At 46.7% G+C, this 132,947-nt stretch overlaps 6 protein-coding genes across 19 annotated transcripts; 3 read left to right on the forward strand and 3 right to left on the reverse strand.

The window, feature by feature from the left end:
- The first annotated feature begins 17,663 nt into the window (after positions 1–17,663).
- CARNS1 (carnosine synthase 1) lies at positions 17,664–50,498 on the forward strand. 5 transcript variants are annotated; one of them, XM_053399842.1, is made up of 10 exons: positions 17,664–18,027; positions 29,649–29,668; positions 30,660–30,912; positions 31,222–31,311; positions 40,572–41,059; positions 41,330–41,531; positions 42,292–42,377; positions 42,894–43,125; positions 44,970–45,241; positions 47,376–50,498. In XM_053399842.1, the coding sequence occupies exons 2-10, from the start codon at positions 29,663–29,665 to the stop codon at positions 48,606–48,608; spliced, it is 2,862 nt and encodes a 953-aa protein (XP_053255817.1). In that variant the 5' UTR covers positions 17,664–18,027; positions 29,649–29,662; the 3' UTR covers positions 48,609–50,498. The 5 variants fall into 5 exon arrangements, with proteins under 5 accessions (XP_053255817.1, XP_053255847.1, XP_053255811.1 ...); XM_053399836.1 differs by lacking the exon at positions 17,664–18,027 and adding an exon at positions 18,243–18,333; XM_053399852.1 differs by lacking the exon at positions 17,664–18,027 and adding an exon at positions 23,896–23,999.
- An 11,040-nt stretch (positions 50,499–61,538) lies between these two features.
- RPS6KB2 (ribosomal protein S6 kinase B2) lies at positions 61,539–75,770 on the forward strand. Of its 3 annotated transcripts, none has more exons than XM_053399894.1 (15): positions 61,539–61,669; positions 62,051–62,085; positions 63,953–64,076; positions 66,124–66,192; positions 66,282–66,396; positions 66,555–66,612; positions 68,636–68,736; positions 69,082–69,172; positions 69,314–69,404; positions 69,921–70,028; positions 71,237–71,299; positions 72,713–72,790; positions 73,907–74,014; positions 74,154–74,266; positions 74,527–75,770. In XM_053399894.1, the coding sequence occupies exons 1-15, from the start codon at positions 61,595–61,597 to the stop codon at positions 74,690–74,692; spliced, it is 1,395 nt and encodes a 464-aa protein (XP_053255869.1). In that variant the 5' UTR covers positions 61,539–61,594; the 3' UTR covers positions 74,693–75,770. The 3 variants fall into 3 exon arrangements, with proteins under 3 accessions (XP_053255869.1, XP_053255860.1, XP_053255878.1); XM_053399885.1 differs by having other exon boundaries at positions 61,540–61,669; positions 66,282–66,429; XM_053399903.1 differs by lacking the exons at positions 61,539–61,669; positions 62,051–62,085 and adding an exon at positions 64,756–64,861 and having other exon boundaries at positions 63,970–64,076; positions 66,282–66,429; positions 74,527–75,769.
- On the reverse strand, positions 75,549–77,467 carry PTPRCAP (protein tyrosine phosphatase receptor type C associated protein). The gene has a single exon (XM_053399947.1). It carries the CDS (start codon positions 76,340–76,342, stop codon positions 75,788–75,790), a length of 555 nt encoding a protein of 184 aa, XP_053255922.1. The 5' UTR covers positions 76,343–77,467; the 3' UTR covers positions 75,549–75,787.
- A 6,886-nt stretch (positions 77,468–84,353) lies between these two features.
- On the reverse strand, positions 84,354–97,162 carry CORO1B (coronin 1B). Of its 3 annotated transcripts, XM_053399926.1 has the most exons (12): positions 97,063–97,153; positions 94,936–95,202; positions 94,428–94,630; positions 93,239–93,361; positions 92,389–92,518; positions 92,053–92,234; positions 89,290–89,409; positions 88,783–88,887; positions 87,827–87,972; positions 87,655–87,712; positions 86,373–86,654; positions 84,354–85,253 (listed from the first exon to the last, which is right to left on the reverse strand). In XM_053399926.1, exons 3-12 carry the CDS (start codon positions 94,626–94,628, stop codon positions 85,125–85,127), a joined length of 1,476 nt encoding a protein of 491 aa, XP_053255901.1. In that variant the 5' UTR covers positions 94,629–94,630; positions 94,936–95,202; positions 97,063–97,153; the 3' UTR covers positions 84,354–85,124. The 3 variants fall into 3 exon arrangements, with proteins under 3 accessions (XP_053255901.1, XP_053255890.1, XP_053255910.1); XM_053399915.1 differs by lacking the exon at positions 94,936–95,202 and having other exon boundaries at positions 97,063–97,162; XM_053399935.1 differs by lacking the exons at positions 94,936–95,202; positions 97,063–97,153 and adding an exon at positions 96,771–96,870.
- A 3,578-nt stretch (positions 97,163–100,740) lies between these two features.
- Positions 100,741–114,387, forward strand: LOC128419387 (calcium-binding protein 2-like). Its single transcript, XM_053400021.1, has 6 exons — positions 100,741–101,016; positions 106,764–106,794; positions 108,461–108,604; positions 110,502–110,611; positions 112,029–112,176; positions 112,356–114,387. Exons 1-6 carry the CDS (start codon positions 100,783–100,785, stop codon positions 112,382–112,384), a joined length of 696 nt encoding a protein of 231 aa, XP_053255996.1. The 5' UTR covers positions 100,741–100,782; the 3' UTR covers positions 112,385–114,387.
- Positions 114,388–114,499: 112 nt separating this feature from the next.
- On the reverse strand, positions 114,500–126,286 carry ACY3 (aminoacylase 3). Of its 6 annotated transcripts, none has more exons than XM_053399989.1 (8): positions 126,197–126,270; positions 123,367–123,529; positions 120,540–120,792; positions 119,979–120,174; positions 119,782–119,875; positions 117,060–117,167; positions 115,435–115,544; positions 114,500–114,840 (listed from the first exon to the last, which is right to left on the reverse strand). In XM_053399989.1, exons 3-8 carry the CDS (start codon positions 120,770–120,772, stop codon positions 114,646–114,648), a joined length of 936 nt encoding a protein of 311 aa, XP_053255964.1. In that variant the 5' UTR covers positions 120,773–120,792; positions 123,367–123,529; positions 126,197–126,270; the 3' UTR covers positions 114,500–114,645. The 6 variants fall into 6 exon arrangements, with proteins under 6 accessions (XP_053255964.1, XP_053255936.1, XP_053255944.1 ...); XM_053399961.1 differs by lacking the exon at positions 126,197–126,270 and adding an exon at positions 124,069–125,218; XM_053399969.1 differs by lacking the exon at positions 123,367–123,529 and having other exon boundaries at positions 126,197–126,286.
- Positions 126,287–132,947: the final 6,661 nt, after the last annotated feature.

Consider the following 132,947-nt stretch of genomic DNA (forward strand, 5'->3'; position numbering starts at 1 on the left):
GCTGTCTGATCCAAGCCTGGTTTAAAAATGTGTAAGAAGGAAGAGCCACCATCCACAGTTAGACCGCTGTCTGAGCAGGCACACAGCTCACCTGGCCAGAGCCTTCCCCACTATGGTGAGATGTACTTTATTTCTATTTAAAAGGTAAAGGTAAAGGACCCCTGACAGTTAAGTCCAGTTGCGAACGACTCTGGGGTTGCAGTACTCATCTCGCTTTACTTGCTAAGGGAGCCGACGTTTGTACGCAGACAATTTTTCCAGGTCATGTAGCCAGCATGACTAAGCCGCTTCTGGCGAACAAGAGCAGCGCGCAGAAACGCCGTTTACCTTCCCGCCGGAGCGGTACCTGTTTATCTACTTGCACTTTGACGTGTTTTTGAACTGCTAGGTTGACAGGAGCAGGGACCCAGCAACGGGAGCTCATTCCGTCGCGGGGATTCGAACTGCTGACCTTTTGATCGGCAAGCCCTAGGCTCAGTGGTTTAGACCATAGCGCCACCCATGTACCGTATTTCTATTTAAATGATAGCAATTATGCACCTATGATTTCATGCACACTTCATATGTGGATTTAATGCACATGTGTGCTCTCTTTTTGACCCCCATTTTGGCGACGTGATTCCTCCTTTCCTGCATGATGCATAAGCACCCCCCCCCCCAGATTGGAGGCCTTTCTGCAAATGCACCCACTCTCTGAAATTAGGCAGGAAGGGTATTTGCACTCGTTTGGGAAGGCTCTCCCCAGAGAGTTCTTGTAAGGATTACTGAGGCAATGTTTTCAGGCTTGTTGAACATGCTTAAACCTCTATGTAAATGCTAAGTATTCGCTTGTTGTTGTTGTTGTCTGAAGATTTGGCCTGTTGTCTCCCAATGGGATTGTGCCAGTGGTCATGTGGACAGGGGCAGCCCAGTTCTGTTTCATTGGGTATGCTGTGCAGGGAAGACGGTGGGGCCATCCCATGCAAGGGTTTCCTAATCCATTTACTTGTTTACAAAGTGAGAGTGGGGAGAGAGCACACAAAAGAAAGAAAGGAACACAGGCCGCCAGAGCAGGGCCTGGTGCGTGAAGAAACAAATGACAAGTGTTCCTCTAAACAAAGGATAAAGGCAATTCCCAGCCAATGGGGCCCACAGAGCTGCCTTTGTCTGCAGGGCCTCAGGTGCCCCCGCACCACCGCAGCAGCCGGGTGCCTGCATGCCAAGAAGGAGAGGCAATGAGAGGGGGAGGCGGTGGTCCAGGAGGAGCCTGGCCTGCGAAAGCCCCTGGGGATATTTAGGGAAAGAGCTGCACTCGGGAAGGCAGAAGCAGGGAGGACGAGTGTCTGATCAGGAAGAATGGTTGGTTTGGAATGTATGGGGCTTTAACGCTATTACCTATTAAAGGGAATGGATTAGCTGCGTGTTTCACATATCGTGAGAGACAACTATTTCCACAACATGCTTCTACTTATATTGTTGTTGTTGCTCACCTACATAAAGTGATTCCCCCCCTCAGAGTTGTATAGATATTGAAAAAAAAGGTAAGACTGTGTGCAGGCTCGCAATCTAATAGACACAATGAAAAAGCAATGGGGTGGGAACAGGAAATCAAGCCCTGGAACAGAATTATTTCAGGCAGGAAGCAGGAAAGCTGCTCATGTTCTGGCCAATGGATGGGGCCAGACAGATCTTCCCCTGCTATGATGTTTTTTGTGGGTGGCAGCAGGAGTAGCCTCCCGGTGATCCATGGTCCATTGACTGGTGGCATCGGCCAGAGTGTGTGCCTTATCTTTCTGCTTTGTATGCCCAGGGCAACTGTCAAGAAGCAAACTGTGATTAGTTAAATATATAGTACTGTTGTGAGTTTGTGGGGTGTTAAATTCCTGGGATCAGTAAATGTTAGAATTTAATTAAAGATTGTGTGTTAAAACTGTATCAGACCCTCAAGTGTTAGAATGTACTCAGTTCCCATGTATATATGTGTTGGACACTTTTCATCCTCTGGAATTAATATTTTAATATCAATTTAAAAACTAATTAAGCCAGGCAACTTCCTAAACTGTGTATTTGACACTTCTAAATCTGAAGGACTCAATATGTGTTAAGAAGCTAATAAAGTCAGGCTAATTTCCTTGGAGGTGATAGCAGGCGGGGTAGGGATGAACCATTCAGACAACACACAGGCTCAAAGCACGAAAAAGCAATTGAATGGGGACCCCCTTGCTCTGCAGATAAAAGGCAGGAGTTTAAAATAGAGAGTTAGATGTAATGTATGCAGAAGCTTAGAGACATGAGGTATGCGACAAGGAGAAAGCAGAAGGCAGACAAATGTCTGGGGGCTGTTTGCATCCAGGACTGTGGCTATGGAAGAAGCTAGACGAGTTTTGAGGCTGGGACTCCATTCTGTCAGTTGTGAGGGAATTTCTGACAGGCACATTGGATTGACTTTATCCTCACTCTTCTAGATCAGTCACGTAGGTTTGTCACTGTGCACTGAGGTAACCCCATCCCTTGATGGGGGATTATTATTATTTATTAGAAACACATAGCTCAGCCCAAGGGAATCTTGTTACCAAATCTTCTTGTATCTCTACCCCTCCAGTGCATCTGCCCAATTTGTTCCCTTGCAAGCAACAATGGCAGACTGGTGGCTGTGGCGAATATGAATTAAACCAGGAGGAAAACATTGGGACCTTTTTTGTGCTGACCGATCCAACAGCCCTGCATCCTGTTCTCAGAGAGCCAGTGTGGTTTGAGAGCCAGTGTGGTGTAGTGGTTAAGAGCGGTAGACTCGTAATCTAGTGAATTGGGTTTGTATCTCCGCTCCTCGACATGCAGCTGCTGGGCTAGTCACACTTCTCTGAAGTCTCTCAGCCTCACTCACCTCACAGAGTGTTTGTTGTGGGGGAGAAAGGGAAAAGGAGATTGTTAACTGCTTTGAGACTCCTTAGGGTAGTGATAAAGCGGTGTATCAAATCCAAACTCTTCTTCTTCTCCTCCCACTGGCAATTCCAGATCCCTATAGGAAGCCCAAAATCAGGACCTGAATGAAAAAGCACTCTCCCCACTTGCTAATCCCAGCAAGTGGTATTCAGAGGCATCCTTTCTCTGCCAGTAGAGGTAGAACATAGTCGTCCTGGCTAGTAGTCAGCCGATAACCTTATCCTCCATTAATTTTTTCTAATACTCTTTTAAAGACATCCAAATTGGTGGCTCCCCCTACCTCTTGTGGAAGTGAGTTCCATAGTTCAAGTATGTACTGTATGAAGAAGTACTTCCTTTCGTCTGTCCTGAGCCTTCCAACCTTAAGTTTCACTGGATGTCCATGAGTTCAGGCATCATAAGAGGAGAACAACTTTCCTGGTTCCACTTTCTCTGCACCATGTATAAATTTATACACTTCAGTCATGCCTCCTCTTGCTCACATTTTCTCTAAACTAAAAAGCCCCAAATGTAACCCTTCTTTCAAAGGGGAGTTGCTCTTTGTTCATTTTGGTTCCCTGTTTCCGAACTTTTCCTAGCTTCAAGTCCCCCTCCTTTTTCCCCTCCCCATCTGCTTTTATTTTATTCAGCATCTTGCTTGATGAAGAGTTCTGGAGAACTCACAATTCTGTGATATTTAGTTGGTTCTATTAAGGAATTACAGTACTTGTCACCGTTGAGGGAGTTTTTCTTTTTTGTTGCTGTTAATAGTTTTTTTAAAAAATTTCAAAATAGAAACAAGCACAACAAAACAATACAAACTAAATCATAATAAATCAAGGCTGTGAGTCCTATGTGTACAAGGGAGCAGGAGTGGGGAATGGCCAGGGGTCCAAACCAGCTGACTGTTAGACATTCAAGCAAATAGAACTGTATAAGGAGTCCAAATATTAGAGGATGTTCTATCTTTCTTATGTTTATGGAAAGTCACCTTATTTGTTGCCGCCTGAGTCATGTCCTCTGTCCACTGCACAATTGCAGTATGGGGGGAAGACTTCTCCTTCCAGTATTGAAGCATTAAGACATTTAGCCTTCATAAGTGTTCTTAGAAGCCAGTCAAATTGTCTGAACATTAGCATCTGTAAATCTCAAGGAGGTATCCAAAACCACATTTATGTAGCTGATGACCTCTGACCAAAAGGCTGTGACTCTAGTGCTGGACCAAATCATGTGACAGGGCACTGTGTGGGGGACACAACAAAGTCAGCACTACCATGGCTGTCTTGAATTTTTTATTGTATGGACTGTGATGGGTCAGAACATGTCTAATGGGATTGGATTGACCACGTAGTTTTTGCCATGGGTGTCTGATGGGGCAGTACTTAGGTCTTACTGGATTGGTCAAGCTCTTAACTAGCAAGGAAGCAAGGAATTTCAGTGGGTACATGGGGAATACAGTTTTTGGCGCAACCTCTACTTCCCAGTGACAAAGTTTCCTCCCCTGGTCCAGTACAGAAATGCCTATGGGAGCTCATTACATTTGCAGGCAAGCAGTGGGGATGAGGCTGCCGGTGGTTGCTGCTGCTTGCTTTGACACTGTTTCTATGGCTGCAGCATCTCTAGGGTTGCCATGTTTTTCTGGCAGAGCTCTTGGTGCCTTTACTAGCAGATTATTGTATTTATGATTTTAGTATGTTGTTGTTTTAAAGTTTCAAACTGCCCTGGAATTTGATAATGAAGGGTGGTACATCAAGGCTTTCAGTAACAGCTGTGGGACAGACAGAAGTGTGACAGTCTTTCCCGGCATTGTGCATATGCTATGGCTGTTGAATTTTTGTCTCCCACGCAGCTCTTAAAGGCACAGGAGCCCTGCCACAGAAAAGCATGGCAACTTGAAACATGAAGCTCTTGCAGCCCAATCCTCAGCATGCAAAGTGTGCTCACTGTGTGACTTCTTTCCAAGAGAAGAAATTACTTTGCTTGCAGAAGCCTATTTGGTTGTTGCTCCCCTTGAGTAAATTACTCGATACTATTTCACCCTGCTTGCAGTCCCTTTCAGGAAACATGAACAAAAGTGTCATTACCCCATGGACCGCTGTGATGACTCATTAGCATGATGTTTGTGCACAGCTTAGAAGACAGTGCTGTGTTAATCATTCTTAATAATCATTGCTTTCCCCCAAATAGGGAGAAGAGATGGTATGATGGCGCTGCAATCTTGATGCAGTTGTGTTGTTGCTGTTGTTTAGAAATGCTTTCTCTCCATTCTGGCAGTGAGTTAGAAAGAAAAAGAACAAAATTAGGTGCTTTAGAATCCTGGCTCCTGAATGGCTCCATTCAGTTTTACATGAAAACTGTTTTACATGAAAACTGTGAACTGACTTTTCCTTTACAAACCCTTTACAGTGGTACCTCGGGTTAAGTACTTAATTCGTTCCGGAGGTCCGTATTTAACCTGAATCTGTTCCTAACCTGAAGCACCACTTTAGGTAATGGGGCCTCCTGCTGCTGCCATGCCACCGGAGCACTATTTCTGTTCTCATCTTGAAGCAAAGTTCTTAACCTGAAGCACTATTTCTGGGTTAGCGGAGTCTGTAACCTGAAGCGTATGTAACCCGAGGTACCACTGTATGCGTTTAGTTTCCCTGTGAATGCCGCAGTCCTCAAACACTCTGCACTTCAATCGGGAGAAAGCTGCACTTGCAGAGCTCAGGCGATGCTGGATTTCAGCATCATTGTCAGCCCTTGTGGAAAGGTAACTGCTGAGGTAGGAGAAGTGATCAGCACTTTCCAACGTTACATCATTGAGTTGGATTTGTGGCGTTGCAGAGGTGCAGCACTTTGTTTTTTGGGTGTTGAACAATAGGCCAAGCTTTTTGTAAGCTTCTGCAAAGATATTTAGGATGGTTTGGAGGTCATCCTCTGAGTGCACACGCTACATTGACATCAGCATACTGAAGCTTTATGACAGAAGTTATGGTAACCTTACTCTTTGCTTTCAGACTACTTAGATTAAAGAGCTTTCCATCTGTTCTACTCTGGTGGGGAGTTTCCCTTCTTCGACAGTGTGTAAGATCATGGCAATGAAAATAATAAATAAGAGTTGGAGCGATAACACAACACCTGATCCCACTGTGAATGGTTCACTTTGAGAGCCATCATTATCTGTGATTGTTGCTGTCATATTATCATGGAGGAACCAAAGGATGTTCACAAATTTATCTGAGCAGCTGATTATCAGAAGGACAGTCCACAGGGCATTGCGATTTAGTGTCGAAGGCCTTAGTCAGGTCAATACATGCCAAATACAGGGGTTGGTTTTGCTCTCTGCATTTTTCTTGAAGCTGTGGAGCTGTGAAAATTATGTCTGCTGTCCCCCCAGAAGGTCAAAAACCGTTTTGAAATTCAGGAAGTGTAGCCTCGGATCTAGTTAGGAGATGGTTTGCTGAGATCCTTTCAAGAATTTTGCTGGCCGCAGCTAGTAAATAGATGCCTCAATAGTTTCTGCAATGCGTTCTATCACCTTTTTTTTAAGAGATTGATTTGGCATCCCTAAAGTCTGCTGGGATCTCTCTCTCCCATCTTTTTTCGATGAGCTTGTGAAGTTGTTGTGTAAGTTCAATTCTGCCCACTTTGAAGACTTCATCAGGTATCTCATCAGGTCTGCTGGCTTTGTTGCTTTTCATTTGGTTAATAGCTGTACACAGCTCTCCCACATCTGGAGATACTGCAAGCTCATCTCTAATTTGTTTTTGCGGAATTTGTGAGAGGAACTCAGCAGCTACGGGGGAGTTGAGGTTTAGGAGATGCTGGTAATATTCTTTCCAGCACAGTGCAATAGCTTCTTTATCTTTTAGAAGTGTGGCACTGTCTGTTGAACGTAGGGAACATGTGCCGTGATTTATTGACCCATAGGTGGTCTTTGTGGCTTTAAAGAAACTCTGTGAATCATGGCTAAGTGCTGGATCTCTTGAGCTTTTTTTAAAAAAAATCCACCAGATGTTCTTTAGTTCTCTGATTCTTCTTTGAACCTCAGCCTTAGCGTTGGCATAGGGTTTTTTCCTTAGTGGCGCAGTTTCTATCTCTTTGCCAGATCTGAAAGGCCTTCCTGGTGTTTCATGGTTTGGTATCTAATAGTTTGTACATACACAGGCTGTAATAATGGATGTTTTTAGCTTGGTCCAGTGTTCCTCCATGTTATCAGGGAACTCTGAAAGCAGATGGTCCTTAAGAGTCGTTTGGAAGCAATCCCGCTTAATAGGATCTTGAAGGGCTTGAGTGTTCATTTTGTGCCTTGATTTCCTTCCTTGAAGCCTGTGTTGAGGTATAATCTTGATAACCATTGTGAACTGTATTAATCAGTGATCTGTCCAGCAGTTGTTGGCACTGGTAAGGAGCACATCACGGCAATCTTCAGTTTGGACAATTACATAGTCTAAGACAGGCTTCCTCAGCCTCAGCCCTCCAGATGTTTTTGGCCTAGAACTCCCTATCTAGCAGGATCAGTGATCAGGGATGATGGGAATTGTAGTCTCAAAACATCTGGAGGGCCGAGGTTGAGAAAGCCTGGTCTAAGAGGTGCCAGTGGTTCGACTGAGGGTGCCTCCATGATGTTTTAAATTTATCTTTTTGTCGAAAGAGTGTATTGGTAATAACAAGGTTGTGCACTGCACATATCGAGTCAAAAGTTAGATTCCGTTCTGGTTGCTGTTGCCAATTCCTTCTTTCCTAATAGTCCCAGGCCACAGATTGAATTCTTGTCCAACTCTTGCATTGAAATCACCCAGGAGAATAATTTTGTCCTCCTTAGGTATCTCTGATAGGATGGCATCCAGCTGAGAATAAAATTATTCTTCAATGTCTTCCTTGGCATCCAGTGTTAGTGCATAAGCGCTTAGAATAGTAGCCTGTTGGTTTTTGGTGAGTTTTATTAGAAGGGTTAAAAGCCTCTCATTAATGCAGGTAGGGACTTCTGACAAGAGCGTCACAAGATGGTTTTTGATAGCAAAACCTACTCCATGTATTTGACATTCTTGTTCAGGTAGACCTTTCCAGAAGAATGTGTAGCCTCCTTTTTCTTCCTTCAGTTGTCCCTCTCCTCTTTGAGTTTCTTGAAGCGCTGCAATATTGATGTTAAAACATTGCAACTCTCTTGCAATGATGGCAGTTCTGCATTAGGGATGCTCATTATCTGTGTTATCCAATAAAGTCTGTATATTCCATGTTCCAAAGTTCAATTGTCTTTTACAACCACTGGGTGGTGACCCCACTGGGTGCGGTAATCCAGTCAGGGAAAAAGGGAGGCAGACTATGTTTAGGGCACCTTTTCTAGCCCCTCCCCCTTTTGGGGGTAAGTAGAGTGAATTCTAAATAGGACTGCTCAGTTATGGATACAGCTGCCGAACTACTCAACTGCCTCATTCCTTGAGTCAGAACGACTGAATCTGTATCCACAGCCCATGACTACAGGCTTCCAGATTTCACAGTCATGCCCGCTTTCAGTGCTTTTTTTCTTAAAAAAATGTTTAGGGATACTCTCATTTTGACTCAAGAAAATCACCATTTTATAGTTCAAATCGGGAACAATAAATACAGAAAATGGACAAAAGAACAAAGATTCACAAAATGTTTAGGGGTATGTGTACCCCTGCATCCCCCCCCCGAAAAAAGCACTGCCCCCGTTACCATTTGCCAATCACCGTGGGACTTTTTTGGGTTTGGGTTGGGTTTTTGGAAGACGCCTGTGCATGAATTTGTTTTATGTGTGTAGATCAGGACAAAGCGCTACCTTTCAGAACTCCCCCTCCTGTCAATTCTGCTTTGAAATCCCAGTAATGTCCAGGAAAATCAGGACATATGGCAGCCCTAGCTCATTCCTTAACACTTATATAGTGTTAATATAGTGCCTAGTTGTTGAGTTGCTTCTTACTCCTGTTTCATTAGGAAACCATTGAATAGAACTTGCTTCTACTCTTCAGTTACTCTAACCAGGGCATAAGCATGGTGTTCCGGTGTGGTGTAGTGGTTGAAGTGTTATGACTAGCGCTGGGGAGATCCAGGTTCAAATCTTAACTCAGCCATTAAGCTCACTGAGGCGACCTTGGGCCAGTCACCATCTTTCAGCCTAACCTCTCTCAAAAGGGGATGCAAGAACCATGAAAGCTGACCTGAGCTCATTGGAGGAATGGCAGAGTCTCAGTTCGCACAGAAAGCTTAATGGTTGCGTGAACATTCCTCACCACTGTATCTTCATGCTGAAGAAAATCTGAATCTGTTGAATTTCTGCATGCCAGGCAGCTGTTGAAGGCACAGGAGTCCTGCAGAATGGGCAGAGGTGGCAACCCTCTGACATCCCAGTCACATCCTTCCTAAACCTGCTCTCTACGTCTGTAGGCAATGGTAAAAGGAAGCTGTTTCTGTGCGCAGTTCAGGGCCTGCTGAATTTGGGTCAGTTTCCTTAAAGCTACAATAACCAACACAGTGCCCTTGAGATGATGCAGACTACAGTTCCAATAATTAATGGCCATTAGCTATACTAGCTGGGGCTGATAAGAGTTGTAGTCTTGTAGTCTATTATATCTGAAATACACCACATTGGTTAACCTTCCCTTAAGGATGGATTCTTGGTCTTTGATTTCTCTGTTTTGGCAAATGATTTATTTGATTAGATTTGATCAGGAGCACCAAGATATGCCTGAGCCTTTTTGACATGAAGGATCTTAACTCATAAAGTGTTTCCTGATCCTTGCCTTACATTTACAAGAACTGAACAGAGGACATGTTCAAGGTTGTTACACATGGAGACAGAAAAAGAGTCTAATCTCCTGAGCCGGATCCTGACACGGAATTCCATCGCTTACAGAGCCAGACTCCACCACACCCCCTTATGCCAGGAATAGAGCAAAGGGGATCTGATGCATAGCACCTCTGATATCATCCATCTGAAAGTGGAACCCTGTGCCCTTCATCTCTTAACCCCATTGACACCCCCCTCAACCACTGGGTCTTCTTTGGTCCTCAGAAGTATCACTTGCAGCACTAAGGATTCTGGAACACCCAGATTTGTAACAGGAAGGCGTTGTGCTTTCCCTCTTTTCTGCATCCAAGGCCGCCACCCGATATCCAGCCTAGTTAAATTCTTGGTTTCCCAGCACACCAGGGAGTCCTGGAGGACGTATCTTGCCAACATTCTGATCTGTGTGGATGCTGGCAATTTCCTATACGGCACCTGTCAATCTGCACCCCTCTGGCAATCATTCAGTACAGGAAGAAAATGTACCCAAAATTGTCCTAATAACTTGCTACTTAGGCGCAAGAGTCATCCTATGCATGTAGTTGCAGCTGAGGCAGGCAGCCAGTTTTATGGCAGATCTGGGCATGCTTCCTCTCTGCATAGTGCTGGCCTCCATTCTCCCAGAGCAGGGGTCAGCAAACTTTTTCAGCAGGGGGCTGGTCCACTGTCCCCCAGACCTTGTGGGGGGCGGGCTATATGTTTTTTTGGGGGGAGAATGAATTCCTATGCCCCACAAATAACCCAGAGATGCATTTTAAATAAAAGGACACATTCTACTCATGTAAAAGACATGCTGATTTAGAAGGTGATTGGGCCCCGGGCCTTAGTTTGCCTACCCATGTCCCAGAGTGTTTCCTCTCTACTCTTCCATGACCTGATGCAAATGATTAGAGCTGCTTGGGAAAGGGGTTGTACAAACAGAGGCGGCGTACACCACTGTACATTCAAAGCACACCCACCCCACCCAAAAGAATCCTGGGAACTAGTTTACCTTTCACGGAGCTACAATTCTCAGCACCCTTAACAAACTACAGTTTCCAGGATTCAGGGGGGTATGCTTTAAATGCATGGCAATTGTGGACATTGGGCTTTCCAATAGCAGTGACACCCTTTGTGACCCCAAAATGCAGCACCCCTTGCCTCTTGCCTTCCATTCTAAGTCATTGCTGCAGTGCCTTCTCAGCTCGGCACCCAGTGTGGATGAACCAGCCACGCTCCCCTAAATCTGCCTCTGTTGATCCTAAAATACAGGAAGCTTTGGTTACGATCCTATACAGCTAAATGCAGGGGCTAGGGAGAGGCAGGTGTACATGAAGTCATTCACCACAGCTGATTGGGTAAGCTACTATTTCTTATCATTTATCTGCTAATTTTGTCTGCCTCTAATGAGTGTTAGAGTGGCCTTCCTGTTTGTGATTCCATTTTGCCCTCATAAACAAGTCTCTCTGGTAGGCTGGCATGCCAACTCCTAGGGGTGGAGGGGTATTCGGCCCCCTCAATGTTGAGGGGGCCAAGTGCGACAGGGTTCAATGGCTGGCTCCTCCCAAGCATGAGAGAGGAAGCTGCACTGTGCAGGACTCCCTGCTCGGCCTCCTCCCGACCATGACCCCCCAAAAAAATCTTGGGTGCAAGTTGTTGCCTCTTGTGGTAGGTGAGAGTGAGATGGATGATTAGCCAAAGATGACCCAATGAGCTTCATGGCTGAACAAGGATTGGAACTCAAGTCTCTCCCCATAATGCCTTCTTCAAAGCTGGCTTGCTTTTTCAACTGAGTGAGCGCTGGTACTACAGTGAAATCATGTCCAGCTGTGCATTTTTCTCTGCTTCCTGAGCAATGGTATTTTCTCTCCAACAGTATAAAGTCTCAGGACTTGACCATTTCTCAACACAAAGATGGAATTTGTGTTGTCTTTCCTTCCTGGGGCCAAAAGTATGAAGTGAAATCATCCATTCATTTTCTGTTTTCAAAGGGATTCAGAGTCTTTTCCTACCCAGTCTGAAAAAAGCAGTATAGCCCCTCTTCATTCTGGCCAGACTTCCTTTATTATGGGTGCAAATCTGGCATTGGACAGACAAGCTCCTTTCCCAGGCCACGTGGCAGAAAGTCCCTGGTACAGCTTAGCAATTGCCGCTGGCTTCCCAAATCTACCTGTGTCTGACCCCCTCCGTGTGGCTTACATAAGTAGGCCGTTGCTGAAGCTGAAGTCTTTAGTACCATGGTTTTGCATGCATGGGTTTGCCTTCATTTGGATTATCTCCTGCCTTGAGAAAACACTGGCCCCTAAAATTTCCATTTCCTCACAAGGAGTCTCTTGTGATCTCTGTATTATTGGATGTTCAGACTCTTTTCGTTGTGCAGGAGCCCCAAAGCAAGTGCAGATGAATGTGGACTGGAGACGATCCAACTTTGTGCAAAGGCAGAATGCAGCTTGTAAATCCCTAAGCCTTATTCCCATGGCCAAAATCTCTAGGGTGTTATATTAAGGGTCATTTTTGGACAGTAATCCTTTGAACTCCGAGAACTGCCCATACTGGCCCATCTACTCATATCCCATCTCTAGTCCTCCTGGCCAATAATGGACATTACAGTGGAAGTGCTCAACAGCACGAGGTAACTGTGATACCATCCTGATTATGGTGTGATGAATACTGTAAACTAATCTGGCTGGCAACTTTTGGGAACAAAAGAGGTCTGATTTGCTGAACCTGGGCTTTTCTTGTGTCCCTTTGCCGTGTATACACTCCTGACAACATTAGTGGTTTGGTCTTCCAGTTATAATTCCCATTCAGCAAGGATTTTGAAGAAATGTGGAGATGGAAGGAATCCTCAGGTGCCATCTGGACAACCCCCTGCAATTCAGGAATCTTTCACCCAACATGGGGCTTGAACCCAGGGCTCTGAGATTAAGAATCTCTTGCTCTACCGAATGAGCTATTCACTATTGTTCTGGAATAATTGTTGGGTATACTGGTGTACAGGCCTTGGGAGAGGCTGCTGATCCTGCAAGCCATATCTGAGTCCTAGAATGGCATATTCCTGTTTCTGCAGGATATTTTTTTCAAATGAAGCATACCACTGGTTGCCAGGTTTGGGGGACGAAACCTAGAGGAAGGCTTCCTCCCTCATGCCCTGCCTGAGAGTGTCTAAAATGCACCCGGCTGGTTGATATTGGTGACAGAGGCCACAGTCCAAAGTGTTACTCTGATGAGCTCACCATGCCTATGACAGGACTGCTGACAACTGGGGAGGAAGCAATAGGACCTTGTGCAGTACTTCAGGGTTTCCCCCCACCCATCTGGCTCAGCCAATCACAGAGTTTTTTTGGATTTTGGCTAGCCTTCTGAAATAGACTTAGACCTTGATCCAGTGAAGCAGTTATTATGAGGTCTACTTGTGTAAGAAGACAAGTTTGACCTTCAGCTATGCATTTCTTGGATGTTTTTTTCTTCTGGCAAAGGTGGAGTACAGCAATTTTAGATGCTCTACATAAATTTTTTTTTTGGGGGGTGGCATAATCCAGTGAAGGGATTTAGTTATGATTAAGCCCTGTATACCACAGTATTTTACAAAATCCAAGTAAGGGAATAATGCTGGAAAGCTAATAAGATACTTAGGAGGTAGAAACTATCCATCCGTTTGGCTCTAACCATTGCAACTGTAGACTAAAAATCATTTTCAAATATTGGAACACAGGAAGGTCCCTTATCCTGAGTCAGATCATTGGTCCACCTGGTTCAGCACGGTCTACCATGACTGGCAGTGGCTTTCCAGGGTTCCAGGTGGAAGTCTCCCCCAGCCGTACCTGGAGGCATGGAATTTGGGGCCTTCTTCATGCAAGACAGCTGCTCTACCACTGAGTTATGGCTCTCCCCCAATGGTTTTCATGGGCTTTTGTTGTTTCAGAAGATAAAAATACTTCAGAACAATTTGCAAAAGTATATTTGGTAGGTATCCAATGATAAACTAAAGTGTGGATCTGACGTCATATAATCATTTAGATCAGTGGTGCCCAATTAGACCAGCTGTTTTTCAAAAGCCAAGCCATGGACCCCCTACTTTTGAAAAATTTTATGCCTCTAGGGTAGCTTTTGTGAAGTGAATGGTGCCGCAGACCCCCTGGGTGGGTTATGCGGACCCCCAGTTGGGAACCACTGACCTTAGATAAACAGGAACATAGCAATGCCCTCGTTAACCTGTACTTATTATGGGCATCTACTTATACTAAACAAAAGCAGCTCCAAATTCTCATATATGGCCATGTATATGCTCATAGCTATTGCTTATACTCTCTACCACTTGCTTTGTGCAGTTATATTTGATGCCAAACATTTTAAAAAGAGGATTCAGGCTGTTCCTGAAGAATTATGGGAATTGCAGACTTATCTGGATGCTGAGAGCTGTTCGAATATCCCAAACACGTTTAGAGAATTGCATTTCATTGAGTTATTTATGAACGTAGCGGATGTTGTAACAGTTAAAACTGTTTAGGTTATAGCACAGAAATGTTGCCATTCTTTCTGCAGAAATCTAACCCATTTTATGCCTGCATTTGAGAGATTACAATATTAAATAGTATGGAGACTGAAAGGGAGCCATCCTTTCAAATTTGCATTTTTCTGAATTTTGCAATGCAGTTCCACAACCAAGTAATGTCTACAAAATAAAGTGCCCATATACAGGCATATATTAGTGAAAATAGACCGACAAAACACATTGCATTAGGGGAAATGACTTTGCGAAAATGTGTATTGTTCAACAGTACTGTGCAACAGTGCATGCACAAATGTGTATATTAGGGCACATTTGCAACAAAAAGCTGGTGCATTTTCATGAGGACCTTTTATAAAAATCACAGACTGAGGTTGAGATGTTGAGAACTGAAATTCATTTAGAAATGAGAAACTGAAACAGACAGATTTGCTCACACGCATGGGTATGGTATAATTGCAGATTTGGCATTATATTGCATATGGAACTGTGTGTCAAGAAACAATGGAAAACAGAAAGGAAGGAAGGAAGGAAGAAGGAAAGAAAGAAAAGGAAGTAGTCTGTCATAATGTCATTACCAGTACACAGTGCTGATGATGTGTGGGATGTTCCTAGACTCTGGACAGGCAGAAATTGGGAGTAAGCAATGGAGTGAAATACTCCTTTACGATCCTCTTCTCTAACATCTAATCCTTGGCTACAATTCACATGAAGATGGGCAGATAATTTGAACACATCATCATCAACACCACCATTTTATTAGTTACACCCTGCCCATCTGGCTGGATTGCCCCTAGATTGCCACATCTGATAGATAGTTCGATTCCATAGTTGGTAGCCTTTGGAGGTGGTTGTAAGATGAGTGACAAAGAATGTGAGCACAATGCCACGATTTATGCTTCCCCTCTAGGAGGTGAGAAATAGGACTGAGATGGTGAGGCTTTCCTTGCTGAACAGCTATGGGGAGTTTGGTATGTGACCTGCAGGGCATTGTGATATGGAGCCTCTTGTCCCAGCCAACTCCAAGGACGCTTCCTCCAAATGCTGAAGATACACCTCTTTAGCCTAGCGTTTGGCACATGAGAAATATGCTTTCAGGGCTCACTCTTTCCCTGTGACTATAATTTGTTTTAACTGTTACCATCACTATTTATTAAATTTGTATACCACCCTTCATTTGAAGATCCCAGGGCAGTTCACACCAGAAAAATACAAAATACATAATAAAACAAAAATGAAAACAAACTAATAACCCCACTCAATAAACAAATGCCACCTTATCCCCAAACCCTTAAAATATGTATACTTCCATTCATGCTCACAGTGCTAAACATACTCCTGCAGAAGATGAGCAGAAATAAAATTTTGCCAGCATTCTGAATACTCCACAGGCATGGGAATGTGAAGCACCATGCAGGTACTAGAAAGATGGAGCAGCCTAGACTGGTCTTAGCAAAAATAATACCTGCTTTTTTTCTCTCTAACCCAGGTTTCCCCAAACTAGTTTTGAATTTTAAATTATTGTAATATGCACTGGGACCTGCTGCTGAAGGATGGGTAATAAATTCAGTCGTCACCATCGTATGGGCACGTTTTGAAATGTCCACCTTTTCATTTTCAGGGATTCTTAACAAAAGCAGCAGACTATTTATCTAATATAGTGCAGTATTGTGCATTCCAGTGCAATAGCCTGGCTGTAGTGCAGCGTCTCAAGTCTCACTGTCCCAGTGTGACCCCACCTCAGCTTGTCTGTGCCCTTCCTGTGCTCCACACACATTTGCTGCAGCACACTCAGGCCCTATCACAGCCCATGCTCCAGGGACACGCTGTGTAGCCGTGGAATCCATGATGCTATTTATGAAGCATGTTTCCAACTTCCAGGCAGCATTTCCTAGATGTTCAAACTGCACTCACGACAAAGTTGCAAACAACAACCCCATATTCAGTTGGATGTACTTGGGGAAGTATATAAGCTACACCAGGGGTGTCAAACTCAAATTCATCGGGGGCCGCATCAGCAGTTTGGTCACCCTCAAAGGGCCGGTTGTATCTGTAGGACTATGTGTCCACTCTTTATTATCACTTTCCCATCTCTCCTGAAATTGCCTTCCCTCTGCATCAGCTCCGCCTCCGCCACTTTCACCGCCCCCCAAGGCCTGGTCGCTCTTCTTGCGCTTGTACTTGTCCTTGCACATCTTGTTGCGGTGCCACTTGCACATCCAGGGCTTGCGCTGCTTAGCCACTTGCGTGGTGGTCTCGCTGCAGCCTTTGCAGCAGAGGCGGCGACGGCGGGGCTTTCCCCCCAATCCTTCCCCGCCTTCGCATGCGCGTTGCACGCCCGACGTCGCACATGTTCAAAAAAGGCCGCTAGGGTAAGCGATCTCCTTTATGATCTTGGAGTTAGCGGGAGGATTCGTCGCGCGCATGCGCCGTCGCGTTGGCAGCCTGTTTGATGGGCGGGTGGGAAGCGACTGGGCTTCTAATAGCGGGCTGGGGCTACACAGCTACACGGGCCACATGACGAGGTCTGGCGGGCCGGATTCGGCCCGCGGGCCTTGTGTTTGACACCCGTGAGCTACACTGTATGTAGCTTACATACATACATAGAAATTGTCGCTCCGCTTTATTAATGTATGCTAAGATGGCAGTAGCGCAACCATGTTCAGTTTTTCCTTGCTGCATTTAGGTGATAGCTGGATCTGCTCACATGCTCAAATGTTTAAAACCCTTAAGTTGTTATCAGTTCACTAATATATGGGTAATCCACATTTATCTAAGACAAAGTGATTTATTGTGGCAGACACTCCTGTGAACTAGAACCTGCCACATCGGGTTCAAGATGTGCTAGCTGTATACACCTGGGACCAGGCGGTGAAAGATAAAACTGTGAAGCCAAAAAGGTCATGAAATGCAAGAGGAACCTCCTGTAACATTTCTGTGCAAAACGAACTCCCAGCCTCGAATTTGGTTTTTAGCCACCCACCCGGGGTTGGGGGAACAGGCGACCTTGGGTGTTTTTGTTCCTCCTTTTCTTATGCATGCCACTGTGGTGGTTTCTAATCTCCTGGGTCAACCATGAGTAAATTGCTAAGCCGCTCCCTCCATCCATTGTTGTGCGGCTAACACCCTCCTTGGAGGAAGGGAGCACAAAGGTTATAAAGGAATAAATAATAAAAACGTGTGCTTTACATAGTTCTAGGAGAAGCGCCCCCCACACCCCAACCTTTAGGAAAGCCACTTCGGTTGCCCATCTGTAAAATGGGCATAATAAGGTTTGCTTAACCCAGCGAGAGTTAACGGGCTCCTCACTTGGCGTTCGTTAGAGGAGGGCTACAAAATGGTTAGCAACAGCCCCGCGCGTCATGGGAGCGGATGGGCTCTTTCAGCAAGAAATTCCTCGGCTCCGGACCCCCCCCCCGCCCACCTCTCCCCTTCCCCCGGGTGGAACCCCTCCCACCTCCGCTTTGCATAGCACTCCTCCGCCACCTCTGCGAGGCGCTGCCACCCCCCTCGAGCCCATTACGCTCCCGCGCACACCCACCCCGGCGCTCACTCGCTCCCAGCCCCCGGGAGCGCCTATCTGCTTCGGTCAATGGCTGTGGGTGTCTCCGGCGCTGGCGAGTGCCTGCCCGCCTTGCCCCGATGCTCGATAAGCTGCCTCGCCTTACTGGGCATGCCCGCTCCGTTTCTATATAAAACCCGCCGGAGTTAATCCCTGGACATTCCCCGGCTCCTTCCACCCCGCCCCTCGCCATCGGATTGCGCTGGATCGCGCCGCTCGCCCGGCCTCAGCATCGCCCGCAGATCCGCACGAGAGCTGCGCTTGCCGCTGCGCTGCAACAAGGTAGCGGAGGTGGGGCGGCGGGGGTGGACGTTGGGTTTCTCCCCCAGCCCCGGGTGGGTCTCGGGCGCCTTTCCCGCCCGGAGTGAGGCCCGGATCGGGGGGTTGGGGGAGGGGGCGGCGCTGGCGCCCGGGGGTCGCGCGAGCGCAGCCTGTTGCTGGAGAGGACGGGGAAGAAAGGGGGTCGGCCGGGACCACGTGTGTAGTATATGTGTGTGTGTGTGTGCGCGCGCGCGGCTCGCTTGAAGAATTGCGGTGCGCCTGGTGAGCAGGGCGGACGGAGCAGGAGTCATGCCATTTCCTTCTCATGTAAGTCTCCCCTCGGTTACAATGGGCCACCTGGAATTGGTGCAACCTGTTTTTATTATGCCTGCTGCTGCCGCCGCGCGAGAAGCGCGCGGATCGCCCTGCAGGTCGCGGAGGGAGACGGGAGGCGGGTTGCGGGAAGCACAAAGCTGAGGGACGTGCAGTAAGGCTGCTGCTCTTCTGCCTGGCGGTGGGGGGCAGGGAAAGGGGCTTCTCGAGCGCCTGGCGGGGTCCCTGCTTGACCCGAAGTCCCGCCCACACGGGCCGTCTCCGCCAATCGCCCTGCTCCTGGGCGTCCCCCCCTCCTTTCCTTTTCTTTTTTAGAATTGGCTGGGGAATAAAAGCATCAAGTTCCTATGGACAAAAAAGGTTGGGCAAGGCTAGGATCCCCAGCTGATGCAACTGGGCACTGGCTTCAAGGGAGCCTGCGGGCATCTTGATGCTTACACTGGTGTAGGAATATCGGCACGCGAAATCGTTGCCCGATTTTCTCTCTCTTTTTGCTCGATTAAAACGGTCTGGAGTAACTCCCCCCCCCACCGCCCCACGCCTGTTCTTACCTCCCCTTGCAGATTGGACGCACTATTTCTCCTGCACATAATCAGGAGCCGAAATGGGGGGGGGAGGTATACATTCAAAGCCCTCCCTCTTCCTCCTTGGTGTGTGCTAACAAAAGGAAGGTGGTGCTGGGAAGTGCCAAGGGCTTATGCTTAGAACATAGATGGCAGGCAACTTTCTGCATTCCCCATGGGAGTCTTGGAAAGCTTCTTTTGGCATTAAGTTAGATACACACACAGAGAGATAATTTAACACAATTACACACATATTATACACACACAGAGAAATTTGAAACAACCCTGGAATTCTTCCCCCTTACCAGTAATAGGAAGCCAGCTGTGCAGACTTTGTGCCATGTACAAGGGCCCCACAGTTGTCCTCCACCATGTGGCTAAGTGGACTTAGGGTAGGGGACCAGAAGCCCTGCATATTAGCCATTTGATCCATGCCACAGCCCAAGCTCCATGGAAGATGTGCCCTTGCCGTAATTCTTCCTCAGTGAATTTGACAATGTACAGGTATTTCAGTTTACCGTTTTCCCCATGCCTGTGGCTTAATTTTCCCCAACCAGATCAAATAGTTATGAGACATCTTTCCCCTTCTGGCTGGGGACCTGCCAAGCGAGCTCTTATCTGTGAGTCTCCAGGCTTGTGGTAGTGGGTGCTGGGGGCAGCATGGCAGCAGTGAGCTTGGAGAGAAGGCTGGGAAAGCGCAGCGGGTGGGGAGAACTGCTGCTTTGCATGCCAAAGTCCCAGGTTGAATCCCTGGCATCTCTAGGTAGATCAGGGAGGAACCCTGAAAGATGCAGAGTTGCTGTTGGTCAGTGTAGACAGTTCTGAGCTAGACAAACCAAAAGTCTGACTTGGTAAAAGGCAGCACCTTATGTCCCTAGATGCAGCCCCTGCATAAAAGTCCTAAAGAACAGGAGCGCTCCATGGGTGTCTCTCCTCAGTGAAGCTGTTGGGTCTGCAGGTAATGATTGATTAATTATATTACCTGCAGTTGCCAACTGTGGGGAAGCCATTCCACTGTTTATATGTAAACCATTGGCTGTAAAGTATCCCGTGCGGAATAAACTTAACACAATAGGGATCTCTGTCTTTCTTCTTTGGCGATCACTCCTAGCCGAGTAAGATTGGTCTCCGATGGACCTGTTAACAGCATTCAGAAAGTGATAGAAGTTTGTTTATTTAGGGACTTTATATCCTTCTCTTCTCCACATGGTCTCAGGGCAAGTTGCTGATCGCTACACAGAGCCTTGTGTGCTCTGGTCCATGGGGTCACGAAGAGTTGGACAAGACTAAATGACTAAACAAAAACAACACAGAGTAAAAAATTTTTTTTTAAAAAAAATCACAATATACAAGTTCCTTTATTAGATGAACACAATGCCACTACTGTGCTTTGAGGGCTTCATCATCTGTGAACCCTGAAATTGGGGTCCCCTCCAGACCTTTTGTATGGTTTTGTAGGGCAAACCGTGTGTTTTGTAGGGCCCCCCAAACTGAGAAACTGATACATCAATCCGGAGTTTGTAGTTAACACCCAGGAATCCAACATTGTCCACTTCACACTCAGATTTCAGGGTTCATAGTTAATGAAGCTTGCTTTGAGGGTCCCCAGCATTGGTGCCCATTGCATCTCAAGTTCTCTCACCATGGAGACCCTTCTGATGTTATCTTGGGGGGCAAATGAAATGGTGCCTTGTGGTTACCACACCCAAAGGAATATGTAATCTCAGGTGAGAAAATATATTAAACTTTGGGTGGTGGCACTTTTGCATCCTGGAAAGGTAATATTGGGATGACACTCCCAAAAAAGGTTTTAGTTAGTTGACCCCCATCAAATATTTTCAAGGAATGGTAAAGTATATTTAAAGCACTAACTTCATTAGAACAACTAATGAACAGCTAATTTCATTACCTGTTACTGTGAAACAATGAAAATAACATAAAAAACCAGTTATAACATATTGCTATAAATTTTAAGAATGGTAGCAAAGGGTCCTATAATAGTGAATAATTCACATTCCCTTTGGTGGTAAATCCTGGTACAACAGTCAGCCTGCAGCTATACCTTAAACAAAATTAAAACAGAAATAAAGTAGAAGTAACTATAAAAGAAAAATGCTGTCAAAAGTCAGTTTCTAAAGGAAGCTGTGCTAAGTAGGCAGCAGACCAGTTCTTCAAGCATCAACTCTGATTCTTAAGGCAAGCAAGATGGAGTCATGGACCGTCCTAGGTAGCAACTGTTGCTAATATTTGGAGATGCCTGCAGTTCTAGCTGGTGGCCAATGGGAGGAGCTTGGCTTTGCTGCAAGGCTTGTCCAACATAGTACTGTACTGCTTCCAGGGGTTTTATTTGGGGGAGGGGGGTTAGTCATGGTCCTTTCAGTGGGTCTCCCTCAATGCACCTGCCCCCTCCTCTCTATTATTGCTGGCACCCATTAGTTTGCCTCTCCCTCTGGGTCCTAGTGCACACCATCACATGGAGGGGGAAGACAAAGCATGTTCCTGCCCTTTTTTCTCACTGCTTGCCTGGAGAGGGCAAGTAAACAGGCAGCAGCAAAGCAGAAGAGCTGGGCTGTATAGCTCCAGGGATTGGCAAGGGGCTCCCACACCTGACCGTGGCCCTGGGTTTGGCCCCAGGAACTTCTGTGTGATCAAAGGCAACCTACCCTTCACTCTTGCTCTTGCTAAGAAACGACACCCTAATGAAATTTAAAAAAAGAATAAGGTGCCCTCTACATAGTGGCATTCTTGACTTCATGAAATAGTTGATGGCAGTCAGATAATAGACATTCAATCCAGTGCCATTCCAAGTCCTAGATGTAGGCTTGAAGAGCGAATGATTTTGCAAGTGGAGCTGAAATAAAGAATGGTCTTTCAAATAATTAAAATCCAACGTTGTTTTTCCTCAGACAAGTACTCGGACTTTTACTGAATCTACATTACTCATCACATGATAGCTGCAGCCAACACTACACAAAGTTATTGAATGATGGCAGATCATTCCCTGCTTTCACTTTAGATAGGAGCCAAACAATTGAGAAAGCTGCTGATAAGCCAGTGGTTGGGAGCAGCGACTTACCCCTTGTCTCTGGCAAGTAAGAGGCACCTCCAGGTAGTGTAGCTTTTTGGAAATCATAAAAAAATGCTCTCCTTTTTCATTCAGACAATTTCCAGAGGGGAAGTTGGGTTAGTCTGTTGGAGCAAAATCAACAAAGAACACTGTGGTGCCTTAAAGACTAATCAATCTATTGTGGCATATGCTTTCATGAACTAGAGATGAGCAGATGCATAGTAGTTAAGAGTGTCAGCTTAAGATTGGGGAGAGACCCACGTTCAAATCCCCCTCAGTGGGCAGCTTTGGGGCAGTCACAGTTTCTTAGCCTAAAATATGTGTGTGGACCAAGTACTCTATCTTGAGCTTGAAGAAGGAAAGATGGAATAGAAATGTCATAAATAAACCTCCTAAACATGGCACGGGGCGGGGGGAGATGCAAATATATACGCACTATACCTTTAAAGCACTTTTGAAGCACATTCCTTTCCTCAAAGGATTCTGGGAACTGTAGTTTGTTACGGGTTGCTGGGAATTGTACCTCTGTGAGGAGTAAACCGCATTACCCAGAATTCTTTGAGGGAAGTAAGGTGTTCTAAATGTGCTTACAGATACAGTGTGTACACAACCCTAGTTCCATGCAAGTGGTAAGGAGTTGGAAAGCAGGTGACAGAGAGAGAGAAAGGAGTGGCCCTACCCACTTTGACTCTCACTCTCCCTACTGCCATTATGTGACCCTTGTCAGATGACACTGAGGGAATGCAGCCCTGGAAAGGAGACAAAAAGGGTTGCCCACCCCTGATGGAACAGGCTCAAGCCGCATAAGCATAGGAAGCTGCTTTGTGGAGTCAGGTGTTAACTTCAGTTTGTTTATCCAGTTTTTACTTGGGATTCATTTGATTTGAAGTAAACCTTTGTTTCTAGCCGCACTGCAGATGTGACATACATGCCACCAACCACCAAGTTACATCAGCACATTACTCAACGCCAGTTTCCCAAACAACAATTTATGAATTAGGTTTTCATAACAATGAAACGGCAAGCTAAAACTTCTGATATGAATGTTTTCCATTTTAAGGAGAGGTGCAAACACACCCCCAGATGGTTTGGGGAAACCATTCAGTCTCCTGGTGGTCATTTAAACTTTACTTAGCTTGATAAAGTAGGCTTAGGGCAGTTCGGGACTAAAAGCCCACATTGCCTTTGATAAAGTGAGTCAATATGTGTGGTTTGTCACCCAAACTCAGAGATGCCAACGGACAAGGAAAGCTGGCCTCATCTGCTCTTCGCAGCAGGTTGAGCAACAGGGGGAAAAGGGGGAAATAATTTTTTAAGACCTGGAGATCTCATCATGATCACCTGCTAATGTCAAAAGCTTTGTGGGGCCAGTAAAAAAACCGTTAGCCTTGCTGCCAAGATCATTTGCAACCCATCCAGTTTAATATGCCTGGCAGGAAAATAGTAGATGACAGTCGATGATTTATCACACTCTGTCTCATACAGGGAGAGTACATAAATCCTAAATACCATTTCTGCATAAATCCTAAATACCATTTCCTGCTGTGAGCAGGTGCTTGCTCACCTGGGCTGCTGTACAGTGGTGCCTCAAGTTCTTAATTCGTTCCAGAGGTCCATACCTAACCTGAAACTGTTCTTAACCTGAAGCACCACTTTAGTTAATGGGGCCTCCTGCTGCCGCCGTGCCGCCAGAGCACGATTTCTGTTCTCATCCTGAAGCAAAGTTCTTAACCTGAAGCACTATTTCTGGGTTAGCGGAGTCTGTAACCTGAAGCGTATGTAACCTGAGGTACCACTGTATTGGGAATGGCTACTCACTGTGGTGGAGGGCAGCACACTACTTGCTACATCAGCCCTAGTAACAAGTGACATTCCTTCCTCCCTCCCCTCCCCTCCCTCTCTGCTTGTCACCTAAGGCAAGGGAATTCTCATTGCCTCAAGGTGGTCTATTCAGGAGTAAAGGAACAACCAGCTGAATTCCAGCTCTCCTGCTTGGCCACCTCAGCCCATCTCCTCTTCAGATATTCCAGGTACTTTAAGAACTAATAGCCTAACCGAGAAGGTTTAACCAATGCAGGGGGCGGGAGGCAGAGGACAGCCGGCTCTTGAGTGTGTCCAGAAATTCACAAATCCAAAACAGCAAGTGTCCAGAATCAAAATGAAAATTAAACAGCACACCAGGATGTTGGTCTAACCCTACACCAGGCAAAGCTAAAAGAACAATGGTCTGGCATTGGTGGCAAGAGGGGCAACAGACCACATTTATGGTCTTTTATGCCAAGGTGGCTTTGAGTGACAGGTTGCTAAGCCCAGCCAATCATAGGATGGCCATGCACTTCAGGAAGGAGTGCTTCACACTTCTGGGAAAGTTGAGAGGTGGGGTGTTAACTGCTGCCGGATCTGCCCACTTCTGCTGTGAGGTGACACTGATGTGTCTTGGAAGAGGAGACATGACTTTTCCGCTTGGATGTAATAAAGAACTGGGCAATCCCAAAGTGACAGGATGGGGTGGGCAGAACCACACTCCACCGTTCAACCATTTCTGTTTGAAGGGAAGCATGTGATGGCACAGCCCTAAAATAACCTGCACCACCCACTTTAACACAGGGATGTTTGTGCTACTGCAAGAACTTCCAGTGGGAAATAAATTGGAGTTGACACCAAACGTCTGCCAGGTAATGTGTAAACTGCAAATCACCTCACTTAGTAAGTTCAGCAGCAAAGCAGCTGCGCAGTCCTGGCAAAAATGCAGGTGACATTTTCCCCAAAGAAAGGGATCTATCCCTTAAAACAAATGAAGCCTGACTGCATGCTCCCTTGCCTCACTTAAAAAAGGTAAAGGGACCCCTGACCATTAGGTCCAGTCGTGGCCGACTCTGGGGTTGCTGCGCTCATCTCGCTTTATTGGCCGAGGGAGCCGGCGTACAACTTCCAGGTCATGTGGCCAGCATGACTAAGCCGCTTCTGGCGAACCAGAGCAGCACATGGAAACGCTGTTTACCTTCCCACCGGAGTGGTACCTATTTATCTACTTGCACTTTGACATGCTTTCGAACTGCTAGGTTGGCAGGAGCAGGGACCGAGCAACGGGAGCTCACCCCATTGCGGGGATTTGAACCGCCGACCTTCTGATCGGCAAGTCCTAGGCTCTGTGGTTTAACCCACAGCGCCACCCGCATCCCTTGCCTCACCTAGTGAACTGATAATTAACCTTTGGGCTTTCAGTGATTATTTAGCAGCCAATTCAAACTGATATACTTTGTAGTAGATAACAGGTTCTCTTGACAAAAATCATACAGGCAGAATTACTTCTTCCTTTGTAGATTAAGTTCAATATGTGTGTGTGTACATGGATTACAACTGTGCTTTTGCCACCAAGTACCCATTTCACATAGTTCAATTTAGATTAAAATCTTACTAATGGGCCCCAATTTTTTTAAAAAAAAAACTTATTAATGGATTTACTAATGAATTAATTACTTGAGTTATTGAAGACTCAAGTAATCCTTTCTACCCTAGCTAGACTTGGAAGCAAGATTTTGCCAAATTTAGAGCACTAAGTAGGTAGAGCTTCAAGCCTTAATTGATTAATTGGTGAGATTAATCAACTAAAGCTTTAATCACAGATTAAAAATTGATCTCTGATTCATCAGTGGGACTCACAGCAAGTGAAGACTCAGGGATTTAGGATTTAAAAGACTTGCTGCTGTAGAGACTGTATTGGGGTGCTACTGCTTTTCTCATTGCTGGTGATTGTTGCCATTACTAAGCTTCGCAGACCAAACGTCATAGCAGTACAGTGGTACCTCGGGTTAAGTACTTAATTCGTTCTGGAAGTCCATTCTTAACCTGAAACTGTTCTTAACCTGAAGCACCACTTTAGCTAATGGTGCCTCCTGCTGCCACCGCGCCGCTGCTGCACGATTTCTGTTCTCATCCTAAGGCAAAGTTCTTAACCCGAGGTACTATTTCTGGGTTAGTGGAGTCTGTAACCCAGGTACCACTGTATAAGGCATCTTGCTGTGTTCCTGTCTAGATTGTCTATAGGTTTCGAACATGTCCATTTTAAAGCTATAATTATACTGTCACTTGGGAGAATTCCATATCCACAGATTTGATGGTGAGCACATGAAAGGAATCGTCTACCATCAGATCAGTGGTAATTTTGTTCATTAAATTCCAGGGTACCAGCCCTGCTGTAAAACAGTGCATAGTGTCATGTTGCCAATCTGTGGAAGGGTGTGGCAGCAGTACGGCACACCAGGCATCCCGAACATAGGATGCTCCAGATGTTCTGGACTACAATTCCCATCATCCCCAACCAGCACAATTTCACTGATGCTGTTGGAATTCAAGTATCCTGTGAGCAGGACTGCAGCCAATACCTTTATGGTTGTGTGGGATTCATCATTGCAGAGATACGATTGCCTCTGGCTTATAAGAAACCTTGGAGCTAGAGTTGATGTTTTTATTGGTGGAAATAACCCTACATGTTTGTTAATATTCTTCCAGATTCTGACTGTTTCCCAGGTACTTCTTTAACATATCTGGATGTATGGGAGTAGCATCCAAGAATAGATGGGGTGAAGAGGGAAAGTGATGCCTTACAGACTAGGGGAAAGTGCAGTGGGCTGAGAGCCAGGAGGTACTTTCCCCCCTGCATGCTGTTTCAGCTCACACCTTCAATATCTCTCATGTTACCTGCAAAGGGAATGGGGATAAGTAGTCTCCATGTGCCTAATAAGAATTCATATACAGAATGTGGCAAAGAATGGGAAAGTCTAGCTGTTAAAATCCCTTGATCACAGCAAGCCCATCTGTTAGGGAATGGCATTAATGGATGTTTCAGTAGTTAGTTAAATCAAGGGTTCTCAGTCTCTTGGGACCTGAAGACATATTAGTAGCTGCTGTGGGTGCCACAGGTGATGCTCAGACCCCACCTCCCTCAAAACAGGTAAAACTGTCTCCCCAAAATACAAATAAAATGGGAGGGTTAAGGGCACCACGTTGGAGACCCTAGGGATAAACTAATGAGAAGTAGATAAGCTGTACAAACTTTGTTGTTGTTGTTGTTAAATGACATGCTTTTATTTTATATTTGAATCATTGCTTTGGAATAGGGAATTCAAATGGCTTCTGGAGACTTTAGCGTTTAGAAAAAAAAATTGGAACTAATATCCAAGAAAGTAGCTTCATCAGATCATTTCAAGATGAAGCTCAAATTGTATATAGTAGCTGGGTTTTGTTTGAATGGTGATGTTGCCTCAAATGGGTGTGTCAGAGGAGCTTATCTAGAACCTCTGAGAGCCAGGAAACAAATGCAGGAATCCTGCCTTAAATATATTTGTCTTGTTGCTTGGTCCATAGCAGTATTGGTTGCTATCAACACATCCTTCCTACGAATCAGGGGAGAAAGTTACTCTGCGCCAGAATGACTTAGCCAGTGGTACGTTTCCCCTCATGGACCATTTGAAGATTGCTGTGACGCTTATATATTGCTTAGTCATACACATTTCTAAGGGTGCCATAGAATTCAAATTGTAATACAATAAAATGCAATATAAGAAATAAAATAGGCAATAAAAATAAAATTAAAAAACAAAATGACTACATAACATGGACATGCCTTGGACCACCTGAATGAAGCTCATGGGCCAGACAGTTACTCCAGAGGATGCAAGAAACACTGTGGCTTAACTAAAAGCATATATATATATATATATATATATATATATATATATATATACATACCTATCTATGTATTTTTGTGCTTATTGTTTTCTTATTGTTAGCCACATTGATTTCTTTTTGAAGCTAAAGGGGGATATATGTTCCTTAAACTAACAATGTGTAGCTACACAATGCCTTTGTGAGACAGGTTAGGCTTCTGTGCAAAGGCAGTCCTGGAGAGGGAGAAGCTGCAGCTGCTCAAACACCCTTGTCTTCAAAATTATTAAAGGCACAGGAACCTTGTAATATATTGAAGTTCTGGGTTGGTGCTACTGCCAGTTACCAGCAAGCATATAAAGGTGGCGACTGTGTTTGTTGCACAAAAAGGACTAGATGACCTTGGCACCATGATGCAGTCTTGCAGGAAAGCATCGTGGAGGGTTAGAGGCCAAGATGAAGCTTGCCTTTCTGTAATAATGTATTGCTGCTGCTGCTGCTGATACACATTAGGGAAATGGAGAATCTCACATCAAGTTAACTTTCATTTGCATACTTCATTTGCAGAGCATTTGTGCGCAAGTACCGTACTTTTGCGTCTATAAGACGCCCTTATGTATAAGACACACACACACCTGGTTTTGGGGGACTCAATTTTAAGAAAATGTGGGGAGATGGCCCAAAGTTGTTGAGCTTCTCCCCCCCATGCAGCTGTGGGCAGGAAACACGCCCTAGATCGTTTCCCGCACGCAGCGGCATCGGGGGAAGTTGTGCTCCCGCCAACTGGCTGGCTAGTGGGCACACCGCTTCTCCCCCCCATGCCACTATCTGTGTATTGGATGACCCCAGTTTTTTGACATGATTTTTGAGTCAAAAAACATCATGTAATACACGGAAAAATACGGTATGTAGAGATGGGTAGGCAATAAGGCACATTGAATTTTTCAAATTCCAAAAAATGAGGGGTGCTAAAAAGTTGTACCATGACATGGGAATTTAAAATATATTTTGGTTAAATTAATATAATTTATTTTTGTTTGCTAAGTAAAATGTGTGTTAAATTGCATATAAGTAATTAAAAATGATTGCCAAGTACTTGCAGTAAACCTGCCATGTTCACACCCCCCCCGTTGTCCTTTCTGGCAGCTGGGCAGCCTTCTCTTGGGGACTGGGGCAATTGTTATCTAGTGGGACAGGAAAGCCACTGACAGACCAGATAAAATGGAGGCCTTGCATGAACCTTCTGAGCCAGCAGTAGTAGACCGAGGAGCAAGGGTGGGTGAGCATGTTAGTTTAATCCTAACCTCATCCCATGCCCCCTTAATCTTCTTGAATAACTGGGAATTTCACAGCTCACTGATCCCCAGGGCACTGCTCAGAAAACAGCCTGGCCTGTATACACAGAGCAGGGCACTTGCCTGGCACCAAAACACACCCAAAAGCCCAGCACAGAGCCCCAGGCACATAGCAGCTGCAAGTGTTTTCTAACTGTCCTCTCTGTGCCAAGCTTCATTGTGGAATAGGGATGAGCACAGCACTGTTTGATTGCTGTCAGTGCTGGTCAGCTGCAATCCTCAACACACTTAGTAGGGAGTAAACCCTGTTGAATGCAGTGGGAAGCATACATGGGGTTGCCTTGCTTAAAACTTACAGCCTTTGTTCTTTGATATGTGCACACGCAAGACAAAAATGGGCATTGAAAAATCATGTAACAGATTGTCAGTTCTTAAGTAATCTAATGTTCTCTTTTCAGTATGGACTAAAGAAGCATGATTGATTTCAAGATGGCAAGTTAAAAGCCAGATATCCTCTTGGTCATGGGTATAGTGAGGGCAGCAAATCAGGCAGTGTAGTTCCATTGTAGCGTCTCCCTGGCCCTTGCACCTTCACAGCCGAGCACAATAAAGTGTGTCATTTCACCATTCATAACCCCGCTTGGAGATGGGATAGCCCTGGGTCAAAAGCAGTACAAAAATATATTCACATCTCTCTTTTTTCTCCTTTCCTTGCAGCATCTTCACCTGGAATGATGGTGAGTCTAGCCTTTCTTTGGCTTTTTTCTCCTCGCACCTTATATAGCTCCCATTTGGACCCTATGGTCCCTCTTTGGGGAAACTCAAAACAGCAGTAATTCGAAAATGCAGCATATCTGAATTACTGTTCTGTAACTCCCTGAGTAGAGTACAAAACACATTGGTTCAGTAGGCCTTTTTCTTGTCTATTCTGCTGGGGGTGTTTTTGGTTTTGTTTCCAGGTACTTGTTTGTAAGACCCATTTGTTGAAATCCCTCTGTTCTGGCCAAAATAGCCTCCTTTTTTTGTCTCTCATTGAGACATGTTTATTTTTGTAGCGGTTAAACAACATGAAGAAAAAAAACCTGTTAGATGTAGTCTGGGCAACACCAGAACTTGGCTAGTACCATCTTGCCTTTCTATGTGAAAATTCTTCAGTTCTCCCATGGGTTCCCAGCCTCTTTAGTCCTCCATGACACTGGGGATAAGCTACTCAGCCAGCCAGTGCCACGTTGCAGCAACAGACCCTTGAGCACTGTTGTTGTTAAAATGTCTATACCACCTTTCATCTGTGGATCATAGGGCAGTTCTCTCTCTCTCTCTCTCTCTCTCTCTCTCTCTCTCTCTCTCTCTCTCCCTCTCTCTCTCTCAATATAATGTATAGCAGATAGAAACAAAACCCCCCCACAGTTTAAAAGATCATAGATCAGTGATGGCCAAACTTGGCCCTCCAGCTGTTTAGGGACCACAACTCCCATCATCCCTAGCTAACAGGACCAGTGGTCAGGGATGATGGGAATTATAGTCGCAAAACAGCTGGAGGGCCGAGTTTGGCCATCACTGCCATATATAATTTAACTAGCCAAAGGCCTGGGAAAAGAGCAATGTTCTCCACTGGCTACTGGCAGGAATGATCTTCTCCCCATTCCTTTGGTGGGATCTGTGCTGCGGCTAAGTTCCTTCTCCTTTTCCAGGCCTATTTCCCAACTCTTTGTCTTTCTCTTTCTGCAGCTGTCTCTGGACCAGATCCACACAGAGCCACCTCCAACTCCCAAGGAACTGGATTGGGCAGAACAGGGGTTTCTACCACCCCTGAGCCCCTTGCGCTGTGCCTGGCGCCGGGATGTGCCTCTGGACTGCAAGATCAGCCCTGAGGATGCACAGGCCCGGGCCTGGACAGCTTACTACTATGACCTGCTGCAGTGCACCTTGCAGCAGGAGGGGCTCCCAGAGACAATTGACCACACAAAGGAGCCTCGAACAGGTGAGTCCTTCTTTGGCTGGATGGCTGCTGTTTCTCTCCTTTAACCTGGAACGTGTCAGAGCATCCGCATTAATGGTAAATGTGATAGATGGATCACATGATGGATCACGTCACCATTTCCACCTCAGCGCTTCATCTGAATCCATCTGTAGAATGACTCTGGGATATGGGCTGTGGCTAAGAGAGCAGAGTTAATTACTGTGATTCTATCTTCAAATCCCAGCATGTGGAGTTCATGGAGCTGAGACATTAGGATTCCGAGATCTAGTATGAGAATCAGGTCACCAACTCATTTCTTTTCTTTCCCAGGGTTTGGACCATCAGACATAACCATCTGTGTCTTGGGCTCTCCCACTTCATACTTGTCTGTGCTTCTGGAAGGTGGCAACCAGTGTCCTGGTGAGTTCCATCCTTATACCATAGCCAAAAACCTTAGGTTGTCTCTTTGCCTTGGCTCTGCTGGGTGACACATTCATCCTTACTCATGGCTGGTGAAGTACTGAGGAGTCCAGTGGTGTCCCACCTCACCTCACCCAGCAGGGCCACTAGGTTAAAGCTCCCACAGGCAGTCAAGGAATTTCCAAAGCTTTGCCTCCCACTAAAGCATCTTGCCATTAAGAGGCAACTAGCTTTATTCCCTTTCTCCTCAATAGAGGAACTGAGCAGTGCTTTCCTCTAGAGGCAAACCAGGAAATCTGGAGAGGGAAGGAGAGACGGGGCTGCCTTTTTGCTTCCTTGCCACACAGGCCCTTAAAATCCAATGGAGATGGTCTCCCAAGGTGACACCATTTAGCATTTTTGAAGGTCACTCTGGTGAGTCACACCCCATTTTTGTACATTCTCCTTAAGGGAAGGGGGCTAAATGTCATTATCTTTGGTAACCAGGAACCATTAAACTCTGAATTGGGGGGAAACTGTCTGTGAGGGGCTGCCTGAAGAGGTTGCTTGAATCCTCAAGTCTTGACTGGCTGCTGGCTGGGATACTTACTACTATTTTGTTTCTGAAACAGAAGCTGTGCAGCTTGAATTGTATTGAACCAGAGCTGCTTACCGTTTTGAGTTACCATACAGAGTTCCACCCCAGCTGGTGTCTGCAACTGAATTTATCCACTTCCTTTGGGGTTTATTCTTTTCTTTTAGCTTAAATTTCATCTTCAGGAACTTTTATCTCACTGGATTGCTTCACTTACCTGTATGCCAGCTGAAGGCACCTGGAATTAACTTTTGTCACAGCAAGCAGTTGTTATATACCTGCTAGGGCTGGGCAACAACTGGTTTTCAATATTGCGATATGTCACCAGCTAAACATTGTGATATATCGATATATCATGATATCTGAAATAAGGAAATACACAGAGGCGAACAGAACAATGTCCTGGCAACTGCTACTACTTAAGGGTCTAAAACTGATAAATAATGATACTATCAATCACCTCATGGTCACTTTCAGGAGCAGGCAAGCCAAAATGCATCCAAATGACACTTGGTTTTGGGCTTGGCTACCAAATGGTGGTATTCAGGACAATCCAAAGTCCGGAGATGAGTCATATTGATTACAAATAATCTGCTAGGTGGCGGCAGCAGCAGTCTGGCAGTGGCAGAATCAACAACGGGCGTGGGGGTGGGGAGCAGCGGCAGCCTCGTAGCAGGGGCACAATAATCAGCAGCCTGTGAAGCCTCGTTATGGCTGTGGGCAGGGGGTGGCAGAAGTGGCAGCAGCCTGCAAGGCCTTGTTATGGCGCTGCAGTAGCGGCGGCCTGCAAGGCCATGTGGTGGCAGCAGGAGACAGTGGCAGAAGCAGAGGTGGCCTGCAAGGCCTTGCTGAGGTGGGCTGCCACACCTGCCAATGCCTCCCACTACCTCCAGGAGGACTTGCAGGCCACGGTCACTTCTTGCCACCACGGTGAGACCTTGCAAGCCCCACCTCTTGTGTCGCTACGAGGCCTTGCAGGCTGCCACTGCTGTTGCCGCCACCTCCCATTGCTGTTGTAAGGCCTCACAAGATGCCGCTACTGCTGTCACCTCCTGTCACTGCTGTGAGTCCCTGCAGGCCACCTCTGCTTCTGCTGCCAAATCCTGTCACCACTGCGAGGCCTCACAGGCCAGTGACATTACTGCCACTACTTTCCGTCACTACCATGAGACCTCACAGGCCGCCACCTCCTGCTGTCACCTCAAGGCCTTACAGGCTGCCGTCACTAATGCCACCACCTCCCAATAACTGCTGTTGAGTCCTTGCAGGTGGCCACCACTACTGCCACTGCCATTGCTTCCTTGAGTCCTCACAGTCCGCTGCCACTAGTGCCGTCACTATCACCACCGCAAGGCCTTGCAGTCCACTGCTGTTTCTGCTGCTGCTGCAAGGCCTTGCAGGCTGCCACCGCTACTGCTGCCGTTTTTGTGTGTGTGTGTGTTTTGCTGTTGTGAGGCTGTCCTGTTCGCCTCTGTATAGTTCAATCCTTATTTTAGACATTGTGGTAGATTGCAATATTTAGCTGGTGATAACACTGCAACATTTAGCAGGTGATATTAGGAGGTTTAGTTGGTGATATTGTGAGCTTTAGGCTGCTGAAAACATTTAGCTGGTGAGTTGTCACAACGAAAACCAGGTATCGCCTAGCCCTTAAACACATTGTGATTTGCGATATATTGCCAGCTCAAATATTATGAAACAATTATCACAATGTGCACTTCAAACCAGTTTTGGACAATATACCTGCCTAATTCTTCATGTTTTGTCAATTTATTATGGAAAAGTTGCATGTGTTTAACACAGTTATTCCCTCAAAACTGTACACTGGTTCAAACTGAGCGGCTACATTATGAAGGTACTTTAGGTCCCAATGATTGTGACAGACGAGCCATAATCATATGCAAATAGTGAACTGGGGTGTTGACTATGTAGCTGAAATAGAACTACTGAGAGATAAGAAGGGAGTGTCAGCATGCTCAGAGCAAGCCCAAGGTTTGCTGAAATAGAAAGAGAAACTTCAGGGGAGGAAACCCCGCAGGGGACAAAAAATGCAGTCAGCCCAGTGAGGACTCTGAATGCTCAGTAGCCCTTCTGAGTGTCTGGGTGTGGATAGGGTGGAAAACCAGAATGAGGAACCATGGAATGGAATAGCTTGAAAGAAGGCCTGGCTGGTTGGCTGGCTGGAACACTGAACAGCAGCACTTCACACTGCAGCATTTTGTTGCAGGTCACAATTGTATGTATTTTATTCATTTGATTGCAGTACTCTGGTTAAAAGGGACAGAAGTGGGGGTTTTTAAATAAAAAAAATAAATACATAACAGGAACTAAACTTTGCTCCCTCCCGTCAATAAGCTCTGTCCCTTCAAGCACATTTCTCTCCCCTTTGGCTCACTTGCAGCATATGAGCTGGTTAGAAGGAAATAGTCTCAAACAATGGAGTAAAGCAAGTTAAGACAGGGAAGGGAAATGTTTTTGCTTTAAAAATAGACTTTCTTAATAGTTCAGGGAGACATCCGAATAAAATACCAGTGGATCTCTTGTCCCATCTAGTTTGGCTCAGACTGTGGACTCAAGCCTTAGAAATCAACAGTATATTATTTGTACCCAACCTTATGCTGCCAACTGTCATCTATAATAAAGGGTTACAGTTTTAATATGTCATAACCTTTTGTTCAATACTGCCTATTTCACCAGAAGCATACTGAGGTCTGGAAAGTGTGTGTTTGCTTACACACACGTACACACAACCCACACACTGATGAAAAGGAGTCTTAAAAAGCAAGGCAAAGAAAATGGAAGAGACACAATACATTATCAGAAAGACAGTAGTAGTTTTTTTCAGAGGGATGAAGGTTGTTGCTTGAGATCTCCACTTAAGAGTATGTACACTTATCACAATTCTGCCACTGGTAAGCAAGTTTTATAGCAGTTTTGAAAACTTTTATAGCAGTTTCAAAACAGTTGAATAAAAGAAATATATAGAAAGTGATTCTTCGCTCATATTCCTTTCGAACTTTTAAAATTGGTCTGATTCAGTCTCTGTTCTTGCTGCAACAAAGTGACATGGTTACTCTGCAGAGCCTGTAGTCTCTTGCTGCAGAAACAGCTGTGAGAACCATTGCAAAGTCTTATCACTCCCCCCCCCCCAGCCACCCATCGAGTTTTACATTCATCCTGGTAGCTCTCACACTCCACATAAGGTTGGGGACTAATAGTCAAGCTCTAATGTCATTACACTTCACATGTAATCACATCATTAGCATTCATGGAATTAATTAATTTAATACACATTTTAATAAATAAAAATACTGTTTATACCTACTGTAATTGTAGAAATAAAGAACATGACTATACAAAGACGTATCTACACGTTAGGCCCTTAACATTGCCAAAATTTTCTTGTTTCAGCCACAGAGTTTATACAGGTGTAAATAACATTCTGTAGCCAAGGGATCAGTGCCCCTTTCCCAAGCTTCAATTTTATTTGGAACTGTGGCATGTGGGGAAATGGTTAAATATTCTTTCCTCCTCCCCTGGCTGCATCTCCAGTCATGATTGCCTTCCCCCTCCTCAATTGCAATTTAGGGTGGAAAATAAAATAAATGGGTATAAAGGCAGCACCATTTGGAAAAGGGAGGGTTGATTAAACTGATAAGAGTGGGTTCCTAGAGAGGGGAGATGGACCATAGAGAAGGAAATGGTTAGAGCACAATCTATGGAGGCCATTACCAAACTGTAGGCTGGAAGAGCTGGATTATGGGTTACCTACGCCTGAGGAAACGGAGCAGCTGTTCCATTGTGAGAAAAAGTAATGGAAGCTGACTTTTTGATCAGTGGCATGCAAAAGCCCTGTTAAAAACAAGTCAACTCTATGCTCAGCATAGAGGCAGTTCCAGAAGATGGGGAATTTGCAATCACAATTCCTATACAAACAAAACAGACAACTTGATAGATAAAAACAAACTATTGCTCTCTCAGCCTTATTGAAGTGACATGTGCACTGGACTGGGTCTTTTCCCCCAACCCCATGAAATCTGTTTCAATCATGACAAATTTTGATTTACCATATTTTTCGCCCTATAGGACGCACTTTTCCCCTCCAAAAATGAAGGGGAAATGTGTTCCCCCCAGGCGCGCAAGGCTTGCGGGCGGCAGCCTGCAGTGCGGAGCACGGGGCACCCTCCGGAGGACGCCACGTGCTTCGCGCAGGTGTCCGCAAGCCTTGCGCGCCCGGGGGAACTCTCCCCGGCACGCAAGGCTTGTGGGCGGCAGCCTGCAGCGCGGAGCACGGGGCGCCATCCGGAGGACGTCCCGTGCTTTGTGCAGGTGTCCGCAAGCCTTGCGTGCCCGGGAGAGTTCCCCCGGGCTGGGGTCGGGGGAAGCTCAGGCTTCCCCTGCCCCAGCCCCGCGGCTGGGGGGGGGGAAATAATTTTTTTTAATTCATTTCTCCCCTCCCCAAAATGAGGTGCGTCCTATGGGCCAGTGTGCCCTATAGGGCGAAAAATATGGTATATGTCTGAGCCAGCAATATAATTATTGTATTTACAAGTAGTACATTGTAACAGACCACTTCATTACAAACCCGGGGCCTGAAATTCATCAGAATGCTGTCTCTAACTGCAATCCTGTCTCAACCAAGCTATCTGGCTGTGCATGCTTCTTAGAGACTCTCTTGGGCAGCTGCTGCGCTGTATTCCTGGCATTCTTCCCGTCTCCTCTCAGAGGCTGAGACGGGCTGGTGGTAACCAGAGCTCTTGTGGCAGCTGAGCTGCTCAGATTTCCCGCTGGCTAAAGTGCATATAGAAGAACAGGGCTGGAATAAACCAGAAGGTCAACTCTCCAACCTCCCACACCAAGGCACAATCCCTCCACCCTTCAGCCTCCCATAGGGCTTGGCAACTCTTTGTTTGGATCAGTGAATGCTCTGGCAGCATTTCTGCTGGGATTCCGAGGGCTAATTCACACTTTAAAAGTACCGGATTCTCAATGGCAGAATACACATGCAACATTGGGTTCTGGGAAAGGATCAGGTACCATTTCTGTGTTCAGGGCATGGAAATCCAGCCTCTAAAATGCACACAATCTGCTTGCAATTAAGACTTCATCATATTTTTATGTTGCTGTTTAAACTAGAATTGTGTGTGTGTGAGAGAGAGAGAGAGATCGTTCAAAAGGTGACCTCTGTATTTTGAAGCCAGACTGGACAGCTCCCAGCTGCAGGGAAAATTAAAGGTGTGGTTTGAGAGCAGGGCGTATCCAAATAATGCCCCCCCTTTTTTATGTTCTGAAAGTGCTGTGGTTTCCTAGAGCTAATAGCTAGCTCAACCTATGAGCACTTGTAGAACTGAAATTATTCAGTCTCTTTCCCAGCTGACAGAGTGGCTTCTGTGGCCTCGTAGCTTTCAATCATCTATCTGCTAAGGTGGCAAGGAAATGAGTCTTAATAATGGAAAGGTCTGCACCCGAAAGTTTTCTGGTCCTGCAGTCCAGCTTGATGTCCAGAGGCCTCCATAGTCACTGTGTGATGAGAGGGCTCCTTCCTACTTTACCTCCACTTCTCCCTGTGTGTCTTAATTCCATGTGGTTTGATTCTCCCAAGTATTGTCATGGTATGGGAACCTGGTGACCTCTGTACAAAGACAAGGTCTTTTGTGCCGTCCGACACATATACGTTTAGAAATAGATTTGCCCAGCGTAGCCGCTAATTTTGGTACCAGCTAAAATAGCAGTTCCCAACATGGCTGGTGAATCTCAAGCGTAAGCGTGTGACACGGGTGGGAATAGCTTTTTCCTTCTCTAGTGCAGTTGTTGCCCTGACTGTTAGGGGAGGGTTCTGCATGTGCTGCTCCCCTACAGCAGCAGAGTATGAGGAAAGGGTCCCCCCCCCCCCCGTTTAGGTCTTCTGACAGACTACAGTGCATGTACAAAGAAAGTAGGGTTGCATATGCTGTCCCCATTCAGCCTCTCTGTGTTAGGCTGACTGTACAGATTCTACAAATGCTGAACATACACACAGCTCCCTCCCTGCAACTATCGGGAATCCTGAGGTTCCACATGATCAGTTTGGGAGACTGAGAGTGGACTGCCCTTTGGAAGGGCTGCCCTTTGGAAGGCTGTAGCTCAGTGGCTAGAGCATCTGCTTTGCATGATCCCTGAACCCACGTTGAATCCCCAGCATCTTCAGGTAGGGCTGGGAATGTCCCCTGTCTGAATCCTAAAGAGCTGTTGCCAGTCAGTGTAGTGACAATTTTGAGTTAGATGCAACATTGGCCTGGCTTGGTATAAAGCTACTTCCTGTGTTCCATCTGAAAATGACCAACGTCTAGAGGTAAAGTGAGGGCTGCATGCCTCTCACAGTGCTGCTGGCGAAGTGGAAAAGGGCAAAGTTTCCCTAAGGCCACATTCACACCATACATTTAAAGCACTACGATACCACTTTAAATAGTCATGGCTTGCTTCCCCCAAAGAATTATGGGAGGTGTCATTTGCTAAGGCCCCCAGGCATGGCCAAACTTGGCCCTCCAGCTGTTTTGGGACTACAATTCCCATCATCCCTGACCACTGGTCCTGTTAGCTAGGGATGATGGGAGTTGTAGTCCCAAAACAACTGGAGGGCCAAGTTTGGCCATGCCTAGCTAAGGGTGCTGAGGGTTGTTAGGATGCCCCACTCCCCTCCCAGAGCTACAATTCCCAGAGTGGTTAAACTATAGATCCCTCTTCACAGGGAACTCTGGCACTGTAGCTCTGGGAGGGGAACGGGTTCTCCTCTCAGAACCCATAACAAACTACAGCTCCCAGAATTCTTTTGGGGAAGCCATTTCTGATTAACGTGGCATCAAAATGCTTCAAATGTATGGTGTGAATGTGGCCTAAGAGAGTTAAGAACTCTGCATCCCTTTAAATTAGATTAGGTATGAGGGACAGTGGATATGCCTCAGGTTACTGCTGCCCGAGGTGAGACATTTCTGAAGGATGGAGCAGCTGCGTTACTGCAAGGCACTTCATCGGAGGTGAAGTGGCTTATAGTGCTGCTGTGTGAGGGAAGGTTTTTTCCTCTTTGCCTCCCCGCTGCCAGAGTATGAGAATTTGGTTACAAAACTGGAGGATTTTGAAACTCTGTCTTAATGGACCAAAACTGATAATCTGACAGCTCAGTTCCAGGTATGGCTGGCTTAGAAGATAAGAAGTGCTTCTCCCCGCCCCCAGTGCTGTGGGTTAACACACACATAGTATCTCAGTAAGGGAGAGTGTGATGGTGAAGAGTTTCTCTTAGTTTACTTTTACTTTGCATGATGAATATCTTTTCTGTGGGTCAAAGGAAATGCCTCACCCTTCCATCTGTTGCCGTGGAACTGGAGGTAAACAAAAGGGTGTGGGTTTAGTTTCAGATAGCCAAAGCATAAAATGAGAAACCAAAACAAAGAAGCATATATATATATATCCACACAGAGGCAATAACCTTTTACTTTGTAAAGTAATGCATTTATAGTTGAAGGTTTTGTCTTATCTAGGTATATCTTCTATATTTTTGGGGTGCTCCCCTCCTCGACTTTGGATTGAATACCACATTACTGACTAGTTTCGGACTGGGGGGGACAGACCCCTGAAAGATTAAAATGCATTAAAGATTTAAAAAATTAAAATCGGGTTGTGTTCCAAAGAGGGTGACCAGAATGGAGAAGGCTGGGTGTATTTTGCCTGGAGAAGATTACGGGGGGACATGATAGCAGTTTTCAAATACCCGGAGGGCTATCACACAGAAGATGGAGTAGACTTGTTCTCTGTTGCTCCAGAGGGTGGAAATTGCAAGGAAGCAGATTTCAGCTAAGCATTAGGAGACATGTCCTGATGCAGTAAAAGCTGTTGGGACAGTGGAGCAGACTTGTCTTAGGAGATGGTGGACTATTTCTTCACTACTTAAGCAGAGGCCGGACAGCCATCGGCCAGACTCTGAGTGGAGTGCACTAGAAGTCCTCCAAGTTCCCTGCCAAGTCTGTGGTTCTAGAGCAGGACTGGACAACCTCTGTGGCCCTCCAGAGGGTTGCTGGGACTTCAAATCCCATCACTCCCAGTCTGGATTGCTAACAGAGGTGATGGGCGTTGTACTTCAGCAACATCTGGAGAGCCACTGGTTCCCCCATGCCTATTCTAGAGGGTAAAATTTGACTTGTCACCTCAGTAAGCCCTAAAAGCACTGGCATTATGAACAGACCAGTTTTGCTAATGTGATATAAATGGAGCATTAGTGCCACTGGCTACTGATGGAGAGGAAATGTAGGAGAGGTGCTAATGATGTCACAACAGATGATTCCATTTCCTTTCCCCTGTTCAATCTCTCTCCATTCATAGGTGACTTATGGGAAAGCGTGACAGAGTAACACTTTCCAGAAAGCCAGAATAAGATATACTCCCGCTTAGTTGGCTCCAAGGCAGTTGTTGGGGCAGATAATCAGGGTGTTGACTGCACTGAGAGCATGTAAGGCGCCAAGTCTCCCAGCTGCTGCTGATTACTCTGACGCGACTGTCGCGCAGGCTGCCGCATTTTGGCAACCCCTCCCAGAACCTTTAGTAGGGGAGAGATTTTTGCCACCCTGGTCCAGCTCAGGGCACATTTCTCTGCTGTGTGAGTCTTATCTTGCACACGCTCATGGGCTGGGTTTGCTCTCTGCCTTCTTCTCCCCAGGTAACATGCTGCTCTGCCTGTCGCCAGCCTGGCTCTCAAAGGCACCATCAGAATCCCACCCGGGAGAGTCGTCCTTGCTGGTCTTCAAGGCCGTGACCTTTGAACTCGGCGGCCGCACAACCCTGGAAGAGTTTGCACCCCCGCGCCGTGTCACCTACTTCACTGGCTGCTTTGGGCCCTGCAAGGTGCAGGGCCAGTCGGCAGCAGAACTGGCCCGAGACCTCGACTGCCCCACGGGGGGCTCAGGGGAGCTAGCTCGCCTGCTGGAGGACAAGCTCCTGACCCGCCAGCTGATGGACCAGCAGGCATGCGTGGCTGTGCCCCCCACCCTGGCCTTCACCTTCAAGCGCCCGCTGCCTCTGCGAAGTGTGACAGAGGAGCAGCGTGTCCGCATGGTGGAGCTGAGCGGCCGTGAGGGGCAGGACAACCTGCTGCAGGAGGAAATAGCAGCCTTCCTGCAGAGTGGCGCCATGGAGTCCTATAGCCAGGTGAGGAGCCCTGAACCTGAGATGGAAAGCTACAAACAGGAGGTTTGGAAAGGTGCGTTATTATATGGCAAGAGCAGTGCACTTCTGTATCCGGGGCAGGGGTCGCCAACTGATGGCCCTCCCATCAGCCCCAACTAGCATGGCCAGTTATCAGGGTGGGTGCAACTTGCAGTAAAGCAGCATGTGGAGGGCCTCAGGTTCCTCACTCCTGGAGTTTGAGCCAAGATAATCCTCTGAGCCTAAGTGTTGTCTCTATTGTGCTTCCTATAGGTGGTGGTAAAACCATCAGGCTGGCGCTGGAACGGAGCCCAAGCTGTGTCATTCCATGCTAAGTCAGAACAGGGATGCGTCCTTCAAGCTGTCCTCACGCTGCTGGAGACCCTGGAAGAGGAAGAGAGCATTTTGCTGGAGGCCTTCATTCCCACTGCTCATGTGGTCCGGCCTGGCCCTCCTGACACGAACGGCTCCCCATGTAAGGGATATATTTTCATCCCTTCTCACTGAGGTCGGTCCACATAATGAACTGTCCTCCAAATTAGCGCCCACAATTATGATTGTCTCCATAAGCGAGTCTCTCCCACTGACTGCTTCATGTCATCTCTTGCCCACTCAAGAGCATTTGAAAGAGTTGCCTCGCACCAGCTATTTCCTGATGGGATCAAAGTGGGCAAAAGATGGCATGGGCAGGTTGGGGAAGCTACCATATTGGAATCTGATAATCCTTCAGGAGCATGTTGCATTGCTGATTGTACTCCAGACTTTGGGCCTCTTCTGATGACCTGTTTACTGAACATTAATCCCAAATTGCTTGCACAAAGCTTATGCAGAGGTTTGATTACATCTGGTCTTTATTGACAAGTGTTCTGAGTTGTGTATGGGGTGGTTATACATCAAGGGCAATTTGTCCTGCATTCATCCCCGATTGGCATTTGGGGTATTTACATGTCTTTCCACCGGTCATTTGTTTATCCCGCACTGTCACTTTCCAAACCACAGAAAGTATTTCTTTTAAAAGTGCATTTGTTGTGCTAAGCCAATAGAGCCCTTTGGTACCTTGTAAACGTGCAAGGCTAAAGTTCCAGCATGCACTTGAATCCCTCCTGCAAAATGATGACACTCTGGAGGCACCCCTTCTTCTTTTCACTCCCCTCCACATGCCCCACTCCTATCAATTTGCCTCTCTGATATATTCTATCTCCCTCTCCCTCCCTCTCCTACATCTCCGATTCCAGGCAATTCATCTCCACAGCCCAATCTAGCAGTCCGAATATGCGCTGTTGTCTGCAGATCCCGAAAAGACCAGCCTCTACTGAGCAAGGTAACCAAAGCCCAGAGCTCCACTACAGATTGGGGGAAGAAATCCCAAGGAATCCTCACTGGCAGAAAAATTGTAGCCCTGTACTGTAGTCCGTTCCTCTTACCTGTTTTCAGGGGAATAAATTGTTGGTTGAGGGCAAGGAAATAAGTGGCTCTGCCCAGTTTTAAACTGTTTTGTGGGGAAGACACACAAACACTGATTGGTATTGGTAGATTTGGGTGATCTTTCAACTCCAAAGTAATGTCTTGTTTGGAACCAGGGTAGCTTATTTTATCAACTGTCCCACTCACAGTCTCTAACCTTCACCTGGAAAGACTCCAGAAATCATAGATCATGGCACAAAATCCCACAGACACCTTGCATGCACACAACCATAACCCACTGTATGAACAGAAGAAAGTAGAGCAATTCCAGTTTGGACTGTTGGTATGGAGATGTTAAGACTAACTGGAGGAACAGATGCTTGAATGACAGCAGCCCAGAGAGACTGCATGCATTTTTTTGGCTCTCTTTCAGGTGGTGTGTGGTGTGGGCCGGGCAGATAAGCCCCTGAAGCACCAGGCCACAGTGCCCCAGACTTTGGAGAGCAGCCTGCGTCAGTGGGGACTAAAGGATGAGGCCCAGATTGCAGCCATTCATGCCCAGATAAAGCAGAAGGCTGAAGCAGCCATGAAGGCCTTCATGGACATGGAAGCTGGCCTGTCAGTTGAGCAACGAGGTGGTCGCCGAGCACAAACCGACATCATTGGTGAGTTACCCTGTCAAGTCATTACGGAGGCTGCTTCTAAGACACTGTGGGGCCCTGCACTTTCGATGCCCAGAATAGCATGAGGCTCTCAGCGTTCCTCAAGCCCAGTCTCCATCAGCTGTGGGGCAGCAGTGCAAAGCAGCTGCACTTAGCTATGCACCAGCAAGCAAAACTCAATTTTAATCAGCTATGGGGAAGTCCTTGCCAAGCCCTTGTGTTCAGAAATCCTTGCACTGGCAGAATGATTGGCAAAGTGTGGTGCTGAATTCCTCCTTTTGAACCAGTGGCAGGTTGGGACCCTGAAATCCCACAACCCCAGAGATGCATACACCTTTTTGTTCCGGCCTCTGATGTGGACATGAAACTGTCTTAAGTAATGATTCCCCAATATCTTCAGTGTATGTTTCTGGTAGTGCAAGAACCAATCCCTTAAGTTTCTGCAGCACAGTGATGGAGCCTGAGTTGCTATTGTGGAAACTTCTGCTGTAATGCCTTTTGTGAACTCTTTGCCTCAATAAAATTCTTGAGCAACAGGTTCCTATGGCAATCATTCTTCCTAAAACCAAACAAAAAAATGACAAACCCAGTTGCTGCCCCTTAGTTATGTTTTGATCTCATTGACCAGCTTATCAGAAACCATTAATTCTCATTTAGATTTATTTCCCACTGTATGACGTGTACTGTACTAAACTTTTTCATCCTCTCACTCACTGCCTGATGGCAGTGGCCTGCAGATGTACAAAAGCTGCATGCACACTCTTCTTCCCTTGCTTATTTTATTTATTGATTTCTCACCCCTTGACCATTCTGACTGGGGCTAATGGGAGTTGGAGTCTAACAACATCTGGAGGACCACAGGTTCCCCATACTTGGATTAATCCATTGTTCTTAGTGCACCTTTGAGGTTTCTTCTCTTTCATTCCTTTTCTGTCTTTATGACACATTTGACCCAATAGTTCATTTCGATGAGAGGTGTTCCCCATTGGCCCAATGTCTAATCCTCCAGCCTTTACGGAATGAGGGGCTGGTCCAGCTGCTCCTAGGAAGAGGGTTGTTTCCAGCTGCCAACCTCTAAGGCAAGAGAGCCAGCAGCAGCTGCAAATTTGGCCTGACAGCAGGCAAGGAAACTGGCGTGGCGAGAGGTACAGCAGCAGCGGCACATCTCAGTGTGTGCAGCAGTACAGTGGTACCTCGGGTTAAGTACTTAATTTGTTCCAGAGGTCCGTACTTAACTTGAAACTGTTCTTAACCTGAGGCACCACTTTAGCTAATGGGGCCTCCTGCTGCAGCCATGCTGCCGGAGCACAATTTCTGTTCCTGAAGCAAAGTTCTTAACCTGAAGCACTATTTCTGGGTTAGCAGAGTCTGTAACCTGAAGCATATGTAACCTGAAGCGTATGTAACCCAAGGTACCACTGTAGTGAAAAGTGCAAATTCCACATTAGGAATTATTAGGGAAGGAATTAAAAATAAAATAAATTTTTGGAGGCTAATTCTGTCATGTTGGCCCTGTAAAAAGCACCATGTTCAGAAAGCAGGGTGGGATGCTCAGTTATCAGATCCTAGTGGGGGACAGAAGAGTACTGCTGCCTTGATGGTTTCCTGTGGGGAGGCGTGTGGTTGGCAATCCATGTGAAATGGGATGCTGGATGAGGTGGACCTTTTGAGCAGATCCTACCAGGGCTGCTCATACGTATAATGAAGGAGCTCTTACTTCAGTGGGGTTATTTGTTCCATCAACTCACCCTTGGGATTCGGCTAATGGTTGAGCTGACCAGAAGTTCAGTGATCTTCAGCCACATGTTCTTGATTGACAGGGCCTCCTTTGCTTCTCCTTTCTCCAGGTGTGGATTTTCTCCTAAGCTCAGAGGAACAGGTGCTGCAGCTGGTGGCCCTGGAGATGAACTCGCAGCTGTGCCTAGAGACCTGCTCCGTCTTCGAGTCCATGGGCCGGGTGGTGGGGGCTCCAGCGGGCGAGGCAGCACGCCCCCTGGTGGAGACGATGATGCGTCGCGCGCAGTGCCACCTGATGGAGGGCAAACACGTGTTGGTCATTGGGGCCGGCGGAGTCAGCAAAAAGTTCGTCTGGGAGGCAGCCAGGGACTACGGGCTAAAAGTAAGATGCGGAAACCGGAGCCATGCAGCCCCCCACAGGCTGCAGGATGGACTAACTAGAGCAGCACCCCCCTAAAGCCCCCGTCCATATAATATAAACTTTATGGGTGCCATCTAAGCACAGAGAGGGGAGAAAGGCACAGCCCCCCTGCCAATCAAAAGGGCTCACCATTGTGCTATGCACTTACGCCAGTGGAGCTGGCCTGCTTGCTGCATTGCTGCTCCCCGGTCATGCTATTCTTGAGGCTGGCCATCTTATCAGGATTACTTCGAGCAGGGCATCGGACAGCCCAGTCTGGAACCAAGTTTTAAGTTGGACGAGTCACTGGGGATGGAAGTGAGTCCTTGAGGATTTCAGGCGTAGCCAGGTCTGCTGCTTTCTTAACCACATCTTGCCTCCATTTAAAAATGGTAGGAAGCAAACATGAGGCACGACTGCTGTGCAGGTTCTGGATCCCCAAGTTCCCAGTCTGCCAAGCAGCACTTGCTTCCTTGTTCCTGGCCTTCTATAGCAGCCAGGAGGCTTCAGAGGCTGAAGCTTCTTCTGTCACTGCTTCTCCACCACAGTGTGCAGCTGTTTAAAGTCACAGGCTAAAGGAAATGGGATGGGAGCCTTACAGCTGAGGCAGCAGGGATACATAAAAAGAGCTTTTTCAATGAAATACCCCTGCTTTGCCTCTCCCATCCCTTGTATCATTATTTATTAGACTTATTAGTCACTTGTTAACTAAAGGTCTCCAAGTGACTTTCATTCTTACCTTCCTAAACATTGTAGTTTTGTGGCTTCTCCAAACTCAGAAGAGAAACCCTGTTCCGTTCTGGGTGCTGGGACATAACTGTGCTGGTTATTGTCTGCTTTGGAGGACATGGGTGTACAGTGCAGTTTCAAGAATGAACTGGGTTATCCTGTTTCCAGGACCTCTAGATTACCTTTGGAGCCACAAAGGGGCCCCCCTCTGAATAGGCGGGAGACTGACAAGCAGAATAGATATGGGGATAGCGTGGGGAGGGGTGGTGGTGATGTTGTAATGAAATGAAAACTAAATTGGTAGGAGGAGACAGCTGGCGGTTTAGCCAGCAGCAACTAGTCCCATTTTTCTTTCAAAAGCCCAAGTGCCTTGATGCCAGTTTATTCCTCTGAGGGCTGAATTTGCCCCTGTTGGAGTCTTGCTGCCATTTTGCAGTTCAGACCCTGAACAAAACATGTTGACCAGAGACTATGTCAACGGCTACGGTCTTCACAATGGGACAGTCTGTATGCTTTACTCTCCTGGAAAATGGCTGTGCTCTGGAGTTACTTTAAAGTGGTGGTGGGGGGGGAGCCTGCTTGGATGTCCCCATGTCTCTGGAGTTGCTATATGTCCCTGCTAAAATCATCAGCAGTGAAACTGTTAAGGCTGCCTTTCCCATCCACTTGGCTTATTTTTTGTTTAGTTATTTACTTAAGCTATTTATATTAAGTTGTGTAACATAAGACGTAAAGGCACACAGTGGATATGCTTATGGCTCACAAAGCCCAATGAGCTGAATGGAGGCACCTCCCTGATGCAAACTGAATCCAGTTTAAGGAGGCACAGTGGGCACGCAGAGCAGAAGAGTGACTCCCTTTTGCACACACACCCATGCAACCACCTGGCTCAGCTTTTTGTTTCCGCCCTCTTGCCAGCCATGGTCCTTCCCCAGCACCACCTCCTACTACACTGAGAGGACAATGTCTCCTCATTCTAAATTCTCTTGCTGCTGAAGCAGGCATGTAGAGAATGATCAGATCCTGTCTCCCTCCCCTGCCACCAAACCTGTGGGTTCCAATGGAAGCTGTCCCACCAAGAGCACAAATGGGATGCCTGCAAGATGGGGAGTTGCTGCCCATAGATTGGAGCCTACTTCCCAGGGGGCTGTTGTGCCGTGCCTGGTCCCAAGGAGCTGTCCTTCTCTGGTACTGTCAGTAGTGATGCATCTCTGATTTTTCTCCCATCTTCTCTGCATCTCTGCCCTTCTGTGTCTGCCCTTCCTTCTTCCCCATCCCTGCTCCCACTCCTACCTCTCTCCTACCCCACTCTCTCTCTCTCTCTTCCCATCTCCACCCCACCCCCCTCTTTCTTTCTCGCTCTCTTTCTGATCTTTCCCATCCCCAGATCCACCTGGTGGAGTCCGACCCCAACCACTTTGCCTCCCAGCTGGTGCAGACCTTCATCCACTATGACACCACAGACCACAAGAGGGATGAAGAGCATGCCCAGAGGCTGCTGGGGCTTGTGCAGGAGCGGGGCTTGCATCTGGACGGCTGCCTCTCCTACTGGGACGACTGCATGGTCCTGACGGCACTGGTGTGCGAAGGGCTGGGCCTGCGCTGCAGCTCCCCGACAGCCATGCGCGTGGCCAAGCAGAAGAGCCGCACTCACCTGCACTTGCTGCGCCGTCGCAAAGAGGGGGCTCGCTGGCCCTCGGCAGCGCTCTATGCCGTGCCCTGCTGCCACCTAGAGAGCCACACGGATGTGGAGCGGGCTGCGAGCCACATCAGCTTCCCTGGGGTCATGAAGCTAGAGTACGGGGCCGGGGCTGTGGGGGTCAAGCTGGTGGAGGATGCACAGCAGTGCCACCTGCACTTTGACAAGATCTCCAGGGACCTGCAGGATGATTCAGACCACCCGGGCATCGGGCTGGGCTGGGGCAATGCCATGCTATTGATGGAGTACGTCTCCGGCACTGAGCACGACGTGGATCTGGTGATGTACGAAGGGCGGATGCTGGGGGCTTTTGTCTCTGACAACGGGCCCACCCGGGTGCCCAACTTCACCGAAACGGCAGCCTGCATGCCCACCTGCCTGCCCCCTGACCGTGAGGCACAGCTCATCCGTGCTGCCTACCAGTGCTGCTTAGGCTGCGGCCTCACCGACGGCGTGTTCAACGTGGAGCTGAAGCTGACCGCGTCCGGCCCCAAGCTCATCGAGATCAACCCCCGCATGGGCGGCTTCTACCTCCGCGACTGGATTCAGGAGATCTACGGCGTGGACATCATGCTGGCCTCCGTCATGGTGGCCTGCGGGGTGGTCCCCCTCCTGCCTGCTCGCTCTCGCCCCCGCATGCACCTGGTGGGAGTGATGTGCTTGGTGTCGCAGCACCTGCAGGCCCTCAAGTCCACGGCCAGCCTGGAGACGCTCCAGGCCCTGCATGAGCGTGGCGTCATCCGCCTCAACCTGCTCGATGACGAGCTCGTGTCCAGCGAGTACGAGGAGCCCTACTGCAACGTGGCTTGTGCCAGCTCTAGCCGCCGCGAGGCCTGCCTCAAGCTGCTAGGCATCTGCCAGGTGCTGGGCATTGACTCCCCACACTACCCTGTGGCCCACTTCCTCTCGCATTTCAAATAGCCTTGGAGATATGGCTCCCTCCGTCTGGAGCTGAGCCTGGGCCTGCTCCGGAGAGGGAGCCTTGCCTGCCCCTGCTCCTAAATTAGCCTTCCCCTGCTCCCAACTCACCACTGGGGTTTGCATTATTACACAAACGCCCTATTTCCTACAGTCTTTCTCAAGTGGCTGCTGTCTCCCTCAGGAAGGAGCGTGGCACCATCTGGTGCCATCTCTGGTAAGTGCCACACACACACACCATTCACACCCTTGAATGGGCTCACATCCTCCTTTTGCGGGGGGGTCCTATTCAATGCAGAGTCCCACCCTTCTTGAAGTCATCTCCTCTTCCTTTATTTGCAGCTCTGCTTAATTCCCCAACTACAACCTTGGGTCCTACATCGTTCCTCCCCACCACCATACACAGAGGCAAGATCTCGCCTCTTCACTTTCCCTTTCTTCCGCTGGGGGAAAAGTTGTTGGCTCATGGCCAGGCATCCCCCGGAGAGATCCTATTTCATGCTTCCAAAATCAGTGGAAAGAGGGCTGGGGTCAAAAAATTCTTACAGTCCCCACCAGCCACAATACTTCAGTGATCCTGCAGAGCAAAATAGTGCAAATCTGACTCTGAGCATTCTTCCCCCCCCCCCGCCCCAAATACTTAACCCCCGTATGCAAACGTCATTTACTTACGGGAAAGTCCCGCAAACTCCTCTGCCAACCTACTGTAACAAAAGGACCATATGCAAGCCTGCAATAACAGATGTTTACAGAGCAGTAGAATGTAAGACATTAACAAGCTAGTTCCACTGACTCAGCACTTGCAAACCCCCGCAGTAACATCCTAGCGCCGCGTGATCCTTTTAGGAGCTAATGAGCATGCACAATACTGTGCTCATAAAATGACCATAGGAATAACAGGAGGGCAAACAGTGATGTGGTGGCAATCTCTGACATGCATGCTTAGGTGCTGGGAGAAGCCGCCAACCAAGTTTTCAGTGCTTGCAAGAGAAACTGCTGTAACAATCTCCCTGCAGTGTCCCAAGAGAGACCCTACAGTAGGAAATCGCTGTGACAGAGCTTCTAAGCACCCACCAGTAACACATTAGCATATGAGAATCTCCAGTGAAAAACAGCACCAGCACTCCTGACTTACCTTAAAATAATCAGCCTTCCAACGGAAGCCCCTTCCAATGCCCCTGAAGACCCTACACTACTAAGAAACCATAGTGCCAGCATTCCTGAGTGTTTCTGCAATAACAAGCCACAACCTTGCCACCACTCTGAATTATGATGAAGTAGTAATGCTTTGTGCATAGTCCTAGCATCCCCAAATAAGTGACGTTACCAATATAGTACCAGCATCCTTAAAAATGCCTATAACCAGCATAAAGGAAAAAGAAGCAAAAGCAGTTTTGACTGGCATGGTGGAAGAGCATCTCTTGTCTGTTTAGCATGCTAGTGGAAAACTCTGGCCCTCCAGAAGCGGTTGGACTACGACTTCTGTCAGCCCCAACCAGACATGGCCAATGATCAGAGATGATGGGAGCTGCAGTCCATCAGCATCTAGAGGGTCCATCAGCCTACCACACTTGTTTAATAGCTCATGGGTTTCTTGCAGCTTCTGAAAGAGCAGTTGCAGGATGGAGCACCTGAAGGGCCTGGGATGACATTCCAGAGCCTGTGAGGCTTAAAATGACAGGCATATTGATCCTGTTGGGGGAGAGGGGAGGCAGGAACTGAGAGATTCAGGGTGCCCATGATTGGGTGACTAACAGCAGGACCATTAGTTAAGTGTGCCCTCCTAACATGGGTTGGTGACCCTGCCTTCCTGCCTGCCTATCCTTCCCAACACTTCTGTAACCAGGCAGGCATAATAGTTCCTCCCCCACAATAAAATGCCGTGTAAAAACATCCAGACTGCAGAGGTGTTATTTGCACCTGCCCCAGAGCTCAATACCCAATTGCTTACTGGCTGGTGAAAGAAAACCTGGCAGAGAATGAAGATCCGCTGAGAAGCAAGTGGACTTTGGAGGACTTCGCTGGATGGATAAGTCTCTTCACAGCCACCCCCCCTCACCTCATGGACCTGTTCACTTCAGGGAGGCTTCCAGATGCTTCTATAAGAAGCTGCACCCAAAGGGGGGGGGGAGGAAATAGCGTTCCAGAGTTTGGCTGTTCATCATCTTATGTGAAGAACAAAGACTGGCTTCATTCAGCACCCAGACCAGATGTTCTTTTCTGCACTGTTCTGCCCAAGGGTGTTCTCTCCTCTGACCTAGGGTGTTTAGAGCAGTTGAACCAGAATTTATTCCCTTCCCCGATTCCTGAAAGGAAAGAGCAGCTCTCCCTTTGTCTTAAGCACTTTGCAGGTTTAGGCAGAGCTACTCAGTTGAACTGTTCTCTTTAACCAAAATGACTGAGAGGAGGGGTTTGACATTCTCCAATAAGGAGGGTGAGGTAGGTGTAGCTGTCATTCTCCTACCTTGGTTCTGCTTTAACCAACCCCTCACCTACATAGTTATGAATGACCTGTGAAAAATAGTCTTCTCTGCTGCTTTGGAATGAATCCTGATACTTTTCAGGCCTTGCCATCGGAACCAAAGTTTCATTTGCTGGATCTACCCCACACATTTCCTGCCTTCTCTTCACAAAACAATCTTTGTACTTAACTAAGACCAGCGAGCTCGTGAATTCTAGATACAAAACGTACCATGAAGAAACCTAATTACGTGACCGGAATGCAGTAGTCATATTGAAGAGAGGGAAAGAGAAATGGGAAAAAAGCTCTGGCAAACTTTCTCAATTTGCATTAACTTCTGCTCATGAAGTAATTCCATAATGTCATGGAATTTGTAATGCTTTGGCAGTGATGCAGCGTGAGAAAAGTGCTTCAGCAGGAAAGTGCTGGAGGGTAAAAAGTCCAAAGCTGTAAAATGAAATGGGGTAAGGGGTGCTGTTGGCAGAGGGACAGAGCGGTGGAGAAAGGGAGAGGAAGTAACTGCCAAGCCACTTCTGTTCAGCCATGGAGAATGCACAAGTCCCAGGCATTTGACATTCTGTAGCCTTAACCATTCTACCAGGGATACTGGGAGAGCTCAGAACTCAAGGAGCCCTGTCTTTTGACATCTAATCCATGCTAGTTCTTCCCTCAAAATAAGTGCCAAGGGAAGAAAAACTGGGGGGGGGGGGTGGAGAATGTCAAGAGCACATAAAAATATTTTATTGGGCCAGTGCTTTTGTGTTCTCTTGGTTACCAAACACATCAGTGTGCTTTGTAAACGGCTCTGAATAAGCAGCATGCTGTCAGGCCAGTTAAATCTTGCAGGTTTTTGTGCTGCCTTAAAATGCACTCCCCACTTTTTATCCTCTCTTCCGTTTGAGCCTTCTATTCTAGTTTTTCAACAGGAGTGCCAGCATGAAGGTCATTTGCTGACCACGTGGGTAGAAACAATGTTCACAATCTTGTGTGTCCTTCAGCATGTGTAACCCTATACCATACAGGGCTTTAGCGGCAGAATACGGAGGGCTGATCAAGCTGCATGTTAACCTACATAGATGAAGAATAAGAGGAAACTTACATCGGTCTTTATTAGTTAGGTAACATTTTAATGTATCCCCATGAGAGGATTACCCGTGTTAGAAAAATCCACGCTTCCATTGGCCTTTGAGCTGGGAGCCTACCAAACATCTCAGATCACAATGTAACTTCTATAAATCTCTGGTGAATACCTAGTCTTCCTGCAGAACACTAAGAAGATCACGATGGGTGGCTGGCCAGTGCTCCACCTCTAAAGCTGGTAATTGAAGGGGCCAGGAGCCACCTCTCTAAAGGCAGGATTTGGCACATGAGTCTGTAGTTGCTGACTTCTATAAAGTCATATGGCAATAGATGGACTGAGATACCACCAGAATGTTTAGAACTGGACAACATATCTGGAGTGCCAAACCAGAAAATGATTTTTATTAAGAAAAGAAGACAACAGCCACTGTGTCTCTATATTAATGTCTCAATGCCATAGTGAAGGACACAACAGAGGGCTTCTAGCATAGTGGAGGAGGTTCTCTACCAATGGTGTGGAGAACCTATCTTTGTAGAAAGATAGCCCACCCAACCTTACATCTAAAACTTATGGGGTCTCTGGTTTCTGCATGTCAGTTGCCCTCATGCTGCTAACCAATTTACTGCAGAATTAAAAACAACACATGCTAGTTAAAGAAACCACAGCTTGCTAAAGAGTAAGCAGTTAAACCAGTAAGTCTTACAGCTTTTTAAAAAGCAGAAAGGCCCTTCTCTTAGAAGCTGATGTTTGGACTTCATAAAGTGAAGATACAAGGGGTATTATTTATACCCCACCCATCTGGCTGGGTTTCCCCAGCCACTCTGGGCAGCTTACAGTGCATATAAAAGCATAGTAAAACAGCAAACATTAACAACTTCCTGATACAGGGCTGCCTTCAGATGTATTCCTGAAGTTATGTAGTTCTTTGTCTCCTTGACGTCTGATGGGAGGGCGCCACTGCCAAGATGGCCCTCTGCCTGGTTCCCTGTAACTTCTCAAAGTGTGGGAGCCGCTAGAAGACCCTCAGAGGAGGACTTCGGTGTCCAGACTGAGCAATGGGAGTGGAGATGCTCCTTCAGGTATACTGAACCAAGGCTCTTTATTGGATTGATGCAGGGAGAGATGGCTCCAAAGGCATGCCAAGTCTCAGGCCCTGAGGAGCTTTAAAGGTAAGTCCCATGAATTGGCCCTGGAAGCTAACAGAATGACAGTGCAGAGGCCACAAGACTAACTGAATATGCTAATGCCTCCCAGAGTCCATCAGGAGATGAGCAAAAACATTCCTGCAGCTTCTTGATGATCTTAAATGGAAACACCACAGGCCACATTGTAGTAGTCAAGCTATAAAAGCATGCATAAATGTAGGGGAGTACCTCCAAAAAGCAGTCTATGTAACAGTCACCATTGGTAAAAGTTTCCTCTGGCTACCACCAATACTTACTTATCCAGGAGTTGGATCCAGAACTATACCCAGATTACAAATGTATTCAAATCTGGATATCTCCACCACATCCATCATGGACACTAATCACCACAGCCTAGGTTTACCCCACCAGCAATATCTTGTCTGGATCTCTTTGGCTTTGCCCCTCTAGTTCACTCCTTCACAACCTCCAGCCACCGGTTGCGTCAGCCTGTCAGTCCTGTCTGTTTAGCTAGTGATAGATTATTCCAAGGCTGTCCCAGTGCCTTCATAGATGATGTAGACATTAAGCGGCATTAATAAGAAAAAGTCTTCTGGAACACCCCATGCCAAAGAGCATCACAAACGACAACTCATTGAGGGTGGGAAAACAAAAAAGGAAAAATACTGAAAAGCCAGCTCCAAAAAGCTAGCTGTTCTTCCCATCTGATCCAAAGTATCAAAAGCCACTGAGAAGGCTAACAAGATCAACAGGGTAATAAAGAGGACTCTTGGAGGGTTGCTAAAACTACTACGGAAAAACCCAACAGTAAAGAGTCAAGGAAATAAGTTTCATCTAGAAATGTTTAGCTCAGAAGACAGGAGATGAGGGAATGGACTTGATTGCTTTCATAAGGGGCTAAAAAATGCCATAAAGAAGATTGAGTAAAGTAGTACAAGAAACACACAAAATAGATTACTTCTTCATAGCACACATACTTGAAAACTACTGAATTTGCTGCTAGGAAATGTACTGACTGCTGACTTGCGTGGCATTAAAAGGGGTGTGCACAAATTAATGGAGGATAAGTCTCTCCATGGCTTCTAGCTACAATGGCTGTGTTACTTCTAGTAGAGGTAGTATGTCTACTAGATGCTGTGGAATACAAGTGGGGAGAGTGCTTTTCTGCTCTCATGTACTATTTGTGGGCATCCGTCAGCCATCCACTTGGCCACTGTGAGAACAGGATGCTAGGCTAGATGAGTTTTTGGCCTGATCCAGCTGGACCCCCACGTTTGTGGGGGCCCATCTATACCTACAAGTCTTAACATCTTTGAAAACTCCCAACATCACAGTGCAGCTGTAATCAATGTACTGGTGATAACTGCTGAAGTACATGGGAGATTGTTTTTGGAATTTATAGACTGCTGGAAGTAATAGAATGTCATTCCCGCCTCCCACTTGCTGATCATGTAAAGTTTACATATTTTCCCTCCTTTCTCATTAGGTAAAGATTTTCCAAAAGCGGCAACAGGCATCAGAATTGATATGGCTGGTGGAATTCCTGCTGCCTGTGCTTTACACATGCACCCATGTGGAAGTTATCTTTCTGCAATACAATTCCACATGGTGTGTGAATTTTGCAACCACGTGGTCAGGGCAGATTATGTGGGGCCTTCCCCTGCAATCAGCAAACGACCCAAACTATCTGACTCACCCTCATATTTGCATAGGTTAATAAAATTGTAGAGTTGGAATGTTTCCCAAGGGTCATCTACTCCAATTCCCCTGCGATGGTCCAAGCCACGTGACACTGCATCAGAGAACAGTGGCTTCCATGTGGAATTCAACCAATGTTATGGACGCCTCTTAACATCTATTAGCATCTGTCAAAGCAGGTGACAACCAATCTCATCATGTTACACTTCATTTGATGTCATGTTACAGTAAAAAAATATGTCTGATTCTAGTTCATCAACAATGGAGGCTTTGAGCTGCATATATGGGCTACCAGAAAGCAGCTACAGTAGTTCCTAATTCCACTTCTCTAGCACAATAATTAACTCTTCTCCACAGCAATATGTCAAAATCAAACCTTCTAAGCTTACTTGATCTCTAGAGGTAGACAGACCCATTAAAGTCCAGTCTGTCCCAGTACAGTGGTACCTCGGGTTACAAACGCTTCAGGTTACAGACTCCACTAACCCAGAAGTAGTACCTCGGGTTAAGAACTTTGCTTCAGGATGAGAACAGAAATCGTGTGGCGGCGCAGCAGCAGCAGTGGGAGGCCTCCATTAGCTAAAGTGGTGCTTCAGGTTAAGAACAGTTTCAGGTTAAGAACAGACCTCCGGAACGAATTAAGTTCTTAACCCGAGGTACCACTGTACTACATGGGGATGGGTCTAAGTCCATCCTGTCCTGTTCCCATGCAGATTTTAAAGTGTTTGCACATTGGTAGCCATGTTTCTGCTGTATAATTCACTCTGAGAGTGAGAGTGGCAAGATGCCCTGCTAACCACTCCAGGCTGTGGATGGCTGGAAGACTTCCCTGGGTCTTAAAAAAAATGGGAACAGAGGAAGTACTGTAGCACTCAGACCATCTCATAAAGGAATCCACTGTAAAGTGGACTCATGATTCTATCCAAATCTTGATTTTCCCAGATGAGATCCAGTAACTCCTATTTGGAATCTGAATTCTGTGGATTCCTCCCTGCTAAGAGCTTTCAACTGCACGTCTCTAGTTACACACCCACACACCCAACTAATAAACTCCACATAGCGCTTAGTTGCAATCTCCTAATCCACAGGCACCATTTTAATGCAAAGACCAAATTTATCCACTGTTTTTGCAATAGTAGCTTCCAGTTTAAAGTTTTATATACTCGGGAGCTGTTTAGAGCTAAGAGCTACTGCAGTAATAATCCTGTCTGTGTACACTCTACATGCTTTGTTTTTTGGAATCATAACCATTGTGGATTAAACCAAAATAGTGGTTTGAAGCCCTACAAAGCCAATGCAAATTGCAGAAAGGCAAGTATTACGTGAAGGATCTTTTAAAGACGAATAACAAGGTTGTGTAACAGAAGGTAGATGTGCTTCCAGGGTATGGTCTGAAAGGAATATGATACAAAACCTTGTCAAACCTAAGTTGGTTTGGGTCTAGTCAGTACTTTGATGCAGTGTTTGAAACTCCCATTGTTCTAGGCACATTTTGCAACAGGGAATTTCATTAGTGCAAAGGTTCTGAGCTCGGTGCAGCACTACGCCTAAGATTTCAGATGAAAACTGCAGAGTGGAAGGAAAGGAGGACCTTTTTGCCTCCCCACTTCCAGCTACTCTCTGAAGACTGGAGAAGAGACCCTCTTAAGAATATTAGGGGGGTGGGCAGAGGAAGGACTAGACCATGTGAAAAATGAATGTAATATTTTAACTGCAGTTCGTTCATTTTCAGCTTTGTATTCTTGTTATAAAAAAAGCTCGCCTAGACATTCCGTTTTTGCGCCCATAACCTAGGTTTAAGGTGCCATTTAGCTCCTAGCTTTCATATTTCAGTTTCTAACACTGCTTTGATGGGAGATTGGACAATAACCCCATGTACATTACACCTTGAACTCTGGGATGGAAGAAAGGTGGGGGTACAAACATAATATACGTTAAAAAAATTTAATTTAGAATTAGTCATGTTACTAACTCAAACATTGGCACATCCCAAATAAGCCATTAATCCTACTCCACAGCGGTCTAATTAGGAAGCCCATACCAGCACAAGTGTTTTTGAAAACTGAAGAATAGATCGCTCTAGATTTCTATCCTAGGAGATTTAATTTACTGCCTTTTTCTAAAAACAAGAATGTGTTAAGCGCACTCTTACTAGGCTGCAATCTTAAGCATATTTACAATGCAATAGTTTCCACTGAACTTAGATGTATTTGGGTATGTCTAAGGCTGGTAGCTCCTAGCACTACACAACCATTGCTCTACTATTGTAAGCTGCATGTGCAATTTTGTACGCTTGCAATTTTCAGATTTCAGGAGTGCAGCACTCTTTGTCAGTATACATTTTCACTATCTTCCCATTCTGGTGAGCTTGACATGGTCTTGTGTGTGGAGACAGCAAATTAGAAGTGTTTAATAGCAAATTAGAAGATGAGGTGGGGAAAAACAGTACTAAAATGCTGCTTAATGGGAGGGGGGACCCCTGGTTTTTGTTTTTAAAAATTGTGTTAGTTAAAGTGCTTTTTCATTTTGGTGCTGTGAAATTAAATTATTGTGTAAAAAAATAAGCAGGCTGATTAAATGCTGCCACTGGGAAAGGCAATGACAAATGTATGTCCAACCAGATGTGTGGTAATAGATTCACAACCACACTTTTTTTTAAAAAAGGTGGATTAGGTCCAAGGCCATCTATGAGTTGCATTCAACAAAGCACCGGGGTGTACTTTAAGATTCTTGTCCCACTGAACAAGCAGCCGGTACACTGTTCTCCCCTGAACTTTTTGTAGCTGAAAGAACATGAAAGATAGAAGAAGAAAGTAAGAATTAACAGAGAGAGAGAGTAGGGAATAAAAAACAACAGAGAAGAAAGGAAACCTAGGAAATCTTGGGAAATGAAAAAAAGAGTGATGGAGCAAGAAAAACAGAGGTGAATATGAATGATGGAAGAATAAGGGGACCCCTCCCATTATTTTGGGGAAGAGATTACACTGGTACCTTGGTTTACAACCATAATCCATTCCGGAGGTCCGGTTGTAAACCAATACAGGTTGTAACCCAAGGTGTGCTTTCGCCAATTGCCCCCCCCCCAAAAAAGGGATTGTAATTTTAAAAAATGGATTGTAATCCTAAAAAAGGGACACACACTTCCGGGTTTGATGTGGTTGTAAGGCAAAATGGTTGCAAACCAAGGTACTACTGTAGCTCACATTCTTAACATATAGTTGGGTTTTGAGACTCCCTTGTCACAGAAAGCAAAACTATGGATCTGAGCCCCCACCCTAAGTTATAATTTTTGTGGCTAAAAGTTTTCCTGTTATAAATTGTTATCCCTGTAAAATATGTTGAAGATTATGTTTCTGTCTTTACCATTATGATATAGTAAGGCTTAACAGAGATCTTCACAAAATGGTTGCTCAAAACTAAAAGTTTGTTGCCTCTAACACACATATTATTTACAACACTGTCTGGAATAAGGTCCAGGATGCAAATGAATTAATATCAAAAGTACCTCTTGGCCTACCTTGTTCAGTCTGCAAAGCCTAGCAATCTGTTGGGCCTTGCAGAGGGCGGCCTCCTCTCAACCTTGGAGTCTCTCTGAGATGTTGCCTTCTACAGAACAGAACTTTCCAGAAGTCTGGTCCTGTGATATGAGTCTTCTTTTCAACATTTAGTTCTCCAGGTCAGGAGCAAAGCTCCAGGAATCTGTTATAGTTGAGAAAATCAAACCAGAGGGTTGTAGAAGGAAGGTCAAGGAGCCAGCACAAAGAGCTGAAAGGAAAGTTGGGGGCCTGTCCTGTGATTTGTTGAAAAGGCGAGAACTAAATGTGTTTCGGAGGCCTAAGTTTTACTGAAGAGCTGAAGCAGGAAGGAGTCACTTCAAAGCCTGAGCAGAACTCAGCTATGGCTGCTGGAGACTGCTTTAGGGCCACAGGTACCTGAACACTAAACTGCACCGCTTTGCCTTTGTAAAGAGTTTATTGCTGGCTAGGACAAGCACAAAGTCTCGGGGTGAAATTCTAACATGCACCCCTACCTGTCCGAATAAAAGTTTGATTGTTTGATTTTCTTGTTTGTATTAGCCCTTAACCCGGAACATTATTTTGCACACCACATATCTCTTAGCTCGATAAAGCCCCATGGGAACATTGGATGAACTGTTGTTCCAAGGACTAGGGCCTTGATCCAGTTCTCTGTACAGGCAGCTCGTCGTATGTTACAACTGATGGGCCTGGATGCAGATGTACATCCTTCTGCACATTTAAAAAAAAACACACACACACATCCACCCAGTTCAATGATGCTCATATGGTCAAAAACTTCGTGGACATCACAAACAAACCCACACTCCTAAAATGTTGAACATGTAAAACAAACCCTGAGGGCATGCTCACATAATTCTGAAATTGTTTCTAGTACATGCAGGAAAAGTATTCTGACAATCAAATATATATTTTGCAAAAGTGTCACACCTGTGAGTGGAAACTAGGCAGATGGAATGGAAAGATTGAATATCTTCTCTGTTCTTGGTGCTACAGCTTTTCACACCTAAGATTTACCAAGTGTTTATGCAAATAAACAACAGTCAGCAGATATGTTATAAACAACAGTCAGCAGATATGTTAAACATCTTTCATTTCCTCAGCATACCTTTGATTTGTGCTGCAAGATTTGCTACACTTGCCAATGCGGGCTATAGCTATGGTCTATTAGCACATTAACCTACTGGCAGCATGGTGTCACAACTTGATCTAAGGTGTGTAACAACAGCTATACTACCCCCAAACAAATAAATGGTGGAAAAATTAAGAAGTGGATTCTCAAATGCCTTCTTGGTTGACCTAAGATGGATTCTGGGTCTGAAACTACTGAAGAGTTCTGGTTCAGCAAGACTCCTTTCTGATCCATGTAAATGTAGAGGATAACATAGCAGTTCTTGGAACTATCACAAGAGGCCACTGTTGAACAACCTCACTCCATGGAAGAGAAGGTGGAATTTTTGCAGAGAAATTAAGAGTTGTGCAGATAGAAAAATATCAAATGACACACATAGTATAAACTTCTAGTAAAAGCAGAAAGCTGTCACCAGCCATGATTCCCTTATGGGCACCATGGCTTTGCGGTGTGATTCAGCTAACAACAAAGCCTGCAGGTTTAGCAACGAAATTAAAGCTATCTTGAACTGGCTCAAACTCCACAAAGCATGAGAACCAGAAGCTAAGGCTGATGTCTTCACATATATGCCTCTTGATCACTAGGCAGGTTGTGCAATGACACGTGCTGACTTAAACTTACCCTCCATGCACCCACACTTCTTGGCCTTTCAGGCCCAAATCTAGATGAGGATGGAGAGCAAAGATGCCCCAAGTTCTCCTGACCTTAAGGAGCATATAGTAAAGGTAAAGGTACCCCTGACCGTTAGGTCGAGTCGTGGACAACTCTGGGGTTGTGGTGCTCATCTCGCTTTACTGGCTGAGGGAGCCGACGTTTGTCCACATACAGCTTTCAGATCATGTGGCCAGCATAACTAAGCCGCTTCTGGCGAACCAGAGTAGCGCACGGAAATGCCATTTACCTTCCCACTGGAGCGGTATCTATTTATCTACTTGAACTTTGATGTGCTTTCTAACTGCTAGGTTGACAGGAGCAGGGAGAGAACAATGGGAGCTCACCCCATCATGGGGATTCAAACCTGTGTCCCTTAAGGAGCATATATGCCTTACTAAATACAAGCCTGAGAAGCAAGAAGGGCAGGGTAAGCTGGCTGTGGTCAAGTTTATTATTCTAGATTGGAAGCTGTAACATTCTGAATGAGAGAAAAATGTTAATTCACTATCATGTTGAGGTTTCCCCCAGCAGGTAAGACGTCTGGGGTGGCTTTAAAACCAAGCCAGATGGGTGGGGTATAAATAATAATTTATTTGTATTATCAGTGGCAGGGCATCTGTTTTGCCTCCAGGTCTCAAGTTCAACCTCCAATATCTCCAGTAGGGCTGGGACACACCCCAGGGGTGGTCTGTTTTTATTTTTATTATGTATTTTGTGGTTTTATATTTTGATTTTATTCTGTGAACTGCCCTGAGACCCCCAGGTATAGCGCGGTATATAAATTATTTTTAAAAACCCAAAAACCATGGAGAGGCGCTGCCAGTCGGTGTGCAGAATACTGAGCTAGTTGGACCCAATGGTCTTCTCAGTATAACGCTGCTTCCCGCGTTGCCTATGCAACCCGAGATGCTTGGTGGTGTTAAAACAGACTATAGTGCTACAATTGGAGCAACAAACGGAAGAGTTAAGCCCCTTCTACCAACACAGCACAAACGGCTGTGTGTGTGTAGAAAGGGGTGCGCGTGCAGGAAGGTGTTGCGCTTCTCCCTCTTTATTCACAGTGTAAAATGGAGACGACCACTTCCCCCGCACCCTTAAAACAGGAAACCGGGAGTGAGGTGCGAGTGCGGCCACTCTTCTCCCGCCTCTCTATGATACGCTCCCGCAGAAAGGGCGGAAGCCTCGGTCCCATGACGACGATAACACCCGCGTCGCTGGGGAGATGACGACACTCAGGGAGGCGGGGCCTGAAGGCCGCGGGGGTAATCGGGGATCCCCTGCTATGGCCGGCGTCTTCGACATCGACCTGGAAACGGAGGAGGGGAGCGACGGGGAGGAGCCTGAACTGGGGGCCTTGGTGAGGCGGGTTAGAGACTGATAGAAGGGAAAAGGGGGTGGGCCTAGCAAGGAAGGCAGGAAGGCAGGCTGGGGAGTGGAAAGGAGGGAGGGAAAAAGCAAGTTAAGACAGTAAGTAAGAGCGCAATAGTATAGATCCTTACTCGGAAGTAAACCCCACGGAGCTCAAGGGGGGTTCCTTCAAGGCATGTTGGTATAGGATTGCAGCCCATCAGTGCGTTCCTGTGCATGTCTACTGAGAAGGCAGCCTCTCTGAGCTTCAGTGGAGCATATTTGCAGCCTTAGTGCCTAATACATCTCCCACACTGGCTGGGACACTCCATTTTCCTTGGTACTGATTGACCTCTGCTTTGTCTCTCCATCTCTCCCCCCCTCTTTTCAGGAGGTGGACCCAGATCTTCGCCACACAGGCTCTGAGTGAGTATAATACAAAGTCCTGCATTGCCTCCCTGGGAAGATATTGCTGTGCTTCCTTGACCACAACCAGCTTACCCTGTCCCTCTTGCCTCTCAGGCTTGTCTGGACTAGGTTTCTTGTCTGAGATATAGGCAGACTAGCAAGAATTGCCGTGGTGAGTCACTGGGGGCCCATCTGTAGTCCCAGCTAGTCATATGGCCTTGGCATCTAGTACTTAGAGGCTCCCCCTAAGCCCAAAGGCATGTTGTCATTTTGTTATATGGTGCTGTCATTGTTACATGACGGCACTTCAAAGGAATGTGTAAGTCAAATTACAGGCCCTGCCCTAAGGAGCTTACAGTCAGCCTTTTGATGGAAGGGTGGCAACAAAGGGATAGGATGGGAGAAGCAAAGCTAACCAGGATGCTACATGCAAAATTTATTAAAACTACCACCACTCGATTTCCACTGACAATGCAATTCACTGTTTACCACTCTAATAGGGAATATGTTGGAGGTAATATAATTGACTTGCTGAATTGGAGACTAAGGCCTATGTAGTTGAGCATATATTTTGTCCAAAAAACAGCCAGCTAGATCAGATGCTTCAGGGCATTCACAAAGCAGGGCATGGAGGTGATGGTAGCAGTGTCTGACATTTAACAGGATACAGAGCTTCCATTTAGCCATCAGAGATAGCTTATATTTCTTTGGCAGTGGGTTCAGTGCTGACAATCCAGGAATTTTATGAGATCTTATGTGAACTTAGTCTTGTGCCTGTAGCTACAGTAATAAGACTTCAGGAAAGTGTGGAGCAGTGTATCCATACCCTTCAGTACCTTTTGCTATCAGAGAACCCTTATCTACTCTGTTTGCCTTAGTTTTCAACTTTTGTTCTGTTCCAGTGAGCAAGCAGCAGTTGCTGTATAGATTAGTCAGAATGTGACTAATGTGTTCTCACACAGTGTGAAAAAGCTGTTCCTCTCCCACCTGTCAGGAAAGTCAATTCTCTAGTTAGACTTCAGCAAGGGTCCTGATTTTGCTTTTGAGGCCATTTACCCCAAACCATGACTACCTGCTTCACACCTGATGTCATTTGTGACATCAGGTGTGGGGCAGGTAAATATATAGCTGCAAAGGAGCAAATCAGGAGCCAAAAGTGCCCTTCGGGTTGTCCTTTGGCAAACGGTGCTCTCTGCAAGTAAGTCTCACTGGGATCACCTGGGCTAGAGAGTTCCTCACCAGCTGTTTGGTGCAAAGAGCTAGCCTCATTAAAGTTTCCTGTTTGCAAGCATGATTTGGATTCAAACCACATCTGCAAAAAGACATTTTTCTTCTGCCATTTAGCAGAGGAAAACTGTCTTCAAAGAGGCTTGTTGTAACCCCTGATCAGCATTTATAGCCCTTTGAATGCACAGTCTCTTCACCTGTCAGAGTTGGCCTGCAGTGGGTGGAGGAGGTAAGGATCCAATTGGCCTGCCCCTGATCTAGACGATATCAGATTGCCAGAGGAGTAATGGTTTTCTTTCATTTCTAAACACTCTTTGCTTGTGTTCTAAGGTAACGTAACTTAAGGAACTTCACAGAAGGTAAATTTCCTGGTCCTGCCTCTCTACAATAATGCTCCATTCCGCATGGTCAGGGAGGCCCTGCGTTAATCCAGTGAGGCTTTGCAGGGGGAAGGAGGAAATGGGAAATTAGCTTTCTGTGAACTTTCTTAAGTTAACTTATCTTGGAGTCCCTGCCTATACCTTTATAGAACACATATGACAATTTGTGGTTTCAATGGTTCTCTTCACTCTTTTTATATATTTAACTGTCATACTTCACTTTGAAGGAGCTTCTCTGCTGTTCCTTTATTTCCCTTGTCCTTCTTTCTCTTCCACAGACTGGTGCCTGGTCATTATGAGGAAATTGAAATCTCTGAGAGTATTGTCAACAATGGCCCGGAACGCATTGGGCCCCACTGCTTTGAATTGCTACGTGTTTTGGGCAAGGGTGGCTATGGCAAGGTGAGCAGTGCTTTGGGGTGGTGTGCATTGGGAGGGTGGGGAAAGTAGGGCAGTTACGCTTCGGAATGTACATATCCCTGTCCCCTGTTGTTGAAAAAGAAGAACAACTAATTAATAGCAACAAAAACAAAAAAAGCCAGTCTGTTTTGTTGCTATTAATTAGTTATTTTCCAAAAAAATCAACTCAAAACAAATATTAAAAATAAGTGTGAAAGTGAGAGCAAAAACAACCTAAGATTCACAAATATTATATAAGAGCTGCCAGAACATAGTAGGATGTAAAGCTTTCTACCACTGTTTAAATATCTGCACTGGCTCCCAATTGGCTACCAACCAAATTAAAAGTTTCCATGCTGACTTTTAAACCCTAAACAACTGGAGACCAGGATACCTGGCAGGTGGCCTCTCACTGGCAGTAGAAGCCAATCTTTACAATTTTCCATGAAGCCCCTGCTTGTCCTTCCATCACCAGCAAATGACCATTTGCTGAGCTATCCTCTAGGTTGCCCTCCCTTGGGTAATTTGTGAGGTGAAGGCAGTAGTGATCTTTAAACACCTCTTTAAAATTTATGTATACCCAAGGTAAGTACTTTCCTGCAATTTGACTCCTAATTTTTTGTTGTGTACTCTGCTCAGTTTTATTTGTGATCATCATTTTTCGTGTTTATCTGGTTCTTAGGTAATTTCAGGCTTATGGAGGAAGTGAGATGGATGAAACAGGAAGAGAGACATGTAGGAGGCAGGGAGCGTTTGACTTATGCCAAAGTTGACCAGTTAAAATACAGGTTATTTTTAAGACCATGCCATGTTGATTAAGACTTTCTTTTGTTTTCCTTGAATCTGCTAAGGCAAATAGACTGGGAAACCATAACATGCCCACTTCTCCTTATCCTATAGTTTCATCGACTGTGTGGTATCTGACTATGACTGGGGACTGACCCTGGGCAGTCAGATGGGAGCTGAATCAGACATGCAGGCTGTGTATCTATCTATCTCCCATTATTATTCATTATCACCATCATTACAGTCATACCTTGGATCCCAAATGCCTTGCTAGTTGAATGTTTTGGCTCCCAAACGCCGCAAACCTGGAAGTGAGTGTTCCAGTTTGCGAACGTTCTTTGGAACCTGAATATCCAGTGCAGCTTCCGTGGCTTCCAGTTGAGTGCAGGAAGCTCCTGCAACCAATCGGAAGCTGCGCCTTGGTTGTCAAACGTTTTTGGAAGTTGAACAGACTTCCGGAATGGATTCCATTCAACAAACAAGGTACGGCTGTACTTTATTAAGGGCCTTTGACGCAGTCATCTCAAGGAGATGTACGACAAAAAACAGGTGCTTCTGTCATCCCTTCCCCAAAGGACTTCCTGCGTGGTTGCACAGTTCATAGAAATGTACACACGCATTGTTGCATCATGGAGTTGCATCATGTTGAAGCAACCCTCATGCTGCAAGGTGGGCTTCCAGTTGTGTAGTTGACAGGATTGGGGCCCCTCTTGTTTAGTTTCCAGATATGTGGTTTCTTGAGTCCTTGACAGGATCGCCCTCCCTCTAGCCCAGCCTTCTCCAGCCTGGTGCTCTCGAGATGTTTGGCCTACAACGCCCAGCATCCTCAATCAATATGGCCAGTAGTCTGCAATGATGCAAAATTATCGTGCGAAACATATCTGGAGGGCACCAGGTTGGGAAAAGCTGCTCTGCCCTTTACCCCTTGAGTTCTGTAGCAGCCCCTGGGGAAGAAGGCGCAATGCTGTGAGTCATTGGCAGTGGCATCGCAGAGTACCCAGGGCTATGTACTGAGGGCTGTGATATGCCTGATCCATTCTGGATTTTTGCCAGCATGCTGTGCAATGAGTCTTGCTTGTTCCCTGTGCCATTCTCTTATAAAATGTTGAGCACACAGGAGATGAAGGTTGCAGAGACTGGACGGGGGAGTCTGAGAGCCAATGATACCTGGCAAAGCTAGAAAATGGGTGGGACCTCATGAGGCTCCTCTCTTCAGTCTGCCATGGGCCGCTCATCTTGCTTATTGCTTCTGTGCCCACTGTAGGTATTCCAGGTACGGAAGGTGCAGGGCACAAATGCTGGGAAAATATTTGCCATGAAAGTCCTAAAGAAGGTAAGCTGCCTGTCTCTTTGCAGTAGAAGGTATGTGTGCTGTTTCACCCCGTAGCGGGGACCTTCATTTTCTCTCGGTGTCTCCTGCAGGCCAAGATTGCCTGTAATGCCAAGGACACAGCCCACACAAGGGCAGAGAGAAATATCTTGGAGGCCATCAAGCACCCCTTCATTGTGGACCTCATCTATGCCTTCCAAACTGGTGGTAAACTCTACCTCATCCTGGAATGTCTCAGTGGTATGGAAACAAAGATCAGCCTCTGTCCCAGTGGCTTGGTGCAACTCCCTGGAAGTCAACCCCTTCAACTCCAGGTGGATTTTGGGGTGTGAGCTGATGATTTCTCTTCCTCCTGTGTTTTCTAGGTGGGGAGCTTTTCATGCAGCTGGAGCGAGAAGGCATCTTCCTGGAGGACACAGCCTGGTCAGTGCAAGCACCACTCTAGACTGAATGGGGGTAGTCGGGAGGACTGGAGTTAGCTGCAGGATCTCTCTCCTGCTTCGTACACTGGCCATAGAATCTCTTGTGTTAGGGGTAGGAAATCTGTGGCCACCCACATGGTCAGGGATTGTGGGAGTTGTAGCCCAACAACACCTGGAGGGGCCTAGGTGGCCCATCTCTGCTGTGTACCACTTGCAGCAGTTCTGTAGGTAGGGTTTGAATGAATGGGTTTTATGGATATGCCTTTCAAAACAAAACAAAGCCAAGACTGTTTGAAAATCCTAACCTAATCTATTGTTTGAACATGGGATGGAAAATTGGCCCAGATCCTTAACGGTGACAATTCAGTAGCTTTGTGCTCACTGAACAATGCAGGATAAATATAGGAAAATGACCCTGGTGTGGTTTCTTTAAAGGAAAACAAAAACCTTGTCTTCTAATGTGGTTCTCTTTTTTGAACTATCTGGATGACATTACTAAACTAATCTGCCATACGAGTAGTAGGTTGGACCATCTGGTTTTACTTGATCCATGAAAAAAGAGAGATTTTGTTGTTTATCTTCAGGACAAACATCATAGGGTGCAGCCTGCCTTGCCTTTGTTCCATTTCTGACTCAATCCCCTGTGTGTTTACTTGGAAATAAATCCCAGTCTGCTGAGCATAGTTTACTGTTGTGTGTTTAGCAGTGCTGCTTTAATCAGTGTCCTTTCACTCATATGAGTTTTTGTTGCCTTCACCTGTAACAATTTATTCTAATATAGATTGTATTGGTCTTTTTAAGCACCACTGTCAGTTGAACATCCACAGTGACTTGTGTTACTATGTGGATTTTTTAGAGCACACCTAATCTGACTTGAGTACCTATTAAAAATTACAGCTTCAGTCTCAGAGCTGTTTCTTTGGGGATTTATCCCATGAGCAGCTACCGTATTCAAGGACTGGCTGCCCTTTGGGAAGAGTCCAGCGCATCAGACAACACAAAATTGTCAGCTAGCCAGGGCAGTGATTTTGAGCTAACACCCCTTGTGACTGGTCTTGCCCACATCATTGCGGGCCATTGAACATACAGCTGCATCATAAGATGAACCCATGGAAAATTTTGCATAGTACAACTGCATAAATTCACTTGAAAAGACTCCTCCTGCAGCCATGGCATTGGTTTATCTCCTGCGTGCACTGTAACATTAAACAAGCTTGCTGTTTTAAAAATCCATAGTGCACACGTTGAGATAAATGCACAGTGGGATAAATGCAGTTGCGACAGAAATTCAAAAGCACTTGCCAACCAGGGAAGAGGAGCAGATCGAGCATTCTCAAATAAGGCAGCTCTCCCCATTGTTGTCCAATGAAAGAGGGTCATTGTATTTGTGTGCAGCGGCATGTTGCTGCTCCTCCCTCCGGCCTGACAGGAAGGAGTGCCCTATAAATGCATGTAGCTGTTCTCAACCCTGATGATTCTTCTGTGGGGCTTCCAGAGCTTTAACTGTTGCTGGAAGTGGGTGGGCATGAGGTAATGCAATAAACACCAGCATAAAATACTGGATTGCTCAACCATGCTCTTGAGGCACATTGGAGCAAACAACTCAATGACGTTCAGAAAGGATTCTTGGGAACTTGTAGGTCTTTAATGAAGAGTAAATTTTGGGTGCCTTGCCCCTGCTCATTAAAATTCCAGAAATCATCACATTCTTTCCACTTCCCCAAGCCAAAAGGAACCTTGACTTACCTGCACCAAACAGGTATTCCTGGCTGTACCGGAAGATGCAACTTCCCATCCAGCTGCTTTCTTGGCAATTGGGTCCTTTAGTCCCACAGATGGACTGAATTTTGTGGATTGCCCTCCCCTTTTGATTGACACCAGGCTTTCTGTTAGCAGTTTGCACTGCCTGTTGTTGGGACCCGTGATTCCTCAAATATTGACATGGCAAGCCCATTCTGAACTGTTTGGGTGGTTCTGAACTTGTGTTCCTGCTGCTGACTGAGTACTTTCCCCTCTTCTTCCAGTTTCTATCTGAGTGAGATCACTCTGGCCCTTGGTCACCTGCACTCTAGTGGCATCATCTACCGGGATCTCAAGCCTGAGAACATCATGCTAAACAGCCAGGGTAGGCAGCAGCATTCCCAGTGTGCAAAAGGAGCGTGTGGTTTCAGTATGCTCCTTTCCCTCAGTTTGTTTATTTATTACTCATAATGCTAATTTATTATCCACTCCTCACCCTTTGAATACAGAGCCCCATCCCTGTTCTCTATCAGAGTCCCAACCACCACAAGTTTCAAGAACAAAAGAACTCTTCCCTTCTGTGGTTTCCAGCAACTGCATTTTAGACCAGTTGAAGTTTCCAAGTTATCCTCAAGGGCATCCCCACACGGAGCACATTAAAATAACCTAATCTCGAAGTTACTGCCAAGGCAGTAACAGGAACTCACTTTCCTGGTTTCCTCTTCTGCAGGGCACATTAAGCTGACGGACTTTGGCCTCTGTAAGGAGTCCATCCACGACGGCGCTGTCACCCACACCTTTTGTGGCACCATAGAATACATGTAGGTGACTTGGACTCCTGGGCGTTTTTGAGAAATCAGCACATGCTTTCTTCCGGTTCAGTTTGGGTGGGAAATATATGTGGGTGACTACCATCACAATACTATTTCTCCCTCTGCCCCCGCCCCCCACTTGCCTTCCAGGGCCCCAGAGATATTGCTGCGCAGCGGCCACAACCGAGCAGTGGATTGGTGGAGCCTCGGTGCTCTGATGTATGACATGCTCACTGGATCGGCAAGTCTCACTCATGCTGTGTTTGAAGGGGGGTTGGAAGCAACAGGGCACAGGGTGTCAACAGAAGGGATGCCACACATGACTGAGGGAGGGAGGAATTGTAGATCGGTGGTTAATGATAGGTCGGGTTGCAGATAGCCTTGTATCTGGCTCAGCTGGCAGTGGTCTTAGATACTAAGCAACCAACTGAACAGGTTTTTGTGGGGGGGGGGGGAATGGCAACATCTCACTACTAGTACTGTCTAGTAAGGCGTTTGAAGGGGTGAGGGGGGACTGCTGCTGCTTCCTTGTCTGTGTGTCTTCGTGTCTCTGTCCCGGGGCTAGCACAACTTCATTGTCTCCAACTTCTGTTCTCAAAGGGTTTGCACCGATGTTTTGCTGTTGGTTTCCATGCTGCACCCTTAGCCTTTCCCTCTCTGTTTCCCTTCTCCCCACCCTGGCCACCTGCACTTGCTTGAGCTGCCAAGCAGATTCTTCCTCCTCCTCTGCTGAACCCTCTGTGTCCCTGCCTTGCAGCCGCCATTTACAGCCGAAAACCGCAAAAAGACCATGGACAAGATCCTGAAAGGGAAGTTGGCGCTTCCACCCTACTTGACCCCCGATGCCCGTGACCTGATCAAGAAGGTACCAGCCCACCTGTCATTGAATTGGGTCCTGCAGATTGCATTTTTGACTGTCTTGTTGCTTAGGTTGCTATCACACCTTCCTCTCCCGGGCATCTTGCAAATGCTGCTTATATGTTTTAATAAATGCATTCCTTATGGGTATGGGTATGTAAGGGTAGGCAGGGCCAGCATACTTTGGCAGCCAAACCACTTGTGGTTGTTGAGAGAGATGGGGAGGGGAGTGTGTCTCTATTCAATGTGACACTCAGCTTTGGAGGTAGGAACTCCTGAGGTTCAGCACCAGCCCAGTGATTTTCCGCTTCTTGGTTACAAGCTCAGAAGGGCTCTCCAGAGCAGAATCGTAGATCTGTATAGTTGGAAGGGATCCTGAGGGTCACCCAGTCCAACCCCCTACAATGCTGACATCAACCAGAACTGCCCAGTACCTTTCAGTACATGACCTACCATTTCCTTCTTCCCAGAGCTGCTAGAACTGGGAAGTTTGTGTGTGTGAGTGTGCATGTGTGTGCATAGTTTGCATACCACCATGCAGGCGATCATCTTCCTCCTAAGCTTGGAAATGGTGAAGCGGGAGGAGGGGGCTTGCCATTCCTTTCTCTTGCCTGTGGCTGCTGTGTGACCACCTCTTCCCTTCCTGTAATCACCGGTCATGGTGGAGAGGCCAGCTGTCTCTCCAGTATGGCCTGTCCTCTATCTCTCAGCTTCAGGAAGTACTTGGTGCAGAAGCTGATGCTGCAGAGCATACAAGCTGAAATGGATGGGGATGTGGTGGGTGGAGGGCAGCAGCACCTCTCACACCGAGTGCTCCATTGCCCTGAGAGGCAGTGAGGAGGGGCAGGCCGTGTGCCTGGTACTGGCTAGTGTTGGGGAGGGAAGCAGGTGGAAGCTTGTGCCTCCATGGATGGTGGTGATGACATGGCAGCATGGCCAGTTGTTTGCTGTTATGGAAACTCTAGTCCATAAGATCTGGAGGTGCCAGATGGGGGAAGGCTGCCATAGTTGATGTGTAGACTCCTGTTCATGTGAAAGCGTTCTGATAATAGTGTACTCAAACCTCATCCTGCGTTCTAGAGTCCTGAGTAGAATAAAATGGAGGTTACTGTGGAAGTGCTATGCTTGTGAGTCCCATCTGCTTCAAGAGTCTGCTTCTGCCCTTTGAGCTTACCTGAGCAATATTTCTTCCATGCATTCTCTCTCTTTTCCCAGTTCCTCAAAAGGCACGCCAGCCAGAGGATCGGGGGCGGGCCAGGCGATGCTGCAGATGTACAGGTAAATTGGACGAGGGGACAGTGGCAGGCTGTGCTCTGGATGGAGATGGTGATAGTGAACTCAAACAAAAGTGTAGCCCATTTCCAGGCCTACTGTGGCAAGAATTGAGCAAAGAATTCAGAATCCTGAGAATCTATACTTATAAGAATCTATAAAAGGCAAGTTTCTATCCTTTAAAAATATGTAAGCACTGCCTGGTGAAATTTCTGGAGTGGAGCAGGGAGGGGTCTGTGCTCTGGGCAGCATTTCCAAATCTTCAGCAGCTTGCATAGTTCTTTGCCTCTTCCAATAATGATTTAAAGCAGAGTATATTTCTGCAAATGTGCTTAAACGAAACCATCTAGGTTGCAGAAGTCAGCTTTTCATGGTATAGGATTTCAATGAGGTACTTTCATTTCTTAAGTGCATCTGTCCTGAGTTCTTTGGATAGGATAGGCCAGATAAAAGCAACCTGAAGTCCTTTCCAGGCTCCTGTCCTCTTCTCCCTTTATCCCCTCCCAAGGGCTTTTCTTCTTCTCAGCTCATAAAATTCTGCACTACTGATACCTGGTGATTCACCTGTATGCCAATTTTAGTAGCTGAGAAGATTGTTGGAGAAAACTTGTTGGGAAAACCCACCAATGTTACGTTCTTTACCATTTGTGTAAGCAGTACCATGTTAAGGGGAGGGAAATCTGGCACACATAATGTGACTTTCGTGGTCTGTGCTTAGCCTTTTCACCACCATTTCTCAATAATTTTGTGACCACTGATTTTCATCCATAGCCGTATATGGTGTTCTGCTGTTCAAGTCACCCATTTAATTTGAAGTCAATCAGGACTGAGCTCTACATTCAGGAAAAAAAGCATGCAGTACAGCCCCCCATGGACTGTGGCACCAAGAATCTTCTCCTTGACATGCTAACTTCTATAGATAGGAAAATTTTGTTCTTGCAGGAAACACTCCAATCCCTGATCCAGTATTCACATTCTGAAGTGGCACCATCTTTAGAAGGCTGTACCTCTAATTCATTTTCATGCAGATTGGGCCCCAATTCTGTACTTGAAAAGGCCTACATTTGTTGCCAAGTTGAAATGACCACAAATGGGAATTTTACAAGAGGAAGTCAGTTTTTTGTTTGGTGTTTGAGTGATGGGTAGCCACTGTGGTGTCTATGAGCACTGTAGTCATCCTGCTTCTCTGGCTTTTGTGCTTGATAGACAAGGAAGCGGGGGTGGGGGTGGGGTGGGGAGTTTTCCTGACACCATAACTATAAATCTATGGAGTGCAATTTTTCCACCTGGTTGTAGATGTGTCTGCCGTCTTGCAAGCATTATGAGAGCAGCCTCAAATTTTAGGATTTTGAGGGCTTTTTTGTTTCAGGAACTTCAGATAGTTCTGGGTAGCAATAACTTCCCTGCCTTGCCTTTCAGAGACACCCATTTTTCCGACACATTAACTGGGATGACTTGCTGGCTAGGAGAGTTGACCCACCCTTCCGGCCATCACTGGTAGGACCCCACTCCTTTCTTCTTACCTAGCCCATATTTCAGCCCATGGCCTTCTTGGTTCTCAACACTTGAATCCTGCGTTGTAGCTTATGAAACTGAAACAGTAATTGCATTCTGCGCCACACACCCTTTCCTTTGGCTGGCTAAAAGCCACGATTCCTGTTAAACCCATGTGCTCTATGTCTCCCTCCCTCTGCACGGGAGCTCTGCTAAGGTGCTGTGTTGTTTTCCCCAGATCCTAGTGCCAGATTTATCCAAAGATCCGTTATCAGATCATTTCACTCTGTCCTTCTTAGCTTCACCCCTTGGGCAATTCTAGTGTAGTTGTGGCTAACCTTGGTTGGTTAACTGTGTGGCTCCTGTGGAACAGACTCCCCAAACCTGAGGACCACCACATGCTTTGGACTGTAAGCCCTAGCCAGCATGGCCCAAGGGTCAGCAACAATGGGAATTGGAGCCAAAATATCTGGAGGATGCCGGGTTTGGGAAAAGGTTTACCAGAACTACTACATGTTCTTTGTTACCTGGTCAAAATAGCAGCCCTTCGTTTGCGTAGGTAGTTGATAAAATGGGTGACAACTCTTGTTTCCTCATAAACATGCATGGAATTGATGGCAGAGATCAAAGATGCAGTGTAAGAAAAACAGGGTGGCTAAATGGATAATTAATCCATGTTGAGTGATCTTGACTTCAGGATGGTCCCCTGAGCTGTTGTAGGTGGGCTATAGTACCTCTGCATTCCATTCTTCCTGTACCAATTTGCCCTGCCTAATCAGCCCAGAGGAGGGCGGTGTGGTGTCTCCCTGGAACTCCTACTAGTTCTCTTGCTCTCTGTACAGTGGTACCATGGTTCACAAACTTAATCCCTTCCGGGAGTCTGTTGGACTCCCAAAACCATTTGAAAACCAAGGCCCGGCTTCCGATTGGCTGCAGGAGCTTCCTGCACTCAAATCAGAAGCCGCGTCGGACGTTCGGCTTCCGAAAAACGTTTGCAAACCGGAACACTTCCTTCCGGGTTTGCAGCGTTCGGCAGCTAATTTGTTCAACAACTAAGCCGTTTGAGAACCAAGGTACCATTGTATACTGATCTCCTCTTCCTCCCTTTCCCACCCGCAGCAATCCGAAGACGATGTCAGCCAGTTTGACACCCGCTTCACCCGGCAGACCCCCGTGGATAGTCCTGATGATGGCTTCCTCAGCGAGAGCGCCAACCAGGCCTTCTTGGTAAGGGACATGCAGCAGTGTTTGCCTTTCCCTAGCGAAGGGGCTGCAGGGTTGCTGCTGCTTCTGAGTTAAACCAAATCCTGAGGTTCCAGTAGTGGCCCGGATTGTAGCCGCGTTGACCAGCTGTTTCCTTCTGCAGGGATTCACCTACGTAGCCCCATCAGTGTTGGAGAGCATCAAGGAAGGCTTTTCCTTCCAGCCCAAGCTGCGATCTCCCCGCCGTCTCAACAGCAGCCCCCGCACCCCTGTCAGGTAAGGGAGAGCCACGAGGTGGCCTAGGTTCTAGAGTGCATTCCTCATGGGACTAGGGCAAAAGCAGGGCGAGCGCAGGGCCTTGCTTACGGCAATAAATGTTGTCTCCGGCATCCCTTCCCCAGGGGAACGGCTGCGCTCTCTGGGCCTTGGTCGCTGCTATACCTGTGACTCTATGTGGAATGGGGGGCAGGAGAGGACAGGGAGGCATGTAAGTGGTGAAGTCAGTAACTGGCTTAACTCCAGCCCATGTTTTGCAGCCCATTGAAATTCTCACCCTTTGAAGCCTTCAAGCCAAGCACAAGCACGGAACAGATGGAGCTGTCGCCGCCCTCGCTCATGCCGGTGCCAGAAGTCTCCGCTCCGCTGCCCATCAAAACCCCATCGGGCACCAAGAAGAAGAAGGGCCGGGGGCGGGCCCGGTAGCGGAGGCAGCAGTGAGATCCTTGGACCGTCCGCCTTGGCAGGGCGGAGCGCTCTGGTTGCCCAGGTGGACGGGGGCTCAGAGGTGGAGAGAGCTGTGCCACAGCAACGTCAAGCCCTGTTTGGGGAGCACCTTTTCTCCCCTGCTGCAAGGGGCCACCTTCCCTCCCAGCTGCAAAGGGTGGTGTGGTGTTGGTGCTTTTCCGTCATAGGGAATGATCCCTACGTGAGGTGCTTACTTTTGAAATATATAGTGAAACGTGGTGGGAACGGAGGGAAGTTGAGACACACAAAGGATCAGTCAGAAGGCGCCTCCCTCGGGGCTGAGTACGCTGCCATCTTACTGGCGGTGCATTTTGCGTGAGTGTGAACTGGGGGTAGGGAGGACTTTGCTGTTAGGACATGCAGTCTGGCTCTCCTTGCTGCTGCCAGACCTGTGGCAATTAAAGCTTTAGGACTTGTAAAGCAAGGGGCGCAACTTTGACCAGGCGGAAAGGATTGAGCAAATCCTACTGGGTGGAGTTGCACCCTCTCGCGAGAAACGTCTGCACCCGTCTACTTTCCCCAGTGTGCACCAAGTGCCAAAAACTGATGCTGCTCCCTAAGTGGCCGTGGTCAGGTCAGTCTTTCCCCCGGGCTACTACCTATCTAGCAGTGCCTCTTTCTGTACCCTTGACTGTGAGTGAATCCTAGCGGTCTAGTTGCCGCCCAGACGATGGGCTGGTAAGTGGCAAGGATTTAACAGCTTGTTTCTGAGGATTGCTGCCACGATGCCCATGAAGCTTGGCCTTTGCCAAGTAGTACAGTTATGGTTGGAGAGAGCCATGCTGTGCTTCAGTCCACGAGGAGAACGCTAAGGTGTCTCTTATCTCCCCTCTACTTTATTTGTCATAGGAAACTTTCAAAACAAAATAGAAACTCAGGCTGCATTTTTGGCGGGGCAGGCGATTGAGCAAGCTAGGTACAAACGGGAAGGGGTCAATAGGCAACACAGGGCAAAAGCAGCTTCTGCTATGTCCATGGGATGGGGCGGTGAACTGCCTTCAGTCTGTAGCTGTCTTTGCAGCGAGTGCTTCAGTGCCCTCTATCCTGCTGCTTCTAGAGGGCAGTGACATGCAGCTGTTTGCCTGGGTCCTCCCAGGCCGCTGTCCCAGAGAAAGAATGCAGATCACTCAGGAGAGCCCCTGCGCTGCTCTCGGTTGCCTTTGGGGCCCGTTCTTCCTCCGAGGCCTCCTGCACTGCTTTATCTTCTGCTGGCTCCGGATCAGCCTTCTCCTTGGACGCTTCTTGCTTTTCCTCCTCCTCTTCTTCCTCCTCCTCCTTGTCTTCTCCTTGGAGGAGCTGCTCCTGCTCCCTCTCATCCCCCACATCAATGGGTTGCTCCTCCCCGGACTCTTCATCTCCCAGCTTCTTGTCCTGGTGTCCCTGTAGCGGCTCTCCGGGGAGTTCCCCTCCCCAAAGCCCTTGCCATCGGAGCACCAGACCCCTCAGCAGGCGCTGGGGGTGGTACCTTCCTCCTGAATTGCGGCTCAGCCGACGCCACGCCAGGAACAGCAAGAGGAGCAGCAGCAGCAGCAGGCAGACCAGGAAACTCACGACGATGTCATCGCTGCTCTTGCCGCGGCCGCCCCCTCTCTCTGGAGCTGCTCCCATGGCTTTCCCTGGAAACAGCAGGAGCAGGGCAGAGAGCGCGTGGACGAACTGGGGCCTCTACAGAGAAAAAGGAGCCAGGATGAGTCCCTGCCCCAGCAATTTTAATACGACAAGGAGCCTTCAATGTTGGCCTGCTGTCTGCAGCTGTGGCGCTGTTCCCTGGGCTGTGTGGATCATGGAATTGTGCCCTGAAAACTCCCACTTGCACAGTGTTAGTTGGACTCTGATGTAGATGTTAAGGAGGGATCATGGTGAAAAGAGCAGGGCACTGCCATTGCTCGGAAGCTGTCTTAGTTTTTAAAATGTTCACCAGCAACTGCCTGCATATATATATTTTTAACCTACATGCTGCAGCTAGGAGGGCTTGCAATTAAAGAAGACAAAAAAATTAGTTCCTGGCCTTGTGTGATGTTTGGTGATTTTATTGGATGCTGCAGTAGATCTGCTCATGGGGGGCTTTGCATCATCAGTGGCAACTCGCAGACCACTAGACATTTGCTGAAGCGCTATAATGTAAGAGGAGCAAGAGTGTGTGTGATTGTTTCCTAGCACAAGCTCCATTGATACAGTCATAAAGACATATCCAGGTGGCAGAGGAGAAACTACAGCCAATAAGAGTTTATAGCAAGTTGACTATAAATTATGCAGGCTTAAGAAAATGTGCATGCATATATATTTTTCTTGCATATTTCCCCTGCTTTTTTTACGTAATTTATTCTGCTATGTTAGGGAGAGACAAGAAGCTATGTAGGGTCTTTAGAAGTCATCTTCAGTGACTACTGTGGTTTTGGAAATTCAGCAAGAATTTCTCATACTTATGATTGTGAAGATATGATAAAGCATGTACTTTTAAATATAAAAGTTGTGATTCTTTAGAAAGCTGAATTCTGTATACAAAGCCACCCTCAATTTAACCTCAACCTTTGCTTCAGAAGGTAGAACCTCTGTTTGGTGCTTTGGCCATTGGCAATTACTGTACTTTCTGCCCAAAATGACCTGAGGCTCAGTATGTCAGGTGAAGGAAAAAGATCTATTTTCGCTAAGCCAGCATATGAAGGTAGACAGTGCCAATTATCAAGCTTTGTAGTTACCAAGAAAGAGCTGGTCCATTTAACTTGGGAAACATGGTGTTTCCGCCCGGGAATGAACCAGGGACCTTTCGCATGTGAGGGGTCCATTTAACTTGGGCAGGTCTTGCTTCAGCTAATTTTATAGGGTGTATTTGTCAAATGGTGAATGTCCTATTAGACGTATGGAAGGAAGTGGGCTGTAGAAGCAGACTGCAGGGAGTTTCGGCTAACAGTTTGGTTTAATTGGATGCTGCATAGCCACACCTCTTTCTTACACTGGCGCTAATGGAATACAGGCTGGGCAACAAGTCTGTTCCTTTCTTTTTCCTCCATGTCACTGAAGCAAGGCCGCTGAATATAATTCAGCAATGGAGGAAAAGGCTGGTGCCATCAAGGAAAGGGTAATCTGGGAGAATATTAGGACTGAACATGCAGGGAAAGGGAAGTTCCAAATCAGTCTTGGGAGACAGCCTGCATAACTAAGCCTTAACTAACCTGCACCTTGGATATTTGTGGTCTTCTGTGACCTGAAAGTAGTGAAGTAAGAAGAAATAGTAGTGTTAGGCAGAGAAAGCAGCAGCAAAGGAATCTAATGTTGAGGCAATGGGACAGGATAAGAAGTCCCTGGCGGCACAGGAACAGCAAAGTCTTTTCCCACGTTCCACGATACTAATCAGCAAGGTATCTTTACAGGACTTCCAGTCTACTAACAGGATTTTTTTTGGGTTAGGAGGTGGTGGAGTAGAATAAAGTTAGGCTAGGAGATGAGACTTTGATAGAGCAGGTTTCCTACATTTTGAGGCTATTTTCTGAGGGTGCTGGATCTGTTTTCTGATCCGCTAAGTTCACATCTATACCAAAGCCAATGGTTGCCAGCCCTTTCAATAGGCACATTTGGAATCTGGAGTGAGTGTCATGGGCATCAGTCACAAAATGGCTGCCACATCTAAAAAATGCAGGCCCATAAAATGGTGCAGGCGCCCCCCTCCTCAGTCAACGGGGGGGGGGGGGGAGAGCACAAATACCAGTCACAGGGAAGCCCTTTGCAGAAGAAAGAGTGCATGTCTAGTCCTATCCTCCAATGAAATGGTATGTTTAAGGATATATGCTAAGTGAAGGAGAGTCTGAGCCAATACACACAGGAAGTGCAAATGTTAGGGGTTTTTTTTAGGGGGGTATTTCTAGAGACCTTTTGTGGGCATGTGCACTAGTGAAACCTTGGGGTTGTATTCAAAGTTGTGCCAAAGAGATCTATCCCATCAGCACAAGGATTTCTCATGTGACACAGCATTGTCCCACTCCTCTCTCTGCCCCGCATAAATCTAATGTATTTAGTTCAATACCACCTCATTTGCCTGTGTGCCTTGCAGCCTTGGTACTCTCACTTCTAAGAACTTGTCCTCTGCATGTTTAGAAGAGAGCAGCCATCTGGCGCCATCAAGTCCCACAAGCAACACAACGTGAACATTAGCAAATGGCTGCAGCAACAGCTTTCTTTGAAAGGTTGCAGGCCTTTGCAACCGGTTGCTTGCTCCTTTACGCAGAGAAAGTAACTGTAAGAGCAAGAGCATCGAAAGGCCTGTGAGGGAGAAAGGAGGCCACGGGATGGACATTGCCACTAGGGTAGCCCCTGCAGCAAATTATCATCAGCTTCCATTTTAGTTTGGGGATCGGGAGGGAGTGGCCCTCCAGGATTCCAACTCCCATCAGCGCTAGGCAGCATAGCCAAAGGGCAGGAATCATGAGAGTCCAATGATAGCTGGAGAATTCCATCCCTGAGCTACACTAAATGGAAGCCGAATTCTACTCCACCCACTCTCCAAGCAAGATACCGTGTCAGAAGGCTATTTGCATATGTATTACAGGTGGACCGTGAGGTTAGCCTTTATCATACTTTTAGCATTTTGAAGAAGTATCAGCTTTGTTAAGACATCAATGCTGATGCTTCTTCAAAATGCTAAAACAGTTACTGAGTGCTATTAGGAGACCACAGTTCTCTGTGAATCTGTACATCGGTCTCCTTCCTTGAAACAACTGGAACGGCAGCCAATGGGCCTACGCTACAGTATTTCTGAAGAATGCAGCAAGACAGAAAGCACGGATGGGGAACTTGTGGCTCTCCTGCAGGGGGTAGACCACAGCTGACATGGGGCCATAGGTCAGTGGCAGAGCAAGTATCTGCTTTGCATACTGTAGGTTCCAGGTTCAAGTTCTAGAATCTCTAGGGCTGGGAGAAATCCCTGCATGAGATCTTCAGGGGCTGCTGCCAGTCAGTGTAGACCAGGGCTTCTCAAACTGGGGTCTCCAGCTGTTTTTGGACTACAATTCCCACCATCCATGACTACTGGTCCTGCTAGCTAGGGATGATGGGAGTTGTAGTCCAAAAACAGCTGGAGATCCAAGTTTGGGAAACCCTGGTGTAGACAATAGTGAGCTAGATGGCCTGACTCAGTATAAGGCAGCTTCCTATGTTTCTATAGTCCCTGACCATTAGCCATGCTGGCTGAGGCTAATGGGAGTTGGAGTTCAATAATACCTGGTGAGCAACAGATTTCCTATCACTGCAGCCGAAAAGCTCTTTGCTCCATCCCATATTAAAGGAAGCAGCTTTACCAACAAAGGATTGAAGGCAGCAAAAGGCCCAGTTTTCAACTACTCGCAAAGGCCATTAAAGAGGCCAGCATCAGAGCATAGCTTAACCTTGGCATTCTCTAGCCCAAAAGCAGAAATGTCATCTGATGAAACAGAAGAACTTTAAGAGTTAAGGCAGAACATCAAAGGAAACAGAAGTGTCCAAGAAGCCAATGTGCCAGAGTAGTGCACCTTATCAAACTGCCCAGTGGAATAAGGAGGGAACACAAAACAAAGGACTATAAGCAATGAAAGAAAAGCCATTCCAGTGCTGCAGGTCCTGGGCTTTCATCACAGCAAAAGGGAAACCGACGCCATTGATACCTTTTAAGAGCTTTTGCTGCTTCCAAGTGGTCTCACAGGCAGGGAGGAAGAGAATGCGGCACCACAAGGCATCTCTTGAATTATTTTACAATTTTCTGTGCAGCCTTTTCACTTAAGAAAATGCCCAAGGTAGTACCTTCACCTCCACTGTAGCAAAACAAATTATAGAGCAGCAGCAGAATGGCTGCTGCATTCCCACCCCCCTGCCAGTGGAAGGAGAGAGGGGACAAAGTGGAGTCCCTCTGGTCAACCAGGGATGGCCACCACCTTATGAGCAGCATTTAATCAGCCTGTGCCAACAGCCCCTCTCTTATTCTTCCTTATCTGCCTTGGTAGCCCTGCCTGCTCAACTTCTGGAGAAAAGAGAGCCTGGGACCTCCTTGCAGAAGCCAAAGAACAGCAAATGGAAAGAGCCCAGTGAGAGGCTCAAAGCTTAACCAGCTATTCGCAATAAGGAAACACTCTGGTTTCTAAAAGTCTTGGCCACTACTGTCTCAACTCCAGTAGGGTTGTGCAACTTTGCCTCTTCTCGCTCTCACACACATGCCACCCTTCCAAATCCATCTTCTCCAGCCCCGTTGGGTCTACCCTCTTTCTTACCATCGTCAGGAGTGGAGTGCTCTTTGCTCTGCTGCACTGCATGTAGCCTGGAGGAAAATGAAACTTTGCAAGCAGTGGCCCTGTGTGTGCACTTTGGGGGTGGCGGAGAGATGTTTCCTGCCTCTGCTCTTCACCCTGCACAGAGAAAACACTACAAAGCTATACTTAGCACCTGATGCAAAGAATCAACTATTTACCTCTTTTGGGTACTTCCAACCATTATCAGGCTTAAGCAGAACTTCTCCATGGCACTGATAAGCATCTCTCATTGGGAAGAAAGCCAGAATTATTCACCAAATTTGTTTCTCATGGCAGTGTCTGTTCTGCTTAAATTTGGGGTGGGGAAGAGAGAGATATAAAATGTACCAAATCAAGTACTTTGGACAGCTATCAATGGTTGTCCCACCTTATTCACAAGGCTTTCAGGGCCTATGCTATGTACTGTAGCAGATTCCTGTGTTTGCTTGCTCCTCATCTGGGCTTGTACAACTGGATTAAGGACTCCTGATTGTAAAGGATAGTCCACTGCAGCTGATAGAGGAGTTTAAAAAAAGGTAAAGCACACTTCCACACCACCTACATCCCGGGAGGACGACGGCGGGGTGGGGTGTGTTATATAGAAGATGTACAGAGGGTGCTCAAGAAAACTTTGCAGCTGTTTCCTTGCCCAGGAAAAGTAGAGCCAGGATGTGCTCTCTTCATTTCCACCACTTCATAGCCCTTGCAGTCGTATGGGAAAAGAGAGTGAACACTTTTCTATCCCGTCAGCAGCTTTTGTCTATGCAGAGAGCACAGATCACAAATTGGTACCGCAGTGTGGAGGCTTTGCATGCATGGTTTGCATTCACCTTACAACAACACTATTTCCTGCAGGCTCAGGCAGCAGAGGCGCCTTAATTCAACAGTGCCAACCACAAGTTTCCTGTCACCCCACCCCCCAGAACAGCTTCTGCTGCTTGGTCTAGGACAGGAAGAGCAGCACACCTGCCACCCGCCACCTACACGCTTCCGGAGAACCTTAATGCGCAGCAGGTACCTACAGCGTGCATTTACTTTGGCAGAAATCATATTGGCTTCTCCAGCAGCCACAAAAGACGTTGCTAGGAGCTAGATGCCCCACAAGCCCAGGAGATATTCTCTCTGCACATTCAGTGTTTACTGTGGTGGGAGATTGAATGTTTCTGAATTACTTTGCTTTGAAAAAACCTTAAAACTGCTTTTCAGAAAAAGCTCCTAAGGGAGCATTCAATTCATTGTGGTATTTTTAAACATTGGAAACAAACAATAGATTGTGTGTGCACATACACACACAGAGTAATGAATATAGCAATTGATAGGACTGCATAAAAGGCAATTCGACAGGAGCTAATTCAAACCAAAGGCCTGCCTGAACAATATGGTCTTCAGCAGCTTGCAAAATGTCAAAGGGAGGAAGCTAGAGATGTATCTCTCACCCTTCTGAACTATGCTTCAATAGAGGAGGGAGGTGGAACAGAAACACACACACCCTCCAGCAGATCTCCCAGGGCAAGCAGAATCAGCTATTTCTTTAAATTCCCTGAACTGCGCTTGGTTGGAAATACACCAGGAACGAGTGCAGATTAAACAAAGGAGCCCCATGCCTCATGTCACAAGCTCCTGGCGTCAGCATCCTGCATTAGCTGCAGATTCCAAATGATCCAATGCAGCGCCACAACGTTGCAGCAGTCCAAGCAGGATGTGACCCAGGCATGACTCTTGCAACAGTGGTGCAAGAGTGTTTTACATGTATGATGTGGCTGTGACCTTGCATGCCTTGATGGGAGAACAGAGAAGAGATGTAGGAGGGAATTGTTTTTGCTCCTGGCCCTGCCCACCAGCGACCTATGGCCCTTGGAAGTTTGTCTAGAAGAGAATGTGGCCCTCAGGGTTAAGAAGGTTCTCTGCCCCAGCCTAGCCCCAGTTCTGTCAAGATTTGCCATAAGTCATCAGCTCCACTGTCTCATTGCTCCCAGTTCCTTATCAAACCGAAGACAACAAGTGGGCTGCACTCAAAAAGGCATGTACCACTTTATGCACATTAGGCAAGTGCCTGTGCACACACAGCTACAGAACACATTCCTCTTGCACATGCCCAAGGCTGGCTGTTCCAAGCTCAAAGGAGGGATGCACCACTGGAACTGAAGGAAGCAAAGTTCTTTCATTGCCAAGGAGTTTCTTGCAACAAATACAAGCACTGAGCAAAAGCTCAGGCAGATGCCAGATCAAAAAGGAAGGGGAGGGAAGACGCAATGGGAGTTGCAGGAGAAAACATCATGAAGCTTCTTACAGTCAAAGCACTGTAAGCCAACTGAATATGAAAAGCCCCCTGGTGGAGAGTGCCAGAAAACCTTTCCTTTAGGGACCTATCCTTTTAAGGATATCAAGAGAGAGATTGCCAAACTAAAACCCAGGTTAAACTTGGCTCAGCAACTAAGATAGTGGGAAGTAGCAGAAACAAGCGGGAGCCTGACCTGCTCAAGTCAAAATGCAACCACGAAAGCAAGCAATTACCTATCCCTCCTTGAGCAGGCATCTCACCAGGTAAATATCTAGGCTGGCATGTAGTAATTTGCTCTGTTTATGTGTGAGGGATAGCTCTACCTACATTCCTCTTTCTTCCAGGAGAGGGTGGCCTCATTTAACCTCCTGCCTCTATAGTGCACACTTCTCCAACCTTGTTCCTCTTTTTAAAAAAATGCAAGCTCCTGCGCTACACATACACACAAGGATTCTTCCAATTACATTCAAAAAGCAAGCATGTATTTTACCTTGCTTAAAAATCCAGATTATAAGTAACAGGAAATAAGCTTTGTTAGAATTCAAAACAAAAGTGGAGCAGCCAACAGGAAAAGGCCTGAATATTCACACATGTTCAGGGCATGCAAGCCACTCTGAAATCCAGTATAAACACAGAACAAGTGAAGCAATCTTCCCATTAAAAAAAAGTGAACATTAAAAGTTCAGGTTGGAAAACCATTGCTTACTCACAGACAGCTTACTCACACCTACCTTTCCATGTAAAGTTTGGCTCCTATACCCCCTGAAAGCTATATGGCACATGCAGACACCGATCATTTCCTAACACTGATTTAGAAAGGGTGAAGTTTAAGTGAAGTGTTGTTTTTCCTGCAAGCACCCAACATGACTTGTGTCCTTCTTGGTTTCTTTGGGCAGCTCTAGGTGAGCAGAAATGCCAGGGCTGTTGCCTGTGCCGCTGTGTTTTTCCACCACATGCTGAAAGTGAACCCACATAAAATGGTGGGAGGAAAGCAAATGCTCCAGGAAAAGCCTGCACTTACCCTGAACTCCTCTGAATTCATCTGTGGAAAGAAGGGAGGCAACAGCAACAGACTTGTGCACAGAGCTGTGGCTTTATAAAGACTTTTATTTGGAATGAAAATATAGATTATTGAACCTGAACAGTTTCTTTTCGCCTCCAACCCCCTCATGTGTTTCGTCAGAACCTGCTTAGCATTTGAGGGCTGGAGGGAGGAAGAGGGGAGTGGTCCCAGAGACAAGAAACTTAAGGACTGTGACTAGATGGCAGATTTATTTCATAGTCAAGCCCCAATGATCCCATCCATGGTCTCTTTGAAGTAAAATAAAATTCAGGCAAGGAAGCAGAAGAATCCTCAACAGGATTCTCAGTGGTCCTAGCAGGGGAAAGGGGAAGAAAAGGCCTGGCCCATAGGAAGCACTGGCTTCCAATAAACCGCAAAATCCACCTGCCATGAGAGATTGGGAAGGGGAATCCCAGCCTTCTCTCCAGTGGAAAGCGTGGGCATGTCAGACTGTGCAGTTAGCTAGTCCTGATCCCCACAGGAGGACATTCAAGCCAACCCCAGCCATGGGAAGGGGACAGGGCCAGAGGGACTCTGGCCAGAATAAGGCAAAGGGACAGATGTGGGGAGACCAGCACATCGCCCCTTGGGTAAAACAGGGTGCGGGAGAAGGAGGAGATTTGGTCCGAGACAAAACCCAAGAAACATTCCCAGTAGCAGCAAGAGAGGGCAAGTCCCTGTCTCACACCACAGGGCAGGATGAGGCAGTGTATAAAGGGATTACTGGCAGCTCAAAAAAAGGTGAAGTGTTTAAGAAGATCCATGTTGGTGAGTTCTCCTCTGCGGGGACCCCTCCTAGACATCGCCATTCTCAATGCGGCTCAGCTGCTCCTCTAGCCGCCCAATGCGCTCGCCCTGCGCAGCCACAAGCATCCGCAGTGACGCCACTTCACGCAGCACTTCTTCAATGACCTGCCCGCCGTCCTGCAAGGAAGAAGAAAGCAGTGTCATGCTGCTCTTCCCAACAGGATCCCCACACACGTGTGCATGTGTCTCTGTGTGTGTATACCCACACACATGTTGGGAAGGAAGAAAGCAACACTGGCAAATGCTTGGTCAACACATGCACACATGTAGTGGAAAGAAGCAGGCTATTAGACATCCAAAGAAAGAAATCCTCAGCAGACTGACTGACTTCATAGGATCTGTTCAACTAGGAACAGCCTGGCATTCAGGTTAAAAATGCCCTAAAGCATCCTTTGTCCTTGACAAATTGCCTAGTAGCCGCAGACTGCCAGGAATTCCACACAGATGCCTGAGTGGGCTAGCGAAGAGCAGAGCATGGATCATCCCGTTCCTCCTCTGCCTGTCTGCTTAGAAGAAGGCATTTTCTTCTTCTTTTTTCTATCTGCCTCTGTTTCCAGGCTGGCTATGGAGGAGGGGACATCCCTTCCCTTGCAGATAGCATGGAAATGCAGATTGCTAGCTGATCAGCAGGCTTGTAGAATGTAAGGAAAGCTCTGCTGGATCCGGCCAAAGGGTCCATGTAGCCCGGCTTCCTGTGGCCATGCAGATGCACAGGTGAAGCCTGAACACAAGAGTCCTCTCCTCTCTTGCAACTGGCATTCAGAGGCATCCTGTGCCTGAAGGTAGAATATAGCCTTACCCTCCACGAATTTGCCTAAAGCCTCGCACACTGGTAACCTTTGTAGGCTTATTTGCTCTCTGTGGCAAGGGTACTTTGCAGGGTATGGGAAGCCCACTTTCTAACCACAGCCTCTGGTCAAGCCCTACTGGCTTTTCTCCAACAACTGAAATTGGATGACTGCTCCAAAACTACAAAGGATTTGCTTTATTATTGGAGAGAATGCTGGCGAGTCCCAGGATGCAGTGAATATTGGACATGCAGACCTTCTCCTCCGTTCTCCCTCCCCAAGGCACATCAGAATCCTGTTCTGCTCCTTGCACTTGGCTCTAACCCACATCCACCCACACTCCAGCTCACCCGCTCTGCAACCCTGCGAGGGACGACAGAGAAGCGCCAATCAAACAACCCACCCACAGAATCCCCTGTTCCGGCGCAGGCACCAGCCCTGCACATACCCCACTGGCAAGGCTGACGCTAATGGCAGGCGTGGCAGCAGACTGAGACATGGCACTGGGGTGTGTGGCACTCAGCCCGGCACTGGGGGCAGCAGCGGGGCGGCTATCTTGCAGCAAGCTCCTCCGGCTGACTTTGAGGTCACGCTGCTTGGTGGGCACGTAGGCTTCGCGCAGCGAGATCAGGATGGGGCCCGCCGTCTTCCCTGCCACCCATTCCTCGGCTTCCATGGTGGCTTCTGGCCCAGCTGTGTCTGGGTACAAATCATCTTGGAACAAATCTGACTGCAGAGAGAGAGAGAGGGCAGCGTTAAGAGCCTGGGGCGATGTGGAACAGTGCTGCTCCCCCCTCCCATGGGATGTACAAGGTAAAACACCCAACAAATTTGCTGTGTTTCAAAATTTCCAATTCTCAGTCTCCACTTTATATTGGCCTGTCTTACAGAGCAGTTTTAAAAGACGAAACAGATAGCGTGCTTTGACTAACACGCTATTTAACTGTCAAGTAGTAGCATTATTATTAAATCCACACAGTTTCAAAGCTAGACGGGCACAGATTCAATTTTTATGCAACGAAAACAGGCATATGTATAAAGCTTGAGACCTGAACACTGGAGGGGAGGGAGGGATTTGCTTAATAATAAATAATAATAATAACAGTTGCCTCAGGCACTCTGGGCGGCTTCCAACACATATAAAAACATAATAAAACTTCAAACATTAAAAACATCCCAATACAGGCCTGCCTTCAAATGTCTGCTAAAAGTTGTATAGATATTTAATGCTTATGTAATGCTCAGCTTGGTTTAAGGCAAGTAAAGCACACACAACCGTCATATGGGAAAAAATAAATGTTTCTGATCAGAGAAGGAACAGGGTTGAAATGGCAATGGTTTCAGCATATGACTTTAGAAGATCCTTCTGGACAGCTGGAAACCGGAGGGGAGAAAAGCGCTGGATGGAAATACCAAGCTACACTTTCAAAGGGACACAACCACCTGTCCCAATGGACAGAACTGAAATGCTCACAACCTTCCAGGGTATATGAGGTTGTGTGTGAATCTCCTGTCAACTTGCTGGGTGAACACAGCAACGGCAACAGCCCCACGGATTAATGTTTCAAGATTCTAATGCAGAACCATCAAGCCACCCACAGACAGGTCATAGCTCATCTGCAGTTGCTTGGTCCCGAAACAGCAGGAAGGGAAGCCCCCGCCCCCGTGCCTTGTAGCTTAAGCAGCAGTTTCTTGAAAAAGTAGGCTAGCCCCCACTATCAAACACTCACCTTCCTTGGCACAGTCATGATAATGGGCTCACACTTGCGTTCGTGGAGTTTGTAAAACCTGCAGAAACACAGCAAGAGAGAAAGATTGAGGCACAGGCAGCCAGTCAAGACTACCAGTTCTTTCGCTGCTGTCACACACACACCTGCCCAGCCCCAGTATTATTCAGAATACCTGGCAATCTCACACTTGTTGACATCCAGACCCCGCTTGGGCATCCATCCCATGCCACGCTGGGGTTCTTTGCTAGTGAATGTGTTCAGGAAGTGGATGTAGGGTGCTTCTGCCGTGATCTCGAAGTACCGGATGCTGGAGTCGCCCTGGAAGGGGGAGAGGGCAAAAAGGATGCACACAGTGTTACTAAGCCTATAGAGGACATTGTGATGCTTGGCATGCCTGGGCGTGCCACTTCCCCCCTGAGTACTTCGTTTTCAGTGTTACAGACTGGTTGAGGAAGAGGGCCAAGGGAATGCCCACCTTGCATGGTATTAACTCCCACTTCAGAGAGTTCTGGAACCCCAAGAAGAAGCCAGCGTTGCCCTTTAACCATCTTATACAGAGGTCAGACCCTGGAGTCCGCTTAGTTCAGTATTCTCTACAGCAGCTTTCCCCCGACCTGACGTCCTCCAGACATTGGTAAGACTCCAGCTACCATCAGCCCCAGCCAGCATGGGCTATGGTTAGGGATGATGGGAATCGTAGTCCAAAGCATCTGGAAAACACCAGGTCGGGGGCATCTGGCCTGCAGGGCCTGGCTGCAGGTGTCTTCTTTTGCCCTATTTGCAGATGCCAGGGACTGAAACTGGAACCTTTTCCTTGTTTATTTTACTTTCTTTATTGGATTTATATATTATATAATATACCCGAAGGTATATTAAACTGTGCGGGTGGTGCTGTGGGTAAAACCTCAGTGCCGGTTCGCCAGAGCAGCTTCGTCATGCTGGCCACGTGACCCGGAAGTGTCTGCGGACAGCGCTGGCTCCCGGAGATGAGCGCACAACCCTAGAGTCTGTCAAGACTGGCCCGTACGGGCAAGGGTACCTTTACCTTTATATTAAACTGCAAGCTGTCAAATGCAGACTCTGTTTTTAACTTAATTTCACTAATTTCTGTTTAGTAGGAAAGCATACCTTGCCACAGACATACACAACGTTGGTGTCCGGGTCATAGAAGGGAAGAAGGGCCCCATTGCTTGAGTCCAGCTCTTGCAATGCCATGGGCTCCTCCAGATTCTCCTGCAAAAACAGAAAGGCACAGGTTACAGACCTCCTTGTTCAAATGCTATCCTTCACACCATCACAATTTTGATGTGATGATTCACCTGCCATCCATCCTGACACCATTCACTTGAGAGCAAGAGGGAGTGTGCTCCATATACCCATGAACCCACCGAGATTGAAAACCCCACGTGGTTAAGACCCTAATTGAGGGGTGGGGACAAGTCTATGTGCACAAAGCAGTCTCTCTTCAGTTGTTGCCTCTCACCTCTCAAACACATGGAGTTCAACAGGAGTTCTTTGCTCAGGACAAGAGACCCTGAACACACACAGAGAGCTTAAACACACACACACCACCACCATCACCACATCCCAGCAGTATAACACACACCTCACTCCCAGATCCACCTTCCCACTCACCGGGTCCCAGAGTGCCAGCTGCCGTTCACTCATACGGCTGAAACCGGTCGTGAAGATCTTCCCATCCGCTAAGAAAATGGCCCGCATAGGGCGTGCTCCCTCATGGGCTTTCTCCTTCTCCTGTGAAGCAAAAAAGAAAAAAAAAGAAAAAGGAAAAAAGAAAAAAGATAAGATGTGGGGGATTCAAGAGGTGACGCAGCAGGCAGGCTCTGCTATACTGCAGCACAAATGCAGGTTTTGCTCCCATATCTGCTATGCTGGATCCAAACTACAGCAGGAGAGTCACTCATCTGAGTTTACATTCCCCCTAAAATCATGAGCGCCTTTCCCCAGGGTCAGACTGTGCCTGGCCCTCAGCAGCTCATTCCACCCCACTCCAGAGGAAGATACGTGGAGGTGTCTTGTATGCAGAAGGGTCTGAGATTCAAATCTAGGCATCTCCAGTTAGGAGGGCCTCTCACCGCAGGGCTGAGAGACTCATTCTGAGCGCCACTGCTGTAGTCAGCGCAGGCAACATAGGGCTGTGGAGACAAAGGGTATTATCTGGAGTCTAAAAAGACACGGTGTTCAGATAGGCAAAGGCATTTGATGCATCTGTGTGTTCCTTTAACAACAGCAGAATTTAAAAGCCGGGCAACCTCTCCCAACATAGTGCTGCAATGAATGGAAGAACCACATCTGTTAAAACCACTTACTGCCATGTTACTATTGACAAAAGGAACCCACTCCAAAAACATCGTAACTTAGAAAGTCAAAACTTGTCTATCATCCCAGATAACTTCCCAATATCATCGCCTCCACACCCCCCCCAAAAAAAAACCCCCACTCAGAATCAATCCACTCTTGGTGCATTGTTATAGATGGCTATACTGTTTAGATGTGTTTATGCTGTGCTTGGGGTTGCTGCCTCAGCTCACTTTCCCCCCAAACCCCACCTTCCCATCATCCCATTGCCAACTCCCTTCCTTTACACATCACCCCAACCCACCTATCCCCACATTCCCTTTACCACAGCCACCACTGGCAGTGGGGAGGGAATGAAGGGGAGAACGTTTTTCTCCTCTTCCGTTTCCCCCACAGTCTCAGCCAGGACAAAGGAGCCTTCATTTTAAAATACAGGTTTCCTTCTCTCAGCAGCAACAGGTAGATGAAGAGGAGAAGGACTTTCCTCGCCTTCAGTTCCTTCCACCTGGCAAGTGGCTGTGGCGAAGGCAGAGGGAGGGAGGGTGTGCCTAGGCCACCTGCCCACTCTTTGTGCCAGCCTGCCCACTCAGGGCTTCTTGGGCTTCCTTCGCCCTGTTTTAACTTGAGTATTCATGTGCCCTCGTTCGCCAGCATGATGACAGATCAGTGCAAATATAGCATAGAGATACCTTATTTTGAAATATTGCTTCCTTCTTAAAATAACCTTTTTATATTAAAAAAAATTAACCCATTTTCACCTCTCCTTCAGATTCCAGACCAGCCTACATAGGAGAGGAGAAAAGAGGAAGAGGTTGGGCCTCAGAGGTCACAACACATTAAATTATATAGAGGCCTGAGTCTCAAGCTAGGAACAGCAGGGAGATCTGGGGAAGCAATCTCACAGATAACACCAATTTAATAATTTCCCAATCCTATACAGCACTGCCAATTTATATATAGCCACATACCAAAACTGGGGCTTAACTGGAAACACCTGTGAATTGATTTTGCAATAATATTACAGAAACACACCTGGGAAATGCTTATGCATTATCATTGACAGCATGATCAGATTCCTGAGACGCCTGATGAGAAGCCCTTATTAATTCTCATGAAAGGCTTGGGAGGGAGAGGGAAGAGAGGAAGAGGTGGGTGAAGCCTCAGAGGGATCTGATGAGGATTCCAGAACAGGGGTGGGGGACCAGTGGCTCTCCAGATGTTTCTGGATTACACCATCCGCGACTATCAGACGAGCTCTCGGGGGCTAAAGGGAGTTCACCCTTGTTTCACAGCTTCTCTCTGCATAGATCCCCTGCTTCTGCTCCCCTATTTAGCATCATCTTATCAACCTCATGCCTCCTTCCCTCCTGTATATTTTGCCATTAGCACAGTGTCCCCTGCGTAGCAAAGATGACACCGCCTTGAACTCTTGCTGATACATGCACACACACATGTAAATTCATTTACTTCATCTGAAAATGTGCATAACTTGCTCTACCGAAAATGAAAGTGCAAAGTCTGGTTTTTGCTGGTTGTGAAATTTAGATTCATCGTAAGCCAGCACCTCTGCCTAGAGCACATTCCATATGCAGTCTTCATCTTAAATTAAAATTAGGCTTCTCCAAGCACTACCCAATAAGCAATATAAACACTGCCACGCATCAGAGCCTATCTTATAGATAGCCCACTAACATGTCAACTACATAAAGATCAGCACTGCTGAGAGCTAATTAACCCAGGAGGCAAAGCGTGAGCTTCCCATCACCAAATTACTGCACAGTCAAAGCAGTGCAGGTCACATCTCAAGCGTGAGCCTTGCAACCAAGCTAGAAAAGGGGACTAGGGAGGCACAAACTACAGAGAGATACCACTGCTCAGATAACAGGACAGGGAGGACCGACTGTGGCCCAAACACATCCCACTGCAACATTCCCAAAACACAAAGGCGAGTCCCTTTGACTTGCAGAATGGCTAGGAAGTAATAGATTGCCAAAGAGAGGGAACACTCATGTAAGCAGGTCAAGAATGGCAAGACAGACAGACCAGAACCCAAAAGCTTCAAAGGAGGGAGAAACATACCGCTACAACCTGCCCACGGCGGGGGTCAATGATGCGCACACTTTTATCCTTGCAGGCCGAGCAGAAGAGGCTGCCGTCACGGTTCCAGCTGACATTATAAATGAGGTCAGGATGCAGATCTTCCAGGCGGTAAAGCTCCTCAGTTGTGCCCACGTTCCACACGATCACCACGTTGTCACAGCCTGGGGGAAAACGGTGCTCATTGGAAGAGGTTTGCCACAGAGTTCTGTGTTAGGCTGCCCTTAACTTTGGGTCTCAACCGCCCCAGCATGTAAGCTTGCAGCCAGATGTTCTCCACTTTTATTCTACCTCTTACTCCACCACCACAGATGGTACCTGCACTGAGGAGGACGTTGCGGGCAGTTGGATGCCAAGTGATGATGCCCACACGCTTAGAGTGCCCTTCTAGAACAACCACTGGCTCCGTCAGAGGCAGTGTCAATCCATTCTCGGGGATCTGCCATACCTGGAGAGAAAGACGGGAGTGAAATGGCTCAGCCGGCAAAGCACTTTCGTCTGCTCCAGTCGCACAGCCTCCCACAAACCTCGCTCTCCCATCATCCTGACCCAAACACCCAAAAAAATCCAGCCACCCGTGGGGGGGGTACACTCTGGCTTTAGCTTGCTCCACACCAAAGGGTCATTCTCCTGATCCCATCATCCCACATTCTGTGGATAGCATCTTGCTTCCAGTGTCTACAGCCCAGCTAAACAGCTCCTCCGTCTGAATTCTTTGCCCTGCGCATTGTATTGTAACAAAACACATTTGCATATGCAAACTTAATTTGCCTAATATAGTCCGCCTCTGCTAAATAATCATGATAAGAGACCAAGCAGTATCTGGGGCAGTCAACAGGCCTCCCCACCCTGCTATTGAAAACCTTGCTCAGCTATCCTGCCTGTACACACATACCAAACTTCAGAGAGTCTGTGCTTTCAAGCCTCCACAATCTGAAGGACTAGAAACTTGCTTTAAAAATAGAATTTTCAAATGTACAGCATGCTCAATTTGCCACTCAGTACTGACTGCTTGATTCATTAATATGTACAGCCCCAACCTTCTGTATATATTTAGCCAAGAGCATGGCTACAGGTGAGGCCCCCCCTTCTCTCTCTCTCTCTCTCTCTCTCTCTCTCTCTCACACACACACACACACACACAGTCCTTTTACCAGCTGCCCCTCACCATAACAGTGCAATCCTCAGAGCCACTAGCGATGACGTTATCATTGTGAGGGCACCAGTCAATGTCCAAAACGGGTCCTGTGTGCCCACACACCGTAGGGTAAGACTTATCAATGCGTCCGGTCTGGGGGGAAAAAAACAAAGGAGACAAGATTCATCAGGCAGTCCCTTCCAGGCTGCCCAAAGCCAGTATCCTGTTTCCTGTTCCAGCTTTCCCCATTTGCCCCACAAGACTATCAGCAGTCCCAGTACAACCGCTCTGTTCCACCCCTCAGTACCCCTAAAATATTATGTGCTCGAAGACACAAAACACAAGATAGGAGAAGAAGCAGGAGGAGGAATGATATAGTGAGACCCAAGTTAGAATATTGCAAGATTCAGGACAAGATAAAAGAAAGTACTTCTTCATGCAGTGCAGAATTAAACTATGGAACTCTCTCCCACATGAGGCAGTGGTGGCCACCAACCTGGATGACTTTAAGAAAGGATTAGACTAATTCAGGAAGGACAAAGCTAACAATGGCTACTAGCAGTGATGGCTATGCTCTGCCTCCATAACCGGAGGCCACATGGAAACCGCAGGAGGGGAAGAGTGCTCTTGTGCCTGGGTCCTGCTTGCAGGTTTCCCACAAGGCATCTGGTTGGCCACTGTGAGAACAGGATGCTGGACTAGATGAGTCCCTGGCCTGATCCAGGAAGCCTCTTCTTATGAGATGAGGAATTCTTGGGGCCAGTCAACCTTGTGCGCATCTTCCCTATTCCTACTCTCATCCAGTGACATCCCCAGTACACTGGTACCTCTAGTTATGAACTTAATTCGTTCCGGAGGTCCATTCTTAACCTGAAACTGTTCTTAACTGGAGGCGTGCTTTCGCTAATGTGGCCTCTTGCTGCCGCTGGCACACGATTTCCGTTCTCATCCTGGGGCAAAGTTCTCACCTCGAGGTAACTCTTCCAGGTTAGCAGAGTTTGTAACCTGAAGCATTTGTAACCTGAGGCGTTTGTAACTCAAGGTACCGCTGTAATTAAGAGTGTTAGGGATGGGAGGGACTTCAAAGTGTCATCTAGTCTAACCTTCTGCTGGCGCAGGAAATCTGTGGCTGGCACAGCCCCCAGTGGTCACTGGCTTCTGCTTAAGAACCTCTAATGAAAGCGAGCCCAGTGTTTCCCAAGTCAGACTGTTCCCTCACCTTCTGTAGCGGGAGCACCATGAAGGCCCCTCCTCCACTGGCCTCTATAATCACAGCCACAAACTTGGGGTTGACAGCGCAGAAAGTGCTGTCCCAAGTGACTCGTGACACCCGGATGTCATCGTAGCACTGGTCATTCTTGACGGGCTGCCCAAAGACGTGGCGGAATTTGCTCTGGCGCACAACCTTTCGGAAGGACATGGCTGCAGAGGCAGAAGAGAAGAAAAGCGACACACCTTTATAATCTCGCAGGCTGGTTCACGCACAACGCTCCCCAAGGGCGATGCTGCAATATGATTTCTAATAGGGTTGTAATAAGGTTGTTCAGAAATGTGGAGCAGGAATCAAAGGAATTCGGCAGAGCTGCCGCACAGATTGCAATCACTTCACTTGCTGAAGATGTTGCAAGTCTGACCTCTTTCGACAATGAGCAGGAAGCCTCGGGTGCTCTTGATCAAACTTGGACCCCCCCCCAAACATTCATATTTCCCCCTACATACATAAATACCTCTGTGCACTCAGGCTCTCGGCAGCTCTACATTTTTGGCCTCCGTACAAATTTTTGCACTCCAGCTCATTTTATAATTGACAACTCGCATTTTCTCTGTGCTTTGCTTCTGTGTATAGGCAATAGTCACGTGCAGAGGCTCATTGATGACTCTGGCTGGATTATTTGCCACTTGTTGTCCTGTTTCTGTTTCAATTGCTGCCAGTCTATCGTCTAATATCCAGCCTCCTTTATTACGGGAGGGTGGGTTTCTACCTCGATTCGGCTCTATGCGGGTGGGAGGGAAACACAGCGGAAGAAGGAATTAGCAGCTTTCTCCTTTATGAATCCTGCAGTAGAATCCCAGCTTCATTCCAAACACTTGCCCTTTCAATAGATGCGTGCACACTGGAAATCAAAAGATACAGTGCTCTACACAATCTGGTACACAGGTTCTACTATCACATTTCTTTGGTTTACATGTGAAATGCCAGAAATGAAAATACACTTACAGGAGCAGAGTACATACCCACCCCAATGTCACCCCTGAAAAGTGGCAGGCCAAAATCACTGAAGTTAAAACCCCTTAGTGTAATTAATCAAAAGGCCCCATTAAGGCCTATCTATGGATGACTGACAGCAGACCTTCAGCAGTCAGTTGCAAGAGAAGGAAAACACACTGAACTTTCTGTAGCCTTATATAGACGTGTTTTTCATGGAAGCAGTGCCCACCAAAAGCAAAATTCAGCTTCAACACCTGCTGCTTCAACACCTGATCAGAGTGAGACCAAACAAAAACCTTTAAGGCTAGAAGAAAGCATTTAAAAGCTCTGCAACCACAGCACACAACCCTTACAGTAAAGGGAATCAATCCATTTAAGCACAAGTTCTGTTTCAAGCACCCAGTCGTAAGACTTTTGGGGAGATGGGGTAGGAACTACCATCCACACCCAGCTGCTTCCGTCTTCAGGTTTCAATGGCAGCCCCACCCACTACTGCAAACTGTAACCAGGTGTGACTCAAAGCCATAGGAGAAAGATCCCTTTGGGTGGTTCCTGTGAGAATGGCCGATGACAGAGAAGGACTCAAGAATGGGCAAGCCTTGTTTATTCTTCTGCGCTGCCAGGAAAACTTTGGAGGAAGACAGGAAGGTGCAGAAGAATTGGCCGGATGCTACCTAACATCAGCGAACCAGAACTTCGAACCCAGAAGTCTTCCTGTTTTGGAGTTTGGGGACCAAAAGGAGGCAGAGGGAGAAAACAACATAAAGCAAGAACTTGAGAAAAGCAACGGGTTCAGGGTTATTGTTGTACACACACACACACACACACTCCTTTCCTCGGGAAAGGAAGTGTTTCCCGAAAACTCCTTTCCTGCAAGAAACAACCCCACAGGGAAATGGTTAAATCACAGCACAATTGGTCCACTGAAGCCGCAGCCGGATGTGCAGCCGAACATTTTGCAACCAAAGCGCAGCTGTTACTATTGGACGAAAAGGGACCAGAAGAATCTGGCGCAAGGAAGGTGTGGCCCCACCAGCGCTTACCTGGAGCATACCCTACCTTCCTTCAAACTACAACATACCCCTTTAAGGGGCCACGGCATTATACAAGCCTTGCCGGGGCGAGGGGAGTGACCTGACCGGGTACTTTTTCAATAGGGAAGAGCAACTCTGCTGGGGTTTAGCCCCAGAAACTACTGAATGCTAGCGGTCGAGCCCGATAGCACAGACACAGCCCAAGGGAGCCTCTGAGCACCTACAAAGTGCTTTCCCTCCCCCTGGCACCGAGGAACCGCTCCCTTATACATGCATTTTGGTTTGCACATATGCAGCAAGCTCTCGATCTAGAAAGTACCGAAAGGGAAGCTGGGGAGACGGGGTGGGGAAATTGCCGCTCCCTTCCCGTTCTCGGCACCGGAGAGGCAAAGGCACAGCAGCAGGGCGGGACTCTGGGGAGGCGGGGGCGCAGAGGAACAGCGACCGAGCTGGGTCTGGCGAAACCGACGCCTCCGCCTCTTCCTCCCCTCTTGAGCCTGCCTGATTCCCCGCTCTTCCCGCCCGGGAAGCGCCTCCGGGCCCGGCTCTCTCCGCCTCTCCTCTCCCCACCCGCAATCCCCGCCGAGCTTCACCCGCCCACCGCCACTCACCGGCTGGGGAGGACGGGGGCGACCGCAGCAGCCTCTCCCTTGCGCGCTGCCCAGGGCGGTGCAGGCGGCTGCGGGGAGGGAGGGAGGGAGCAGCAGAAGCAGGAGGAGGAGGACCCGGGCTGGGCTGGGCTCTCGGCGGCTACAGGAAGTGACAGCAGCAGCGGCGAGGGCAGGCCGAGGAAGCTTCCTTCCCCGCGCCCAGTTCACCTGCCTTCGGGGCTGGGAGAGGCGAGGCGAGGGGAAGGGCTGCCTCTGGGGTCAGCGGCCGGCCACGCACCCCGGCGGGCGCCAAGGGCTGCTTGCCCGGGCAACACCCGCCGCGACGGGACGGGGGAGATGGGCCGGGCCGGGCCCAGGAACTGCCGTCTCCGCCGCTAGTCTTGGCGCGCAATCTCCAGGCTGCGAGGGTGGCGCAAGAGGCTTTGCGCAGAACTCCGCCAGCCTGGCTTTTTTCGACGGCGGGGCCGCCCCCCGGCTTGAGTCGAGGAGAAAGTGCCTCTGAGCGTGCGCCGAGTGCATTCCTGCTTTCCCTGCCGGGAACTAATGAGAGTAACCAAACTGTGAAGGGAAGGCGGGGATTTTTCAGGAGGTCTCCTTTGGGGGAATTGTGGGCGTCGGAACCGCTTTTATTGATGAGAAACTTGCTCCTAGTGATGTGAAAGTTACCTTAGGCTGATGGGAGGCTATAAAGCTTCTAAGGGCAGGGACGGAGCCACCTTCTCATTCTGCGCATAATATAAGTGATTCTGAGACCGCATACACACCATTTCCTTTGACTCGCAGGGCGCAGACTTTTAAGCCTGCCAGTTCCGTGTCGGCCGGTGCGTGGAAGGTGCCTGAGCCCGCTGGTGTGGACTTTCCTGAACTGTACTTGGAAGGAGACACGCAACTGCTTCAAGGCAGGATAGGCTTGTTCAGAATTTATTGCAGTTCTTAACCCCTTCAATGTACATCAGGCATTAAGAAAGAAAACAGCAGAAAAAGTTCCCTGCCCCAAAGAGCTTACATTTGAATTGGTTGTACAGTGGCTCCTCGGGTTAAGAACTTAATTCGTTCTGGAGGTCTGTTCTTCACCTGAAACTGTTATTAACCTGAAGCACCCGAGGTACTATTTCTGCGTTAGCGGAGTCTGTAACCTCAAGCATCTGTAACCCGAGGTACCACTGTATTCCAATGCTCGCTTGCGTGGGAGTAAGTCTCATTGAACTCAGGCTTGCTTCTGAGTAGACACATAGGATTGCCCTGACAAGTGAAATGGGTGAACTAGGGAGCAAATGGGAAGAAGGGATGGATTTTGGACCCCATCCCAGTAGAGGTTGGCCATTAGGTAAGAGGGGCGTGGCTCCACCAACCTCAGACTGCTCTCAGCCAGCTCCCACCTGCCTGTCTGTCATCCTCCTTACAACCTTTCAGGGAGTGGCACAGTCTATCAACCTCCTCCTCTTCCTCCTCCTCCTCTTTGGTCTCCGTGTTGCCTTTTGTAGAACTCAGCAGGGGGCAGGATGGGGACAAAGCTGGAATTAGTTGACTCAGCTTGTCCTTGACCCTGGCTTCCAGCCTTCTGCCCCATTAGTCTGAATAGGCACCAGGTCTCTGCAAATAATCCTGAGCTTTGCAGGAACTGAAGACATTGATTGGGATTCAACTAAGTTTTGCTCAGAGTAGATGCATTGGAATTAATGTTCAATGGGTCTAACTTGCGTAAAAAAGTTAGTTGACTACCACTCTTGATCTCTCTGGGGCTCGGGATGTATGCTTGGGAAACTGCTTCCTCTGTGAATCTATGTTATCAGAGGTGGGTCAATTGTAAATACCACAAAACAATTTTAAGTTTATGACTGGGATCTCTGTTGCATGAATTAGAGCACTAACAATTTATGCATATTAAGCTTATATAGTGTTATGACAATCTGTATTATCTGTATTATTTCCAAAAGACTTCCAAAAATGTCTGCAACTGGATGCTCTAGTTTGAAGCTCAAATGCATGAAAAACTGTTGCAAAAAAAGAACTAAACCAATTGAGGAAGCTTATATGGCTGATAAGGACTTTGCTAAATCCTCTATATTTTTGTTACATTCAACTTATTAAAGTAACACATGCAAGAGAGATGCATTGCAAACATCTCAGAAGTAAGCCCCCCTATGTTCAATTGGACTTACTCCATATTTAGTTATTTAATCAAACATTTCACTTTTTTACATAAGGCCTTCCCAGAAACAGGAAGCTTCCCCATTATCGCTAGGGCTATTACCATAAAATTGCAGTAGATTAGCTAATGTGTATTTGTGGAGCTCAGTTAACAATATGTTGCCATATTTTATACCATGTTCTGCCTAGAAGGAAATTTGATGAGAAAATAATGCAAAACAGGAATGGCCTATTTAAAAGAATCTGTCACCTATCTGACAAGGAGGGAAAAGGTTACACTGAAAGTTGCAAATTTTTCGATGGCTCAGAAATGTAGGAGATTTGCTTTGTTGAAAGGCATTTGTATTTACTATCTTTCATTATCTTCCCTCTGCTGAAAGTGGTTTCACTTCTTTTGATTTTACCTTTTTTATCTTCTGTTGTTTATGATCTTTGAAATGACCTTGTTCATTTAACAATAAAGCAATAAACATAATTGAGATCGAGTTGTGTGTAAATTGAAAGCTGGCGTGTTGTTACACCACACATATAATGTAATCCAATTACATAGAACCTATTCCCTGCTTTGTTTTCATATACCCTGAGCCGCCTGTTAAATCCAGTTTGTTCTAAAGCAGGCACATCCAACTTCCAAGAGACTGCAATCTACTCCCACTATAAAAAAAGCTGACAATGATCTACCCATTGGATTAACTAGAGTTGTTGAGCTTTGGGGGGGGGGTCAGGGCCCTGCGATCAACCATGATTGACCGGGGACACGCCCCGATCAACCGGTAGATCGCGATCGACCTGTTGGACACCCCTGTTCTAAAGGGTGTGTGCTGCCTCCTCAATGACCAAGAGTTGTCAGTAATTTCAGTTCAGTGCTGGGAGGCATCACCTTTTGCATATATTATATTCTTCTTTTCCTGAGGCTAATGAGACTATCCTGGCTTCCATCCCCCCAAAGTGAGTGTTGTTTGCATGAAGACCCTGGCTGCATTTCTGCAGACTAGGGCGTGAGTTATACTGACTTGTGAATAATCATGCATAACATCCTATGGTGTGGTGTCTTGTGTCCAGAGTTGGAAAATCAGCCACTATGTGGAGCTAAAGGTACAGAAAAGTAGGGAAGGACTGCAAGTGCTATGGGCGTGATGAGCAGGTACATTACAACCACTGTCTCGTGGTGACTTTATACCACTGTTGCAACCCTGGAAAGGCAGCACCTCTGGGACCTAATTCCTTGTCTCGTTTTGGCCACTGATGTCCTCATTTCAGCTGCTTGGGAGAGCTTAACTGGAGACGGCTAGCTCTTGCTCAAGGCAATGTGCCTGGAAAAACATCAACACATGCTCTGCCACTTGGCAGCTATAGATGGGAGAGCTTGGAGATGGCTTTGTCCATGGGACAAAGGGGTTGGAAGCCAGCCCTGTCATCTCTACAATAATCCTCACTAATTGGCTTCCCCACCCCACCCTGCTCCTCCCTGGAGGTGGAGTATAAGAGGATTTCCTGGCTTCTTCTTAAGCCCCCCCCCCCATTCTCAGTCTTCACAGGGTGCCTATCTCTGAGAGAGACACCTGTCCCATGCAACGCAAGCAGTCCGGAGAGGCAGAGGGCCCGGCCAAGGGCAAAGCGCAGGAAGGCGAGCAGCCCCCCAAGGAAGAAAGCGAGCCCAAGGGCAGCAGAAGCCCTGGCTCTGAATCCAGGCAAAGATCCAACTCCGGCCACGGGCGCAAACACAGCAAAAAGCATCAGGCCGACCCCCATGCAGCTGCCATTAAGACCTACTCCCCTTTCCTCAACACTGTCTTTGGCAAGGTGAGTTGCTGTCTGTAGCAGGAGGGGATGCAGAAGGGAGAAGCGGGGCTGAGAGGCGATGCGTCCTGGACATCAGTGGCAAACTCATGCTCCAAGGAGATCTTTGTGTAGCCAAAATGGAGCCATCCACACACATGAAGGTGGTATTGGCAGGCTTGGGAGAAACCCAGGGTTTGCAGAAGTAGGGGGGAAATTAAAGAATATTAAGGGGACACCCCTATAACAGTCAAATGAGGACTGAGCAGATTCAGTAGGCATGGGATGCCGGCTAATGGTTGAGAGGGCGTGGAATCAAATAGGGAGGTGGGCATGAACGTGCCTGGAAGTGTGACCCCTGCATTTCGTTGCAGGTCCCACATGGGGAATGCAGAAAAGGGAACTAGGAAAGCGGAGCAGTAAGGGCTGAGTGGGCTCAGGAAGGACAATGCGGAAAGTGGTCTAGGATAAATGGCAACGAAGTACAAGCAACGTATTGTGCAGAGTTGCTGGGTGGGGGCAGGTGGCCCATTCAGTGTTGGCTCAAAGCTGAGGTGGTGTCAACATGTAACATGAACACAGGAGTGGCAACAGAATGATCTCCTGGGCGGGGAGTGAAATGAATGGGGCTTCCTCCCACCTTTGTAGTGTCAGTGATGGGCATAGTGGCCAGCTAGTTATACTGGTACAATAGTTAGCTTTGCCGCCTCTCCCATTACGCTTCCACTGTGTTGTCCCATTGTTAATTGTGTTTCTTTAGGATGTCATGTATTCAGCCGTTGAACTGTTTGCCATCTTGTTTACTTGTTGAGAAAAGTTTTGAAAAGAATGACAAAACTGATCCAGGGAAAGTGGGCAGGCTGGTTTTGTGACCTCGCAAGCACTAGCTAATCTTTGTTGTGCGCTGTTGGTTTTCCACTGCAAACCTGCAGAGCCAGGTTCCCCCTCAGATTTTGACCCTGGAAAGACAATGGTTTGCTTTAGCAGAGCATCATGGGGAGTGCACTTTGTGAGCAGCCCTGCTACCCAGTGCCGGATTTACGTATAAGCTAAACAAGCTATAGCTTAGGACCCCACTTTCTTGGGGGCCCCAAAAAAATTAAAGGAAAGAAACAACTGGATGTACATTTCCAAATTATAAGATAAAAAACAAACAAAACCTACATACAGCAACAGTGGTTTGTGTTGTGTAGGCTCTTATGATGTAAGTAATGGGCCCCGCCTGCTATATAAAGGGCCCCATTACCTTCAGTAGCTTAGGGCCTCATCAAACCTAAATCCGGCCCTGCTGCTACCCAAGTTACATGACATTTCTCCACAGCCTAGCATCACGTTAATGGAAGTTAGTTCAGCAGAGTGTTTAAGTGTGATATCTTCACTGAAGAAGAGGGTATATTACTGGCAGTAAGGCATGGATGGAATGCCTGGAGAGCAGGGATAGCAGTTTATTAGGATGGCAGCTTGCATGCAGAATTTTCCAAAGCAGTATATTCCTACTGGGAAACTGAGAAGTGTGCTTTTTCTGCACACACACATATATATAGATATTTTGAGCTACTGGCAGAACTCCTGCTTTGCCTACAGAAGGCACCAAGCTCAGAATATCTAGTTAAAAAGATTGTGGGATGGGAAAGCCCTCTGCCTGAGATGCTGCCAGTCAAAGTGGACAATACTGGGGTAGATGGGCAAATGTAGCCTAATCTGCCTGCATTACAACTCTGTAATACTGCTGCATCTGTATGCCTTATTCCAGCCTTTTCCAAGCTGGCGCCCCCAGATGTTTTACTTCCAGCATTAAAAGCCCTAAACAACTTGGGATCAGGATATCTAAGGGACTACCTTGCCCACTATATTCCTGCCTGGCGACTGAGCTGCTCAGACAGGACACTGCCGAGAGGACTGTATGCTCCAGAGATGTGCTTAGTCCATGCTAGAAACTGGGTTTTGAGTGCTGCAGCTCCAGCTCTTGGGAATTAATTACCAGCTGAAATCAGACAGGCACCTGGCATTATGATGTTTAGGCACCTACTGAAGACATTTCTGTTTACCTTTCCTAGAGGTGTAACCCAGTAATTTATATTGGATGAAATGTTTTCACTGTTTTTAAAGTTTGTATGGATGGTGTTATTGTTTTAGAGTTTGCTGAATTGATTTTATTGTTCTTAGAGTTTGTGTTCCTGTGTTTTATTCCAGTTTTACCGCTTAGATAGCTATATGCCATCTATACAAGTGATCTATACATTTGTTTAACAACAGCAGCAACTACTGTATCACCATCCCCAGCCTACAAGGTTGTATGATGCTGGAGCTGATTGGAGGACAGCTGTGCTGGCTGGGGCTAACAGTCCAAAACATCTGGATGGCACCAGCCTTATTCTCTACCATTACCTTGCCCTGATTTAGGGGCCATTGATTTGTACAGCTTTGGATAGCTCCGTGGTGCTTATTTCCTGACAAAGGTTTCCTTACAGATGCAAAAGCTAGTCTTTAATGCAGAGGCTGAGTAGGCTTCAGGAACCAGAACAGAGCAGATCCACTTGGACACAGCAAGCAAGAGGGGTGGCGGAAGGCCTCTGAAGATTATAACTAGCCCTCTGCAACATCCTGACCCCAACTTGATTAGTTCATATAAATAGCTGGAGACTGAGGATGCCCTGCTGGGAGGGCAGGAAATCCCATTAGCCCTAGAGATAGGTGGGGAGAAGGGCTGGAGGAACTGTAGCCTAGCCCTTCGGGGTTTCCCAAGGCTCTCTTCTGGTTGGGAATGGGTTGAGGGGTCCCATGGGGACACAGGCAGTCGGCTCCCTAAGAGTAGCAGCAGCACCAGCAACAGCTTTTAGTCAACCTCCCTGTGCTAGCAGCCGCCTTCTATTCACACAGGGATGGCAGAGAAAGGATCTGGTGAGTCAGTGATCTGCTCTTGACCTCCAATCCATTTAATCCAACCTTCAGCAGGTTAATTTGGGAAGCGATTTCTCAGTGGGGTGGAGGTGGGGAGGGTTGTTCTGAGCCTCAGTTTATTATGCAATCTTCCCTCCATGCTAATGAGCTGCCTTCCGAAGGACGGGGTGGAGGTGGGGACTTCTCAGAGGACACTGACAGGGAAATATTTGCTTAGCAGTAAATATAGGCAGGTCCTGTAACAAAATGCTGCAGTGTGCACTGGCCATTTCACAGCAAATGCATTCTGCATAACGTTCTTGACACAGTGATAGTGCATCAGATATGGGTTTATTCTGCTTTTAGTTGCTCCTTGATGCTTTCCCAATGCTACCACCTTGCTGTCATCTGGAGGGGCTATAGCACGATAAAAGCAGGACAAAAATAAACCAGAACATTTGTGATATCAACAATTATAGAGGGGTCCTAAAATGTATGTTCCTGTTCAAGGTTCCAGCCAGTCAGTCGTGCAGAATACTCATATTGCATTTCCCCATTTTTCTAGTTTTCCTTCCCAAGCTGACATTCAGAATTCTGCACTGAGCATAATCAGTTCTCACTGGACTGTTTTGGGGGTTCCTTGCCCTTTAAGGCTCCCCCCCCATACTCCTGTATGTGTTGGAGTTTCCCCCAACCAAACATGCTGATACCTCCCTCTTGTTCTTTCAGTCGCTATGTTTTGGCTGCATTCCTGTTGGCGCTCACCATCGGAGTTTATTATTTGAGGAATAAATATGCTAAGAATATATATTGACTGACATAGACTGAATATATATTGACTGACGTAGGCTGGTTGGCTCAGTGAGGGCTATCAACAACCCTGCTGATACAATAGGGACCCATTATATTTAGATACAGCCAGTGCTTTTTTCTGGGGGGTACTCATACCCCTAAACATTTTGTGAATCTAAGTTTGGCCTCATTGAGGGGGCAGTATTTCAACATGAGTAGGAAAATGAGAGTACCCCTAAATATTTTTTTTATTTTTTTAGAAAAAAGCACTAGATACAGAGAATCTATTTATTTTGGACAAAATTGTTCATTTTGTAATGTCCAGGTAATAATGTATACTAGGGTGGCAGCCTTAATTTCCTACTGTATGATTTTTTTTCTGATAAATTGTTGAAAAGGCAAGGAGGTCTACATTTCAGTTGCTACAGATATTCCCCCCCCCCCAAATAAAACTCTGGGTAATAATAATGGTGAGCTTTGAGAACCAAATTATATCCAAACATCATTCAGTCAGTAAGATATAAATCTTGATACAGTATGGGAGAAAGTGAAAATGAAACGATTTGGAGGGTAGTTCAATAAGAAACTTATTGAAGAAGATTGCTGTATACAGTATGTGTAAAGCTAAGTAAAATGCTTTCGTTCTTGTTATTTGGAAACTTATTTAAACCTTTGTTTGACTACATAAAATGTACATTTGACTGAATACATGTTGCTGCTGCACTGTGAATTACAACTATTTCCGTCATAGAATAATAGAATTGTAGAGTTGTGAGGGATCCTGAGAGTCATTTAGTCCAAACCCACTGCAGGAATCTCAACACGCAACAGGACTGGAGCTTTGCAAATGTGCTGGCAATTTTATTGCTGCACCACTAGGAGCACATACCGGTACCTGACAGAACTGTAATCACATGAAGGATTGTCTTTGAGGAAGAGGTGATATTTACTGGGACATATTATGTGCCCTAACTTAGCAGCAAGACCAACTGAACTTAATTAAATCTTACTTCTGGGTAAACACATGTAAGACTGGGCTGCACAGATCCAATCTGGAATTTAATAACTGGAATACAAAAAGCAAACAGATTCCAGGACAAATACATTAGGTCATGGAAAAAAAATGCTGCACTGCACATATTAATAATCAGATGTATTACATAAAGTATGGTTAAGTCATGTAAGTATATTTTGAGCGTGGTTGGAAATAGATGGGTATTTCCTGAAATGCTTGAAAGGGGAACTGCATAGTGCAAGACCAGGCAGCTTTTACTTACCGGTACATAAATCAAAACATTGGAGAATATATGAAAAGTCGTTTTTTTAAAAAAGTCAGCTGGTCAGGATCCTGGTCAGGATCCTGCCATTGATGGTCCAGTAAGGAAAAGGGGGAACACAGCTGGAGACATACAACCCAGAAGTTAGATTGCAATCCTAACCCTATGTGTGAGTAAACCCTAATGAATTCAGTAGGGCTTATGCAGGAGGGGACATAGAAAGGATTGTACTGCAAATTGCTGATACTAGTCTTTGAGTCTCGGCAGCCTATCCAAGTATAGGGTTGCCATTTTTGAAAAAAATGAAAATCTGGACACAAAAGTTGTTGGCAAAGTTGTTTAGCTTTTCTTTTTTCACCAAAGTTGTTGAGCTTTTATTGCAGAAACTCAACACAAAAAAATGAGTTTTTGAGCTATTTTTTAATGGAAATCACCAAAATCATCACTACCGACATGGGCTGCCATACGTCTGCCATACATTTTCCTGGACATTTCAGCGATTTCCACCTGGACGCTGTTTAAGAGGGCTGAATACCCAGAATGTCTGGAAAATTCCAGACGTCTGACAACCTTAAAATAAATATTTTCCTCTAAGAGGTACATTCTCCTAATGCAGCTCCGTTGCTATGAAGATAAGGTAGCTTAGAAAAAAAGCAAAGAAACTGACAAATGTCTTGTAGGAGTTCCCCATTCTGATATTTCATCCACCCGCTTAACTCTGCTCATGATGATTCACTTCTAGACAGAGTAAATAGAAGCAGTTTGCCAGAGACTTGGGCTCTAACTCTCTACTCTCCTTGTTTTTGTCTCCCTTTTTGCCAGGAGAGGGAGCTTTCACCAGTGGAGCTGGATGGTGAGTTGTCATTGTTGAAAGAAGGTGCTGGGGAATTGGAGTCCAAACTTCATGGGGCACAGGAGAGGGAAAATGCAGTATGCTGTTTTTCACTGCAGCAGACACAGTAAAAGGGTGGTGCACAGATCCCATCACTTCACCCCAATATCCCTGGGATAGTTCTTCAGCATCCTAGTTTGGAAGTGATGCCAAATGTATATTTTTAATCAGGGCAAAAGAGAGAGAAATTTCCCACATTTCATTCAAAATGCTGGGGAGGAAAAATCACATGTACAACATGAACATACAAAAATAAAATTGCTATGAATTATTTGGCACACCAACATACAAACCAACTCAACTTGAGCTAACTCAAATTGCCCTACAAACGATTAAACAAACCACGACTTGTTTTTCCAAAGTTTGGTTTGGTTTCCAGCTGCTCTTGCCTCATGACTTTGTAACTTAATGAACATCTCTGGGGTGGGGAATCGTGGCTAAGGAAGGGTGTTGGGTTAGCACGTAACATCAAGCCATTGTTAAAACACAAACCAAGAATCATAAGCCAACAACAAACCATGGCTTCATATTGTGCTTTGTTGGGAGTGAACAAACCACAGTTAAGCCACTGGGCAGTGTTTGAATGATCAGACAAGCCAAGGATTAATGGTCCTTTAGCATTATATGCAAACTGACCCTATGCTGCACAAAGGCCTTTCAAATTAAGGTCATTTTTACCTTCACTCCATCACCCATTTGCTATCTCAATTCTACAAAGCAAATGTAGCAAAATGTTTGCTCACTAAATGACTGTTGGTACCACATTTTTGCTGCCCCCAGACTAGGTGTTGTAATTCTCCTTGGGAACAACCTCGGCTTATCACACTGCTTTGAGGTTTGTTTGTTGTTGTTACAATCAAGCAAAATATAAATCTTATGAAGTAAATAACTTGCGTAGCAAAGGATTCTCAGTAGATGAGATGAGCCAATAGGACACTGCTCCTCAGCAGGCATCCCTCAACCAGATTACTTGATCCTCTTTATTCCACCTGCCAAGGATCTGACTGTTCCCCAATCTTTTCCATCACCATTACACCTGTAATAGTTTTTTCCACTACCATGCATGGCATCCTTTTCCTAGCTGTCGTGATTCTGGGCTCAGTGCATGAGACAGCAGTTCTGGGTTGGCACGAAAAGATGTGGGACATTCCCACTCGGCAATTTAATTTAGAGTTGCCACTAATTATGAACTATCCATTAGTTAGGCAAAATAAGTAATGTCAGCAAGGGACTTACTAGGACCATGGCATAATCCCTGTTGTCTGGTCACATCGTTACATTTCATAATTAAAAACATCAAGAGTTGGAAAACAGGACACCGGTGCCTAAATGGCCATTATAGTCCCACACAGCAATTTCATTTTTCGCAGTGTTTATCACAAGCACAAAAGCTGTGCATTAAATTTTTTCAAAAGCAACTTGCCTTTATTAGTGTGAGAGACATCCAGCAACCCTTTGAAGTTTCATAACTAGAGCAACCCCTGAGGGCAAGTTTGTTCTTTCTGCTGTCCTCTTGTCTCCTCCATGACTGCGTGGTCTTCCTGTGTCCCCAAGGTGAGGAGAAAGGAGGTCAAGGCAGGTATCATTGTCTCACTTCTATGAAATGTCTTTGGGACTTTTCTTGCAGAACTGCTAGATGCCTTCAAGGAGTTTGACACTGACCAGGATGGCTACATCAGTTACAAGGACCTGGGAGAGTGCATGAGAACTATGGGCTACATGCCCACCGAGATGGAGCTGATTGAGATCTCCCAACACATCAAAATGCGCAGTGAGTTGCGGGGTGCAGGTGGGGATATGTACCCAAAATCTGCTTCAGGAAGTGCTGCCTTGTTCCTTACAGCCCGAAGGCTTCTGGCTGAATGCCCTCACCCCAGAATGGCAGTTTCAGTGGTTCCTATTACCAGGGGTAGACTTTCTGATATTCAGAATTGTCTTTGGGGACAATTTTAAAAAAAGAAGCAGCAGCAGACATTTTACAGGCTTCAGCTCCTCCCCCAGAGTCTCTAGAAGTTCTGATTGGGCAATGGAGAATGGTTGCATCTTCTCCATTACACATGATATAAAGGTGCATAGGTGAGCACCAAGGATGCAGGAGAATTTTGATTCAGTTTTCATTTAAAGGCGAATCTACCACATTTGCACCGATCGAAACAATACGCAAACCAAAATGCAGCTACTCTTTGGAACTCGCACTGTGGTTTTCCAGCCAAATAATGTTTACAAAAATGCACATAGTATGGGAAAGCATGCATAAAAAGGAATGTATTTGGGAAAATAGCATGCCAAATTTATTATAGCAGGGGAAATTGCTTCCAAAAAATGTGTACATCAGTCAAAATTACATACAGAAATGTGTTTATTAAGAGACATTCTCTCATATGTGTGTGTGTGTGTGTGTGTGCTGCAAAAATGTGGAAACAGAATTTAAGAACGGAAAAATGAGAAATGAAGAGAACCGAATTCTCTCCATCCCTAGTGAACATATATTGTAGACCCATACCTGCCTTATAAAATATTAGCATATTTAGCTGTTCAAAATGAATCTTACCAGCTGCAGTCTGTGATGTGTCAAATGGTACACAAAGCTGACATGCAGTGTACCAGCAGCTAAAATGCTAACAAACGTTCTGCAATATATATTTACTGTAACTAAATAAACAAGCAGCCTCCTTGCTTTTGAACAATATGATTAGACTCAGGCTGTAGATAAGCTGGTTCATTGTTGCTTGCTTAAATGCAAGACACCAGTGCTCTGCTCTCCTTTCTTCACCACCATAACATTTTACTCCTGAGAAAGTAACTTGTACTCTCTATTTCCAGCGTTCAGCTGTAAGTGCTGCTGCTTACGTATCCAAAACAGAACAGCCCGTGCACAAAAGGGAGGTGGTATCAGCAGATCTGGTAGAACCTCAAGGCTTGTGGAAGTACAAAAAATGTGGGGGTGGCGGCGAGGGAATACCAATGAGGACTGAACATGCTCAGTAGCCACTTAATGAAGAATAACTGTTGGGGGGGGGGAGAAAATCAGCTGGGAATGGGATAGAGCAGGGAGGTCCAACTTTTCATACCAATTGGGTAGCAAGAGTACTTCCACATGGAACCTGCAGGCCATTCATTGCCTTGTCATGCAGGAGAGGGGAGCGAGGCCAAAATTTGATGCCCCTTCCCAGCCCTTATGCTGCCTTCCCAAAGCCGATAAATTAAATGAGGCTCTGGCAGAGTACTAGAGTCCTCCCACCTCCTTCCCAAAGCTGGGAAAGGGCTAACTAGGCCTTTGGAAGGAGGTAGGATGATGCTAGGACCTTGTCAGAACTCTCACACCTCTTTTCCAAAGCCCAGCACCTCTCTTACCTGGCTTTGGGAAGGTAGCACAGAGGGCTGTGGTGGGGCTGGGTGTGTGTTGTCAAATGTTGCTGAGGGCCGCCAAAAAAGAGCTTGATGCCTCAGGCCACGTGTTGGACAGCCCTGGGATAGAGAATTATGCAAAAGAAGGGCATGGTGGACTTACTAGAACAATGAACAGGAACTCTCCATGCTGCAACATTATGCTGCAGGTTCCATTTGTGTTACTGAGTGTGCTGCAGTCATTCCGTTAAAAGTGCAGCTAGCTTCTCTGCCCAGTCCTTGGGAAGCTGACTTTTCCCTCTCCTTCTCTTTCCTCATAGTGGGAGGTCGTGTAGACTTTGAGGACTTCGTAGAGATGATGGGCCCAAAGTTGCGTGAGGAGACTGCTCACATGGTGGGCGTGAGGGAGCTGAAAATTGCCTTCCGTGAGGTATGATGGGAAGCCAATCAGCGGGAGGGAAGCAGGGAATTGTGATATTCCTCAAACCATATTCCATGTAATGCTTTAGATACAACTGCACATTATATTTCCATAAGCCCTGACATTGTAAGGGATTCATCCCTGATGAATTGTAAGACACACAGAAGTATGTAGGTTCAGGCTAGAAATGTGGGTGGCAACTAGCCAGGGAATCATCTTGGCCCTCCAGATATTGTAGAACTACATTTCCCAATATCCTTGGCCATTGGCTGTGCTTTCTGTGGCTGATGAGAGTTGTAGTTCAGCAGCACCTGCAGGGCCAAAGGCACCTCACATCTGGGTTAAGACATTCATAGTTACCCTGTCCTCTCACTACTGGAATCAAGTTATATTGCTTATCAATTATTATGGATCAAAAAGATAACTGATTCTCAGCAATCCACTAAACAAGGTAACTTACTAGCACTAGATCAGGCTTCCTCAACCTTGGCCCTCCAGATGTTTTGAGACTACAATTCCCATCATCCTTGACCACTGGTCCTGGTAGCTAGGGATCATGGGAGTTGTAGGCCAAAAACATCTGGAGGGCTGAGGTTGAGGAAGCCTGCACTAGATAATATATTTTTCATTTTTGTTTTTAAACTGTAAGCTTTTTGAAGACCCCATAGGGCTAGCAATATGACATATACATTTCAGAAATAAACATGAAAGTTCTTCCAGCCTTTTCAGGGTCTTGGATAGTGCTCTGTGTGTGCAGAATAGCTCTGTGTTTTCCACATTAGTCTGTAAAACGTATCAACCATAATCTTGGCTTATTTTGGTTGGAGTGCTTGGTAGTCCTACTGGCTCCACAGAATTAGAGATGACAGTTGGAAGAATGGTTGGCTGCCCATGATGGATCTTACTATAGACAAATAAAGGGAATTAATTAGATGAAGCATTAATACATTGCCCTCTGGCGGCTGTCTGTGTGAATAACAAAATTTCTTGGCAGGTGGAACATTTCAGCCTATGCATGAGAACGTGTTTCTGTGTTGTGCAAGCTCCTAGGGGGCAAGTAGTACGCCTTAGATATGGCTAACATGTGTTCAAAAGCATATCTCCTGTCTTAGTGCTGGTGTCTGTGATGTCTCTTCACTGAGCTGCTATGTGCACATAAGATTAACTGAGACAAGAGGTGCCTGATTGGTTTCTTTTGATGCTATGGAACAAGGAGCGGCTTCTAAAATGAGCTGAAACAACCTTACCTTGGTAGGGCTGCAAGCAGCCGTATTAGATAGAGGAGCCAAGGTGGAGTGGGGTGACCAGGATTGGGGATCATGGGGGTAAGCATGAAAAGAGGAGGATCTTGGGGGGATTTGAGGGGGAAGGAAACAGAAGTGTCTGAGCTGGAGGTAACATTGTGCATGTGCCCTTCTTTCTGAAGTTTGACACAGATGGGGATGGAGCGATCAGTGGGGCAGAGCTGCGCCAGGCCGTGACTGTACTCCTGGGGGAGCAACTCAATGGCCAGGAAGTGGATGAGATCCTGCAGGACATGGACCTCAATGGGGATGGAAGAGTGGACTTTGATGGTGAGAGAATGGAGCACCTTCCCTATTAACCGTCTTCTCTAAATGCGACAGGGGTTGGGGGGGATAGATACAGAATAGATGTGAATTGTGGCTAAAGTCATGTGTATGACATTGGGGATGCAGAGGGTGAACACAGTAGCTATCTCAGGGACTGATTCTCTTCTTCCCACCTGTTTCAGAGTTTGTGATGATGCTGTCAAGCAGGTAACAAGATCCAAAGGGGAAGTGAGTATTTTCTTACTTCCAGAATTACTGCCCTTTCCCCATGATAGCCAGAGGGAGCTGGCTGCCCTTTGATGTCTCTTCACCTCCTGGAGATAGTGGGGCAAAACCCACAGAAGGCTGCAGCATCTCCTCCAATTCTGGGTCCTTCAGTGAAAACCCATGCACACCCAACTACCAGCTGACTCCACCTTCACATGGTGCAAGATATCTCAGGGGGGAAACTCTGACCCAGGGGAGCTATCCTGCAGCTGGGCTCCTGAAGAGGCCTCCTCTCTCCTCTGGATATGGAAGATCATTCCTAACTATGGATCACATCTGAAGCTTTGGGTGATCTTCCTGTATCCAAGCTTTCTGCACAGTATTTTTCTATTTTATTCTTTCATTTCTATATCACAAACCAATCTAATATCTGTCTGTCTGTCTGTCTGGTATACAAAATCTCAGTTAAAAGCAAAACACTATAACAGATAATATCAAAACAAAATACATTCAGTTTTGGGCTTCACCCATGAGCCCAGAATTCCTGGCAAATCCCACTAAAATCAGGAAGTTGATCCGAGCAAAATTTCATATTTCACTCCCCCTTGGGATGTCAGTATTCTCCTGAATTTGAATGGTGGTATCCATATATCTCCAGGGCAAAACAAATACATGAATGAAAGGCCTGTTTGCAGAGGCCTTAAGATGGAATGGGAAGAAATGAACTTTAGTGTGTTTCTGTCCGTCCCCACTAGGCTACGTTACTGGGGATGCGTGTGCACTGTCTTGTTAAATCAATACAACAAAACTCAGGCCTAGCCAGTAGCAAACTGGAAGAACCAGCCCATTGCTATGTATTTCCAGAACATGTGAAGTGCTCCCCAAGGACTACCTTGCTGAAGCCTCAACTTTATATTTTTTGTAGTGCAACAGTTTAAGCCACAGTTCAAGTCCTTTCTCTCTCCTATGCCAAGAGCTGGCAGGAGCCTGTACTGCAAAATAAAAGGGTTTGTAGAGCATAGCTCAGTGTTGGAGCAAACATCCCACGTTCTAAAGTTCCCAGACTGTATCACCAGCGTTTTGAGCCAAGAGGTAGGGTAGCTGCAGGAAGGTTAGGAAAGCCCCACTGAATGAAACCCCAGAGAGTTACCACCAGGCAGAGCAGACAGGGTCTTGACTAGGTGGCCCGACTGAGTATGGGATAACCTCATAGGTAGCATATTGGGGGGAAATGGAAAAGCAGCATTGTATGCAACAAGCAGTGGGGCAGATCCAATACCGTTAACAATTAGGCACCCAGAATCGTAAGACTGTGAGCTCTGGGGAACCTTTCACTCATAAGATTATGTATCTATTTTAGAAGTGAGAGAGAATCCTTCTTTCCTCCTCCCCACACACCCATCGGATAACACTGCCATTATCTCATTGGTCATTCCCAACAGTGTCACCACTGAGAGGGAAAGGGTGGCCACCTGCTTTACCTTACAGGGGACAGTCCTCTAATTGGAAGGTCATCTCTAACTGAAGGGCAATCCAGTCCAAGTCCATTTTAAAGATGAACCATAAGAAGGAAGGGCAGGGGCCTTGTATATGAGAGAGCTGGATCCTTGAAGTTTCCCATTCACAGCACGGGGCAGGAGACTGAGCTGGCACACAAGTCACCTGGTCACAGTCTTTCCCAGTATGTACAGTGAGATGCATTGCACTTTCATTTAAATTATAAACATTTTCAAAATTTGCAATGATACACATAAAATTGGATTATGCAAATAAGCATCCTTTTATTTTTGTCGCCACCCTCATGAAGAAGGACATTTGGGGGGTAGGGCAGCTGAGCCTGAGCTAAAAAGGCTCAGGCAGTCCTGAATAGATCACAGGATTTGAATCTAGACTCACACCTTGTATTCATGCTAACTCTAACCGTATTAGAACATAGTGATCCACTCCAACAGAACAGTTCCATCCCACAGATATTAAAAGGCAATCTATAAAACTTGCAGGGGGACCAGCCCAGTGCAAATTCTTTGGATGAAAAGGCAATGAACTACTGTTTTAGAGAATGATGTTATCGTATCCTATAAGCACGAGATAGAGCTGTCTCCAGTAATAAACTATGAAATTATACAAGGACTCTTTATTTTTTGTGCAAATATACGGTGCCTAGGCAAGGTACCCTACAGAGGCTTCTTAGACGATATAAAATGTATTCATTTGAACTGGCTTCTGGTGATGTCTGGTTTGTTCCCGGGATTAAACGTGACTTATTTAAAGCTCCTTCTGCAGTGCAGGTTGGGCGAATGTGCGTTTCTCCATCTTGACGAAGGCCACTTTCTTCTCATAGTAGGCTGCCTCATTGATGAAGGCTGGGTAGGTGATGCTGTCACCCTCATACAGAATCACATCTCCACTGAGCGTCTGGAAAATGGGGTCCCCGGGCTTCAGGGGCTGGAAATCTTTATCCTAAAGAGAGAGGATTTGATTATAAGCTAAAGGCAGAACAGTAAGAAGCATCACCTGGAGCAAGCATTCCTACATCTTCTCTGCCTGGGAGTGGCAAGAGCAACTCTCACAGAAGCTGGAACATATGCAGCAAGGGTTTTCCCCCACTGCTGCCTGCAGGGTGATGGGTGATAAGATGTAGTAGAAAGTGACAGCTAAGACACTTACAACAATCGTGTATGGGAAAGAATTTTGGCAGTTGCAAGTTTCCTCTCTTTTGTAACACCTACCAACATTCTCATTTCTACACACTTTTTAAAGGTGTAGGAGCATAGTCCTTTAACACATTGTGTAGGACAGGCATGGCCAAACTCGGCCCTCCAGCTGTTTTGGGACTACAATTCCCATAATCCCTGACCACTGGTCCTGTTAGCTAGGGATGATGGGAGGTGTAGGCCAACAACATCTGGAGGGCCAAGTTTGGCCATGCCTGGTGTAGGAGAAGCAGCAGCTGCTACAAAGATGCATACAGATTACATTTTTTACACACACACACATACACGGGGGGGGGGAGGAGTCTGCTCCCCCCTTCTTTCCTTTTCCCTCCATACTCACCTGCAGATTGGGATGTATCACAGCAGAGATCTCACCATCAGGATAACGGGGAAAATCCACACGTTCAACCACCTTGTATGCTTCAATCTCAAAGGCTGGGAACAATGTGCCTGACAAGAGGAGATGGAAAGACAACCAGACCATAGAAAGGGAGAGGGCCTCACTTAATGGCCAATGGTCCATTAAAGTAAAGGTAAAGGGACCCCTGACCATTAGGTCCAGTTGTGACCAACTGTGGGGTTGCGGCGCTCATCTCACTTTATTGGCCGAGGGAGCAGCGTACAGCTTCCAGGTCATGTAGCCAGCATGACTAAGCCGCTTCTGGCGAACCAGAGCAGCACACGGAAACGCCGTTTACCTTCCTGCCAGAGTGGTACCTATTTATCTACTTGCACTTTGACATGCTTTCAAACTGCTAGGTTGGCAGGAGCTGGGACCGAGCATCGGGAGCTCACCCCATCGTGGGGATTCGAACCACCGACCTTCTGATCGGCAAGTCCTAGGCTCTGTGGTTTAACCCACAGCGCCACCCGCATCCCTAATTGTCCATTAGGGCCAAGGAAAATGTGGGGTCCCCACCCCACTCCTGAGCCACAATCACTATGTGGGCTGTATGTCAGCAAGTGGTACCTGAGCGTTGGTCAAGGCTTCATGCCAAAATTTATTTAAAAACAACAACAGAGCTCTTTAATAGATGGAATATCATAAATCAGACAGTGGACCACTCTAGAAGCATATATCATAAAACATGAATTATATCGTCAGAATGATTTCTGAGTAATGTATGGTGGTTGTTTGGTAGGCCAGACGCTCACTATGTACTTCTGTCTATATACTCACAAGAGAAAAACGTGTGCGTGGATGGGGAAAGACTGTCAACATTCACCACTAAAACTAAAAAGGCATCGTCAACTATCTAAGGGCTCACTCACACTTTCCTTTGTCCTTCAATTTATTCTGTTTTTCCTGTGATTTCTCTGAGAGGGTTTTGTGGTTTTTTTGGTCCTGTCACTTTCTCTGGGAAAACCCGCTGTTTACTGCTGAATCAGAACAAGCGTCAATTTGCAGAATACCCTATTGACATTTGTTCTGATTCAGGAATAAATAGAGGGTTTCCCAGGGAAAACAGCAAGGAAAAAGAAAAGCTCTTGGACCCATGCCAGTCACATCCATTTAGCTCAAGAGTGGAGGCCAAATGTGGCTTCCTAGGGGCTCTTTATCAGGTCCTCATACCTCTCCTCAGACCACACCCCTTCCCTAGACCACACAGGCCCTGCTCTCAGTTTTCATCAGGTGCTTTTGCCTGGCTGGAATTTGCCCTTCAGCAGCAACAATGCCTCTCACTTGGCCGGATGAAAGACGAAGAGGAGAGTGTTTGCACGGCTGGAATGGCACCTACTGTACAAAGGGAAGAGTCTCACCTATGGCTCCGCCCATTTTGCCACTGGCTCTGCCCCACCCACTTTTGCCTCTAGGCCTGGGCACCACTGTCACAAGGCCTCCCAGGAGGAGGCTCCTCATGAGGGAATGCAGTCCCTGAGGGTGAAAAGAGTTCCCATCTCTGATTTAGCCCAGCTCCAAATCCCAAGAATCGGTACAGAACGAGGAATGATGGGATCGGTCACCTTTGTTAAAAAGCTCAATGAAGTCCAGAGCACAGGCCATGATGGATCTCATCTGAGCAAGGCAGTCAGCTCGCGCCACTCCTTGGGGCTGAGGACCCAGCTCTAACGCTGCAGGGGAATAACAGAGAAGTGATTATGGAATTATCCCAGCAGAGTCCCTCTGCCTATCTTACGTAAAGCATGAGCTTCCCAAAAGCCTTTTGCATAACTGGCACAGCGGTGGTCTGATCCTGTGCATTTCACTCCCTTGCTTTGGTAATTTTTTAAGCACAGCATGCCATTACCTTTGGGTCAAACACCTGGTGTTAGTACACCTATATGAAACACATTTCCACCCTAGCCCTGCTCAGTATCAGAACCAGTGTGGTATAGCATCGTTGTTGAGAGTGTTGGATTTGGGGGACGGTAGCCTGGGTTTAAATCCCCTCCCTCACCCACAAAGCTTATTGGGTGGTCTTGGACCACTCACTGCCTCTTTTTTTTAAAAAAATATATTTATTAAGATTTTCAAATTTAATACAATAAAAAAGAATCAAAAAGGAAAAAGCAAAAAAATAATAATTAAAAACACATAAAGTTCATAATACCTATTTTTCAATAACATATTTCCCTGACCTCCTCATACCTCCCTTTCTTGTATTCCAGTTCAAATGGTTAGTTCAGCAAATCCTTATCCATAATTTTTAACCTATTTCTATACTTAATTTAACATATTATTATTTTACTTTTTCTCTTTCATCCATTTCCTCAATTTATTTTTGCTAACCTTATTTTCATTTAATTTAGTTCATTTTAAAAAACAAATTTTACCTTATCCAAACTTAAACATCAATACTTATACATCAATACACATTCTTAAAACATTCTTTCTAAAGTCGACCCAAATTCCCTTCCACGAATTTCCCAATTTTCATACACATTACAAAAACAAAATAAAAACAAAACACATTATAATTATGTACCCTTTGGATTCCCAAACCCCACCCCACCCTTTCCCGGTTTCAGTCCCCAACAAATGTCCATCAGTCTTAATCTAGTATTAGCCTGGAGATCTCACATCCGAGGCTCTTAATTCTTTCTCAATTCCTCTCTGCCGGTTTTTTTGATAGTCCTTAAAATTAAACACCAAATCTCGGAGAAGCTCTGGCCCTTCAGGATCCATGTTGACGACTTCCGGGTTAGCGCCATCGACTAATGGCGGATTCCCTCTGAGCTCCGGAGGGAATCGGCTCCGCAGGAATTGGGTCTGGCCGCTGCGGCGACGCGGGGACCCTCAAAAATCACAGGCGGTGAAGCCTGTGAACCTGGTGACTCGGCGGGCACCATTTGCGCCCCCCCGACCTGCGAAGGAGCCTTTTTAAAGGCTTCGGAACGGGGGACGGGGTGAGCGGCGCGGTGCTGAGAGTCGACTGCTTCTCCTACGGAGTGAAGCCGCATTGCCATGGTCGGAGAGCGCTGACTTCTTCTTGTGAACAATTGGATTCTAAAAGTAACAACCCGTGAGTACTACGGAAATTGGAACTGTAAAGGAAATTTTTTTTAAGAATTAGGCACGATCGGGGAAGGTGTAAAAAGGAAGTCTGCCTCCCCGTCTTGTAAACAAGTTAAAGCAAGGACCTGCTAACTAAGGTCGAGAGAACCTCTTTTTTCCTTCTTTGGTAAAAGACTTTAATTTCACGGTTTGGCAGTATAAGAAATCTTGCTGGAGGATAAAGAGCTAATTTTGGGAGCTGAAGTGCCACCCTCCCGGACCCGGGAGTGTTCCGCGAGAGAGCCTGTTGATGAGGTACTAAAGAGTTTGACAGCTGTCAAATTAGCTGTCAAGACGGAAAAAGAGAACTTTGTTTCTGCTGCTTCTGCTGGTTATATCTGTTACAATTTTGTTACAATTTGTTGAAAACAAGGAAGAACTGATACAAACTAACTGGATTTTTGGATTTGAACTGGAATGAATATTAAGAAACCAAAATCCCTCTAGAGGGGGTTTTGGGACATTACAAGAATGGCTGGAAGGGGGAGAATTCAGGCTGAATTGGACAGAGTCTTTGTTCTCTTGGGAAAGTTACAAGGCCAAATTGATGTTTTGGCTATAAATGTTACAACTCTGGACTCAACTGTAAACAATATCATTGAATCTGATAAGGATTTGAATCAGGAAGTTTATTCAACTGAACAGAAAGAGAAACTTGACAACTTTGAGAATTTGGAGAAGGAGACATATGTTGTCCCTGAAGAAAAGGAAGGAGGAGCTGTAATTCTGCAGATGATGAAGGAGGACTTGAGGTCTGACATGATGGTAATGAAGGAAAATAAGAACTTGATGTGGAAAATCCGGCCTGAATTGGAGATTGAAAAAAGGAGAGATCTCCTTATGTGGAGATCTGAAGACCTAAGGATTACAAATTTGCTTAAGGTGGAGGTTGGAGCCTCGGGGACATTTGGACTTGAAAGGAGTAAGAAACAAGATTTGGGCTCCACTTTTAAGTATGGAAGACTGGTTGGAAGAAACACTCACTGCCTCTTAGCTTATTTTTCCTCCCAGGGTTATTGTGAATGTAAAGGGGAGAGAAAACATGTCTCCTACCCTGAGCTCCTCTGGGGAGCATGATACACAATTATACAATGACTGACAGGTGAGTGGCCCTGCCCCTCCTGTCAAAGTTGACCTAGAATGGATAGTTCTCTACCATCAGGAATGCCCAGGCTGATTATCACTCCCTACCTATTCCAGCTTTGGCCACTGAAGTGAGGTAAAGAGTCTCCTCTCCTGGCTTCTGATAAAGGAAGATGGTGCAGGGCCCCATTGAATAATGCTTCTGTGGAGAAAAGAAGTAGCTTTTAAGGGGAAACTTCAGCTTTACTTCCCTGAAAAAGCTGGAGAAATGAGATTTTCAGGAGATCCCAGGATCATGGGCTTACCTGAATGTAGTGACACATGTGCATGGGCAACAGGCAGTGCTCAGTGGCCACGAAAAGGCATGCGCCCATGTTGGCTGTGGTGTTATGTAGGTCAAACATAAAGTCATAGGCCTGAGATGAACCCCTGGGCCCAAAACTCTGGTTGATCTCCTGAGCACGTTGAACTTCATAGTGGTCTATGTCAGAGTCCTTGGAGCTAAGAAACAGATGAGCAAAACAAAGGTGATGACAAATTGGCAGATTCCTGGGCCAAAAGAGGGATTTCAACCAGGACTGAAGGTGAGATGACATTTTCCCATGGAGGTCTTCCAGATGTTTTTGAACTACAACTCCCATCAGCCCTAGCAAGCCTGGTTAATGGCGTGGGATGAGAGGAGTTGTAGTTCAGAAACATCTAAAGAGCCAAAAGTTCTCCACCCCAGCCTTATGCAGCAAAATCCAGCCTTGAGTGATGATTTAGCACTCCAATACATCCTCAGATCTAGCTGAGAGGAATGCAAACCAAACTCTTGCCTTTCCTAGGGAAGCTCTGCAGAGCAACACACAGGGTCATAGACTCACGTGAGAAATTCATTGAGGAAAGCCCGATTAAGATCCCTCCCAATGTAGCGCACACATTGCTCAACTGCCCGTGGGTTGCCCAGGAAGGGCGTAGCTTGGAAGGTGCCACGTTGCAACTCAGAGGGGTCCCTGAGCCAGTGCTTGGCCAGGTAAACTCCCGACATCTCATTCCCATGGGTGCCCCCAGAAACGGCCACTCGTTTCAAGGAGGGAAGACGTTGAAGTTCCGCCATGACTGTGGTGGTTTTGGCTCCTGTTAGGAGAAAGAAAGCCAAGAATTGACTGTTGCCCTTTTGGAAACATCAAAGAATTCCCTCCATTTGCACCTAGCCAAACCATTTCTGTCCCTCAAAGCCCTCCTTAAGAGCAAAGCCTTTATTTGTTTATTTCATAACATTTATATGCTGCTTGATTGTAAAAAAAAATTCAAAGCAGTTTACGAAAGATAACACAGTAAAATTTCAACCCTATTTTAAAACATACAGACGTTAAAATACCAAAACAGATTAAAATTACTTCCTAAGCACCAGGGTGGGCTTGCCTAAACAAGAATGTTTCTAGCAGGCACCAAAAAGAGTGCAATGAAGATACCTCTTGATCTCAAGAGGCAGGGAGTTCCAAGTGTATGCGCTGCCACACTAAATGACTGAGTTCTTACAAATACAGAACATGTATTATGTGGCACCTATTATGTAGTGCCAATTTCGCCAATCGAAATGGCCGAGGGGGCACATGGAGGGTAAGGTGAGCTGATACATAAACCGGTCCCCAGTTCTTAAGGGCTTTATATCCTAACAGTGACACCTTAAACTTGGCTCGGCAGCAAATCGGCAACCGGTGCAGATCTCTGAGCACAGGTGTTTTATGCTGACAAGGCCTCACTCCTGCCAGCAATCATGCTGCAGCATTTTGTACTAACTGCAGTTTCCGGATCAAGCAAGAGTGAAACCCCACATAGAGTACATTGCAGTAAATCCACAGCATTGGAAATTCACGAACTACTGTGGCAAGGCTTTCCCAGTCCAGGAATGACTGTTGCTGTTGAATCAGTCGCAGCTGGTCAAAGGAACTTCTAGCCACAAAGCCTCCTGTGACCAAGCTGACCAGATGCACCCCCAAATTGTGAACCTGCTCCTTCAGAGGGAGTGCAGCCCCATCCAGGGTAGGCAGCTGACCAATTTCTCAGACACGGGAGCTACTCACCCCCAGCGCCTCTGTCTTGCCAGAATACAAGCTCAGCTTGTTTTAGCTCATTCATTTCACCGCTGCATCCAGGCAGCAGCCTCTTTTGATTCAATGGTTAAGGAGAAATAACCATTAGCAAACTCCTAATGACCACTCCCAGTGGCTTCATGTAGAATGATATTAAACAGCAGTGGAGATAAGACAGCCCCCTGCAGCACCCCATAAGAGCCACCAGGGGGCACTCTCCCAATGCTACTCTCTGGACTTGGTTCTGAAGGCAGGATTGGGACCACTGTGATACCATGCTCCCAATTCCCATTTTCTGAAGCCGGTCCAGGACTTTCAAAGCCTCACACATCCTACAGTGTCTTCAGATAGTTAACTTTCTGCTGCTTCCATTTCTCCACCTCATCAGGCCCTGGCAACCTCCCTTCACCCTGTCATGACTTGAAAGCATAGGTGCTATTTGGAGAGAGCAGCAGAGGGAGTTTGCATCTAAAGTGACTATTATCTCAAACATTTAAATGGTTTGCATGTTATTGGTATGCATATGCAAAAAGCCACAAATCTCTTGCTTAAAAAACATGTGCACACCCACCCACATGACTTTAATTATTATGAGATTTAAATAATAAAAAAGAGGGAGGAGGGAGAAACACTCATGTTCTCAAGTTTCATCTTTCATAATGTCATGAATTTGGCCATCTTGATAATGGGGAACGCCCAGCTGATGAGCGGCAGGGACGTTAACAAAAGAACTGCTGTAGTCATTAATAACTTAATATGTTTTTCTGATAGTTGGGAATCTGGCAGCCTTTAGAATGCAACACCCAGGAGCATTTGGGAACACGACATTCCTCATATCTAAGCTGAGGGGCAAAGAAGCAGTTTGTCACCAGCTTTCAATTAGGAAAGGATCAGAGAGAGACTTTGTTAAGACAATTGGACATAGTTTTCACCCTCCATCAACTCCTTGAACTCTCCTTATGGAGAGACACTTTCATTTGATTGCCTTTCTTGGAACTTCTAAAACTACAACCATCAGCCGCTATTTTGCTTTCTTTTCTGTACAGCTACTAAACTCCTTGTAATCCTTGTATGGATATGTTTCATTACTTGAAATTAAAAATAAATTGCAAAAATTAAAAGAAGTAGATGAAAGGACCAGGAGACATTTGGAGGCAGCATATGGAGCTATGAGTTGGCTGGTTGTGGAGTACCATGGGGTGCAGCAGTTCTCCTTGGAATCTGATGCCCAGTTAAATTTGCTGTCTGCTACAGAGGCTATCCCTTCCACAGTTACCACCACCTCTGGAAAAAAACCTTTGCCATCCCCTTCCCTTTCAAACATGGCACGGTTGCTTGTGATCATTGCTGTGCACACTATGGATTTTCTGCCTCAGGCACCAAAATGCCATAGGTTGTTGCCTCTGCAGCATGCGTGTTGTTGGGATTTTTTGTTTTTGTTTTGCAATACGCCTTTCTGTCTGCCAGCGCGCCTGCCTGATTCTAACCATGAAGACAGACTTCATGGGAGGGAGCTAGACAGCTGATGTGTGCGCCTCCTGAATCCTAGCTGCTGGGCAGCTCAGTTGGTAGAGCAGAAGTCTTTTAATCTCAGGGTTGTGGGTTCAAGACTCACATCGGGCAAAAGAGTCCTGCACTGCAGGGGATGGACTAGATGACATTCATGGTCCCTTCCAGCTCTACAATTCTATGAAGACAAGACTGTGACTCTTCTATAGGACTGCACAGAGGTGGACAGGTGAATGGAAGCTGCAATGTAGACCCCTTGCTCCTTCTGCCTGCCAGGTTAAACGGCGAAAGAGCAGAGATAAGTTTCAGTTAGAGTGGCCACTCAGCACACCACTAAAATGAGGACATGCAACACCAGCAAAAAGGTAAAAAAAAGAGAGACACTTATTTGCATATGCTAATTGATATGGATGCAAGTTTACAAACAATATCTATAACATCTTTTTTTTTCTTTTACAGAAAGATAGGACCACACAATTAATAAAACATGTATAAAACAAAATGTAACTATGGTTAATTCACATGTGGACCTATTGTTTTGCAGGAAAGCCCCTCAAGAAGGCCTTTTGGGGCTGAACACATAGGGCATTTTAACAACAACAACAACAACAACAACAACAACAACAACAACAACAACACTCTTCAGCATCTTTGACCCTTCTCTTTTTTATATATTTCCAGTGGAAAGCTTCAAATCCTCAATTTCCCCAACTAAAACAACAGGAAAAATGGACCCTGTCAGTGTCACCAAGATGCTGACATGGTGCATGATGGGGCCAAGTTCAGCAAAGGGGAAATTCTAGCTTACCTTAAAATGCTCCGAAAAGAGCTAGCTGCTGAAATTGAAAATGGCAGCTAGAGACTTACAATTATGCGTGGAGAAGCAGGAGAACATGCAGGGTAAAATCTTATCTTCAGATCTGGGCCTTCTGGAGAGAGGAATGGGAGGGCCCCGCGTCATTTATATCACACTGGTTCCAGGACTTGAAATTGCCAGTAGAAGTGACCTGGCAGGACACTGAACAAGCTTATGGGGCCCCCAGTCCAAGGGAGCCAAACAGCGGTGAAGTGAGAGATCTAGTGATAAGATTTAAGAGGTTTACAATTAAAGAAGCTGTGCTTAAGACGTTGCACAATTTCCACGTGCTGAAACATGAGGAAGTGAAAGTTCAGCGTGGTAAGATCTATTTTTGAAACCCTGGGACAGCAGCAGAGCTTCAACCTATAATGGAGAAACTGCAGAAAGCTGGGCTTGCAGTATTGTTGGGGATTTCATCTTCAAGTTGGCTGGCAATTTTTACTCTGCCTCCATCCTGCCAGAAGTGGGAGGGCTGCTAACTGATCTGCAGCTAGAAACCTCCAAAGGGTGCAAACAGAGGGAGCAGATGGTGCAAGTAGCAGCCACGATTCTTTCTAGGAACAGCAGAAGAAGAAATCCAGAAATGGCTGCCTTCAGGGGATCACGATAAGGAAATTGGAGCCACTGGGAGAAAACAGGGCAAGGAGTTAGTTGAATGCCACCCATGAGATACAACTAAATCTCTTGAGAGGGGTCAATGTAGAAAAACAGCTACAAAGCTCAAAAGGGCCAAGCTGAATGCAAATAATGCTTTGATGGTAGGAACAGCTGATCTGCAGAGAGAAAGAGCACAAGGCATTGTGACTGAGGCACCACTGACACTTGGCCCTCTGTTGAACTTTAAAGTTTAGCAGAGACAAACTTTCAACAATGTTTGCCATGGTGGTAGCAAAATGGCAGTGGTGACCACCCTCTCTGTGACTACCATAACTGCCATACCTTGCTTTGAGGAAAGGCCTCTTCCTTGCAGTGTGATACTGAGCTGCAAAGATGCTACAAGGATGTCCTTGCACTGGAGGCAGTGGCAGAGGGAAGAGGAGCAGCAGCAGAAAAGCAGTGGAAGGCAGCAAGCGGAGAAGGGGAAAGATGGTGTCGGCAACAAGGGTCACGGCGAAGGGGAGGGAAAGCAGCAAGCAGCAACCATGACCTACATCAGCACAGCGTACTGTGTTTCATCCAGTGCTTTTTTCAGTGGGGGGCAGGGGTACACCCCCCCTAAACATCTAAGTTTGGCCACATTGAGGGGCAGTATTTCAATATGAGTAGGAAAATGAGAGTACCCCTAAACATTTTTATTTTAGAAAAAAGCACTGCTTTTGCCCATCTTTTATGGCTCTATAATTGGATTTCAACTCCCATCACCCCAATCATTAGCCACGCTGGCTGGGCCTGAAAGGAGCTCCAAAAGCATCTGCAGGGCCACACTTTCCCTATTCTTGAAGTAGGAAGTGACCTGAAAAGCAGAAAGCTGAGAAAACAATGGGTGGGTGCAGCTGGAGAAAGAAAGAGCCATGTGGGACTGAGCAAAGTTATATGTAAGACATACAGATAGGAGGAGATGTACACTGTGGGCAAGGAGGAAGCTGGCAAAAGAGCACAGTTTGTAGACTGGAGTCTAGACCAGACAGCATTTATGCTACCATTTATGAATGACATAGGAGGGCAACTCTTCCAGTTGTGGTTTCCACCGTCACTTCAGCATTGTGACCAAACAACCCTAAGCAGGTGAGAAGGGCCAGAGTACTAAATGTCCCATATTAATTTGAATTAAGCAGCTCATTATTTGGCTGCCAGTTCCTAATCTCTACAAATCCACATACCTGCAGCTGGAGATACTTGCAAGTATCTTGTGAAGACTTTGCAGAACTGCAGATGGTGGAAGGGCAACTCTAAGGAAATCTGAAGATATCCGGAAGAAGGGCTTATGAGAAGAATAGGAAACATTCGTGCCCCATAAGATGATTTAGTTTACCAAAGTATATGGAAAAATGTAAATGAACACAGTCCTGCTATCCAGAGTAAGCTCTTGGCCTTCATGACGTTCAGTGGGAAAATAACAGAAGTTGGGAACACTTACCAGTCAGAGGACTTAAATTAATATGGGTTCTTAGCTCAGGACGGCCCCTGCCACCTCAGTGCACTTGAGCTGTTAGAGTCACAGTGAGGCTGGAAAGCGAACATTTAACCTTTAGCTCTAGCTGTTTGGAGCCTGGTGAATTATTTTCTTGTTGCAATTGCCAGTGACCTATGGACCACACTGCATCTGCACCAAAATGTTGCCCTGTCTTAAGTTCTGAGTCAAAGAACCCAAACTGGGCAAGAAATTAAGAATAATTGCTAGGGATTAAGTATGAAATCACCCCAGCCTGAGTGGTTGGGTTCACACTTGCAGGACATTTGCAGACTATTGCTATTTTCAGGTGGGATTCAATCACGTATTGGCAAATTCAGGCTGCACAATGCCAGTTGATTGGGAGGTCTTGCACAAGAAGCCCACACATTAACTAGCTGACATTGTCTATCCACCCTGTAAAAAAATCAGGATGAATGCTCAGTAACCATGTTGCCTGGGAGCACCCTGAGTTGTGCACTTCAGCCCCCTAGAATCTAGTCCTAGACAAAGGATAAGATATAATACTGTCTAGTCGACAGTTTGAGGTCCATGGATAATGGTGATCAGTGCTTTTTTTCTTAAAAAATGTTTGGGATACTCTCATTTTGACTCAAGAAAAACACCATTTTATAGATCAAATTGAGGAAAATAAATACAGTAAATGGACAAAAGTACAAAGATTCACAAAATGTTTAGGGGTATGCATACGCCTGCGTCCCCCCCAGAAAAAAGCACTGATGATGATGTTCCAAAACTGGATGCAGCTTTGGGGCACACACTGTTTATAACTGCTCTGCCTTCTTACTAATGAACAGATATTTCTAAACACTCTTGCATGCTCCCTCATTTCCTTGAGCAATGAGAAGTTGCATGGGTAACACTGCCCGAGAAAGATGCCTTGCACCCCAAAGTACATTCAGCGAGCATAGCTCTCTTTTTGTCTCACTCCAGACTCCACAAATGCCTTTTTCTTCTCCCTCACACACAAATGCACCCACTTTACAATATCACCTCCACTAGCTTTGGGTCTCCTGCTTCAAGTTCTGATTCCCACCTCCTTGGAATTAATGAACAACCATGAGCTCCCATTGAGAAACATCATTGTGCCCTTAGCTACTATCACTCCTAGCAAAAGAATTGTCTTCTAGCCACAGATTCCAGTCATTAGTGGAATTTTCTACCATTTGGTTGGGAAACACAAAACAATGTCATATGGAAGATCTCCATGTAGGGTAACAGTGTCATGTAGGAAAGAGTCTGTGTTCTTACCAGCTACAGGACTGGTCCAAGACATTTTGCTTCTTGAAACAAAGGACAAGATAGTGCCTTCCCTCATTTCCACATACAGAAGCTAACCAGTTTAATTATACTTCAACACTGGCAATGGGACAGCGTCCTCCACAGCTGGGGTGTAGGGCAAACTATGTGGCAAACAAACACAACTATGTCTTCTAATGCCTTGCCTCCAGTCCCTGTGCCTCTAGCCTTTGCTGTCTGAGGCAGCTGCCTCACTCCACCTAGTGGTAGGGCTGACCCTCTCTAGGTAAGTGTGCATAGGGTTGCAGCTTAAACTGACCAGAGGTGACAGGCAAGATTCAAAAGCCATAAACCAGCTCAAATTTATAGCGATATAAATAGGTAGAATTGACACTTGCGCCCTATTCTTCTGCAGCATAGGACTCCTGGAGAAACCATTGACTCTTTTGGGCCTGTAATGAATAGAATCCATTCCATCCTTCATGTTATTTTCTTTCCTTACAAAATACCTCAGTAAGGACTTCTCTTGCCTGCTGCTCTCTGGGAGCCATCCTTCCCTCCCTCATGCTAAGAGTACCATCACACCCACCCCAGATCTGGCCTCCCTCACAGTCTCATTGCCGAGGGGGCACCCTTCTCAGCTACTGCCCATTTATCTCCTTCTGTCACCAGCAGTGGCAGCTCTAATAACTCCCCAGCAGGTATTGAGCGGCAAGATGAGGAGGTGTGAGAAGGCACAAGGAGCAGCTGTCGCCAGCTTGGCAGGAGGAAGATGGATGGAGGGGAAGACCATGGCCCTGTGCCTGAGGGCTGAGCATGGAGAGGAGGAGAGGAAGGGAAGATGGCTCCCTCACTAGCCTACTGAGCCTCTTGTGTAAGTCTTCATGCCGTGCTTGATCTGGGATGGCTACTTGAAGAATGCAAGCCGCCCCTTGATGTTGCATGCACATGTGGGTTCACTCACTGTCTGCCCCCTGAGCAAGCCCACCTCTTTGCCACTCCTGCCACTGCCCAACCACTTTTCCTCTCCCTCTGGGCCCAGCAGGAGAGGGCAAGGGAAATGGAGGCAGCTGCTGCTCTTGCATCCTTATTTGCATGCTTGGAGAGGGCATGAGGAAGAGGGCAGGTGGGGAGCTTTGTGTGTTAGTAGTGGGCATCCATGTGGGGGGGGGGGCAACAGGGGACAGTTGCACCTCCTGGAGGAAACATAATCTCCAGATTCCCAGCTTTCATTAAAAAAAGTACATTTGTAGCATTGGCAGAGTCTTTTTTTTAAAAAAAAAGAAATATTTTTATTAAACAATTTCAACATAACAAATTATCAGTCCAAATAATCAATTACATTATTTTCCCCCTTCCCCCCACCAAGGACTTCCCTCAGCTCCCCTCTCTGATTTCTTTGCACATATTGTTCTCTGCATGTTATAAAATTGTACATATCTTTAACTTATCTATCATATGTTCAATTAATACATTTGTGGATGTTTATTCTGTAGCACTGGCAGAGTCTGATATATGAGACAAAATGTACAGATACTGTTCTTCTTATTTTTTGCAAGCTGTTACCCCTGCTTTGCTCCACCTGCCAACCCTGCTGCCAACCTCTCTTCCCCCACACCTGGCCAACTCTTCCTCGCTTTACACCTCACAGCTTGATCCCAGCCCCACTCCTCACGGCTTCCCCACCCCCTAATATGCTTCCCCTCCCATCTCAGTAAACAGCCCTTTTAAAGGAGGGGGAGGCATCTCAGAGACCATTTCCCACAGTGGTTTGACAAGCTGCCTCCATCAAACAGTTCATCCTGTGCTCCTGAAGATGGGAGTTCCTGTGCCCTAAACAGTTACACAGAAGAGGGATTTAGCAGGGGCATCTCATCACGTCATTAAAACTCCAGCAGTAAGAAAAGCTGCACTGCCAAAAAACCACAACCCTCCTCTATACAGCTTGACCCGTAGTCCTGTCCCCTCTTGTCTATATGCTACAGACTTTGACCCTTCTGTCACTCAAGACCTCCACCTTGGTTTTTATGAGGATCACTGAGGAACACTAACAACAAATTAAAGCTGTTGCACCCACTGTCCTTTTTAACCCTCCGGCTTCAGCAATATTGTCTCGGCCCAGGATGTGGTCCCAGGGTTGCTGCTCCCAGCCACCTGCTCATCCTACTCATTAATCGCTGTGCATTTTATTTGCTGCATGTACGTGTAGCTACTCAAATGCCTCCAGCGTGCGCTGTTGGTCTTGCCATGTCACCCAGCAAAGCCTCTCCCCCATCCACCCATTTCCCCATCTTGCTTCCCATTGGAGGGAGTGGGAGTCTTGGCTGACGTGGGTCCACCTCCTGCCCCCCAACACTGTTATGAAGGAAAATAAAATCGCTCGCACCATCCCAGAGATTCAATTCAGAACATTGCAAAGGGGAACGTGGCGAGACGGAGAGAGACGAGCCAAACTAAACAACCCGAAGTCATCCCAGCATCGCGGGCAATGTCAGGTAAAGCCTGCTTGGCACTGCAGGAGCCAGGCATGCACCCATCGGTGCTCTGGACCCTGTTACTTTTCTCTTTGGGCATTTCATGACATCTGTAGAGACCTCTTGATTCCTTAAAGTGGGTTAGGAGCTTTGCATTCATGGCTCTTTTGCCTTGCCATTCAACATAGCTGAAGAGCTGCATCTTCTCAGGTAAATTTTCCGTGAGCTGCTCTCTAGCTAAGTACTTGGATCATGAAGCTGATGGTTCTTTGGCACCCTGGGTGGGAAGCAAGGTGGATGCTGCAGTGCTTAGGATGTGTGTGACTTGTGGGTTGAAATCTCCCACCCACCCCGTAGTTCCCAGGAGGAATGTCTCTCTGCCTCTTATCTAGACCTGCAACAATACTACCAGATTTAAGGGAGAGAATGGGTCTAATGGTTGGGAATTATTGAGAAACTCCAGAAGTTCAAGTGGGACTTTTAGAACGTCATAGGGATTTCCTCTAATGACATGGCTGTGACTATGGATGGACTACGGATCAGATCCAGCTCAGCTATTTCCATATTATTATTGGGTTTGGTGATTGGGCCAAATGACCCCTCAAGGTCCCTTCCAACTGTGTGATTCTGTAAATTGCAAAAGAAGGGTTGCACTCAGTTGGATAAATTTAGCCAGGTTATAAGGACTGGGCTGCTGGCTCTCAAGAGCTGATCTTAAGCATGGCTAAGAAACTACACGAGGAAGTATTCTCTCCTTCCTCCCAGCCCCCGTTCAGCAAAGGAGCCTGTGCGGAAAGGACAGCATATAATTTGGAGTTTTCAAAGCAACCTGAGGATAGAGAACTGAGGTTTAGCTGTGGAGCATCTTAGTGTGCAGGCTAGTCCACTGGGAGGGCAGTGGACTTTGGTTGCCCACTGGAGTGTTAAGCTATGGGTCTGCACAAATTGCCATAAGCCTCCTGTGGACCTCATGCCCACCCAGGTAAGCACTGCAGCCGGCAGCAGTGGACAGGGTAGTGAGGCTGCGCCACTCGCCTGATCTCCCTCTGGCTGAGCTGCCACAGCATACCAAGATGGTGAGGGGCAGAGACAATGCCCGGGTGGTATAGATGCTTTGGCAGGAGTGCCAGATGGGCTCCACTGGCACGTTTGCGCCGATATTCTGTTGACCCAGCCAGAGCGGTTAAGTGAGTGGCATAGCCCCAATACACTGATTGCTGCAGACAGCAGTCCTGTAGCAATATTATTAAGTGCAGAGCCAAGACATTTTGCTGGCTGAAGTAGAACCCCACCAACACCAGTCCCTGTTATATGTGAGAGCTGGCCTTGGCAGTGAGTTACAGGACCAAACTAGATGTCAGGTGGGTTGTCAGTGGGGTGGAGTGCTGGATTACTGAACTCTGGTGTCCTCTCTAAACTGCCTAGAGCATGCAGGGCAGCCATACTCTTCTCTTGTGCCACTGGAAAGCAGGTACTAGCCATGGGTCTGAGGAGACACGGTATGGGGTGCATGGGCAGAATTAGGTCCATCCACATTCCCTTTTGTGTCACATTTCTAGGCACAGGTCTGAGTTTTCCAGGTCTTTGTCCGAGCAGGGTTTTGTTTTGCTTTGCTTTGCTTTTTGTCCTGGTGTTTTACCAACGAATTGGAGCAAACGGTAACTGGGTTTTCCGTGGCTTTCTGTTTGCTCCAATTCAGTGGCAAAGCACAGGTTTTCCTGGGGAAAGGGCCAGGACAAGTCACCCCAGCTGCTCGGAGATGGACTTGGAAAGCCCAGACAAGTGCCTAGAAAGCACGGAGCAAAGGAAAGCATTGATGAGCCCTTACTCTAGGGAGGCCAGTCAGCCATCTACCGCCACCCCTCTTGCAGACTGGGAAGAAGGAAAGAGTTGGGCTCAAAGACAGTCCACGCATGTGGACCTTCTGGTGTGATACCTCTGAGCCCAGTTCTTTCCCCCAATAGTCATTTTGGGGGGCTGAGCCCTCATTGTATCCCTGAAGCCAGGGGTGAAACTAAACTTTATTTCATCCCAGTTTGGCACCCCCAACACATTTGCATACACACACAGGCTGGGAGCCTCAATGGCACCCTTCTGGATGCTTCACCAAGGGCAAAGAACCTAGCTAGTGCTCCCCGCCATAGCTATGGCTCTGCCTGAAACAACTGCAGGGAAGGAGTAGCCTCAGAGTCAGCATCCTCCTTTGGCAGACGGTTCCTGAGCTACAGTCATTCATGTCAGAGCTGAAGGGGCATGGCTCTGTGGTAGAGCATCTGTTTTGCATGCCAACGGCTCACAGGAACAATCCCCGGCATTTCCAGGTGGGGCTAAGAATGTCCCCTTGTCTGAAATCTAATAAAGCTGCTTTCAGTCTGTGCTGACAACATGGAGCAAAGGTCTGACTCATTGTAAGGCAGCCTCCTGTGTTCATACATAGTCATAATATAGTCATTATGCCAGTTGTCCTTCTCTCCATCCCCAGCATTCATCGCCGCAAGCCTGAGTGTGCTGACGTCCGATGGCTGCCCCTTCTCACCAAGCCCTGTGGGAGCACCATGCCTGCTGGCGACAACACCAGAGTTTGAGCAGTATGAAGTGGAGGGAGCAGCAAAGCAAGGGGTCAGCTCCCAGTTGGCCAGGAAAAACCAGTGTGTCTCTGGCGTCACTGTGCAACTGGAGATGAGGAGTCTCTGGGAGGAGTTCAATAGCCTTGGCACTGAGATGATTGTCACCAAGGCAGGGCGGTAGGTATAATGTTCTTTGGTCCAAGGATTAAGGATTAAAAACACAGCTTTGATCTATAAAGCGACTAAACAGGAACTACAATAATCCTTATTAGCTTTTACTAGTCTAACATTAAGGAGGAACACCAAATTACAATGACCTTAATAATGTGCCCTATATAATGGAATACCCATTTATTCAGGCATTTGGCATTGTTTTTATTTATCTGCCCTTCACCTTAAGGTACACACCAAAATCAG

Source organism: Podarcis raffonei, chromosome 1 (genome assembly GCF_027172205.1).
Source record: "Podarcis raffonei isolate rPodRaf1 chromosome 1, rPodRaf1.pri, whole genome shotgun sequence".
NCBI classification, from domain to species: domain Eukaryota; kingdom Metazoa; phylum Chordata; class Lepidosauria; order Squamata; family Lacertidae; genus Podarcis; species Podarcis raffonei.

Bases quoted from the DNA above. Each gene is read 5' to 3' on its own strand.
- PTPRCAP (XM_053399947.1), bottom strand. From the start codon at position 76,342: ATGGGAGCAGCTCCAGAGAGAGGGGGCGGCCGCGGCAAGAGCAGCGAT.
- RPS6KB2 (XM_053399885.1), top strand. From the start codon at position 61,595: ATGGCCGGCGTCTTCGACATCGACCTGGAAACGGAGGAGGGGAGCGAC. The intron at 64,077-66,123 runs GTGAGCAGTGCT...TGCCCACTGTAG, and splicing joins GCAAGGGTGGCTATGGCAAG to GTATTCCAGGTACGGAAGGT. The intron at 72,791-73,906 runs GTAGGACCCCAC...TCCCACCCGCAG, and splicing joins CACCCTTCCGGCCATCACTG to CAATCCGAAGACGATGTCAG.
- CARNS1 (XM_053399842.1), top strand. The intron at 30,913-31,221 runs GTGAGTCCTTCT...TTTCTTTCCCAG, and splicing joins CACAAAGGAGCCTCGAACAG to GGTTTGGACCATCAGACATA. The intron at 43,126-44,969 runs GTGAGTTACCCT...TCCTTTCTCCAG, and splicing joins AGCACAAACCGACATCATTG to GTGTGGATTTTCTCCTAAGC.
- ACY3 (XM_053400007.1), bottom strand. From the start codon at position 121,797: ATGAATGAGCTAAAACAAGCTGAGCTTGTATTCTGGCAAGACAGAGGC. The intron at 117,168-119,781 runs GTAGGGAGTGAT...ATTCCCCTGCAG, and splicing joins AGTGGCCAAAGCTGGAATAG to CGTTAGAGCTGGGTCCTCAG. The intron at 114,841-115,434 runs GTGAGTATGGAG...CTCTCTCTTTAG, and splicing joins TGATACATCCCAATCTGCAG to GATAAAGATTTCCAGCCCCT.
- CORO1B (XM_053399915.1), bottom strand. From the start codon at position 94,628: ATGTCCTTCCGAAAGGTTGTGCGCCAGAGCAAATTCCGCCACGTCTTT. The intron at 92,235-92,388 runs GTACCATCTGTG...GTTTTCCCCCAG, and splicing joins CAACGTCCTCCTCAGTGCAG to GCTGTGACAACGTGGTGATC. The intron at 87,973-88,782 runs GTATGCTTTCCT...TCCCCCTTCCAG, and splicing joins TTGTGTATGTCTGTGGCAAG to GGCGACTCCAGCATCCGGTA.
- LOC128419387 (XM_053400021.1), top strand. From the start codon at position 100,783: ATGCAACGCAAGCAGTCCGGAGAGGCAGAGGGCCCGGCCAAGGGCAAA. The intron at 101,017-106,763 runs GTGAGTTGCTGT...CCTTTTTGCCAG, and splicing joins TCAACACTGTCTTTGGCAAG to GAGAGGGAGCTTTCACCAGT. The intron at 112,177-112,355 runs GTGAGAGAATGG...CACCTGTTTCAG, and splicing joins TGGAAGAGTGGACTTTGATG to AGTTTGTGATGATGCTGTCA.